This window comes from Hyaena hyaena, unplaced genomic scaffold (assembly GCF_003009895.1).
Source record: "Hyaena hyaena isolate Hyena2069 unplaced genomic scaffold, ASM300989v1 scaffold_331, whole genome shotgun sequence".
NCBI classification, from domain to species: Eukaryota; Metazoa; Chordata; class Mammalia; order Carnivora; family Hyaenidae; genus Hyaena; species Hyaena hyaena.
In genome coordinates, this window is record NW_024080965.1 from 808,310 (window position 1) to 950,721 (window position 142,412).

The 142,412-nt window shown below is 51.3% G+C and overlaps 1 protein-coding gene across 6 annotated transcripts; it reads right to left on the minus strand.

Moving 5' to 3' along the window:
• Window positions 1-28,114: 28,114 nt before the first annotated feature.
• PAX2 (paired box 2) lies at window positions 28,115-105,392 on the minus strand. Of its 6 annotated transcripts, none has more exons than XM_039249280.1 (11): window positions 105,335-105,392; window positions 101,609-101,777; window positions 100,621-100,818; window positions 73,918-74,003; window positions 72,255-72,374; window positions 66,723-66,791; window positions 47,787-47,962; window positions 45,465-45,591; window positions 31,060-31,161; window positions 28,727-28,813; window positions 28,115-28,236 (listed from the first exon to the last, which is right to left on the minus strand). In XM_039249280.1, exons 1-11 carry the CDS (start codon window positions 105,375-105,377, stop codon window positions 28,115-28,117), a joined length of 1,299 nt encoding a protein of 432 aa, XP_039105211.1. In that variant the 5' UTR covers window positions 105,378-105,392. The 6 variants fall into 6 exon arrangements, with proteins under 6 accessions (XP_039105211.1, XP_039105207.1, XP_039105206.1 ...); XM_039249275.1 differs by having other exon boundaries at window positions 28,179-28,255; window positions 105,335-105,377; XM_039249276.1 differs by lacking the exon at window positions 66,723-66,791 and having other exon boundaries at window positions 105,335-105,377.
• Between the last annotated feature and the right edge of the window lie 37,020 nt (window positions 105,393-142,412).

The following is a 142,412-nucleotide window of genomic DNA, read 5'->3' on the forward strand; positions in this document are numbered from 1 at the left end:
GACTGTCTCAAAGTGCATAGGAGCAGTTGATTTGTAACACAAATTCAGAACTTCACATTTATCCCTTAAATTACATTATTATGTACTAATATAGTATTATTATTAAATTATGTTAATTTGACCCATTATTCTAAGTTGTCTGTGGGGCACTACTTTTGTCCTCTATCACTTGAGTTTTATATCATCTGATAATCTGATGAGCCTGGGGGTCATTAACTAAAAGAGAGAATAGGAAGGGCCAAGGGTGAAGTCACAGGACCAAGCTCTAAAAATTTCCTTTCAGGCTTACACCCATCTACCTTTTCCTTTCCTTTATCCATTTGAATATGGGTTCTTGGTGAACCTACGCTGGTCATGACTCTGCATGAATGTTCTCCATTTAGTGTCCATGCATTGTTACTAATGCATTTTCCAGCCAAAATGTAAACTGCGCGAGGGCAAGAGCCACGTTCGTCCTGTTTATCACTGAATCTTCAGTGCCCGCCTTTTCGTTTGAGACATGGCAGGTGCTGAGTGTAGAACCAATGAGAGATGAAATGAGTTCTCCAACAGAAATGAGGATGTAGTTGTATTGGGGTAGGACCATTATGGCGCTATGCACAAAATTTTAGGAACATCAGCGTGTGTTACAGCCCCCCAGGCACCCACCTTCCAGCCCCTGCTGGATATGAAGGGGTGGAGGGGAGAGGAAGATTTTGTGGAAAATTTTAAGCAAAAACTCTGGTGTACTTCTAGGAAGAAAGAGTGTGTGTGGTGTGGTGTGTGCGTGTGTGTATGAGAGAGACAGAGACAGAGAACAGGAGGGAGGGAGAAAGAGAGTGCATGTGAGTGAGCGCTTTGGGGTCAGGCAGACTTGGCTTTGAATTTTGGAGTTGTTTATAGCTGAAAGATTGAGGAAAATTGCTTATTATTTCAGAATCTTAGGTTTTTTCATCTGTAAAATGGGCCTAACAATATCCACTTTCTTCAGTTGTTGTGAGAGGATTAATGCACTGATAGAGACAAAGCCCCTGGCCAAGGTTTGGGGCTGTGCCTATAAATGGCGGCCGCTGCCTCCCTTCTTCTCTCCCTCCTTTTCCTTTAGAATGGAGGCTGAAACTTAGGGAGAAAGAGAGGAGTGTGAGGAATGTTGAAGTCCGAGATTTCTCTGTTCAATTACCAGGGTCTGGGAAGTCAACGTTGACATTTTTATAAAAAAGACGTTTTCCCTCATTATATGGGTTATGAATGTTAATTGAGGAAAAACTGGAAAATTCAGAAATGCAAAATAAAATGTCACATGGAATCCCACCACCCATAATTAATTATGTGTGCATGTGCTTATGGGTAACATGTCACACTATTTAGTTTTAAACACAATGAATCGGGGTTTCCAGGGAAACTTCAGTTGGAGGTGCCTGTTAGGCAGATGGGAATATGAGCCTAAAGTGTGGGAGCGTTATCTAAGCTGAAGACAACAGGTTAGGAGTTGTCAATGTGTATATGTGGCCATTACCGCTCTAAGAAGGACCACAGTGCCTGAAGGAGGGGTGCGGGCAGAGGACTGAGGGCAGAACCCTGGAAAACACAAGGGTTTGAGGATCAAGGGAGTTAAAGAGCCAGTGATTAAGGCTGAGAGTCACCATCAGAAAGGCTGGAAGAAAATCAGGGGAGACTGTTGTCAGGAAGCCAAAGGAGGAAAGAGCTTCCAGAAGGTGGGGGTAGGCAGCAGGGTGAAGTCTCAGAGAGAGCCACGGAATCTGTGAGGAGAGGACATAAGAAATGGCTGGAAGAGTTTCCTTGGGGTAGTGGGGACAGAAGCCAGGAGACGGTGGGAACAGGGCTGGGGTGGGCGAGGAAAGTAGCAATACAGGTGCTCTCTTCTAGAAGGTGTGGTGAAGACAGGAAAGGAGACTGTGGGGTCCTGATGGAGGCAGGGTGGGGGTGGGGGGGAGGCAGAGACAAGGGAAGGAAAGCATGCAGGCTTGGAGGAGTAGAGTGGGGAGAGAGAGCAGAATCCTTGGAGAAAAGTCATTATAACTTCTGGTTATACTTATATGCATTATAACTTCTTGTTTATGAAACAGCTCTGTATCTTCTACAGAGTCTGTTGAGCATATCGTCTATTCTGTAGTTCCGTGTCCGTGTCCCTCTCACATGGAACCATGTGAGAGGCCATATGGCATATGATTAGGAGCACACACTCTGGGGTTTGCAGACCTGTTTTTGAGCCAAGGCTCAGCAACTTACCGGGCAAGCGCTTGGGCAACCTCTCTGATCCTTGGTTTCTTCACATGCAACTTGGGAAAACAAGATCTAATTCACATGATTGCTATGTAAACTAGATGAGGCAGTGGATGTTTAGCCTCTCACATAGTGTCGGGCCCACAAGAATAGGAAGGAGGCATTATTATTATTATTTATGCATCATGAGGAGTTCAGTTGCAGAAAACAGACCCCCTTCCCAATATTAAGCAAAAAAGGGATTTAATACTGGAAAGGAAGGGGGGCTCTAGGCTGCTTCCTAGGAATGGTCCCCAGGACCATGAGGCAGAAGGGGGCACCAGACAAGGGAAGTGGGAAGGACAAGAGCTTGTGTTTACCTGACCGAGGTTGCCGTTGGTTCTGGGTTCTGGAAACGCAAACTGGTGTCACTATCACAGGAGAAGGTGAAAGCTTTAAAGGGCCATCTGGCTGCACTCCATCTTCCTGCAACAGGGAGGAAGGGAAAATCTGGCAATGAAAAGATGCTGAAAGGGAGGCAGGGAGGCAAAGCCAGGGTGAGATGGCTGACAGAGAGGAAGCAGCCCGCCCCGCCGGAACCGCACAGGTGCTAGGAGAGGAAGGGCCAGGTGGTCTCAGCAGGGAGGCTAAGGAACCAAGTGGGAAGAATCTTGGAAACTTCTCTGATGTAGGTGGTGAGGGACATCCTGTGAGGTCCCTGATAGGGATCCCAGGGGATCTTCTGGGGTTTGCATCTGAGGTCTGGCAGAAGCATGCCCCCACACCTGTTTGAACTCCCAGATGCTGTCTGCAGAAATTCTCGGTCCTAGGTAGAGACACTGAAGAAATCTGGGTGCACTGGGGTGTGTGGGGAATGACTTTTCATTTCTTCTGGTATGTGGAATTCATGCTACTGTAGAGAAGGCTGAAAGAGAGATGTGAGGGTGGTTTACAAATGGTGTTGAAGATTAAAAGCTAGGCTTTGCTTTTGGAGGACTGTGCAAGGATGGTCAGGGAATTTTCAGGAAGAGAGCTGCTGCCCCGATTAATAGAGCTATAAACTGTAAGTTGACGATTGGGTGTCAGGAAAAGCAAAGTCCAGGTAAATCTGTCAAAATGGATGCTACAGGGACCCATGAAAGGAGGAAGACTTTGGGGTCAAGCAGACCTGGCTTTGAATTTTGCTTTAGTGTTCTATTAGCTGTATGGTTGAACATGGTTCTTTATCATTTCAGAGCCTTGGTTTTTTCATCTGTAAAATGAGGCCTAATAATATCTAGCCCTTCTCAGTTGTTGTGGGGATTAAATGCAAGGATGGAAACAAAGTCACTGGCCAAAGCTTGGTACTGTGCCTACGAAAATGGCCCACCTCTTCCCCCCTCCCTTCCCTCTACCTTAGAGTGGAGACTGAAACTCTCAGGGAGAAAGAGAGAAGAGTGTAAGAAATGCTATTTGTGAGGGGTCCCTGGGTGGCTCAGTTGGTTGAGCATCCAACTTCAGTTTAGGTCATGATCTCATGGCTTGTGAGTTCAAGCCCTGCATCAGGCTCTGTGCTGACAGCTCAGAGCCTGGTCCCTGCTTTGGATTCTGTCTCTGTCTCTCTCTGCCCCACTCCTGCTCGTGCACTGTCTTTCTCTCACTCTCTGTCTCGAATATAAATAAACATTAAAAAAAAAAAGCAATGCTGTTTGTGCTCTAAAACAGTTTCCTGTTTTAGAAAAAACAGGAAAAAACAGTGCAGAAAAAAATCACTTGTCACCCTATCCCTCAGATGCCACTGTTCACATTTCAGTGTATGACCTTCCAGACTTTACTTTTATGTAAATAATGAATTTTTTAATGAAAATGGTATCATATCACACATTGTTTTAAAAACTTTCTTTTAGCTTAACAATTGTGGCCAATTTTTATGTCAATAAATATTGTTCTATACTCTATATCAACATTGTTAATGCTTGCACAGGAGTCTAGTGTAAAGCTATATCATTGAGTAATCAATCTCTTATTGATGGACATAGATGCTTTCTGCTTTTATAAACAATAATGGAAGGAACATCTCTGAGCATGTATCTCTAAACCCAAGATAGGCATGGGAGAATGCCAGTGTGACTGCCTGGGAAGGTATCTAAAGAGGCTAGATTGGCCAAGGGCTTGCATAGACCACGAGAGGAGGGAAGAATGATTAGGGAGAGGCACATTGTCAACACACTGTGAGAGGCCCCGGAAAGGTGGAGGCTGCTAAAAACTGACTGGCAGCACAATGGGCAGATCTGCCCCCCGCACATCTACCCTACGCAGACATCTACCCTACGCAGGACTCTGCAAAAATCCAGGTCCTGGCACAGGGGGCTTTTCAATCATATTGTTGAATGAGAAAACCAAGTTACATAACAAAACATTTGTCATCTGACCTATTTTTTTCAAGCAAACTAAACAGTTTAATAAGGTAAAAACAAGATTCTCTTTGAATTTCTCCATATGTGTGTTAACCTTTGTAGGACTCAGTGTAAATAAGTATCTCAGTGTCAAAAAGAGATTTTTTAAAAATACATGGTACATTTCCTTTTTTGCTCTGGTAAATTATGTATAACATAAAATTTACCATCTTAACCATTTTAAAGTATATAGTTCAGAGGCATTAACTATATTCACAGTGTTGTGCAGTCATCACGACTGTCTGTTTCTAAAATTTCCTCATTATCCCAAACAGAAACTCTGTACCCATTAAGGCATTACCCCCCATGCCCCATAAGCTGCTGGGAACCTCTAATCTACTTTATGTCTCTACAAATTTGCTTATAAGATATTTCATATAAATGAAATCATTACAGCATTTGTCTTTTTGTGTCCACTCCTTTCACTTAGCATAATGCTTTCAAGATTCATCCATGTTGTCACATGTGTCAGAACTTTATTCCTCTTTATGACCAAATGATATTTCATTGTGTGCACATACCACATTTTTGTTCATCTCTTCATCTGTCGATGGACAAGCATTTTCTCTCCTAATGTCAGAAATCCACTCCTTCAGATCGAGTGCTCTTTTTGCAGACACTAACTGGGAGCCTGTTTTCCATTATTTTAAATGGGAAAGATGAGAACAGGTTATATACCAACTCAAATCCCTCAGCTGATTTCCTAAAATATAATCAAATTCCAATAAGATGCTCATATGTAAATAACAAATTATTTATTATGTTAGGATGGAAAACGCTCACAACATTGCTTCCTGGTTACCAAACAATGAATATGATTGTGACAAATGGTTGCTTTGATGGCAATAATAAGGGCTCTCAACTTCAGCCACACTCCAGACTCACATCCACTTTGTTGACACATTTCAAAATATCTACACATGATTCTGACACCCTACCAATTCTATTTGAAAGAGAACTCAGGATTTTCCCTGTACATCGCTGTGTTCAGAATGCCATATTGAGTTTGGGGGATGTAAATACTGTGTATACGTTTCCTAGATAAACAATTGAAGCACATTATTGGGGGATATATGTGTTCTATAAGTCTCAGTGCCAAGGGGCGTCTGGGTGGCTCAGTCAGTTAAGCATCCGACTTTGGCTCAGGTCATGATCTCCCAGTTCGTGGGTTCAAGCCCCACGTCGGGCTCTGTGCTGACAGCTCAGAGCCTGGAGCCTGTTTCAGATTCTGTATCTCTCTCTCTCTGACCCTCCCCTGTTCATGCTGTCTCTCTCTCTCTCTCTCTCAGAAATAGAAATAAAAACATTAAAAAAATTTTGTTAAAGTCTGAGTGCCAAAGACCTAGAGATGTTCTGCCAGGAAAATGTTAATGGAGGAATATGTTCTACAGGATAAGCTAACATAGTTAAACAAAAGTCCAAAGCGTATGTTTTTTAAATGTGCATATATGTGTGTAAATGCATAGAAGAGTATGCACTAAGCCAGTAACAATAAAGAATGGACTAGAATTAGGAGGACTGGTCTATAAGAGCTCTAGCTTTATCTGTAATATTTGCATTTTAATGAGTATGTATTACATGTGTAATAAAACATGAATTTTACTTACTAATTAATTCAGTAAATAAATGAACAAAATATGCTTAATGCCCAGGACAACCTATGGGGTAGAAGGTCAATGTGTGATGTTAACCAAAGACAGAGAGAAGAGCTGCTACCTTCTTTCCAGGGTATAGTAGAAAATGACTTCAAATCAGAAATAGTAGGGAAAAAAATCATGGACAAAGGGTTCAGGTCCAGATAGGTGTCAAGACCACATGTGATCAGGAATCTGCTTTCAGTGACCTTTGGGGAATCATGGAGGATGGGAAGGGTGCTATGAGATGGAAATGGGCAAATGTTGCCATTATATTTGCTGTAGACAATGGATTTGGAAATTAAAGACTGTCAAGACTGATGTTATTCCTGGCAAAATTCTTGAAATTATTATTAAATATGGAATATGGTAATGTTTCACAAGGAAATGTGTCTCCTTTTTGACAGAAGCCAGCATGAGTTCTCTAAAAACACCCTATCAAAGGGCAGAATATCATGCTGCTTTTGTTTGTAAGGGTCCCAGATGAGGAAGTTAGGGGAATGCTGAAGATAATGTTGTTTTGTTTTTTGTTTTTTGCTTTCAACAGGGCACGAAGCAGCTTGTCATATTATCTTTGTGGGTACAATGAAGAAATGTGGGCTGCATGATGAATCCTGCTTGGAGGATTCATAACTGGTAACTCACTACCCCTTTCAAAGAAGAGCAAAAATGATAGGGATTATGTCTTGCTAGTGGATGGTCTTTCCAGTGGAAGGCCCTGGTCAGGCAGTATTTCTAGCAGCGGCTCAGATGAAGATGTAGGTGTCCAGCTCATCACCCTTCCAGGTGTCACAAAGAGGAACAGGATCACTAATAGGTTGGATGATGGAATTGAGATTCAAAATGATCTTGACAGGCTGGAACAATGATCTTCCGTGAACAAATGACATTTGGAAGGAGGGTGAATATGGAATCCTGCAGGCAGGTTAAAACGATCAGAGGCACAGATATGGGGCTGGGAGCCCTCTTTTAAGAATGAGTCACTCATGGGGCACCTGGGTGGCTCAGTCAGTTAAGCGTCTGACTTAGACTCAGATCATGATCACACGGTTCATGGGTTCGAGCCCTGTGTCGGGCTCTGTGCTGACGGCTAGCTCAGATCCTGGAGCCTGCTCAGATTCTGTATCTCCCTCTCTCTCTGACCCTTCCCTGCTCACGCTATTTCTCTCTCTCAGAAATAAACAAAACATTAAAAAAAATTTTTTAAAGAATGAGTCACTCGGGGCGCCTGGCTCATTCAGTTGGTGGAGCATATGACTCTTGATCTCAGGGTTGTAAGTTCAAGCCCCACACTGGGTGTAGAGATTACTTAAAAATAAAATCTTTAAAAAAGAAGGAATCACTCAAAAAAGACTGAGTTTATCTGATACTTAATTCATTGTGCATCAGTTATGTGGCACTTTCAGGATGATGACACCCAGGCTCCCAAGCTGCCTTGGTAGATACAGAAAGCTTGGAATGAGAAAGGCCAATGGTTACTAGGTTCCATATCTTGCTAGGTTCAGGGCTAAGGACCTTTCTAAAGAGTGATGACTAGGGAAGGGCAACCCCATGGTAAAGCATCTAAACACCAAGCACTATGATCATAAAACTTATCACCTAAACCAGGACACATGTGAGAGTAAAAGAAAGTGTTATTAATAATTGCAGTGCATAACAATTCTACCTTTGAGGCATCATTGGAAGAACTAGGACTTTATATACTGGGGGGAAAAAGAATTCAAATAACCAAATGGTTGTCATATGAAAAGTAGAATAGATTTCTATGGCTCATTATTTATAAAAATTATTGTTTAAAAAGGAACACCTGCTCATTGAAAAAACTTCAAATGATAGTCAACTCTCTTCTGTCAAAGGAGGATGGTCTGCCCTGAACTGTTATGAGGATTAGATGAGTGTAAATTGTTTAGAATAGCGCATGGCACAAGAATTTGTAAGAGAGGGGCACCTGGGTGGCTCAGTTGGTTGAGCCTCCAACTTCAGCTCCGGTCATGATCTTGCAGTTCATGGGTTCAAGCCTCTTGTCGGGCTCTGTGCTAACAGCTCAGAACCTGGAGCCTGCTTCAGATTCTGTGTCTTCCTCTCTTTCCGCCTCTCCCCTGCTCATGTTCTGTCTCTCTCTCTCTCTCTCAAAAATAAATAAATAAACATTAAAAAAAGAATTTGTAAGATAAATAATCAAAATAAAACTATTTAAAAGAAAAAAGTTCTCCCTTTTCCCACTAACTGCCATCCCTGAATGTATCAGTCATGTGCCTCAGAGATAGCCATGTTATTTATTTGTTGTTTTTTTCTTTGAGTCAAAAATTGCCTTAGTTTTTTTGTTGTTGTTTGCTATGTTTTCTAATTGGTTAAGTAATTCATATCTAAATTCCCAACAGATATATGAAACTCTTTTTATATTTGTCAAACAGATTTAGCAATCTATTGTTTCCACATTTTTATTGGTGGCATCCTTCTCCAGTTTTCTTTCTTCTTTTGTTTTGATTTTTTAAATGTTTTTATTCATTTCTGAGAGAGACAGAGAGAGACAGCGTGAGCAGGGGAGGGCCAGAGAGAGAGGGAGACACAGAATCTGAAGCAGGGTCCAGGCTCTGAGCTAGCTGTCAGTACAGAGCCCAATGCAGGGCTCGAACCCACAAACTGAGCCGTGAGATCATGACCTGAGCCGAAGTACTGAGTCACCCAGGCGCCCCTCCTTCTCAAGTTTTCAATACAGAGCCATCACTAACACAAATGGTCCTTTTTGAGTCCATTTCCTTAAAAGGCATCCCCTCTGGATGATAGATTATAAAAAGGAGCTTCCTGGGATTACATATTGTAAAATACTGCTCTCTTTGGGAAGACCAATTAGTAAGAGTATCTTCTTTCTTTAGGTTTGATGCAATCCTTCACCAAGAATGTGGCTTGGCAAGCACAGTGCAAGATGAATTTTGGCTCTCATTTGTGGCTAGCCACCTTTGGTCAGGCAAAATGTGTGGAACTGCGCGTGGTGTACCTGTTCCTGTTTCTATCTGGACTGGTCATTCCATGAATATGTTCCCAAGTGCCATTATGAAATTTTCCTTCTCCATCATTTTAGGGATTCCACTCACCTCTTTCCTGGGTTAGATCTTTTGCTTACGGGGACTCATGAATTCCTCCTTCTAATTCATTCATTTTTGATGGAGAACATCCTCCAATAACTTAAGAAAGGATGCAAAGGAATGTGGGGGGACTTTGGAACTGTGAGAGAGATTTTATTTTGGTCTCACACTTCACTGATGTTTAAGCTGGGAATTCTAGACTCAAAACATTTTTCCTAAGAAGTTTGGAGGTATTGTTCCATTATGTTGCTGTTGAGAAGTTTTCTGTTTTTCTTATTTGCAAACTATTGTATTAAACCCTTACTCCCCTTAATTCTCTTATTCTGGAAGTGTCTCTTTATCCCTTGGTGCTTTAAAATTTTATGATTTTGTGCTCCAATGTGGGAATTTGTAAATCCATTGTTCTGGGTGTTTAGTAAGTCCTTTCAATCTAGAAATTTATGTTCTTCATTTGTGGAAAATTTACGAAATTATTTTTAAATTATTTTATCACCTCCATTTTCTTTGTCTTCTTTTCCTGACTCTTACTAGTCAGATGTTTGTTTTTTCTGTATTTATCCTCTAGTTTTCTTATTTTTTTTCCTGGTCTCATCTCTGGGGCTATTCATTCTACTTTCTGGATATTTCTCCACTTTACTTTGAAAACCTTCTGTTAATATTTTTTACCTCTGATATATATATATATATATTACATATAATATATATGTACATATACATATGTACTAATTCCTAGAGGGAATATACATTACATATTACATATACATATGATATACATGTATACATACATATATATTAATTCCCAGAGGGTAAAAATTATTATTGTTCTCCTAATGTACCTTAAAATTATACCCTGCTTTTGTTTCATGGATGTGAGTTTCTTTGACCTCTCTGAGGCTATTAATTATAGATGGATATTGTCTCTTTGGTTTGTTTTTAGTTTTCGTCTTTTCCCTGAATTGTCTTTGATTGTTTCAAGTTCTTTTTCCTGTGGCAGTCAATTCTGGTCTTTATCTCTTATGTTAGAAGCTCATTTAAAACCATTAGTATCCATTTCTGTCCATCAATACACAAAAGTAAGACAATGAAAGACTGCTTGGAAACTCCATATGCATGTTTGAGATCTGTTGATTAGCAGACATCACTGAAAAGTAATAAGGAGGAGACCCAAATATTTTATGGGAGACCCCAATTACCAGAATCTAGAAGCATTTACTTTTGGGCTGGTCAGCTTTTTCAGAATCTCCAGCTTGGACAGATAAGCAATTGAACATAGATGTCAGCTTTCTAAAAATCAAGATGAAGGAGATGGCTTTCCTCAACTTTAAGTAGTTTGTTTTAATATAACAATGCTTTAACATTGTGTATTACTGAAAATTTAAACATGTATAAAAATAGAGAAGATAACATAACAGCTCCAGCTCCAACAATGATCAATTTATAGCTAGTCATGTTTCATATAATCCCCTAGGACTCCACCCCCAAATTATTTTATAGCAAATCCCAGATATTATATCACTTAATCTAAATATTTCAGTTTATACTTCTAAAATAAAAAGACTTCTAAACACGACCATAATATCACTAGTACATCTAAAAACTTCATAGTGTTCTCAATAAGATATCAAATCCAAAGGTACATTAAAAGAATTATTTGCCACGATCAAGTGGGATTAATTTCTGAGCTGCAAGTGTGGTTCAATATTTGCAAATCAATCAATGTGATATACCACATCAATAAAAGAAAGGATAAGAACCACTCTGGGGTGCCTGGGTGGCTCAAGTTGGTTAAGCGGCTGACTTCGGCTCAGGCCATGATCTTGCAGTTCATGAGTTCGAGCCCCGCATCAGGCTCTGTGCTGACAGTTCAGAGCCTGGAGGCTGCTTCCGATTCTATGTCTCCTTCTCTCTCTGCACCTCTCCTGCTCACACTCTGTCTCTCTGTCTCTCAAAAATAAGTAAACGTTAAAAGGAAAAAAGAGGAAGCATTTTATCTTTTCAATAGATGCAGAAACAACATTTAACAAAGTACAGCATCCATTCTTGATAAAAACCCTTAATAAAGTCGGGATAGAGGGAACATACTTCAACATCATAAAGGCCATATATGAAAGACCCACAACCAATAGCATCCTCAATGGGGAACAACTGAGATCTTTTTATCTATACTCAGGAACAAGACAGAGATGTCCACTTTCACCATTGTTATTTAACATAATACTGGAAGTCCTAGCCTCAGCAATAAGACAATAAAAAGAAATAAAAGGCATCCAAATTGGCAAGGAAGAAGTCAAACCTTCATTGTTTGCAGACATGATATTCTACATAGAAAATCTGAATGACTCCATCAAAAAATTGCTAGAACTAATACATGAACTCAATAAAGTCTCAGGATACAAAATCAATGTATAGAAATCTGTTGCATTTCTATATGTCAATAATGAACCAGCCAAAAGAGAAATCAAGGAATTGATCCCATTTACAATCGTACCAAAACCCATAACATACCTAGGAACAAACCTAACTAACCAAAAAAGTTGATGATCTGTACTCTGAAAACTATAAACCATTGATGAGAGAAATTGAAGATGACATAAAGAAATGGAAAATCATTCCATGATTATGGATTGGAAGAACAAATATTGTTAAAATGTCTATACTACCCAGAACAATATACACATTTCCAGAGCTAGGACAAATAATCCTAAAATTGGTACAGAACCACAAAAGATCCCCAAAAGCTAAAGCACTCTCGAAAAAGAAAAGCAAACCTGGATGCATCACAATTCTGGACTTCAAGTTATATTTCTTTTTTTTTTTTCAAGTTATATTTCAAAGCTGTAGTAAGACAGTATGGTACTGACACAAAAACAGATACCAGATACATAGATCAATGGACTAGAACAGAAAACCCAGAAATGGTCCCTCAACCATATGGCTAACTAGTCTTTGACAAAGCTGGAAAGAATATCCAATGGAGAAAAGACAGTATCCCAACAATATGTTGGGAAAACTGGACAGCAACATGCAGAAAAATGAAACTGGACCACTTTCTTACATTGTACAAAAAAATAAATTCAAAATGGATGAAAGACATAAATGTGAGATAGGAAACCATCAAAATCCCAGAGGAGAACATGGGCAGCAACTTCTTTGATCTCAGCCATAGCAACTTCCAACTAGACGTGTCTCCTGAGACAAGGGAAATAAAAGCAAAAATGATTTATTGGGACTTCATCAAGGTAAAAGTCTTCTGCAGAGTAAAGGAAATAATAAAAAAAACTAAAAGGCAACCTACAGAATGGGAGAAGATATTTGCAAATTACATATCTGATAAAGGGTTAGAATCCAAAATCTATAAAAAACTTTTCAAACTCAACACCCCCAAAATAAATAATTTAGTTAAGAAATGGGCAAGAGACATGAATGGGCATTTTTCTATCTTTTTTTTTTTTTTGAAATGTTTTATTTATGTCTGAGAGAGAGACAGAGTGAGCAAGGGAGGGTCAGAGAGAGAGGGAGACATAGAATCTGAAGCAGGCTCCAGGGTCTGAGCTAGCCGTCAGCACAGAGCCTGATGCGGGGCTCGAACCCACGAACCACGAGATCATGACCTGAGCTGAAGTTAGACGCTTAACCAACTGAGCCACCCAGATGCCCCTGGGCATTTTTCTAAATAAGACACACAAATGGCTAACAGACACATGAGAAGATGCTCAACATCACTCATCATCAGGGAAAAACCAAAACTATAATGAGATACCACCTCACACCTGTCAGAATGGGTAAAATTAGCAACACGGGAAACAACAGATGTTGGTGAGGATGGAGAGAGAAATACTCTTAACATTGTTGGTGGGAATGCGACCTGGTACAACCACTCTGGAAAACAGTATGGAGTTTCTTCAAAAGGTTAAAAGTAGAATTACCCTACAATCCAGCAATTGTACTACTAGGCAATTATCCAAAGGATACAAAATTACTGATTTGTAGGGGCACATGCACCCCAGTGTTTATAGCAGCATTATCAACAGTAGCCAAATTATGGAAAGAGCCCAAATGTCCATCGACTGATGAATGGATAAAGAAGATGTGTTATATGTAAGTGATGAATCACGAAATTCTACTCCTGAAACTAAAAATCATAAAAAATGAAAAATGAAAACTTCATACTGTGCCATTAGTGCAGTGTTTACACTTCTGATTCCCTCATAACTTCTCTTCTTCCTATTCTTCCTCCTTTTCCTCTTCCTGGTTCTCCTCTTCTTTGTAACTACTTGCAAGATTCAAATATATTGCAATTAGGTGATATGTCTCGTAAGTCTCCTTTAGTGTATCCACTTTTCCCTTTGCAATTTCCTTACTGAAGAAGCCAGCTTATTTGCACTGAAGTTTCTCACAGTCTGGGGAAAGTATACAATCAAGAGCCTAAATCAAATTGCATCCTTGTGGTTCTTCTGTTCATAGTATTTTCTATAAAATCATAGTTATATCCAGTGGCTTGTTCAGATTCGGGTTTGACTTTTTGGAAATACCATTTAATAGTTTTTTGGAGGTTTTTTTGGTATTTTCATCGAGAGGCACATAATGTTCTGTTGTTTCTTTTTTAATGAAATTAACAGCCATCAATGATCATTGTCTAGATCTATTATTCCACTAGGGGTTACAAAATGATGATAATCTGGTTCCATCCATGCCTTCTTCACTTATTAGCTGGAAGATTTCTATAAAGAGAAACTTCTCTTCACCTGCTATTTGATTTTTCTGAGGTACATTTCATATAAGAAACTCAGTAGAAGTATTTGATTTTTTTCTTTATCAGTTTCCCAAATAATTAGTTGATTCCCTAGAAAACTCCAAAGAAGACCAATAAGGCTTTTCTTTTAGGTATAACTATGGACTCATGAATTTAAATATATTTTATGATTTTTAATTAATTGCAGCTCAGTTATTTAGTCATTGGCCAATGGGAGCCTCTAATGGGCAACTAAGTCCTTTTAACATGACCCTAGTGGTCTTTAATAGTCTTTCTGCTTTCTGATATGACAAGATTTCCAGAATCATCTTTTACATTTCCTATTTCAGCCTTGGAATCTTCCATTTTCCCAAAGAGTCTTTGCTCCTTTTAGTGCAAAGTGGTATTTAAAGACCACAATCTGAGGACTTAAAGAGCTTGGTATTGGGGCGCCTGGGTGGCTTAGTCGGTTAAGCGTCCGACTTTCGCTTAGGTCATGACCTCGCGGTTTGTGGGTTCGAGTCCCGCGTCGGGCTCTGTGCTGACTGCCGGCTCAGAGCCTGGAGCCTATTTCGGAGTCTGTGATTCCCTCTCTCTCTGACCCTCCCCTGCTCACGCTATCTCTCTCTCTCTCTCTCCTAGAAATAAATAAAACATTAAAAAAATATTTAAAAAAAAATAAATAAAATAAAGTGCTTGGTATTGAGTTGGTCATTTTCTTCTCCTTTTTACGTGGGTAGATTCAGGAAATGAATTTTTTTAAAAAAGTAAAATGTATCAGGAGTTATTACTAACATGTCCAATGAAATCCAGAACTACAGAGATTTTACTTACCTTTGTTGATCTTCCATTTGGTTTTGTTTGTTTCTCTCACACTGAAAAACTCCATGAATATTGATATCATTTATTTTCTCTATTAGTGTATGTCCTACTAGGGAATGTATGTACAGTCAGTTACTAGGTTTTAAATTACTTGACATGGTTTCTGTCTATGTGGTTGTGACACCAACTCCATGAATAGTTACCTTCATTTGTTTCATTTTGCTTTTGTTTGAGGGTTGGGAGATTTCTTATTTATTTACTTAATTTTGTTGTATTATTATGTAAAATACTTACATGGTTCTGAACTCAAATCTACAAAACAAGATATAATCGGTTATATCTATCTTCTACCCTGTTCCTCTTCTTTTATTTCTTCCCTTCTTTAATAAATAGATGAATATTTTAAGAAGTCTTTCAGTTTATATTTCCATTTTGTAAAATGTAAGTAAATAAGTATGTGTGTTCATATTGCGCCTTTCTTTATTAGATAAATGGTTACTTATTATACATATTTTTATCCAGCTTAACATTGGTCTTTTAATAAAATTAGTGTTTAGGAATATGTTGTGGCTCAACCTGCTCCCTGGTTTGCTTCTTACTTAGGGACACACACTAAAGCAGATACCCAATGGCAAGGGTATGGGTGTGCTTTAAAGGGAATGGGCCTGGGTTTGAATTCCAGCTCTACCCCTTACTTTTCTTGTGACTCTTGGGCAAATACGTTAACCGGTCTCATTATTCTTATCTATAAAATAGAAATACTAAAACCTTCTTAACAGAGTTATTGTGGATAATGCAGGGAAAGTACTGATTAGAGTGCTTAGCCCATGCTAAAGATTGGATAAACGTGAGTTGTTTTCAATTGTGTTATTATTAGCCCTGGGTTTTCTTTTATATTTTTGTCAACTTCATGGTTCTAAGAATCTTACAAGGACAGTATTAAATGTGATTTACCATCCTTTCTAGCTCCTGAGGGAACAGACATCTCTTGGGCCAGAGCACTGAATGCTGTTAGGGCTGTTCTGATATTACTCTGCAATCAGAGACTGCCTCCTTCTGACCCCAGCCCAGGCCCCTCCATTCTGACCAGCTCCACAGAGCTGTGTCCTGTCCTGCAAAGCCAACGCTATTTTTGTTTGTTTGTTTGTTTGTTTTGCCTTGACAACTTTCCTTCTTGGCTCAGCTCTTTCCTGTCCCAGTCTTGTATCATCCCCTCCAGAAGCTGCTTCCAGACCTCGGCTGCCTCCTGAGGAAGGTTCTGTTCAGACTTAGAGCTCTCGCACTCTGTTCTCAGGGCCTTGGGACTCATGTTAAGAGTTCTGTCCTCTTTCTTTTCACTGACTTCGAGGCTTTATTACTGTGTGACATCACCACCATTCTGCCAGTAAGTCATGGCATCATTATATCAGTACCTTATTACCAAGTTAACATGATTACACAGTCAGGTTGCCCTTTTATTGCTGGGTTGTATGCCTTGTTACAGTCATTTCAACACTACAGTATCACTGATTACATGGTTACCTCATTACCTCAATACAGCCCATATTGTTAACCAATGTATTGACTCATCATTTTCTGGTTGATATTAGTAAGTTGTCATATGGTTATTTTATTACTAGATTACATTATTACAGCCCTACACTATCACTTGTGCTTGATGACATATCTTTACTGCACTATATGTATTATTGTAGGATTACCTTTAGCATTATACTATTACTTTGTCACAAAATTACACTGGCTTATCCAAACTGACATGCAAATTTAGAGGAGGTAAGAGAGCAAAGGTAGGAAGGTATATCTCCCAATTCTACATCCCAAGGCCAACTCACACCCCTTAGCTATTGCTGTTTAATTTTGTCTATTGTACATCATGCCCAAGCATGCCAAAGTCAGGCATGTATACAAAGTCATGCTCATTGCTTCTAGTACCAAGTCAGCCTCTCATCTTAACACTGCCGATGGCCTCATCAGCCATCCAGGTTCTTGGAACACAAACCTTGGAGACAATCATCTTTGCTCTCTCGCTCTTTCTCCCTCACTTTCAGTTCCGATTGGCAGCCAAATCCAGATATGCTATCTCAGTGAGGCTGCCACCAAGCCTTCTTGGACTTCTTGGAGAGAAGATCACTGCACTCACCTCATCCCCCTATGCCTGTGATGGGAAACTTCTCCATCACAAACCTTCTTTCCACAGGTCAACTTCTGTCTCTTTCTCATAACTGAACCAGTTTCCTAATGATTTCGTTGCTTCACTTTTCCCTTTAATCACTCTGTCCGGCAGCCTGAATTAACTTTGCAAATAAAACTCTACATCTGGCCAATTTCAGAAGCAGTCAATGGCAGGAGAAAGGCCAAACTGAGCCTGGCATTCATTGCCCTTCATAAAGTGGTCTCTCTCATCTCTCTTAACCTAATGAGTATCCAAGTTCTGTCAGTTCAACCTTTGGGAAATATATCAAAATCACATTTGGAAAGTTTCTTTCTAACTTTTTTACCCCTTTCTTCTCTGATCAGCCCCATGTTTCAGCCAACTCATGTCTCTGCACAGAGCATGCTTCTTCCAGACCCTGAGCTTTGCTCTTCTATGAAGCCCTTCCAGCCATTCTCTTGACCAATCTAACCTCCAGCTCTCAGCAGTCTCATCTGAACCCACCTGGTATGGCTGGTTTGGGTCAGTTTGAATGGCTCACAAGTTTCCTGAGGGTTTCTCATCTCCACAGTCACCCCAGCATGTCTTGGGCTTCCAGGAAAGATCTGACTCTGGAAAGCTTGGTCCCAGAGTCAGGCCAGGGATAGAGCCAAGACAAGGTTAGGCCTTTATTCATTAATTTATTTATTCAACAAATATTTCTGATATCCATTAAGTGCCAGGCTAGAAGGTAAAGACATGGACTCCATTCTCATGATATTAACATTATGGTGGAAAGACAGACAATGCATAAATAAGGTGACATGTTGATGAATGGAAGTTTGGGAGCTGTAAAAGCACATCAAGGGGTCAGGGAAGGCTTCCTGGAGGGAGATCACAAAGGTAAATAGGAGTTAGTAAAGTTAATTGAGGGGGTCATAGGGTAGAAAGAGGTTTGTAGACTGGGAAGAATATAGGATGTACAAAGCCAGAAAGGGAGGTCAGTGGGACTGGAATAGAGAAAGCAAGGGAAGCATAGTAGAGGAGAGGCTGGGGCTTTGTGCCTTGAGAGTCAAGTCAAGAGTTTGAACTTGACACCCTGTAGGTCCATGGTGGTCCACCAAAGAGTGTTAAACTGGAAGGTAGTGTATGTTTGTGTGTAGGGACACAACAGGATACTATTTGTATTTTTAAAGATAATGTTAGTTACTAGCAAGAGCCTAAATAAGGAGAGCAAGTGTTGCTGCTGATGGCTCTGCCTTGGGTGGTGGTCAGGAGATAGAAGCAACTGACCCAGCTTTCATATGCTTATGGGAGGCTGAACCAACAGGACTTGGATTCTGATTGGATGAGACGTATGAGGGAGACGAAGGAGTCAAGGACAACTAATAGAATTCTGACTTGAGCAGTTGAACGATGGTGCCATTCCCTCACACCAGGATCAATGGGTGGGACAATCATACCTTGGTCAAAGAGTCACCCAAGATGGTTGAGGGTCATGATGCAGGAGTATAGGGAGTTATGGGACCTAACCCAGTCAAGAGGTCAAAGAAGCTTCCTAGTTGGGCTAGCTGATGGCAAGGTCTAACTAAATGCAGCTAAGGGTCTAAGATATAAGGTTGGATCTAGGATTGGGATGTAGAGGGACATGGAAGCTGAGGAAGCGAGAAGCCCGAAGACTTGGAAGTGGACTCAGGGTGGCCCAAGTCCTGGGTGACTCTAGCCTTGGTTGGTGACAGATGGCTGGGCTGGGCTGGGCTGCCCTCTCCTCCTCTGATAATTAATCCCGCGCGGGGGCCGCGGGCGATGACAGGGCTGTCTAGCGTGCACTTAAGCATTAAATGACCAATTTCTGTCAGACTAACTTCCCCAGCCTCCCCGTCCCCTCCTCTGCCACCCACCCCCCGCCTGCACCCCCTCCCTCCGCTCCCTGCACTCTGAGTTTTTCAGCAACTGATGGCTCCTGGTTCATTTCTGTGGAATTAATTGGTCCCTGAATGAATTCTGTTGACAGGGCAATTTATCATGTGTTTGGGCTGACAGTGCGGGTGTCGGGGGGTAAGGGGGTGGGGAGACGAATGGGAGATGAAGGGAAGGAGGGCGTCTGGATTGGGGTGAATATTGACCAAAGACAGGGGCCTGAGAGGTGCCAGCCCAAGGGCTTGGGGTGCCATAGGGCACCCCCACTCATGGCTTCATCCTTTGCTATACATTCTAGGTCCCACAAGTTTGAGAGAAAACCCCAATTGGAAAGCACCCCCCAAACTTTGTCTTGCTTCTCCCCAACTCTTCAATTATCTCAAATGGGGTGTCTTCATTGGGAGAATTTAGTACTACCCTAAATTAACCCTCTGAAGGCTAGAACGAGGCCTGGGGCTCTGGGAGAGGATAAGGGTGTGTGTCTGTGTGTATATGTGTGCACACGTGCACGTGTACGCTCATGCACTCAAGGAGCACAGGACTGATTAGTCTGGGGGGTAAGGGGGCTGGTCCCCAAGGAGTTGGGCGCTCAGCCGGCCTGACTAACAGGGGCCTAAGGGACTGGCTAATTAGGGTATTGGGATGCTTTGGGCAGGCGGGTGTGTGGGGGGAGGCAGGGAATGTAGTTGGCCCCAAATGGCTGCTTCCTTTGTCTTCCTCTCTTAGTCCCCTACGTTGCACCCTCAATGGGCTCCACCACTCTTCTGTCTCAATGCTTGCAGCCCCTATCCCTAGAGACCTCTGGGCAGACACTGGGAAGAGAGATAAGAAAAGGCAGTACTAACTCCTAGATGGGAGAGATGGCAACAAATAAATAAATCCATGCCTCCTCCTTCTACAGGTTAAAAAACTCTCCTCCATCCCCTTCATCATCTGAATGTACCCACTCCACCTTCACAGAGCTTTCTTGAATTCTGCTCACAGAGATTGCCTGAGCACCTATAGTATATAACTATAGAATCCTAGAATGTCAAAGTGGGAAGGAGTCTTAGAGGCCATCTGGTTTCTACACATGAGGAAACTGAGGCATAGAGAGAAGAAGGCCCTTATGGACCCTTTTAGACCCAACTTTTGCATCCATTCTGCTCTTGGCTTAGAGATGCCTCCATGCACATATGCTTGTTGTTCTGCCTCTAGTTTGCATAAGGGGGCTGGGAATTCCTTGTGGGGGTGGGCTGGGAGGATGGCTCTTCTACAGGCTTCTCTGATAAGGTAGTCGAGACCATCCTAGGGACTTGGGGATGCACAGTCACAAAGGTAGGACCATGAAAATGGGCCTGAGTTGCTGCTGGGGTGCTTTCAGGTAGGGAGGCCACATGGAAGAAGAGGATGTGGATCAAATCAGAAAGGGAGGAGCAGTATAATCTTGGGGGAGGGGTGTCTCTAACTGCTGTGTCCTGAGAGATGGAACCAACCTGGGTAAGAGGAGCCAGAGATCCACCACCCATGTGTACTTTCCCTGCTGCTGGTTGGCAGCACGCTCCTGCTGTCAGACTTCCTTCTGAATCCCCAAGAGATTCTTCTAAAACTCCACCTTCCTCAAGGCTGGGTCTAGCCCTGCTCCCCACACTCTGAGCAGACAGCAGTTGTGCCTCTCACGTTCTCTCTGAGAAGCTCCCTTCCCCTTCTGACCTTCCTCTCCCAGTAGGATTCTCTGGGTCTTGCCCACCCCTCACCCTTATGCTTCTGCCCTATTTTTTCAGACCTCTTCCATAAGCCTCTCACATCCTTCTCCAAACAGCCTCTCTTCACCCACTACCCTTGCTTTCCACCCTCTGCTTCAGCCAACAGTCTTATCCATAGCCCTTAACCTGAAAGAACATACCCTTGAGCTCACCAACCACATCATCTCAAGCCTTTTCCTCTCCAAACCTTCCCAAAGAACTATTTACACTCTGTCTCCTGCTTCCTCAGGTCTTGGCCACTTCCTCATCCTCCCTCCACCCCAGCCCCCGTCCCCACCCCAGTCCTCCCTCTCCCTTCAAAAAGCACTAGCTTTCCAGGCACCATGAATTCCCTATTCACCAAATGCAATGCCCTTTCCTCAGTTATACAGCAAAAAACCAAAATTTGGCTTATTCATTAAACAATTCTGCTTATACATGCCAAGGACCTGATGGTCTCTTTATGTTTTTAATTTAAATTTCATTTTTTCACTAAAGTGAAAACTACATTAAAAGGGTATATAGTCATACACACCTTACTCCTTTGGGTCTGCACCCGCACTGTTCCCCACTCAACAATTTTTATTAGGCTGGTGTTTATCTTTCCAATAGTTATGTATATAGAAGCAAATGATTTCTATTTTTCCTCTTTCTTATACAGACACATTTCTTTTCTTTTTTTACTTAAAAATATAACCTTATCGTTTTCCATGCCAGTGTCCTTCCTGAGTGAATCCTGAGTGTAGACCGCCATTATCTCTTGCCCAGGCCACTGTAGTAAGTTTGTAATGGCCTCTCTGTACCCACTGTCTCTTCCCATATCCTACTCCTCACATTACAAACAGAGAACTCTTCCAAAACCACAGAGCCATTAAACCATTCTCTCTTGCTCAAAAACTTTCCATGGCTCTCGCTGTCTATAGAAAAAAAAAAAAAAATCCAAAGGTCTTGACAGGGCATTTGTGCACTCTAGAACTGTTTAAGTCAGAACCTTTTCAGTTGCAATTGACAGACATTCAACACATTTGCTGAAGTGAAAAAAAAGAGAAGGTACTGGCTTATGACCCTGGAAGTCCAAAAGTGGTCTTGTTTCAGGCCTAGCTGGCTCCAGAAGCTTCAATAAGACCACCAGAACTCTTTTTCTCTTTACTTCCCAGGTCTGTGTGTCCCTGCCTGACTCTGAGTGGGCTTGCTTTCTCCACATGGTGGGGGGCAGTCCTTAGGGGTCTAAAGCCCTCGTCACTTCAACTTACAGTCCAAGAGAAGAGAGTTTCTCTCTTCCAGTTCCCAATAATGAGCCTTCTGAGAGGACTCTGTTCCTAACTTGAGGACTATGTGCTTTGGACAGGGGCAGGAGGTCCTCATTGGCCATATGCGGGTCTCAGGCCCATAGCTATGGTCAGGAGCTCATGGGACACTCTGAATCACGGCCCCACAAGAACTATACAGGATGGTGGAGGGGCAGTGTCCCACTGGATGAAGGGATGGATCCTTGATGCCCCCACAGGGACAACGGTGGGAAAGAGTCACCCTAGGCAATGAAGGAAGTTGTTCAAGGAGTTCTGCGATCACATCAAACCACTGGGCCGTGAGAGAAGTAGGAACAGCATCTGCCCTTTCTCACTTCTTTCTTAGCCACTCGGCTGCTCTCCGGGGGTCATCTTCCTCTTTCATGTGATTGAGGGTTCCTCTCATCTCTCACTCTTTACTGTTTCTCTCCCCTGCCCCAGCCTCCTGCTTACTCACGATTTCTTGTTCGCATCACTCCATTCATTTATTTGTCCATCATACATTGGTTGAATATCTGTGTGCCAAACACTGTCCAGGCGTTGGTGATACAGCAGCAAACAGATCACACAAAACTGCTCTCATGGAGCTCACATTCTAATGGGAAAGGACAAGACAGAAACCAATAAAACACAATCTTTCAGGTGGTGGTAAAGAGCATGGAGAAGCAGAGGAATATTTAAGTTGGTCAGGGAAGGCCCTGTTGATAAGGTAACATTGGAGCAGAGCCCTTAAGGAAGTGCGGGGAGTGTCAGGGGGTATAAGGCACATCAAGTGCAAATGTTTTGAGAAGGCTCATGTTTGAAGAAACTGAAGTGTTGTGCAGGGGCCAGCAGGCTCAGAGCACAGTGAGCTAGAGGAAGTAATGGGAAGTTAGTTACAGCAGTGATAGAGATGGGAGTGAGGGAGACAGCCAGAATGTGCAGGGCCTTATAGGTTAGCTTTAGGATTATGACTTTGGCTCTGCAGGAGAAGGGGAGCCACTGGAAGGCTCTGAGCAGAGGAGGGACATGATCTACTCTACATTTTGGAGCATCACTCTGGCTGCTAGGGGGAGAATAGACTAGGGTGAGTGGGGCAATGATGGAAGCAGAAAGACTGATGAGAATGTTCTCTTGTAAGCCCATAAGCCCAGGTAAAGTGTCATAGTGGCTTGGACTAAGACAAGACAGTGCAGGTAGTCATAAGTGGTCCAATCCCATGTCTATTTTAAAGGTAGAGCCACCTGGTTGTGTGAGTAGATTAGAAGTGGGATGAAAAAGATGTGAGGTTTTGGCTTGAGCAAGTGGTAGAATGGAGCTGTCCTTCACTGAGCTGAGGAAGACTGGGGAATCCTCTCAGGGCCTCCACTGGGCTTAGCTCCCATGGGGAATGTCCTCATTCTCTCCTGCATCCTGTGTGCTGTCCTGATTGGCTCGGCTTGGATTTGTGCTAGAGTCCAATTCATGTAGCAGAGTCATTGGTACAAATATGGTATCTACATGGGCAGGAGGGACAGGGAGTGGCTTCCCTAAAGGAGCCATGTAGGTGATGGATACCATTTTGACATTTCCAGTACAGTGTCCTGGCTCTCAACTACGTTTACGCTTCATCTCCTGCCATCTCCCTCCACCCCCTCTCGTCTCTCCCCAGGCACCTGATACTCCAGCCAAATGGTATATTTCCATGCCACTATGTCTTTCCTCCTGCTGTTCCTTCAACCCAGGACACCTTTCTTCATCTGTTTCTAATTGTCATACTTGGTGTGCCTCAGCTGGGAACTCTGTTGGGGTGGGACCTGCAGAGTCGAAGTTAGGTGAGTTCTGGGGGATATTGAAGCTGGAGACAGGTCCTCTTTGTGTTGGGGTTGGTAAATGGGGCTACAATTAGAACAGGAAACTGGCCAGAGTACAGAACTGCTTGGTGCCCCTCAGATTTTCAAGCGAAAATCAGTACCTCAGGAGGGGCACAGCGTGAAAGCTTCTGGGTAAAGTTGGTCACTGTGGACAGTGCGATCTTCACTGTCCACATTGGTCTGAAGGTGACCAGAAATAGAACAGAAGGTAAGGAATTCTGGTGCGACCCAAGTAAGGGCTGGCTTCCAATTTAATGGATTGGGCAGGGCGGGGTTCCCAGTCCGGGGACACCTGTAGGCAAAGCCAGGCACTGGAGGCCAGGTAGCCTTCTGCATGATGAGAGTAGCATTGGCTGGGCCAACTCAGCACCCTGACAACTTCCAGGAACTCACCCACTGGGCAGCAGGCAATAGGCAGGAGTTCTGCCATATTGGGTCTTGATGGATTCTGAGCAGGATCTCCCAAGTGGGATGTACATTTTCCAGGAAGTGCAAAAGAATCCATTTAGGCATGAGATGAAAGCATTAGAACTTCTATTTCTCAGTATTCTAGTCACATCCTTTTTCTTTTTTCATGTCCTATGAAATTCATAGTTAGTCCAGTAGTACATTTACAAAATTTGTAAATAAGTAAATATATTTATATTGGGGGTACACACTCAGAATTCTTTTTACTAATAGTGTGTATGGTCAAAGAAGTGTGAAGACCATTCTTCTAGGAGACTCACTGCGCAGGGGGGAAAATGGGACTGTCATTTGCTGAGATCGGGAATAGGGAGGAGACCTAGGTGGAGAGGGAGAAGAGAGAGGATGGCCTTGACTAGGGTCTTGCTGATTTGTCCAGGATCCTTCATATCCTCCTGAAGTCCCACGATGTGGGTGAAGCTGGGCAAATGGGCTTGGGGAAAGAAAGGCCTTTGGGATCCTGGTGGGAAGAAGGTGTTTGGGAGACACCAGCCAAGGGAGAAGGTCACTCCTTAGTCTGCCTCTGGGCCTTGTTTGCCATCCTTGGCAGCTCGGAGTTTTAATAGCCCTTCAAGTGGGAAAAGGCAGGGATGGTGGCTAAAGGCAGAGAAATAAAGTGTCTAAGAACAGAGAGACCAGGTAGAGGCTGTGGCTCTTGTGAGAGAGTTGGAGTTGGGAAGTTGCTGAAGAGATAGAGGGTGTACCCCTTCCAAGTACCTCGGATGCAGCCTGGATAATCCTGGACGATCACTCCATCCCTCCCCAAAGCAGGAACAGAGAGACACAGAGACCTGGACACCCGGGCACATGAACGGTAAGAGTGTCTGAAAAAACGAAGCGCTCTCCCACTTCCCCACTACCAGGCCCTCCCAGGGTCGTTCAGACCCACGGAAACAGAAGTAGAAGCCAAAGACACACAGACAGATTTTGTCCTCTCCGGGACAAAATCAAGGGCGTGCGGGGTCCGGTGGGCTGCAAATTCTCCCGGGGTCTCCGCGGGGCTGGGCTCTGTCCAGGCCTGCAAGTAAACGCCCGGCGAGGAAACTCGTGGCAGGCGTCGGCAGCCTCCGCGGTCGCTGTGTGGACTGGGTATAAAAATGCGGCGAGCGACGAGCGGAAGAAGGAGCCAGCACAGCAGACAGCCCCCACTCATGGTAGAGCACCTCCGATGGACGTTGTGTTCCGAGAGCCTGAACCCTACACCCGGGCGCGGGGAGAGAGGCAGGGTATAGACGACTAACTCGCCTAACTCCGAGCTCGAGCTCGAAGTTACCTAAGTTTGGGAAAACGAAACTCCTTGCCCCAAGGGCGGAATAGGCAGTGGGGGTAGCTACTGAAGGGCGGGCTCGTCCGGGCCTTTGCCTGATTCCAGCTGTCAGAAGAGGGTCTTGGTAAAGGGGTGGAAGGGTGGTCGCGGTGGGAGTGCGGTTGGGAAGATCACTGAGGCGGTTATTTGGGATCGCCCAATGTGAGAGGAGGCCTGTCCCAGAGACAGGGAGAGACAAACCTGGAGCCATGGGGAGTGCCATACAAAATTTTATTATTATTATTATTATTTATTATTATTTATTATTATTATTATTATTTATTTCTCATGTGCACAAAAAAAAAAAAAGGAAAAGAAAAGAAAGAAAGGAAAAGAAAAGAATCAAAACGAGCCGACGCGCTGCAAGTGGCTACGGAGACCAGGGCTGTCGGGGATCTCTCGAGGGTTCGGCCAGGTCCTGGGTCTGGGGCCCCTGCCCGGCCCCCTCCACGAGGACTGGGATGGGCCAGGCCTCGGAGTGTGAACCTCAGCGCCCTCGCCGCCCCACTCGGGCCACTTGGAGCGTGGCTGGGCGCCGGCAGTTCCCTTCAACTCATTCTCTTTACTCGTTTTCCTTTCCAAATAAGAAGGCTCGAAGGGGCGAGAGATATCTGGGCGAGGACTCCAAGCCTTTTCGGATTTGTTCAAGGATTTTTATTTATTTTATTTTATTTCTTTATTTATTTTCACTTTTATTGACTTTGTTTCTGTTATTTCGAGTCGTCACGATCCACGGGTGAGGAGACATGCAGGGCGCATCGCCGCTACCGAGAGAGCAACTACGGGGCGGGGCGGCCCGGCCGCCGGCGGCCCGGGGCGCGCGGGGCCCGGCAGGAGGGACGAGCCCGGGGCTGGGGGCCACCTCGGGGCCAGCCGGCGAGGGCGAGGCGGCCAGGGCGGGGCTGGGGGGGGGGGTGGAGGCCGAGGGAGGGGGCGGAGACAGAGACAGAGACAGAGCGGGAGAGAAGCGGAACGAGAGAGATGGAGAGAGGGCAGAGATGCCGAGGAGAGAGACGAGGAGAGCGAAAACACGGAATTACAGAGAAATAGCTAACGAAACAGAGGCGAGAGGAGTCCACAGGACCATGTTCGTCGTTTTGCATAGAGATTTCTTTTCTTTCGTAATTTTTTTTTTGTAACATAAAAAATGCCCCCCTCCCCCAGGACGTGCTGTGCTTTAGTGGGCGTGTAGCTGTGTCCCCCCCTCCCCCCCCAGCGAGCGGCGACTCTCACAGCACAGACAGAGGGGCGTATCTACAGGCAGGGCGGGCGGGCGGCGGGGACTCTACCGGGCGGGGCGGGGCGGAGGGGCGGGCTTATATACACAGGGGTTCGCCTTCACACGACACACACCGTCTTTCTACAAAGCAGCAGCCTGTTGGGTTTCTGTTTTGTTACGTTTCTCCTTTTTGGAAAGACCATCGTATTAAATAAATGTAGACTTTTCGCGGTTCTGTTCAGTTCCTGCCGGAGGAGGAGGAGGCTGGGGTGGGGGTGGGCGGCCCCCACTTCCACCCGCCGGCTCAGAACCGGCTCCTACCACCGGCAGATCGCGAGTCTGTGTCGGGGGAGGGGGCGTCCAGTAACTGCCCGGGGAGACCAGTGCCCGCGGCCTTCGGAAACTGGTCCAGCAGCGGCACTGGAGAGCCTCCGAAGGGGCGAGGAGTTAGGAAGGAGAGGTGCAGAGCGTCGTGGGATGGGGAAAGGGCAGGCAGGAGGGAAGAATGCAAGGGCCGCAGGTGGAAGAGACGCTGAGGTAGGGGCGAGATGGGGCTGAGAGTCTGGTCACTAGTAGGAGTGCCCTGGGGAACCAGGCAGTTCAGGTGGAGTAGGGAAGAGCCAAGAGTAGGGCTGGGGGGGGGGGGGTGCGCGCTGCTGGGGCCTGCGTGCCTTGGGTCCCAACTTCGGAAAGACCTGATGACCCCACCCCACCCCGTCCCAGGAGCCCGGACCCCATGCCCCCATTCTATTTCACCTTCCGGGGTAGGGCACACTCAGAAGGTGGGGGCAGTCCGGCTGGCGCGAGCGTAAGGACTTTTCCCCGAGGTTTCGGCAGGGGGCTCTTCCTCCTTCTGCAGAAAAATCGTTTTGTTCTTAATTTCCTTCGCCCAGTCCCTCCAGCGAAGCCTCCAGGCGCCGGGGCGTCCGCGGCGGGCTGCTCCGGGGCTGGGCCGCGCTGCAGTCCGCGCTGATTGTGTGTCACAGAATCGTGTCCCCCGCGCGCGCGGCGGCGGGCCCGGCCAGGGTCCGGCGGGGTGTCTGGTCCGCTCTGGGGCCGGCTCGGGCCAAGTCGGGGCGAGCTGGCTTGCGCCCTCCTCTCGGTGCCGCGCAGTCCAGGCAGGCGGGGAGGGGCGGCGGGCGGGGTTGGGGGCGGCGGGCCCGGGCCTGAGGGTCCCGCCCGCGGCTCCACCCGTCCTGTCCGGCCATCGACGGGGTGGTGTGAAGGGCTGCGGGGTTCCTGGGATGGGGGTGGGGCTGGGGCGGTGGCCGGGAAGCATCGCGTGGCGCCGGTCCTCCCTCCCTCCGGGGTGGGTGGTCAGACGGGGACGATGTGGAGGCCGAAGCTGTCGGCCTGAAGCTTGATGTGGTCCCCGCGGTAACTAGTGGCGGTCATAGGCAGCGGCAGCAGCGGCAGGGGCGGAGCCCCGGGGGGCGGCACTATAATAATAAGGGGAACCTGGAAGTTAACACAGGAGAAGAATGGGCTGGGTGAGAGGACAAACAGGAGAACAAAAAAGGAAAGAAAAGCAAAGACCTCCCGGGGCTAGGGTCTGGCGGGGTCGGGGCAGGGGAGACCTCGGCTGGGCTGCTGGGCCGGTTGCCCCCAGGAGAGCTTCTTTCACCCGTGGGAGAGGGGCTGGGTCAATGGGTGACCGCCGCCGCCCGACTGGGGACCTTCCAGGGGTCCGAGGGTGGGGGCGGCGCAGAGCCTTCTAACCCCGGGGAAGGGAGAGGGAGGGAGGGAAAGGACGGGAGGCGCGGGCGTCCTCCAGGGATCCCGGGGCCTCAGTGCTGCACTAACGAGCCTGCCCTCGCGGCACCCGAAGGTCGGGTGGAGGGGAGCCGGACCGGCGTCCGGAAGCAGCCCGGCCGAGCTGGCCCGCGGGCTGACGCGCTGAGCCGCCGGCCAACCAGGTGGCGTACTCACTTAGTAAGGCGGGGTTGCTGAATCTCCAAGCCTCGTTGTAGGCCGTGTACTGGGGGTGGCTGTACGGGTTGCCGGAAAACTCGCTCCCTGCGGGAGGGTGGGGGAGTGGGGATCAGACAAGCGCAGCTCCGGGGCAGACCCGACGCGCCCCGCCAGCGGCCTCCCCCCAGCCCGACGTGCAGGTGCGGCAGGCAGGACAGAGGCAGAGCAATCCACCGGGTCTGCGTGGCGACGGCCCGTTTGGGGGGGGGGGGGGCGGGTGCGGAAGCACCAACGGGCCTCGCACATGGGCCTGGGGCTTGGGGCTCCCCCGCGGAGGCGCTCCGGGTCACCCAGGAAGGGTTTGTTCCAGGTCCAGGCGCGCCTACCCCGCTGCGTTGGGGGCTAGGGCCTCTTTAGTGGATACTCTGGTTCTAGGAGTCGTAGCCCCACGGGATGGAAGCCGTGGAGGAGGGCGAAGAAAGGCCCTCGGGACATCTTGTCCCAGAAAGTCCTAAGAATGGCAACTCAGCACGGTGCCAATGCAAGGGGTGGGGGTTTCTGCTGGGAAACACCCCCCTCCCCGCCTTTCCCTGGAGAGATTCGATAGGCGGGCCACGCAGCAAGAAGGAGGCGGTGGGAAGCAGGTGGACTGCCCGCCGGTCCGCGAGCTGTTAGCGGAGGGCCCCGTGGGCTGGGAGCGGTCGGAAGCTGCTTCCCTCCCTCCGCGGGAGAAAGGCCAGGCCTCCGGGTTTCCCCCTCGCCCTTTCTCCTGTGTGATGACCCCAGACTGTTTACAGTGATCCCTAACCGCGGGTTAAGTAGAGGAGAAGGGGCCCCTCTCTGAGAGGGAGCTGGGGTGGGGGTGGGGATGCAGCCACTGGAAAGCCTGTTTATTGACGAGGAGGGAAAGCATGCGTGCAGCAGGATAATGAGCTTCTGAGCTCAACTGTGACCAAGAGGAACTGAGCTATCTCCTTCCCCATCGCTAATGAAACAAGTGTAATTTCCTCATCAGCACTAGATTCTGTTTAACGACTCCCCCCTTGCCACCATGAGCTCTCTGCGGCTCCCCTCATCCCCACCTCCTTGCAGGCTCCCCCCTCCCTCACCCCCACCTCCCTAAGACCTTCTCCAGCCTCCACCTGCTCACTGCTGGGACCTTCCCAGAAGAATCTCCTTGTCCCCAACACTTCTACCCACAGATCTATCTGGGCGGGAATCCCCTCACCTACAGCTCCCAGCTCTCCTTAGCCAGTGCCTCTAACTCCCTTCAGTCCCTGTGGGGGTACAGCACCCTGTGGCAGCCTTCCTCTTTGCCACTGCCCATGCCCCCAAGCTCTGCTGACCCAGGGCTGTCCCTGGATGGACACCCGGGAGTGGGGCCGGTCACCCTCTTCTATGCTCCCCCACCGTGAGGGCTGGGTGTCAGGGAAGGAGCACGCAAGAAGGCAGCCAGTAGGAGTGGGCGGCAGGCCCAGCGAGCCTCACCCTCTTTAAGATAAGAGGGTTTTTTGTTTTGTTTTGTTTTCTGTTTTTTGGTTTTTTTGTTTTTGTTTTTTTGGTGTTTATACGAATAGACGCTTCAGCTCTCTCTGGCTTCAAGCCCAGCTGGCTCCCAATCTGGGATGAGAGGTTGGGAAGAGCACAGCCTCCAGCTGCAGTCCTCAGACCCTAAAGCCGGCCTCTGCTTCTTTGATCCACACAGTCCAGACCCAACTCCTCCCAGGAGCCATGAGGGCCCGGGTACCTCTGAGGAGACGTGGTCCTCTAGCTTGTCTCTCTGAAGCCAGAGTCTCTCTGGGTCCTGCCATACATAGCCTGTCTTCTGCTCCTCTTTCCTTAGGGACTAGCTCCCTCCTCTCCCTGGGGTGGGGTCAGGTCTCCACACTTGTTTTCCCTGTGGGTTGGTGTGGACCAGGGTGGCTTTGTCTGAGTGACTGACAATGCCCCTGGAAATGGTTCTTGGCTCCAAGTTTCCATGGAAACCAGGGCAGGCTCTTCCAAGCAGTGTCAGCTGGCTGGGGTGGGCTGGGGCACTGAGAGAGGAGCTGAGGCTGAGGGTTCCTGGGGCCCAGGCTCCGGGGGGTGGGCAGTGTGGAGGGGCCATGACATAGACAGTAGGGTGCATATAAGAGCCACTTCTGCAAACTCCCTCCCTGGGTTGCTCGCGAGGGTGGATGAGGGACCAACTGTAGCCTCTAGGGGGAGAGAGGGATGGCACCGCAAAGGTTTGGGGGGAGGGGGTGTTGGGTCTCCCCCCACCCCCAGCCTCAGACTACAGCCCACTCAGCAGCTCACCCACAATTTAGTCACCCCCATCCAAATTAGGCGGCTGCAGCATTGTCACCTACCAGGCACCATTCCTGCCAGGGTGGAGGTGGGGTAGCTTCCCTGGCCAGTGGGGGGCACGTGAGGGGGGTAACCAGGCAGGGTGGTGCTCGCCATGTCACGACCTAGAAAAACACAAAGGGGAAGGGGTGAGGCCTGGAAGAGAGAGGCCTGCCTCTGCTCACACCGGGGTACTCCACGGGAAGGAAGCCCTTGGAAAGGATGGAGAGCCGTGTGCAGACGTGGGGGAGAAGAACTGAATGAACAGGTCCAGGTGAGCCTTTACGGGCCACCTTTACGTTGAAGCTCGTTACCTACATGTCAGTTCTGTGATCGGCTATGCACCTCTGCTGTGTGTGGCGCTTTGGGTCTCTCTGTGTGCGTCTGTGCGCCTATGGGTTTATCTTTGCTTGTGTCTCTTTGTAGCCCAAGCCCAGATGGAGAATGGAGGGAGATGGGCTGCTTTTATTCCTCCTCCCCAGCAAGATATTCAGCTGTGGTCTCCCCAGTAGCCAAATGGACCTCTGCTTAGCCCTCACTGAACACCCCATCTTTCCTTTAGGCTTGGAGGGTACCACCACCCCCGCCCATTCTGGGGCTGATAGGTATTTCTTGTCCTGTCTAAGAGGAGCTGCAGGTGCTGGGCCTGGCAGGTGTGGAGAGTGGGGAGTGGGGTGGGGGGCAGCCAGTGGGCTATTTTGCTGTTAGTGTTTATGGCATTTAAATGATAGAAAACCACCCCTGGAGTCAATCAGGAGCTTTAAGCCAACAGTTCAAGTGGATCAGATCGTGTTCCAATGAGCAAAACCCTCTCTCCCCCCCTACCCCCCAGCTGCTGGACTTCAGTCTCTGGAAACTTCTACTAGCTAGAGTCTCGTGGGTGGGAGGCAAGGCTCTCCTTTGCAGTGTCCTGGAGTGAAGGTAAAGCAAGCCAATATTAAGGAGTCACACACGGTCCACAGACATCTCTGGGACGCAGTGACACCTGAGTGGCCTCCCTTCCTTGCCTGTTCGCTCTATTGCCATGAAGGGATTGCCACCTCCCTTGCAATTTATACCCCAGTCTGTAGTGCCAACAATCTGCCCCTTTCTCTCTCCCGCATTTCCATGGCCTAGACACAATGTGATTCTCTCCTGGGTCCCATTTAATCTCTCCTGATTCCCCTTATTGTCCTTTTCAGCCTGTCCACTCTCCCACCCTGGGTGCCTCTATCTGACTCTGAGAAGGCAAGGTGTGGCAAGGCGCAGAGAGTCACGGAACTCTGTGCATCTGGTCCAGGGTGTTTCCTTTTCCTCAGCTCCCCCCTGACAGCTTTCATCCTCCCTATAGCTATTCCAAAGCGCCCCTCGCTCTCCTTGCCACTCTCTCTGTGAATTTCACCTCATCTCCTACTTTTCTGACACATGTGAGTTTCTCACTCCTCCCTGAACACATCTGAGTGACTCAATTTTCCCAAAGTATACAGGGCTACAGCTCAGGATTTTGCATTTCCAGCTGTCTGCTGAACATTTTCATTAGCTGCCCCACTGTCACCTAAAACTGAGCAGGAGTAAAAGCAGACTCACCTTTCTCCCAAGCAGGTCTCCTGACCCTCTTAAAGCCCATCAAACCAAACACTTGAGAATCCTTCCTGATACAGCCTTTGTCCTTCCCCTCTAGATGAAGTCAGTCACCAAGTGTTATCAGTTCCCCTTAGCAATGTCTGTTACATCAGTCCCGTCTCCATTTCCTCTCCCACGTCCATGGCTCAGCTCCTGAGCACCTGCCCCTGGTTGGCCACAACAGTGATTTTGCTTGTATCCCCTGCCTCCACGTTCTTGCCGCTCCCGTCTGTCCCAAGTGTGGCTGCCTGGCTAGTCCTCATGAAATGCTGCTTTCAACATATCACTTCTCTTCTGAAAACCACCATTGATTCTCTTCGGTCCACAGTTGGAATCTACACTCTGCCAGGCTTTCAAAGCCTCCTGGGTACTCTCCCCACCCAACTTGCTCAGCTCTGACTCTCACTCCACCTGCTTTAGTTGGACTATTTTCACGGGTGTGTGTGCTGTGCTTTTGCCGTATCGTTTTTTTTCTTCTGCGTAGTTACCCTCTCCTCCCAGCTCCAGCCTTAAAATGCCTACCATTCTACCCATCAGGGAAGTTTCTTTCTTCTAAACTTCTACGGTGTTTCTGCTGCATGGTTGACCATGACATTATATTTCATAAGGCATCAGACCTGTTGTTTCATATTATGGCTTGCTTCCTCAAATAGACCATAATCAAACTGAGGGCAGGGCCCTGTCTTCTGCTCTGTCTTGCATGGTTGATAACTCAATAAGTGATGCTCAATAGGGGAAGGAGGATGATGGGCACGGAGGAGGGCACTTGTTGGGATGAGCCCTGGGTGTTATATGGAAACCAACTTGACAGTAAACTCTGAAAGAAAAAAAAATACTGAAATACTAAAAAAAATTGATGCTCAATAAATACTTACTGACTGATTCTCTATCGCTCTGTTGCACTTACAGCCAATGCCAAGTGGGTTATATTGTTTTCTATCTGTTTCATATGTGCTGATCTCCTTTGAAGAGGTAAAGGCTGGGGCAAAATGTAAATGCTGAAATCTGCTTTTTCTCTAAAAATAGTTTGAACAGGCGATTATGAATTTTTAGAGGTTGATGAAAGATGACAGTGACTTATATTGTGACGTATAGCCCATCAAGCAATAGAATGGTTCTCCTCTCTACTGTCTAATATGGCTAAGATCTTATATTTCCTAAAACTCAAGAACAAACAACAGAGCAGAGCCATCAGGCAAGAGATCACTTCAGACTCCCAGAGAGGTAGAAGAAAGAATCTGTGTCTGCTTTGTTGTGGGTTTTCTTTCATTGACCTCTATCGTCAATAAAAGTCTCACTCCTCCTGAGCATCTCTCAGTGGAGTGGGTCTGAAGTGGACAAGGACAGCAATATCTATCAATTCCTTAAGAGACTAATAATATGGCATTTACTGGTCAAAAAGCCCCAAGACAGAGGAGAGTTAGGGAGGATGTAGAGGTTTGGAAATTAAAAAGATCTAGAAATCTAATTTCTCCTGGTCCCGTGATCCTAATGCTTAAGAAAGCAACCAGGAAAATTAAAAACAGGAATCTAAATGCACCCAAATTCTGATCTGCAGCTGCCTGCTTCCTACAGCCTGTCACACATGAATTCCTTGTGATCTGAGGTTTTGTCATACAATTCCCTACCTAGCTTCGGAGAGAGGAAGAGACGCTGGATGCCTGGAAAGGTGTCTCCAGCTAACTGGAGTTACCCCTCTTGCAAGGTTTATTTCCACTGGCTTTTGCTCTCGCAAAACAGTCAGGCTAACTTCCGGCATACAGAAACTTCTGCATGCTGGAAGTCACCCACAGACTTGTTCACTGAAAGACACATTTCCAAATTCTAGCTGAAAAGCTGAACCTGGGAAGTGCTTTGCAGACATTTTTAAAATGTGAGAGAAGAGGCCCCATGACGAGGAAGAAGCAGACAAGCTTCCTGGAGTTCTGCATACGGCTGTGAGCTGAGCCGCAGCTGCTGCAGATTCTGAAACATCCCGCATCACCACAAAGAGGTGCCCATCAGGACCCCTGAGCCAACAGAGGTGCAAGCCGCCGCATACAAAGCACATTCAATGGCTTCATTAGTACACAGGTAACACCAGAGGAGGAGGAAAAAAAAATTGACCAAACTCTTGCCAGAGCCATATATTCTTCTGGAACCCCGTTGTCAATAATGGAAAACACATACTGCAGGAAGTTTTCAAATTACTAAGACCATCATACCATTTGCCCAGCAGCATTCTTTGAGCAAGCCTCTCTAAGCGAGAGATATGAATGGGTAATGGAATGTGTGCAAGAAAGAATCAACAGAGCACTGCAGACGGATGGACAAATGGGAACAGAGAGAGACTGCACAACTAACCCCTAAAAACAAACGAGGAAAGCACAGAAGGAGGAGAAAACAGCCATGTGGCAAAAGGCATCGGTTATAAAGTATGTGCTACCCAACAGAAGATAGGGAGCGGCCAGAGTGTTTTGCTCACCCACAGTGCCAGTAATAATAGCACAACAGCACCAGGAATCACAAATGGGTAAAAGTCCACATATTACCAGGTGGATGGGCGTTTTGTGTTGGATCCTTGCTTCCTGAGATGACAAAGTTTTAAAGATGGAAAAGCTTTCGAGATGATCTAACATCCTTGTTTCAAAGTTGAGAAAATGGAGGCGCAGAGAGGCATAAAGACTTCCTAATGGGTCCAGGGCTAGTAAACGAGAGAGCCACAGTTCGAAGCCATGTCTGTACACACTGCCTTTTAACGATAACACGAAGCCAGATAATTCCCCAAAGAGCCAAAGGAAAGGAAAAGAAGTCGTCTAACAAGCAAAATCTCATACATATCTCAAACAGGACATAAAGAATAAAATACTGACACCAAAAGTCTGTAGTAAAACTCCATGGGGTGGAGTATTAATCTCCTTGGAGAGTTTTCTAAAATACAAAGAGGCTCTTTAAGAAACAGTAGTAGTCGAGAATCTTAAAGTACCCAGAAGTGTTAGCAGCACTGTACTTGATGACGATGTCTTCTCAGTTCAACTGCAGAAGTCCCTGAAGAGTCTACAGCCAATTTCTACAGCAATCACTACATCTGAATCAGACAGTGCACTTCTGTCAGACATTCCTTACCAAATGGGCCAGATCAAATCAACTGTTTTGGAGAATCTAAGTGCAGTTCCTCTTACAAGTACAGAGAAAAGCAAAGTGAATGACTTTATTAAGAAATTGGAAATTTTCAGTCACCAGATAATTTATGCTATCTTGTCAGCTCCACGATTCAAGGGCAGAGCTGTGTTTCTACTCGATCTAGACTTGCTAGCATTCATTGAACACCGCTTATAGCTGGGCACTGTCCTAAGTATTTTCTATGTCTTCTCTCTTTTAATCCTCATATCAACCAATGATGTTGATCTGTCTGCAATCCCCATTGTATTAGATGGAAAACTGAAACTCGGAGGGGCGAAGTATTACATTCAAGATGGCACAGAGGGTAGATGGTTGAATCTGGATGACAGAATAAGCAGTACACGTAGGAACTGATTCTAGAACGACATTCTTGAATACTGTAGACCCAGAAAATAGGTATTTGGTCCAGGAAAGTAACCTGGTCATGCTGTCTCTCTCTCAGAAATAAATAAGAAACATTAAAAATTTTTTTAAAAAAAGGAAAGTAACCTGGGATTATGCTAAATGAATCCTTCCGAGAACAACATCTTGTTGTTCCTTTTTTCTTGGGTGGTTCAGCCTCTTCCATTTTCTACAGCAAGGAGTTCACTGATCCTGCAGGACTCCATAGATGCACTTCACAGGGTCCATGTAAAGCCATACATCAGATGTTATAAGTACACATATATAATATCTAGATGGCCCTTATCATGTTCTCAAAAGTAGTCATGACTCAAAGATTGATACACACTATTTATAACACACCTAAAGAACCTCTCTTCTTTGGCATCAGAAAGACACTGATTTGCTTGAAAGTACTTCAATTGTACTGATAGACAAGACCCTACGGAGAACAGCAGGATAATATGTGAAGGAACAGAGTCTTATCTCCAGGATGGGAAATGCCAGCATTCCGAAGACCCAGGAAACAATAAAAAGCCTGAGCGGCAGAGGCACTCTGGTTCGGTGATGACTCAGACCACCACACTTATTAGACACAGATTTATACAGTAAAAGTTCTATTCGGTGAGTGTCGGGGTGCTTTTCCTCAGCATCGTTCTCTGAAAATGAGCACTTCTGCTATCCGCCTGACACTGTGGAGGACCCTAAGGCCAGAAAACATAACTCTTGTTTTACTATCCTAGTCTCAAGTTTTGTCTGCTTCTCATAAGGTAGTGAAGATGAAGACATTAGATTGCTCCGAGGTTGGCAATCTGTGCCTGCGTTTGACTCAAACATTTATAATACTTCCAAGAATACACAGTTATTAAATTTGTAATTACTGCCTAAATTTACTGCACATTTACATGGGTATACCAATGATAATCACTTTATGACCGATCCACGTTTAAATAATATGCCAAAATCACACACTCCAAATCTGCAAAAGCTGCCTTTTACGGAGTTCCCTTCATATTTCATGTCGTTTATTTCCAAGGTTTCCCAGTCCTCCCAAAGGTTTCTCCTTGAGGGTGGAGGTGCCTGCGAGACGGCCGCCAGCCCCGGGCACCATGCCGGCCCCAGAGTTCTTCATCCTGAGCCTTGCCTGCTCCGGGTTCCAGCAGAGGGGGCTGTGCCTGCAGCTCAGGTGGCTGCTCTCCTAGCCAGTCCTGCTTCCCACTGACAGCTGGACCTTTAGTCCCTGCGGTGTCCCTGGAAGGAACGCTGCCCAGATCTGTGTGGGCTCAGGGGGGTAGGCGGCCGGACAGCCAAACGGCTGGATACAACCAGCCATGCCATCCCCGCCCCTTCTCCTCCAGCACACTTTCCTCATCTGAGCCATGGTAGCTTGCTGGCTTAGGGCCCCCCAAGAGGTGGCTCCCCTTTAACTCAGCTGGACCATGGATGGAGCCGCAGCCTCAGGATCCTGGGATAAGACTAGGGAGTGCTGAGGAGAATCATATTTTCAAAGGCCTGAAAGGGAGTCTGGCTATCTCCTAGTCCAACCCCTTACCTTGCAGAGAAGGAAAGTAAGGCTCAGAGAAAGGGGAAGTCATCCCAGCCCTCTCCTCCCTCATTTCCCCAAGCTGCCGTCTCTGGCCCCTTTAGCAAATTGCAAGTGGAGGCTGGAGTTGGGCAGGTGCCGGTGCCCCCCTCCCACCCCCTGGAGGCGGGCCCAGGCTCACTGATGGGCTCAGAGCACGAGAGACCCTCGTGCTGGGTGGGCAGAGGTTAAGCCTGTTTGCACAGTCTCCCGATACTCCAGGTCTCCCAGTTCCTCTCTGGCTTTATTTTGTTCTCTGAGACCACTGAATTGTCAGCTCTAATCCTTCCGAAAGCGCAGCGTTTTTCAGGCGCTCTGTGTAAGTGAAACCCTAATCCCAAGGAAAACGGCCACTTAAGCTGCTGGAGCATTAGGCTGCTCTTGGAGCGGCAGCAGACTTCCTCCCTCCCTGCCTGGCAGCCCTGCTGGCCACGGGGGGAGGGGGAGAGGAGAGGATTCCAGGCTGAAGGGAGCAAAAGCCCTCTCAGAAGTAACAATAGTGGCAGGGTTTACCTCCCAAAGCTGAGGTTGAAAAAGTACTGGCTTGTTTGTCCCGAGGCTAGTAGTGGGGGAAGGAGAGATTCTGATCACCCAGTGCAAGGAGTGTGTGTGTGTGTGTGTGTGTGTGTGTGTGTGTGGATGGGGGGGGGGGTTGGTTTCCTGTCACCTTGGAGGATGGCTGGCTCTCTGGGGTAAACAGGCTTTCAGGTCTTACCTAGGTGGCTCTGAGGCCACCAGGACATTTCTGAGCCCTTGGTCCCAATGGATACCTGTAACATTCATCAGGACACCACTATTTAGGATTTCTGGTTATTCAGAAAAGATTAAGTTGACTGATTTTGCTTTTACTTAGCCAAACTTTTCTTCTGAGAAAGTGTCAAATAATGAAATAAACAATTAGCTCAGAGCTCAGAGCTAAAAGGGGACTGGGGAACTGTTCTTCGGGACACCCCATGCATCTCCAAACATTACAACAGCAGAAAGGTTGTCTCTAACCTAGTTAATCATGAAAATAGCGCCCAGTGCTTTCTGTTAGGCACCCCTTTGTTAGCCTGAGTTGGCCACTATATGCACTTGGAATAAAGATCATTGATGTCTGAAAAACATTTTGATTCATATTAAAACTGGCCCCTCTCCTTGACCTCTGCATGGGTCAGTGAGTCCTTGCTGTGGAGGATGAAGCATAGTCCATCTGGGGTGCTCAGCCTTTGGGGCTTTTGGATGGAAGGAAGAAATGATGGGGAGAAGTCAAGAGGAAGGCCCAAGAAATGGGCCAAATTTGAGCTCAGCTTAGATGACCAGAGTATTGTGTCTTTGTTAAAATACCCTGGAGCCTTTCATACTGTCTTCATAGTTCCCATGACCCTCTTCCCCTCTGCAGCTCCATTAGCAGCCCTGTGTGCTTCTGTCCAAGGCACCCTGCTGGGATGGGCAGCCCACCACCACTGGGATGGCTGGTAGGCAGAGACATGGGGGACATGGATTTAGGGTGGAAGTTGGGGTGGTATACCTTTAATTCTGCTCCAATTTGACCTGACTCTCCCAGTCCTAGAGTGGATGAATGCCCCTTCTTTTCAATATCCTTTCCCGTTAGAGGTGAACTGGGTAAAGGAAGAAGAGCCCTGATCCAATGACTCCCTAAGCTGCGGGCCCAGGGCACCCGCATTATCTGTCAATGTCTCATTGCTATGGAAATGCCCCCATAATTAAATCAGAGCTGAGGTCTAGGGCTTGGAGGTCCTTGGGGATGTAGCTGGAGGCCTCAGGGATGTTTGGAGGAGGCTAGCTTTGTACTGTTGGGCCTTCCCAGCCTAAATGAAGAGTCCAGGGCCCATGGGTGCTGTGAGGAGGCCCTCTGGCTTGGTTTGGCCTCCTCAGCAAAGGGCTCTGTCTGACTTGCTGTATGTCAGAAGTTGCCCTAGCCCCCTTTTTTCAAGGTTGGAGAGGAACTCTGATGTCTGTGCCCTAAATTCCTCTAGCTAATCAGGGTCTTTGAGCTGACAGACAAGGCTAGGAGACTCCCAGCCTCCTTTAGAAACATTTCTCAGCCTTTATTGCCCTCTCCTCCCCCGGAGGGGCTGGCCAAGAGCTAAGCTGTTTGTTTTATGGAGGGAAGTGCGGTTGCATTGGAAGGGGGTTGTTAACTACAGGAAAGAGGCAGTTTCTGGAGGTCCTCAGGACTCCCCGAGGAGGAGGAGGAGGGTTTCCCAGGGCCCACACTTCTATTTGCTAAAAAGCCACTTCACTCACCATCCCAGATGTGGGTAAGGGGTCTGAGCTTCTGAGAGCTCACAGCCCTTTCCCAGAAGCTGAGCCTGCACTGTCTGCACAGGCCTCCAGGACCTGGGGTTGGGGGGGTGTCAGCCCTGCTTTTCAGCTTTGAACTTTGCCTTATTGACCTCCCTCACCTCGGCTCAAATTTACCAGCTTCCAGGAGAATCTTCTGTTCCCTCTCCCCCACCATGGGCAGCATCCACAGCTTCTCCTGGGTCTTAGCTATAGATTCCTTCAGAGCTGCAGCCTTAAGGCATCAAGAGAAGTTTCTCCCAAACTCTTGAATAAAACCCCCCTCTCTCACCACTGCCGTCTGCCCAGGGTAGGGGAGCCAACAAGGCTCTTTTTCTCACTGAGGAGGAATGTATGTTCCTCGTCCCTAGCTTTCCAAAGTTCAGACATTTTTCTAAAGAAAAGGGAAGATTCTCTGCTGATCCTTCTGTCTGGGAGTTTGGAGAAGAGGGGACAGGCTCTACCTTCTGGGCTGCCTGAGGCTCTGCTCTTTTTCAAGGCTCCTGGACCTCAAAACCATAAGCTATAGGTGTGGTCTTCATTCTTTGTCTTTTGGATTTTTATTACCTGACGATTGGCTGGGCAGTGGTGGGGAAGGGGTGTGATATCTAGATGTGGGATAAACACAAAACTGATACTTTCCTTTTATCTTTTTAAGACTTTGAAACATGTTTCTTTTATAGTTGCTTTTGGACTGTTGTACTATTTCCAGTTCTTGGGGGATATTAATCGTCCTTTTTATTGCTTCTGCTAACTCTCCCTCATGATAGTTTGCATTCACATGAAGTGTGTAGTTTTGTTTTGTTTTTGTATTGAGTTCATCTTCAATGGTGGAGTCCTATGTGCCCGAGGTTGGGGATGACTTTACAGAGGTTTGCCCTTGTCCCTGCTGGGGTTTCTGAGTGAGTCACAATTCTAGACCCATTTTTATGTCAGCTATTGGCTGGGGATTCCTGCCACACTCTCAGGTATAAATTTGGACTCTGAGGGGCACCTGGGTGGCTTAGCCGGTTAAGCGTCCGACTTCCGCTTAGGTCATGATCTCACAGTTCATGGGTTCGAGCCCCGCGTCGGGCTCTGTGCTGACTGCCAGCTCAGATCCTGGAGCCTGTTTCAGTCTGTGACTCCCTCTCTCTCTGACCCTCCCCTGCTCACTCTCTTTCTCTCTCTCTCTCCTAGAAATAAATAAAACATTAATAAATAAATAAATAAATAAATAAATTTGGACTCTGAGCCAGGGTCAGGCTTGAGGGTTCCATTTTTCATGGAGGGCATTTTTTCCCTTCGCTCGCTTCCCTGCACCACTGGGATACGTTTGTGTGTTTCCCCTTCATGGATAGTGTTGTCCTGCTCTGTCCCTGGCTTTATGCAGGGTGACACTCAGTTCTAGCTTCCTGCTTCTTTTGGACCCAAGGTCATGGCTCCTGTCTGGTGTGTTACACCCCAGTGTCCCCCAGTCAGGGTCTACCTCCAGTGTGATACCATCAGCCTCTCACATACTGCTCTGGCTTTGAGCTTCCTTCTACTTCTGGTGCCACAGAGTGAGATTTGGTTGTGTATTAGCAATTCTTGTTGTTACATATTACCCATCTGTGTTTCAGTGAGTGTAGCCTGCCTGGTTCCTGGACATTGGTCTCATTCCTACAATACCTCTCTGGGACTAAAAGGAAGGCGGCAAGGATCACACCCTCATGCAGCCCTCCTGGTGCTTGGTGCTGAGGCCCACTAGAGGCCAGCGAAGCCCACTCGGTGCATCAGGTCCGGGGACTGCTGGATTCCTGGGGTGCCAGGTAAGCATGGAGAGCCGGCGCACAATGCCTGACTCGCTCCGTTTGGCCTCTGGGGTAGGGAACCTGCTCTCCTCTTCAGGGTGGACTTTCACCAGGCCAAGGGACTCTCTAAATGCTCAGGTGCATCTCCAAGGTACTTGGGGAATCCTGAAACTAGTACTCATCTTCTCTCGGACCAACATTGCTGCCAGTGTCCCCTCATGCTCCTCCATGGCCTGAGACCTGGACAGGCACAGGAAGGGAGAGGTTGAGGTGGGAGTCATGGGGGAAGAAGGGCTTTTTTCTACCACTGATGGGAGATTTGAAGGCACCAGCATACAGCTGGAGCCAGAGTCCTCACTGAAGTCCTGACCCAGGGGTCCCTGGGACTCCTGAGGGGTCGATGGCAGGCCCCTGTGGAGTTCTCTGGAAGGGAAAGAAGTTGCTAGAAGGCACCAGCCACAGCCAGCCAACCTGAGCAAGCCTGGGGCCAGAGCAGCCCCAACCCACTGTCTCATCTAGCTGGTCCCTTTTTTCTTATCACTTCGGAGAGACTCGGCTCCGTTCCAGACCAGCAGCCTAGAGCAGTGGGCTGGAGAGAGGAGACGCCACTGAGCTAGAGCAGCCCAGCGGCAGAAGGGAAAGTGGGTGATAAATTTAAATAACCAGCTTGACTTGGCAGCTTGCTGAGTTGTGATGCAGTGAAATTAAAATCTCGGCAGAACTTGCAAACACCACCCAGAAAAATCCGTCTCTCTCCTCGGTTCCACGATGGAAGGTGGGGCGGGGAGGCTATCAGGCCAAGCCCCAGCCACTGGCAGCCACCCTTGCTTGCAAAGTGATTAGCTGTGTCCTGGCCCACTGGGCTCCGCTCTCCCCTCCACACAATAGCCCAGGCTCCTCTCTCCTCTCAGTCCTGACCTTGTGGAACAGCTGTATCAAGTGGCTGGTGAAGTTTGAAATCAGCCTCCAGTGCCAGAAGGTGGCAGGAATATCAATAAGGTCGGCTCTTCAGGTTGGGCTACGGTGTAGCTGGGCTGGCTTTCTCGGGGCTCATCTCTGAAGGTTCATAGCCTCAGCTGCCTGTCCCCTGGGGAGGAAGATGAGCTGGGTGCCCGAGGCATGGGGGATGAAGAGGATTCCTCGAACACCTTAGCACGCCCGAGCCAGGCTGTGGGCACGGACGACCTCCCTGCTCCTTTCCTTTTAGCACACACCTGGCTGGAAAGAGTCTCCCCTTTTCTCTCTCCACCAAAGCCCTTCATATTCTCCAACCAAATAAGGTTTTTAAGAATCTCTGAGGGGAATTTCTACAGATACGCCCAAAACCTCTCCCATATCCCAGCTGTGCTTGAAGTTGTCCCAGATGTCAGGATCCTTCTAGAAGAACACAGCCCAAGTCCACCTCTCTTGCGTCTGCTCTCCTTGCATCAGCGCTCACTGCTACTCACAAAGTCCTGGCCCGAAGGCCACCATGCTGGACCTGCTCTTGAGCTGGCCCATGGCGTCTCTGGGCACTGCCCCGTTTCTCACCTTGACAGTACCTCCAGCAAATTCTGTTTGTCCCCATAATAAACACATCATGAATCATTCATCTTTAATAGATTATGCAAATTAGGAGGACATAAAATCAACAAAGATCAATAACTGCAGCCGTTTAATTGCTGGCAAAAACATTTTAAGAATGAGCATAATCTGCAGCCCTTTCTCTGGTAATGGCACCATTAATCCAAACATTGGATCTTGGCCTAAGTCTAGAAAAATCATTCCCTGCCCCCCACCTCTTTCCCCCTCCCCTCCCCCACCTCTCCACACACTTCTCTCTTTTTGGTAATTTCCAGTTTCTGAGCGAGTTTCCCGTCATTACCACTGGTGAACAGCTCCGAATGTTAATGGTTCTGCTTTTGTTACTCCTCGCTTGATTGAAATGTCGCATACAGATTGAGATGTTAGTGCTAACTTGCCACCTGGGAATGTCAAGCTGGGTCTGAAATGAACTTTTCTCACACTTGGATCCAGATGGATCAGCCGGAGATGTTCCCAGGCTGAGCTGGGACCGTTCCAGGGCCATGGGGAGGGGGGAGGCGGGCGGGGGATGCTCAAGGTGGAGGCACTTCTCTGCACCAGCCCGAGTATCTCCTGCAGCAGGAACCCTACCCGAAGATCCATCTCTGCACCCTAGGGAGCCTCTGCCTTCTGGACTGTGGCCCCGGGCACAGAGAAGCACAGCTGGGATTAGAGAAAAGTCTCTTGGGCTCTCTTTTGTCAGCTGCCTAGGGTGGGCCACTTTCGGGAAGTGGCCGCTGAGACTCTTAGCAGATCAGAACGGTGGCCCGGCCTGCACCATCTCTCTGCCTTGGGTCAGAACCCCCAGTGGCTCAGAGGGCTTCCACATTGGCTGAGGAAGGCTCATGTCGAGGGCCCGTTGATAAGAGGCTGTGTTCTGACCCACCCACCTGTCACTTCCCAAAGCCGCAACCAGTTCTCTGACACTTCCAGAACGCAGCCTCTGATTGCCTAGCCAAAGAGCTCAATCCTGTCCTGGCCAGAAACGACTGTAACTCTGGAGGAGAACTTCAAGAGCTAACACCCAGTCTCTCCCCAGCCTCCCAGGTAGAGGCTGCAAGGCCACTCACTGCCCATCTCAGGCCTGAACCCTGCTCACATGGGCCCCAAGTCAGAACAGGGCCTGCTCCCTGTCTCTGCCACTGGCTGTGACGCTGACTGCCAGGTCCCTGGGCCACCTCCACCCGCCTTGCTCGGCAGGTAACGCCTCAGTGTCTCCCAATCCCCACTGAGACCCTTCTCAATCATTCTGTCTCCCAAGGAACAAACGGCACATTGGCTTTAGTGTCTCCAGAATAATTAGGTGAATTTTAATAACACCTCAATGTGTGTTTCTCCCACTTGGGCACTTCCCTGGCCCAGAAACCCTTCTGCAGTGGCAGGTGCCTTCTGCAGCCTGCGGCTCGGCGGCCTAGAGCGGCATCAGCTGGCCCTTCACGGTGCCACACTCCGGCCTTTGCTGCCTCTGCTGCTCCTCACCCACAGGACAGCTGGACCAATGTCCTCTCTCTCCCCCTGCATTTGACTATGCGACAGTCCTGACTCTGCTTTGAAATCAAGCCTCAGTCTCTGATTTCTCTGGAAGGATCGCACTCATCTGTAACCACAGAGCTGGGTGCCATATGCCATGAAGCCCAAAGCCACACAGCTACGCAGGCTTCCCAGGGGGCGACGAAGGCACTCTGGGAGACACGGGAGTGTGGAGGCTGGACACTGGGCCTCACGCTCCATTCTCCCCGGCCTGACCTCCGGGTTCTTCTGCGCATGTCCTAGCAAGAGGCTAATAACTCCGGGCACCTTGGCAGAGGCAAGAGAAAAGGCAAAGAGAGGCGAGAGGATGGGCAGAAGGGACCCGCAGCAGCCCCTCCTAGCTTCGACCTTTCCAGGCAGAGACCCTGACCACAATGGTTTCTCCTCACATCTGCACACATCTGCTCACGAAGCACCCTGTTTTTTAGAGACTCGCTCTCTCCACAGATGTCATGGCAGGGGGCCCACTTGTCACACTGGGCCCCAGATGGCACGGGCTGAGGTGCCCCCACTGAAATCAGTGCCCCCACCCTCCCGGAAGCCTCCTTACCGGTCACAACGGGGTATGTCTGCGTGCCTGACACGTTGCTGCCCAGCTCGGGGTTGGTGGATGCAGATAGACTCGACTTGACTTCATCAAGCCCAGGGGTCAGGGCTGGGAGGGAGTACTCGTTCCCCTGGGAGAAGACAGAAAAGCGACAGCTCTCTATTGATGCGCACACGCGGAGAAAGGGCTCGGTGTGCAGATGGGGAGGAGGAACAGGGAGCCTTCCCAGATGGGGTGGAAGGAGATGGCCGGGCAGAGGGAGGGGAGAGAGGGAGGGGCGGGCTCAGCGGATGTTGGAGACTTTCGTGTGGGTGGGGGCCGACCTGACTCCGTGTCGCTGGAGGTGTACACTGTTGGTGGTTACCCCAGCACCCTTTCAATTGCCAGGGCATCTTCTGCCTAAGAAGGCCCAAGGGCGGAGTGTAGCAGTTGGGTTCCTCCTGCCGAGAGGCAAGGGGTGTTTTCGGGTCCCCCCCACCTTGGAGTCTTGGAGAGGAGAGGCAAACCGTGATGTGATGGCGGAGGCAGGGGCTGGGGGAAGGGCCTAGCGGGGCCTCTGGCTTGGCACTGCTGGACTAGCTGCTCGGGTGCTGGCGCCCCCTTTTTAAAAAACAAACAAAGACAGCCCCACGGGCCCCTCGCTCTCTGCCTGTGCACTGGGGTATGAAATTGGGGAGGGGGAGAGTCCACATGGCTAACAGAAGGGTGGGAGGGGGCCAGTCATTGACTCTGAAAGGGTGTCCTGCCCGAAACACTCGGGTAATTGCCTTTTTATTGCAGCCACTGCTAAGCCAGACCCCAGAGCTGGGCAGACCAGGAGCCTGCACAAAGCAGGAAAAGTTGCTCTGATTAATATTACGTTAAATTAAAACTGATTTTCTGCTCTTTCGGGTCCGTTTTTTTCCCTTCCACTTCCTGGCCCCCCCAGAGGACCCCCTCCCCTCCCTGGCTGGACGGGATTGCCTCGTCATTTCCAATTCCTTCTCGTATTGATCTTCCTGTAGAAATCAGTTTTGTAATTAGCTGCAAATTAGGCCTTCTACTGGGGGTGAAGCTGCCCCCTGATTTATCACCAGAGTAATTCGCTGTGATCGGAGAGAAATTAAAATGAACTCAATTAGGCTTCGGATTTGCTTTATGGGCCCTGCTCCGAGTTTCAGGGGGAAAAATGACTGTGCTGGTGTTTAATAGTCTAATGAAAGTAAATAAAGGTTATTCATTGTAATACAGCCGGGGACTCGTGGAGGGTGCACCGAGCCGCCCGCCTCGGCCGGCTCCTCCTTTGTTGGTTTATGGCTCAGGGCACCTTAAAAAGACTTTTGATTTTTGTTTTATGAAGACAAACAGCTTATGGGATAAAAGGACGGGCGGAGAGAAAGGCGAGTGGCTGGGAGCCGCTGGAGCCCTAGGGTGGAAGTGTGCTGTGCGGGGCCACGCTGGTGTGGCAGTGCGCGTGCAAGCCCAGCTGACTGCGTGGGACTGTGGTTGTGGGCCTGGCCTGGGCCATAGGTGCCGGAGGAATGGGTGTGCGCTCCTATCTTTCAGTGCGTGCACTGGGGGCCCACGTGGATGCGTGGATGGAGGCAGGTTCAGGAAGTATGCTGAGCTGTGGTCTGGGAGAAGGCGCCCCTTCTGGCTCACTGGGCTGTGCTTTTAGAGTACGGTGAGCAGGGGCCTGTGGTGGTGGGTGAACACATGCACATGGGTAAACGGGAGGAGTCAGAGACGTGTGTCTGCGTTGTGCACTGTGCCAGTAGTTGCGGGCTGCATCCCACGCTGGGGTGTTCTGCCTCTGGAGGAAGTACTGGGTCTGAGGTCCATTGGCCCACCTGGGGTCACATTGGACAGCTGGATTTGGGAGCAGGAGGCAGACACAGAGGGCTCTCCTGATGCCTGGTGAGGAGAGCACCCCGGGCTTGCACAAACTTTCTGTAAAAGCCTCGGGCCATTTAGGCAAGGGACATGACAGGAGAAGGGGGACATTTCCCAGGTATTCTATGCCAGACTCAGGGAACAGCAGGGCTGGAAGGGACCTGTTAGACCTTACCCAAGTCCTTCATTCCACAGATGGGGAAACTGAGGCTCTGAAAGAGGGTAAGACTTACCCAAGACCATCCTAGCACCCAGAACTCATCATTTCTAACTGCCCTATACCAGAACAGTTTCTCTCAACTCAACCATTATGTCTTCATGTGAGTGTGTTCACACAGCACACACGTGGTGCACACAGACATAGCACATGCGATGCTAGGGACGCACAGTGTCCAGAGCCCTTGTTCAGCCCTGTCTCTATGCACTTCTGCAAGCGGAAAACTCCTTCCTCACCTGTTCTGATTTGATGTGCTCTGATGCCTGGAAGACGTCGGGGTAGGAAGGACGCTCAAAGACCCGGTCCAAAGCTTCCAGCTGCTGCTGGGTGAAGGTGTCAGCTCGCAAGTGCTTCCGCAAACTGTCCACACCACTCTGGGAGTCTCCATTGGGGACTGAGCCCTCGGACACATCTGCAGGACAGACGGACACTGGGGGCATCAGCATAGGCCAGCAGAGGTACAGTGGACCCAGGGGGCTCAGCCCCCAGAATTCTGTACCCTGACTGGGACCCCAGCTTCTAGGCTGGAACAGCTGACCCAGGGGCCGGCCATGCCTCTGAGACCTGGCTGAGGAAGCCAGAGCCTCTGAAGGACTTGGGGAGAGAAAGGGAAGTTGTCCCAGTGTGTGTGTGGGAGCGGGGCCGGGGGGCGGCGGGAGTGCGGGAAGAATGGGACGGAGGTAGAGCCAAGGGGGCTCCTAGGAATCATCTCCTTAAGGGGTGTCTCCCCTGAGCCCCTTCTGTCCCCAGGCCTGGGCCAGCCTGAGGGAGGAGCCGGGTGCCTCAGACCAGCATCACCGAGCCTGTGGAGAATTGAACTCGGCTCTGAGATGAATTTCAGTTCCACTGACGCCAAGGGTGGAAAATCATCAAATCTCCGAGGCTGAGTGTAACATGGAGACTGGGTGAAGTAATTAACTTCACCACCGAGGGAGGAGGGACTCTGACAGTCAAGCTGAGGCATTCTGCTAGCATTGGGCCAGGACTCGGAGCAGCACAGGACAGCTGCTGGCATGTGAGCAGTGAAACACTGCCTTTGGCTGAGACTAAAGACAGGGTCCTTGTGGGCGCTCTTGTGCCCAGGCCGCCTGCCTCAGCCTCTGTCCCAGACCGGGACTCTGACTGGGCCTACATCGGAGGCCAGCTCCTCTGCCCTCCAGGTCCCACTGCGGGTCACACAGGGAGCTGAGACTCACTCAGTGAAGAAAAGGCCATGGTGGTGCCACACGAGCGCCTGTTCCTTGGGCTGCAGGCCAATTCTGTCCATGTCCTGCTCTGCCCAGCCTTTCTTCTTTGTTTGCCTCCCCATCCCTACACCCTTGCATCAGGTGGGTTAGAGTTTTCACAGCACGCAGTGAGCTAAGTGCCTGCTCAGTCTCTCTCTGAACCTCTACCTGGGAACTCCCCCAGCCCAAAGCTGGGTACCCCCCGAGCCCCAATGTGGCCACTCCTTGGTCTCCTTTGGCCCAAGACCTGCTGGGGATCCTTGGGCCTAGGGTCAGCCCATGCTGTGGGCCTCAGGGTGTTCCTCTGGGACTGTTATATATATCAGTTTATAGGTGATTATATGATATGATATAATCAATATTGCATTATATACAGTAACACCATACAGTATCATTCAGGAGACCATAGAAAATATTACATATTGATTAACCTCCACCTGCAAACCATCCTGTCTTCTGGCCTCCCAGATGCCGAACGGGGGTCTGCTTCCCAAATGGGGCCTCCTGCCTCTCTTCCACTCTATTCCTTGGGAGCTGGGCAAGCAAAGAAAGTGTGTGTGTGTGTAAGAAAGAGACAGAAATGAAGACCAGGACCAAGCCTTAGGTGGACAGACAGACAGGGACAGCTTTCACGGTGTTTCACTGTTCCCCACATTCCTATAGATACAGAACTTGGTGGTGGTGTTTTTTACCGTGTAAGCCTCTGGAATGATTTTCTGTCTTGGAGAGAGTATGTGTCTCTTATGTGAGTTAGGGTGTGGCGTGTGTATTTTTTCCTTTTGTGTGGGCATTCTCTGTGTATGTGCATTTGTACGTGTGCAAACATCCTGATAAATACATGTCTGTGTCTTTGTAAGGGACAGAGCAAGGACTGTTCTCAAAGGATGTGTGTGTGTGTGTGTGTGTGTGAGAGAGAGAGAGAGAGAGAGAGAGAGAGAGATTGCATGGGGAGCATGAGCTCACGTGCCCCATGTTTCTTCTCTACCTGCTTTTCCTTCAAGGAGGTGCTATCTTCCCAATTCCACCCCTCGTAGCTCTCTGCACGTTCCATTGTGTCTAGTTCTCTCTGGCTGGAGTCCTCCTACCTTTCTGGGAAGGCAGCGGGTGTCTTTGTGTGTGGTTATTGCAGTGTCACCAAATGGGTCCCAGGAAGGAGAGTGTGCATTTGTCTGCGAGCACGTGCTCACACATTATGTGCAAGAGTGTGTGCATATGTGTGGGAAGACTCATATCGTGCCTCTGTGTGGATTTGTGTATATGCCTGTGTGTGGCTTGGCTCAACCTGTGTGTGTGTGTGTGTGTGTGTGTGTGTGTGTGTGTGTGTAGGGGCTGAACTGAGGCTTTGTCCTCAGGTCACTGGCTGGAGGAGTCTCTTTTCCTTCATTTATTCAGGGGCCCTTCAGATCTTGACAAATCTGTCACTCTAAATTTGCGAGAGATTATGGTGCTCTCTCCCCAGCCCGCAGAGAGGTGATATATGATATCTGCTGCCCCTATTGATTGCCTGATCTGGTGGCAGAGGCCGGCGAAATGAACTTGAAATGAACATCATGCCTCAACTCATTGTGCGTATAATACACTACTTAATCCCACATTTTTCAGCCGCTATGGAATTCAATTGATCAATCATGTTCCACTGATAGTACTGTTTTAGGGGTTATTGCTGCTCCCTCCACTCACTGACCTTTTTATTTATTTATTTTTTTGTGTACTCAGGCCCTGGTGATAAGACAGGTTACAGAGGCAGCAATGGAAGGGGGAGGGAGGAAGGAAAGGCAAAGGGAAGCCTGCTACTGGAAGAGGTGGCAGTGGGAGGCGGGCAAAGGGGAAAATAAGAGGAGGAAGGGTGTGGAGGTAGAGAAGAGAAAGAAGGTGCTGGAGGATCAGGGAGGCAAGGTGATGTGATGAAAGCCTGCGGAGAACCCCAAGAGAGGGTGCAGGAGGCTTGAGGAAACTCCCCAGAGGGGAAGGAAGACCATGAGGAGGCAGTAAAGGCGGCTGTAATGATGAATGGTGAAAGAGCACATAGAAAGTTCTGGGGGTTTGGGGGTTGGGGGCGCAGGGGGAAGGGAGAGGGCAGTGGCATTCCCGATGGGGACAGGGAGCTCTCACAGGCTCTCTCCAGAGGACGGGTGGCACCCTTGCTTCAGTTGGAGAAGGAAGGGAGAGACGAAGGCAAGGAGAAAGTGTGGGAAGGAAGTGAGGAAAGGTGGTGGGGAGAAGCCTGGGGTCAAAGGTCAATGAAGGAAAAGCTCAGGAAGGAGGAAACCCAGAGGCAGAGAAAGGGCAGACAGAGGGAGAGAGAAAAGGGCAGAGGGTCCCCATGCCAGAAGTCTAGGGAAGTGCTGGCTGGGGGGAGGGCACATGGATGGGACCCCTGGGTATCCAGTTAAGGGAGGGCCTGGATGGCGGCTGGTTCCAACAGTAGGGTGAGGAAGGGGAAAAGAGAAGAGAGGAGATGAAGAGGAGCCGACACGAAAAGAGAACAGGGGAGAAGAGAAAAGGACAAGAAAATGAAGCGTTGATTGCAGTCAGTGTCAACCGCTGACAGGGACCTCCTCAAGATGACGGAGGGAGCGCTCAGGGTGGGACTTCCCAAGGGTAGACTCTCAGAGGGGACAGCAAAGAGACAGATGGAACCACGCTATGACACCAATGCCAGGCCTAGATATTCAGGGCTCTCTGGCAGAGCTGGGCCAAAGTAAAGGAGGAGGCAGAAGCTGGTCTTGATCTAGGTTTCAGAGAGAGTGGGGGAAGGAAAACGTGTGAGTAAGTAGGTAGCATTCTTTCCCAAGAAGAATCTTGACCCAACAGCGACAGCTCCCTTGTGCCAATGTGCCAGTTCGGGAGTTCCCTGTGGGCAGAGACCATGACTGATGGATCTCTGTCGGTCTAGCGCCAGGCCCAGAGGTGGGCACAGTGTAGGTGTTTGGTGAGTGACTAAATGAATGACCGAGGCTCCCCTGAATAGAAACCAGAGCCCTGGCTGAAGGTCTCTGGACTGGTTATCTGACTGGCTTGGCATTTCAGAACACGCAGTCACCCGTCAGGCAAGCCCCACACATCTCTGGCTATCAGAGGGATGTGGAAAGATCCGCGGCAGGTCCCAGGGTAGACTTGTGCCCCTTCTCCACTCACCCCCACTCTGGTGAGGATCGCTCTCCGCAAACCGTCCCGCCCACCTACAGTGCCAAGGGACAGAGAACACAGTGTTCTCAGTTAAGAGCCGAACTTAACCTTGGAGCTGCAGGACTTACCATCCAAAGAAGGCAGTGGATTTCGCTTGAGAACGGGGCTCAGAGACAGCCCCTAAATTGGACATCCCACACCAAGGCCTTGTCACAGAAAGCAGGGTTGGGATAAAATGGGTCTATCAGCCCATGGCGGGAACCGGTTCCAGGGAAGGCCTTTCCTAAATGATGGGAGGTGGCCCTCCGCCTTTATCTTGAAGACAAAAGCCAACCCATTATCAGGGCTCTGGGAAGAGGGCTGGAGCATGGTGGCCACTTGTCCTGGGCTTTGTGGAGCAATTCTGATTTTTAATATCCTTTCCCACTGCCAGTCTATGTTTTAGATTAAGGTTGGAAAATGTGTTGCTGTACGCTTAATAACACCTCCCCTTGAAGCCTGCCGGAGCAAGGAAGGGACCGTGTGCTAGTCAGTCTCCCGTGTGGAGCCAGCCCTGCTCTCCAGCTGTCCCCTACCCAGCCACCATCCATTCTCTGCTCACAATACTCAGAACTTATTACATGTCATTTAAGCCTCTCAACAACCCTGTGAGGGGGGTACTGTGATACCTATGTGAAAGAGAGGGAAACTGAAGTGGAGAGGCTAAGTAGCTTATCCAAGGCTACGCAGCTGGGAAATGACAGTCAGGATTTGAATTCAGGTTTGCTTGGCCCAAAGCATACCCACTACGTCGTTTCACCCTGCAGGCCAGCTTCCAAACCCAGGGACTCAGCTGGGGACCACTTGACTTCATCTGGGACATGGTCTTAGCCTCCCCACTCCTCTGCCTTGCACCCTCCCTACACCGAAGGCGCAGCCCGTGGGCCCCGAGCTGGCTGAGCCCAGACCATTTCAGAATGATTAGGGGACACTTGGTCCCAGTTCTCATTTTACAGAAAGGAAACCTGGGAGGGGTGAGCTGTGAGGTGGGCAGGTGGCCAGTCCCAGATGACACAAGCAGGGAGTAGGACTCTCAGGACCAGAGCCTATTCTGGGTGTTTTGTCCACTGCAGCATGAGCACTCGCAAGGAGAGTAAGCCACGACAAGTCCTTTTTGAAATGAGGCAGGATAGAAATTAATTAATTAAATTAAATAAACCGCTGAGCTAAAACTTTGATGTATATTATTCTTTCGGGGGAACAAAGGCTCATATTGTCTTCTCCTCTGACTGCTTCCTATTTGCTGAGCAGTTAACAAAAAGCTTTCATAGACCTTGGGTTATCTGGGCTTCCTAACTACTCTCTAAGGCAGGTAGGGATTATGCCCCCCCTTTTTTTTTTTACTGGTGAGGAAAAAGGCTCAGAGTAAACAAAGAATAGATTAAATAAGGGTAAGTGGCTAGCTGGAGGGCATATCCACCAGGGAGCCCGGCACAGGGAACGTGCTCCGTGGACAGCTGTGGATTGGGCAGCAACGCCCCAAGCATGGGCACCCTGGCGCCCCAGTCCCCGCGTGGGTGAAGACAACGGTGAACCAAAGGTCATCTTGACTGAAGGGAGAGCCACCGACATGGATGACAACGGTGGCCTTCTGCTCATGAGCAAATTATTTTCTTTTCACCTAAGTTTTTCGATATGGTCCAGTCTTCGTATAATACGCGTGCACCACTTCTAGAATCATTAATAAAACTGTCTTTTACTCCTCGGCAAAACAGGTGATCTCCTCATTCCCTTACTCTTGTCACTCCCCATCTCTTCTGGGCTTCCTGGGAGCAGAGCCCTACCTTCCACCTCTCTGACCCCAGGCCAGGCCAGTCGTGAATACTGTTGTCCAGTGAGGTGTCAGCAGCTTGGGGAGGAGGGAGGCCACGGGACACCATGTCTTAGGGATGAGGGCTAGGAACAGAAGTGTTCTGTTATCCTTGAGGGATGACATCCTACCTGAGTTCTCAAAGCAGCCCCTGCGAGGGACAGGAGGAATTCTTGTGCACTGACCAACAGGTAGGTGGGGTGAGGATTAGAGACAGAATGAAACAATGCCATTTCCTTGGTCACAGAGTACGAAGGCTCATCAAAGTCTACAGAATTAAGGGGGGAAGAACACGGACTACGTCCCAAATCCCAAGAAGTAGGAATCAGGCCTTTGAGAGGAATTCTTTTAAAGTATAGTAAAGAACTATACTCCAGTTTTGTAAGCCCAGATACCCAGGTCTACCTGTCTGTGGGGAAACTGACAATATTAGAGCTTTCACATACACTCATTAAATCCACTCTACAACGTACTCCTCCTCCTTCTTCTCCTTCTTCAGATGAGAGGCAAACTTATTTGCTCAACATCATCCTGGATTTGCACTTGGGGATGTCTGACCCCAAAGCCTTCTCCACTCCACCAAAGTTACCTTCCTCGTCAAAGATCATCATCACCATCATTTATGGACACTAACTCTGTACTAGGCAGGCTCGAGGTGCTTCACACACATTATCTCCAGTTCCCACAGACCACTTGCCAAAGAGATACCATTAGTTCAATTTTACAAATGAGGGAGCAAGCTGAGGGAGAGTGAAAAACACGTGCAAGATGGTACCGCTGACAGGAAGCAATCTGGGGGAAAGTAAGTCTTATTTCATCCCAAGACAGAAAATGCCCGGAAAAAGGGATACGGGAAGAAAAGAGAAAGGCACGGAGGAAGGAGGAAGGTGGGTGATGCACCCCAGCTGAGGCTGAGGTGGGGGTTCTGTTCTGACCGTCGGCCTCCGCCCCCCTCCCTGGTTCCCCTGGAGCTACCTTCCCCCTCTGAGGGGTTCACCCCCAGCTGCCAGTTGTTGCAGTTTCAAACTCAATTGTTCTCCTCGGTACTGAGGCAAATGGAGTCATTAATTACCTTCTATCGGCTGGGCTGAGTTCAGAATGCGATCAATATTCCCGCTTGTCATTCAGGGCAGCCGGCCGGTGCGCCCCGGCCCCACCCCCACCGGCGGCGGCCCTCCCACGCACGGATGGAGCGCGGATGCAGCGGATGCAACGCAGTTCCCAGCGACCAGTGGGCCGCTTTAATGGGGGGGGGCGGAGAAGAGGGGGGATTCATGCCATGGGGAGGGCAGAGGAAAGGGGGAAAGAGAGGGAAGAAGTATGAGGGAGTGAAGAGGAAAGGAGAGGGGAGGGGGAAAGTGGGAGAAGATGGAAGGAAGAGGGGAAGCTTGAAGAGAAGGAGAAATTGGCAGGAACAGGGCCGCCATGTACTGGGAAGGGCTGCGAGGCCCAGGCTGGAGAGTGTGCAGGCCAGAACACTGTCCAAGGAGATGTGGGGTGACATCCCCCATTGCCTCCCATCCTTAAACCGGATAATCTGTGGGTCTGCCCTGGCCAAGCCAAGCTCAAGGAGAGAGCATCAAGAAGCCCTTGGAAATATGGCTCAAAGCTGAGACTCTGAGGAAGACTAGCTTCTGCCTAGCCTTCTAGCCCTGGCAAACCACCTGCTCTTCTTGACCAAGCTCAGCCTCTAAACACTCAGTGAGTTCATGGTAGGGGGGAGAGTAGGGGTGGCTGCCTGGTCTGCCTAACCTTAGACTTGCTGTGCCCATTTACACCCATGTGCCTCTAGGGACACTAAACTGCATTAGAGATCCTAACATAGTGCCGGACCAGGGGTCTGGGGGTAACATCTGATTCGAAATCCTGGTTTTGTCGCTCAATGCTACATGGCCTTGTCCAAGTCCCATAAGCTTTTCTGGATTGAGTTTCCTCAAAATTATGCCAGCCGGTGGCTAGCTCCTCCCTCAGCAGTATTAATTTCTTCTTTCTCTGTGTTCCACTAGCCATCTATCCAAACCTCTATTGTCGAAATAATAATAACAATAATAATAATAACTGAAATCGATCCAATTTCTATTACAGTAGCAGACACTATGCGTAACATGTATATGCTGATTTAATCCTTACAATAACAGCAACTAACGTTAAGTGCTTACTATATATTAGGCACTCATCTAGGAGCTCTACATATATTAACTCATTTAATTTTCTCCAGAACTTAAGCAGGAAGCTTCTACTATCATCTCCATTTTATAGGTGAGGAAATAGACATTCAAAGCTTCCAGAATTTTCCTAAGGTTATGAAGCTAACAAGTGATGGAAGAGGCAGAAGCAAACCCAGGCAATGTGCCTGTGGCAGCTGAGTTCATAATCTGGAGAAACCAAGGGATAGAAAGATACCTTGCTCCAAATTATCTACAATGGACAGTTAATGGAGAGCCAAATTTAGAATCTATATTATGCTTATTTTTCTTAATGTTTGTTTTTGAGAGAGAGCATGCAAGCGGCAGAGAGGCAGAGAGAGAGAGGGGAACGGAGGATCTGAATCGGGCTCTGCATTGACAGCAGTGAGCCCGATGCGGCGAACTCACAAACTGTGAGATCATGAATGACCTGAGCGAAAGTCGGATGCTCAACTGACTGAGCCACCCAGGTGCCCCTATCATGGTTATTTTTTTGTTTGTTTTTTCTTTTCCCACTAAACTGTGACTATTCTGAAGGCAGAAACCCCTATTTTTTGTCTTTGTAAACCTAGTACAGGGCCTGAGGTGATTAAAAAAAAAAAAAAAAAGTTGGCTGATTCATCCAACAGAATTCCAGAAGCAAAGGCTGGTAAATTCTTAGCTTGCCTTGCTCAACAGTTTACCTTTTAGAAGAAAAAAGAAGCAACAAAGGAAATTGCCGCTCTGGATTCTGTGTTACTGCATTTTACAGCTATAAATTATTATGGAGATCATTTAATATGATCCCCTCTTAGAGACCAAAAAAAAAAAAAGGCTCAGAAAGGGTGAATAATTTTCCCATATCACACAGCTAGTCATTGTTAGGATGGGGACTGAGGTTCTCAGTTACACCATTCTGAGCTACTTAATTCTGACCAAGAAACCAAAACCAATAAAAAGGAAGTGATGGAGATCTGGGGAGAAAACAGCCATGTCTGGACTTGACAGTAGCAAAGGAAGGAGGCATTGGGCAGAATCCAACTTGAGGAAAACAGACTGCTACATGTGGAGGGAAAGAATGGTCATGTGATCCCACGGCAAAAGATTCTACAAGGGAATTTAATTCCATAAAGACAGGGTGCTCTAAAAATGAAAGTCCGCCTCTACAAGCTTAAATAATCAATCTGACAAAATAAAGGGGGTTGGAGTGGGGGAGGGTTTGAAGGAGAAGGACATTTAAAGAAAATCATTGTTGTTGCACACGGATAAGCTTTAAAATATGATGAGCCTAGATTTTAAAAGGACATGCACACCGAACAGTGGAAGATTATGCAGCCATTAAAAAATCATGTTTTCAAAGAATATTTAATGATATGTGAAAATGGTCCTATAGAATGTTAAGGGAAAATGGCAAGACACATGCTGTATATACAGTAACATTCCAATTTTGATAAAAAATTATATATGCACAGAAGAAAAAAAAGACTATAAAGATTATACCAAATTTAACAGCAGTTATCTCCCAGTAATGAGATTAGGGGTGATTTTTTAAAAAACATTTTACCATATCTTCTAGATATTTTACAATGAGCATGTATTGCACATATCATCAAACAGAAGTTTTTTTTTTTTTTTCCCTCTTATAAAGGACATACAACAGATGGAAGGAGGGGACCATAACCAAGGATGGATATGAGAGTAGCATGAACCTGTCAAGAAGACAAAAGCCCAGAACAAGCTGAGACAACAAAAAAGGGCCTTCATAGCTATGTTTGAAGAAAGAACAAAAAAGAAGGCAGGTTTAGGCTCAGTACTTGCGAAGGGGAGGTAATACTGAGAAAAAAGGGGGGGGGAGGGGAGACAAGGCAGAACTTCTCGACCCTCAGCTTGGCTTAGCCTTCTCCATCAAAGAAAGAATCTTCGAAATGGGACCAGCAGGAGTTGTCCGGGTCAGGAGGGGGCCTGGCAGGTGACTCCTAACAATTTTAATTGACTTAACTTTCCCAGACCCAGGTAATTCATGCCCCAGGACCCTGGGGGGGAAGCAGATAGGATCCTAAATGTTTTGTTGGTAATCCTTGAGAAGTCACAATGAACGGACAAAGCAGTGACAAAATTCAGTGCTATCTGCCCTGCAAAAGGGCGAAAGGCACGCTTCTGTGAAAAATGCGCTAATAAATTTAATACTAAAGTCTGGAAATCCTTTAGGAGAAACTATTATACAGCTAACTTGTGGGCACCAGGAAGGAACATGGTGACGTCCTGGAACCCGCACGCACTCACTGAGAATTTGTGGTACATTCATTAGATACCAATGCTTAGATCAAATGCAAACCTCCTGAACTGCCCTGGTTGGAAGCAACCACTTTCTCTTTCTTTTAGCACAGTCATCGTAGCGCTTTGTACCTTGATCATAGCACCTATCACATTCTGCTTGTAGAGTGATGTACCCATTTATCTCCCGACTCGATTGGAAGCTTCCTGCAGTCAAGAACTGCATGCTATTTACTTCTGTAAATCAGTCCTGCCCTGTTTGATATATAGCAGACACTCGATCTTCTCACCAACTTAAATTGCATTCTTTAATCGATTAAGGAAATGCTGTGGATGTTGTGAATGTAAACGTTTCACAAAGAATCTCCTTCCTAATTTTATGGACAAGTTGAAGAAAAGTGAAATGGTTGATGGCTGCTTGGCTCAAGAGTACTCATTTATTGCAACCAGAAGGGAGGTTCCCCCTGGTGGGGCATTGTCTCTCCTTTATTTTATTTTTTAAAGTTTATTTCTTTATTTTGAGAGAGAAAGAGAGTCAGAGAGACTGGAGGAGAGGGAATCTTAAGCAGGCTCCATGCCCCCAGCAGGGAGCCCAATGCAGGGCTCTATCTCATCAAGAGTTGGATGCTTAACCCTCTCCTTTATATTAGAGGCCAATAATTCTTGTAAAAAAAAAAAAATCTTACTAGGATGATGCTACAGAAGACATCCTTGTGATCTTAATCAGGTGGAATTAAGAGCCCAAACAAGATGAAATTCAACAGGGATAAATGGAATGCCCTATGTTTAGGTTAAAAAAAATCAATTATACAAGTGCAGAATGGGGTAGACCTGGCTTGATAGCAATTGATGTGAAAAAAATCTCGAGGTTTTAGTTGACCACGAACTCAATATGATCTTGAGTCTGACAGAGCTGCTAAAAAAATCGAACATAATCTCAGGCTACAGTATGGACATAGAATCTCCAGATGGAGGGCGACAATGGTTCTACTGATCTTGGCATTGGCTAGACTGTAGAGTTCAGTGTTCACGTAGGAGGGACTTTGACTGTCATGAATGAATTCAGACATGGGTAACCAGGATGGTGGAAAACCTTCCTCAAGTGCAGGAAACTAAACTCCACCTAGGGCTCAACCCAGTGTTTTTACGGACACTCAGCAAATCAGGTGCAATGAATGGAAGGGAGGGAGGGAAGGCGGGAGGGAGAGAAGAGAGAGTGTCAAAGGGAGATCTTCACCACCACTCGAAGGGGTTGATATTGTTGTCTCTATTTTAAAGATGAGGAAACTGAGATTCAGAGAGATTATGTAAATAGTCACAGGTCCCACAGCAAGCAAGGAGTAAAGAGAGACCCCACATCCAGACGTCTGGATTCCAAGGTGCTTCCCTCAACACTACCCAGACTCAGTATAAAGGCAGTGCTGCTAACAATGACAACTGTCCATCTGTGTCCTATGTCCAGGCAGGGGCTGTGGCCTGTCATGCAGAACTGCTGGAAGGAAGAGGTCTATGTGGCTGACAGATAAGATCAGATGACCTTTAAGAATCCGAGTCTTTGCCTTATCACCACCATCAGCACAACCACTGGCGCCCCTCCACATGGGAGGGGTCTCTGGAGACAGTCTCTCTGCATCTTGGCCACTCCCAGGCTCAAGTCCCACCTCCTGCTTGCCCTTCTAGCCACGTTCTCGGATTCCTATTGAATGCCCAGCCGCATGGTTCAGCATTTAATTAATAGCTTATTGTCTGATGTGTGATAGTCTTGCCTCCCCCAGTAGATCGTAAGTTCCTGGAGACCCAAGTCCTTGTTACGTGCTCCTCTCATACATCGCGACACAGTGGGCACTTGAGCCCACACTGATACAAGGCTCCCCAGAGAAGTAAGTGTAAGTTTTGTCAGTATCCCGTTATTTACACACCAAAGCAAAACCACAGACTCTCAGAACTCGTCTATAGGAAATTTGCCCAAGGACGGAGGGACGGCCTGAATGATCATTTAGGGCCCTCATGTTTCGTAACCAAACAGTAGGTGAGAGGGAAATAAGGCGGAGACCTAGAACTCCACAGAGAATTTATACCAGTACAGTTACTTTCCCCATCCTGAATGAGATGGTCCCTTCGCTCCTCCCAGAAGCTCCCAGGTTACCTGTGGCAAAGAAGGGCGTGGGCGCCCAGAGCGAACACACAGCCAGCATGAGTCTGTGTGACTCATCCATGAAGTAGAAGGAGGGTGAGCAGGTAGAGATGAAGTTGGAGGGAAGGGAAGGCCAGAGGCACTGATGGAGGAGAACAAGCAGGTAGCAGAGAGAGAACTGAAATGCTCAGAGAAAGAGGAATCCTGGGCCGGACTGGGTGACTTCCCCGGAGCAATCAACTTTCCTGCCGCAGACCATGGGCTGTGTCTTCCTGCTGGCAGAGGCCCGGGACACCGGGCTCCCTGGCCGCCAGTGGGGAAGGAGGGCTGGCTGAGGGTCTGTCTGTGTGGGACCTGCGGCCTCCTTCAGCCCTCTGTGGGCTCTCAGGGAGGGGCTGGGGCCTCCTGCCCAGTGCTGGGTTCCAGCTGCGACCAGAACCAGTGAGAAAGCTCTCTGGAGCCAGGAGGGAAGGGGGCTTTGTTAGCTCAAAGGACACAAGCAAGGCGAAAAATTACATACCAGGCCGCCCTAAGTATGCTTGTTTAGAGAAACTGCTTGCATTTATGAAGTCTTTGGTGCGGAAAGCAGGGTTGCAAATGACTGCATCAGAGCGACAGTAAAGGCCATTAATTTCCTGTTATGTTTTCCTGTGTTGGGGGCTTTATTAATTTAATTTTACACTGTCGAACAACAGCGAGAGCTGACACTGCCACACCGCCACGGCTGGGGTTTTCTTTTTGTGTGTGTAGCAAGGCTTTGCCTGACATGCAAATCAACGCTATTACCGGAACCAATAAAGATGTGTGGTGGGAAGAAGGGAGGGAAGAGGAGAGGGAGGGAGAAAAGGAGGGAGGGGAAAGGGGAGAGAAGGGGAGAGAAAGGGCGAGAGCCATCCTTGGCCAGTTGCTGCCCCCCTCCATGCCTGGCATCTCCTGGCTTCCAGAGCGTCCTTCACCATCAGCAATTTGTGCCCACCCTACACTTTCCCCTTGACTCTTCTCTGGACACCCTGCCTTCCGACGACTCTGCTTCTGTTGTCCTCCTCTGTCCCAGCTCCAGGCAGAACTTGAATAGGGCCACAGAGTTCCCAGGAAGAGGCAGGAGCCAGACTTCTCCTCCCCCCATCCCATCCCCAGATGAGGCACAGGGGCAAGGGAATGCCAGGCCCCCCGACAGGAGCGACCGCCTCGACCAGACACTCCCCTTTCCTCCAAGTCAAGGATCCTGGCCCACTTACACATTATTAGTGTACCCACATGCGAAGAAACATCTAGAAGGGCAGCTATCCCACCTTGCTTATAAGTCCCTCTGAGAACACCCGTATCCTAATCTTGTCCACCATTTGTTTCTTCTGAATTCCCAGAAAAAAAGACTGTCTCTAATTGTTTCTGCTTAAGAGCCTCCAGCAGCTGCCTTCAGTAGCTGCGAGGTACCCAGTTGGCCTAGACCAAGGTACCGGAGAAAATCTCAGCATCAGAAAAAAAGGCAGCTCCCTGGGACACCACATTCCAGTCCTTTTTACTACTCAGGCCGCACGCCTACCACCCCAAGGCCATCTGCTCTGCACTGTCCCTCGCCCAGAGCAGTTTCCACAAGCCGGCTGCCCCAGGGGGCCACACTGCCCGCACAGCCCTCGGCCCAGCTTGCCACACCACCAGTCCACCCCGGCGTCCACGTCGCCCGTGTGTCTGGGTTGGCCATGCCACCAAAGGAGACGAAGGTGCAGGGCTGGGGAAGTGCGAGGGAAAGAAAGTGAAGGTCCTGCCAAACACACCGTCTGCAACCAACCCCCATCCCCAGGCCCAGACTTTGCAGTGGCCTAGGGAGGTCTGTGTGAGCCAGCGGAAGAGGGAGGAGAGAGAGAGTCCATGCAGTCTCTCCCTCTGTCACTGGCTTGCTCGAGCTCCTGCCTGCACTTTCTGCTTCAGGAGCTGTTCGCCAGGCTCTGAGAGGTTGTTGGACGGAATCCAGCTCTCCCTAGGAGGAAAGCATAAACTTCATAAACTGCATTTACTTTAATGCAGGTTCCTGTGGCTACTTTCCTCGGGCTTTTCTCCCCTCCTCTGTCCGCTCTGTCTCCATCACATCTTATCCCCGCCCCTGTGTGCATCCAGACCTCACACGCGTGCACATGCGCGTGCATGGGTATACACACACACACACACACACACACACACACTCCACGTTTCTGAAAAAGATGAAGCCTCAGGCAGAAGGAGAAGGGGCAAGGTGTAAAAGCCCAATTTATGGGCGCCTGGGTGGCCCAGTCAGTTAAGCATTCAACTCATGATTTCTGCTCAGGTCATGATCTCGCGTTCCTGAGATTGAGCTCTGAGTTGGGCTCTGCGCTAACATCTGGGAACCTGCTTGGGATTCTCTCCTTCCCTCTCTCTGCCCCTTCCCCACTTGTGCTCTCTTTCTGTCTCTCTCTCTCACTCCTCCTCAAAAATAAATAAACATTTTTTAAAGCCCCTGTTTAAAGGAGAATTCCATGGCCTCCCTCCCCCCATCCCCCTGGGAGATGCCCATGCACTGTGTCCAGTGGAGCCAAGTACAGAGGGTGCTTTGGGGGACAGGCACTTCAGGGAGGGAGAGATGCTGACATTTGGTGGGGACAGCCAAATTAGGAGCCTGGGCCACAGAGCTCCAAGTAAGGGAGGGAGGGGAGGCGAGGCCTTCGCGCAGGTTGAGGTTTGTGAGGCCTCCCTTGTCTGGTGTTGTCAAGGTCAGCAGGTTCGGGTTCACCGAAGGGTCAGGATGGTTTGAATTACTGGCTCTGCTGCAACTCCGCTCTGAGGCTCGTGATCTGTCTCCCAGCCCCAGAGCCAGGGCCAGCCCTCCCCCAACCCTCCTTGCCTTTTCACCCCCACACAGGGCAGAATGGGGAGGGTCTCCGGAGAGCCCCGTGGCCACCATGGCCCTGAGGAAGGCAGGCAAGGAAGGGGTCCTTCGCGGGTAGCCAGCAAAGGTCCGGTAGGCTGCTCGAATCCACTCCTCCGACAGGCAGCAATCTGGGCCTCCCCAGCCCACCTGCCTCCCGAACCCTTTTTCTGAAGCGACCCCCTGCCCCTGCACTTCCCAGCTGCCCCCTGGCCTGCAGAGGAGGAGGCGCCTGGGAAGGTGAGCCCGAGAGCAGCAGGGCCCGGCTCCTCCCTCTTCCCTCCTGCATCTACAGCCTGTGCTGGGGGAGAAGGGCAGAGCTGAGGCAGCGGATTTCTCGCCGGGTGCCCTTGCCGGTGCAGGAAGGAGAACGATGCCTACCTGCAGGGCTGGAAGGTAGTCACTGAGTGGGAGACTAGGATCGAAGACCTATTCTGACAAGATGGGCCAGCATGCATGTGCACATGAGCGTATAGACACAGGGGTGAGGGGAGGAGGAGGCCTTTGCTGGGAAAGTTGCGAGGCTGTACTTCACCCACCCCGATTTCCAGTGGCGGAGGGACACCTACAGCCCCCTCTTCTGCCAGTCTGTACCTTCTCTCCTGGGGGGTGGGGGAGAGTCAACCTATCTCTTCTGACTTTTTGGCATCTTATGAAAAAAGTTCTCTTTTGTGCTAAATCTCAACATACTTCCTCAAACAACCAGATAGAACTCTTTAACCACAGCAGAATGAACTGGCTGGTAAACTCCACTGGTTAATGATCGGGCTACTGGTCTCTGACATAAACACAGGGATTTATGTACAAATTCATGCATCTATGTCCACTACACACAACCATGGCTAAACTCTGGTACTTCCCCCACAGAAATAAATGCATCCACGTAAGCACAGATGACGAGGTAGAAGGTCTTAGTAAAATATCAGCATGACCTACCCCTACCTCTGTATAATGATATGGCTCAGTATTCAACAGGCTCATGGCCAACATTACCCAGAAAGTTTGGCTAAAATATGTGATCCAACTAAGATAGAAAAAGTCCCCCCTCAGGTATGAACTGTCTAATTTCCCAGGTTACTAGGAAGATATAATCATAACAATGAATGTGTGTTCATAAGTGGATTTTTTTTTTTTTTTTTTTTTTTGGTGGCTTAGTGAATGCTGACCTTTGAAGCTTAGCTCTTGTTTGGACTGGAGTGGACATTAGCCAGGTTTTGAATATTTGTTGGAAAATGAACATAGGCTGAGCTGGGTCGATGCAGTTAAACTCAGGCGCTTGTCTAGACAAATGACCACCTTCATGTAGACTTGATTTCTGGGCTATCACAGGGCCTGCTGCATGAGGGGCAGACCTGGGCTAGGTACCATCATGCATGTGGAACCATATAATCCCAGCGACAATCCGCAGAATACATCTACGTTTCCTTTAAACTCAAACTGCTCAGCTTCCCTCTGCCAAGATAATGTTTTCTTATAGTGCCTGGCCAGGGCCTGGAGGAGAGTGAAAGCCAAAAGAGGTTCCATGATCCCCTTGCCCGTGATGTAAACTCACGCCAGCGTTCTGAGAGCACAGTGCCCCCTGGGGCCACCCTGCAGGGTGGGTGTTCTCCGGGACAGGGAGCGGAAGGTGGGTACAGGTGTAAAGATCATGTGGCAAACGGACATAACTGTGCCTGAGTGCCGGGTTTAAGGTAAGGAATCCGCAACATGGTACAGCCTCAAGGAGTCTTCTGGACACTCTTCGGCACCCCTACCAGCTCCTTCGGGCCGAATCCTGGCCCACCGACATGGTGAACACTCGACAAACCTTCCCTAAGCTCTTCCATGCAAGGAGTGCGCAGGTCCCTCTCTGCTTCTGCCAGTCCTCCGCATCTGGACCAAAAGGCCACAGAAAAGGGCGCTGCGGGCCTGAGCGGGTCAGGCCCTGGCTCCTGCCTCTGCCTCTAAATGACCACCCATGCCAGCCTGCCAAGGAGGGCCCACCTGCAGGCTTCCCCCATCCGCCTCCTCCAGGACGGCGGCGGGCGCACCCCAAGTCCCAGGGCCTGGCAAGCTGGGCGGTGCAGCCCCTCCTCTTCCCCGGGGTCCTCCTTGTCTGCCTTTTCTGACACCAGCACTCCTCCCGCTGCCCCTCCAGAAAGAGCGTAGGGAAGAGGGACTGGTGACCAGGGCACGCCTGGTTTACATTAATGAGATACACTGAGTGTAATCCAGCCACAGAGGCAGCCTACAAAAGGAGGCGATCGCGGGCGGCCAGGAGCAGGGCTGCTCAGGTAATTGGTTTATCTCTCTGGAAGCAGGGGTAGCAATCTCAGCACAGACAGACTAGCAGTAAAGTCTCTTCCTTAAGGCTATTTCCTTTGTCTTTTCAATTGCTTGCACATCCATGTGAGAGAGGGAGAGAGTGTTAAAGAGAGAGGGAGAGGGAGAAATGTTAATTTGTGAATTAATGGCTTTTCTCAGCGGAATTGTAAATTCAAATGTCACCTCACACGGTGACACCACGACTGGTCTGCTGAAGAAGCAATGATAAGATCCCCCACCTCCCTCGGTGCCCCTCCCTCCCCAAAGATAGCTGTGGAGTGGAACATGCTACTTTTAATTTGCAATAACAACACAACAGAGGTATGCAGTAATGACTGCCTTCTTCCACCCTCTCCTGGCTTTCTTCCCCCCCAGTCCGGTTGGCTCCCCATTTCCTCCCTCCCCACCCCTTTGCTCTTCTGCAACAACACCTCACCTCACCCGGGCTGCCCCCCGCCCCACCCCAGCCCGGCCCGATCACATGGGGGGGGGTGTGCCTTTGGAATTGACGGTGCTGCAACCCTCTCTTCTCCTTCAATAATCAGGGAATTAATGACCCTGAAGTTAAAGTGGGGCTGATACCGAGGCCCTGCCCAGCGTTGGGAAAAAGCCTTCATTGTTTTCAAGCAGGAGGCGGGCAGCAGTGAGGGAGATTCATGGATGGAGATTGAATATGCAATTTTCTTTCACCTTGCCAAGAGCTGCCCCTGGGCTGTGCCTGGCCTAAATTTTTCCTTTTACCATCTCTGCCTTATCCGGCCCTCCCACCTCCCTTCCATTCTTTCCAGAAAATTACCTTCAAAATTGATTTCCACTTTTACAAACAAATATAATGGGAACACAGGAAAAAACTTGGGCCGTGATGAATTAGGGCTGTCAGGTGCTTCCAGGTCTCCTTTGCTTTTGTTTTACTACCCGATCTGTTCTTTGTTTTTCCAAGGGCTGGGAAAAGTACCCCCATCCACTGAGCGCCTGACCCTCTAGGCCCCCGGGATCTCCGCCCCCTGAACCCAGAGGTGGCCCATGGCGGAACTGATCCAGGCCCCGGGACTCTGTTAGCCTCTTGGTTTTCCGAGGGAAGCCTGACCCACCTCCTCCTTCTCCGCTCCCTGGCTCTCGGGAGCCCACTGTCTGAACAATCTCTAACCGCCACCCCACCCCCCGACTCTTTCCCCTGACCCCCACACCATGTTCCCTCTGGCCCCCATACCTCTTAAAGTCCAGACCAGATGCAAACCTCCACCTCCTCTAATGTGGGCAGGACCAGTGTATACCTCGACTAGAGCAAATAAGAGACAGACAGACACTGAGAGATCCCGAAAGACAGGCAGGTAGGAGACCGAGACCCTGAGACCGGGAGACCAGGCTCCTCTTCAAGGGGCCATGAGGCTTCTGAGCCACAACTCCCACACAGCCTGAGGGTTTAAGGGTTCCCAGCCTCAGTCTCCCCAGCCTTCGGCCCCAAGCAAACCTGGAGGCTCAGGACAGCCCATCCACTTGCCAACAGAATGCAAGGTGATATCTACGGGGCCCTTTGGGCAAAACTCTATATGCACACCTGTGTCTTAGTACCGTGGACCCTTAACACCCTCAGGCCTAGCTTAGAGCTCTCCCAGCTCACTAGTACTGGTGGACATGCTCGTATCTGGTCATCTCTCCAAGTATATACACCACCCAGAAGACTGCACGCCTGCCCAGTGCATGGTGTGCCACACCCCCTTTTCACCCAAAGATCTCAGCATGGTAGAAAAGAAACACGCATACCCATATTTGCATGAACCACGTAAAAAATTACATGGTGTCCATAAAACAACAAACACATGTTTCCCTAGATAAATAAAAGTTACGTGTGGGAGCAGAAATGCACAGGAAAGGACAGAGGGATGGGTGCTGCCATGTTAGAAAAGAAGGGGGTCCTGGATTTATTTACACACATCTAAAATGCCTGTGGGTGCTAAGAGATGACATGCAGCCCACCCAGGTAACCACAGAGCAGATGACTAAGCAGAGATAAAGAAAGGTCCTCCCAAGTCACACAGGCGAGGCTGACATCTCTCCCCCAATGCCCTGGTCCTAGCCAGGTTGGCTCATCCCAGCATTAGCTTTTCCCGCACCAAGATTAGGGAGCCTGTGCCCAAATGTTTACTTCTGACACGACTTTCTTTCTCCTCAAACCATAAGCCTGCCATTTAGGTCTTCCCCACAGACCCCCGACAACCCATCTTCCAAGACGGAGTTGGCTCAACACCACGTCCGTGACTTTGTGTAGCCCTCTCCACATTCCCCGCGAAAGGAGTGCTGTTCCCTTCTCTGTTCTACAGAGGAGGCTGAGCTGACGCAGGGTAAGTGACTTGCCCCAAGACCCTAGGATTCAAACCTGGTGTGCTTCACTCCAGACCCCACACCCTTCCCTTCTGAGCCACACTGCCTGCCCATGCCCCTCTGGGGACCGCCTGCTGGCCCCCACCCTCCTTCTCGCAGGGGGGTCTTTGCAGCCTCCCCTTGCCTGAAGCCGGGGCTCCTGGACAGGGCAGGCACTGCTCATTTTCACAGCCTAATCCCCTCACTTGTTCCAAGTCTAACCTGAGCAACACATTTGGGGACTTCGAGGAGGGAAACTAACTAAGGAAATAAGGTTCTTTTTCCAGTTACAGCTTCATCCAGAGCAGAAGGGAGCTATTAAAGGCAGTGACAGGGCAGAGCCGTTAGCAGCCATGCAAACCTGCCCTGTCTGCAAACGCACAACTGCACCGGGTTGGCACCACTCAACTGCACAATTCATTGTGCACCTAATTAATGGAATGCAAAATCACGGTCCCCTGCAATCGCACACATCAAAGGATGAGACCAACACACCTCCCCTCGCATAGATCAACAGACTCCTACCATATGACTTCATTTGGGTTTCTGGACAAGTTAGGTAATTTCTCCGTGCTTCACCAACACGGATGGACAACAATGTTTTGGGCTACAGCCGAAAGCAACTGGGTAAAGGCAAAGGTCTTTGTTTTTCCAGCCTGAAAAAATATGAGGGTCTGTATCTTCCAGCCACTTAAGCAGAGAATGTAACCTTCAGGGAAGCAGTGTCCCTCCTGAGGACCCTAATATACTCGCCCAAAATTGTAGCCAAAAAGAGGCAAAGATTTTAGCCGGGTACTAAGTGGGGACCTACCTTTTCAGACTGATGGACAATCTGTCTTCTGGGTACTTCATGGCATAGCTTCCTCATCTACCCTGCCCCATCTGCCTGTCTCATTCTAGGAGCTCCTGGACTCAGGTAGGTGGAGGGTGTCAAAGCTTCCTGACCAGCACGTTTCTCAAAGGAAATCTCGGGAATTTTTCCACACTTCCAATGGCCAGGGTGTGAGAAGGCGTCTCAAGCAGGCTCACTGTCAGTTTTCCTTTCTCCCCAGAGTCACAGCTGATCGGCCCTTTACTAATATCCCCACGGATATGATTGCTGCAGATACTAATAACGCTGTCCATATTCCGAGTGCCAATGCCAATGACGCTCTGGGTATTATCACTGTGAACACCAATAACTACTGCTGAGATTGTCTCCAATAATGCCAGCACACGCTGCAGTGATTGTCCTCGCTAATGCCCACCACCGTGACATTGTTAGAGCTGAAGAATAGGCCGCACTGTACCCAGAGGCGGGAGTGGGAGCGGTTTCCTTGAGGACAGAGAGGCTCACAGCTTGTCCTCGGGGCACGGCACTTCTAGAGAGAAGCCACAGTGTGTGCGGCCAAAGGAGGGCCAGCCTGGCAGGGGCAGCAGCGGGGTCCTCCTGGAGGGAGATATGCCCCTCCGCTCCCCCGAGGTCTAGACCCCGGACACGGATCCCCGTTCTCATCCCAATGCCCCTCAGTGCCCGAGTCAGTTTTCTCTTAGCCTGCAGTGCTGGCCCAGTAGCTGAAGGACACACCTGGGTGTCTGCAGCCCACGCCTGAGGCTGCTTCCTGCTACCGGCCTGCCGGCGGCTGTGCTACCTTGGCCTGAGTGCAGACTTGGGCTACATCATCTTGACACATAATTATCTCTCCTATTCTTAATCATCTGAGCTGCTCCCTAATGCAAACCGGGGCCTGGCTGCTTGGAGGCACCCAGGGTGGGGGAGGGGGCAGGGCTGTGAAAGGTCTGCCTTTGCTCTCTCCTTTCCTTTCCTCTCCCTTCCACCTGGATCCGACAAGTCAAGTGTGCACGGTGGTCTGGGGGGTGGGCACCTCCCTCAAAGGTGCTGGCCTCCACCAGGGAAAGGGCAGCTCCATTCGGTTTGGGGTTGGTCAAGAGAAGCGGGAGTCAAGGCCAAGAACCATCCTCCCCACCACCACCAAAAGAAGTGGGGCCTCTGATCCTCCTTGCACCCTGGCTGGGCCCAGAAGGTAAGCATTTAAGCAGTAAGGGGAACCTGAGAGTCCCCATCATCCTTTACCTAGGAGGTACTAACTGCCTCCTGAGATGTCTCTCTGCTGCCATCACGGCCACCCTGCTGGAGGATGGTCCTCCCAAACCCAGCCCTGCTCTCCTCTCTTCCTGCTCAGACACTTTCAATGGCTACTCAGGCTTGCAGAAAAAAGTCCAGACTTCTAATTGGTCTGGTCTTGGCCTAACCTCCGGTGGCCCTAACTTCCCAGCCCTTCCCTGCTGCCTTCGCAACCCTGCCAAAGCACGCCTGCACCCGGCCACCACAGCACACTTTGGTCATAAGGCTCACCTACCAGATAGAATTCCACACTGCCACTGTCCTTGAACATGCCCCTCACCCATCATTCAGGTTCCTCCTCAAAATGCCACCCTCTCTGCCAGGTTACTCCCTCCTGACTCTGAGTTCCCATGGCCTGCGGCCTAGATCTCCATCACAACACAGAGATATCTGATGGACCTTTCTGCTTTCTGGGGTCACATGTTTTACACGCCCCACTAGACTGTAAGCTCCTTAAGGACAAGAATCATATCTTGTTCTGCTTTGGGATCCTGTAGCACCACGCCTTTCTTGCAGCTGATGCACAGGAAAGGTTCACTGAGTTGAATTGACTTGAAACAATGGATGTAATCTATTGCAGGCAGGAGAGCAGTCTGTTCTGGGCCAGTCGGGCCTGACGCTGGGTGGCCACAGCCTCAGGCCAGTGCTCCCTACTCCTGGCCATCTCTCATGGCCCACGGGAGCCCAGGAAGCAGAGGGCATGCTTGGTCCCAAGAGAGAACCAACAGGCGAGAGGACATAGGGGGCCCTGTGGTCTCCCCCTGCCCTGCCTGCTGGACATCTCACACTCTAAAAAATGCAGAAGCTAGTGGTTCAAGGAGATACCTTTAGGGCCTGAGGCAGAATCTTCCACACCACTCAGGGAGCCAGGGCGCCTGGCTAAGGCTGGAGTTTGGTCAGCCCCCCAGGGAGAATTGGGACTTAGGACCTTTCACGAAGCCTCCCCCTGCCCATCAGGGGCGGCCGCCAAAACAACCACAATGAAATTTAGTGAGTGGCAAAGGCCGTGGCAGCCAAATGGGTTTGGATATTTTGGAAGAAGGAGAAATAGAGCCAGACAAGCTGTTTCCCTGTGAAACGAGGCCATTAGGGCTTCTGGAAGGAGGCCAGCACCAGGTCATCACTGTCTTGCCAGACCTAGGCCTCTTCACTGCTCTGTCCCTTCCGTCAGGGCTTTCACACTCTCTTTTCCCTCTGTCTGGGCCCAGGGAATCTCAGTTTCGTCCCTTTTCTCTGTTCCTTCCCCTCTAAAGCTGCCCCAATCAAGGGCTTGTCTATACTTGGGATGGCCACATGATGTATTACCCAAACAGGACATTTTTGAGAGAAATAGAAGATGCTGACTGGCCAAGATGCAGAGACAAAAGGCATAAATTGTCCAGGCTAAAGGGATATGCAGTCCCCCTGTATGCTCATCTCTAGAGGATTCTAGAGAGTCTCTAGACCTCCCTGGCTCAGAAGGTTCCTGCTTCCCCAGCAGGGACCATGAGATTGGGCTCCAGACACTGGTGTCTCCATTTCTGGGCCGGTCAGCCCTGCGCCCTGGCCTCATGCACCAGATGGTCACCAAGGAACCCCTCACGTCCCAGCATTTGTAAAGCACCTTCTCCCAGGCTCATGGCCACCACTCCATCTTAGTGTATCCTTTCCCCTCTCTTCCTCCTCTTCATTTCCCCCTCCCCTGAACTCCCTGCCTAACAGCTGGCTACACTTGAGATATTACAGGGAACGGAAGGGAAGGGCCAGAGAGGAGCCTGAGTGGTGTCTCTTCCCATTGGGAAGAAGAGTACAGAGGGCCGATGTCCAGCTCAATGGGGAGCAGAATCCATGATCAGAGACAGGACACCGGGGTCAGCTGCACGTGACATCACACCCCCATCTTTTGATGGGTTGGGATCAAGTAAGAATAGGGTAGATTGGTCTTTCATCCTTGGGTCAGAGACCAGCTGTCCCCCAACTTCCTGAACGCTCCCAAGGTACCTGGTTCGCGCTTCTCCCCTGGCACCCAACTGGGATATTTGGGGCAGTCTCAGTGGAAGGTGAGGCCACCATGGCTGCTGAGCAGATGGTGAAGCTGATGGCCCCCCCAGCAGCCAGCCTCCCCCTCCAGGAGCCAGCAGGGCAGTGGGGGGACCTGGGCTGTGCTACAAAAACTGATCTCCCAGCAGAGCAGCTGCGAGGCCGGGCCGAAACCGGAGCTCCAAGTCCAAGGACAAAGCATGCACAGGGAAGCCAAGCCTCTTCCCTCCTCCCTACCTTCATCACGTTTCCTCTTCTCACCATTGGAGCGAGGGATCCCCAGGATCCCGTTGATGGAGTAGGATCCCACTGGATCATTGGAGGCGCTGGAAACAGGAGGGGAGGCCGTACTGGGAACTGGGCGAGAGTAAGGAGGAAAGGCCATCAGGATAACAGTTGTGATCACAGACCAAAGCCCCGAGTCTGGGAGCAGAGAGAAGCAGAGGACTGAGAGGGATGGCAAGCCCATACTCCCCCTCATCCTCTGAGGTTTAGGGGAACGCAGGGGAACACACAGTGCAGGCTATTCACTTCTGTCCAGCCCCAGGCTAAGTGGTGACCAGTCAACCCCAGGCCTCCACAGCCCTAGAGATTTCACTGGGCCCTCAGACTCGCTTCCTGAGGAGGGATGGAAACTCTCAATCTAGAGAGTGACTCAGTGGTCCTGTAGGAAGCACAGCTCCTAGGAGGTCCCTTTGTATAGTTCACCAATCCCCAGGACTGGGCCAATCCTTCTAAACAGCCCCCAGCTCACTGCTTCTAGTCCCCTGGGCTGGCCTTTACCAATCGTCCTTCAGACACCGTGGCTTTCTAAGATCTGTCTCTGACTCTCTGGGAGACACGAGAATGGTCATGATATTCTCTAGGAGGGCATAGCTCGTCTCTTCCAGTTGCTTCTGGTCTTGAAATCACTTGAGAAGTTCCCAGTTTCCCTCTCAAGGCACAGACTAGTGAAACCATTCACTCTGCGGTGATCAGCTCAGGTACAGCCAAGCCCAGTCCTCCCTCCCAGCATACGTTGTAACAGTCTCACAAACAACGGGTCCTGCCAACTTCAGGAAGGGCTGGGACATTCTGGGGCATTCTACTTCCTGCCGGCAAAGAGATAAGGGGACAGCTGCTGAGAGGGGCAGCAGCAAAAGCGTAGCCACATTTCAGCCCCTTAGACTCCAGGCATCATCTATGGCTGCAGCAGCACCAAGCACCCTTGGGTAGAAGGGAAGACAATATGGGAGGGTGTTTTATCTGGTTTTCTGGTAGGCCTGGGGCGTGTCTTGGAGAGGCCACGAGCATGGAACAGCAAATAAGGAGGCTGGAGCAGCAGAGAGTTACAGAGGGGAGGAGGGAGAGACAGCCAGATCAAGAAGAGACAGGCTAAGAGGAAAGAGGCTATCAGGAGTGAAACAGAGAGATGAGAACAGATCCAGAGCCACACACACAGAGAGGAGAAAAGAGAAAGGGAGAGGCAGAGAGAGGAAAGGAGAGAGAGAAGGGAGAGGAGGGGAGAAGAGAGAAAGAATTTAAAAATCAAAAGAATGCAGTAAGAAGGTAGATACGAAAGAAAAAGGGGCAAGCGGAGAAAGAATCAGATAATAACAAAAGATGAAGAAGGAGGAGGAAGGGAGAGAAGAAAAGCTAAAGGAAAATCTTGGTTTAGAAGAAGGCAGAGCCAGAGCCAGAGAGACAGACGAGGCAGCTACAGAGGTGTGGTGGAGAAGCAGAGAACAGTCCTGGTGAGCTAGTCTCTTGCGGAAATCCCAACCTCTAGGACTTCAGGGAGAGCGTGGGCTGGGAAAGGGGTCCTGGGCCTCAGCAGGTACGCCTTTTTGAGGGGAATGGGGGTGGTATCCTGGCTCTCCTGGGTGGGGCCCGGCTTCCTCCCTTCCCTGAGCCCTCTTACCAATGGTGTGGCCAGGGGCAGTCACTCCCGTCCCAGCCCCATCCGGCGTTGGGTGGAAAGGCTGCTGAACTTTGGTCCTGATGATCCTGCAACGGCATCACGACGGCGTCACACATCACATGCCTTCTGCCTGCACCAGCTCCAGCCCAGCCCTGCAGAGGGGCTCACCCAAGCTCCCTAGCTCCCTCCTCATATATCTGCTCCCTGCATCCCTGCCCTCACTGACTGCTGGAAGGCACGAACTTCCCCTCCCGTTGGCTCTGCAGATCCAACCTAGTGCCCCTGGACAGAGGGAGTCTGTGTTCTCTCCTGCGGTGTGCATCATCTGAATTGCAGCTTGATTTTTGGTAGCAAGGACTGGGGGCCGCAGAGTGAGTGGAGCACAGCATCCTTCCCCTTCCTGGGGGTGAGGGCTGCCCTGATGACTTGTTGTTCCCTCCCTCCTCAACCACATGCAAACCTCTTCCAGGGAACAAGATTCTTTGGGTCTGGAGGTCATTTTGGAGCTGGCTTTCCCATTGGGGAGCATGGTCCTCTAGAGTTGGGGGAAAGTGTGCCATTTCCCTATTTCTTGGGCTAAAAAGAAATAGCCAGAAAAGGACTGAGTCACAGGTGACCTTTTTGTCCCCAGGAGTCCAGCATAGCCCATGGTCCCTTTGCCAGATGTCAGGCCCTGGACAACTTCTTCCTGAGCCCACTTACTGCCCAGCTTGCTGGCCCAATGGCCTGCTTTTCCGGGCTCTTACTTGGACCACAGCTTCTTTTCCAGCCTAGTTGAAAAGCCTGGCATCCACCCTGTGCACTCCAGGGGTAGAGGGCTGGATCAAACGTCCCAGGACTGGGGATGAGCCTGCTTCTCAGTGATCTGAGGAGTCCAGGGCTCAGGGATGCAAAAGACCAATGCTGGGGCCAAGACCAAGGAATGCTCCCCTCCACCCACTAGTCAAAATAGGCACCCTTGAAACAACCTCTCCAAAGGCGTTGCTCCTCCCTGTGGAGAGGCGTGAGAGCCAAGTTCACCCACACCGGCCAGGCATGAGCAGACTCCACTCTAACCAGATTTAACTGAGTACTCATAGGCAATAGAGATAAGGTGCCTGCCTGCCTCACAGTGCTGGAGGTGAAGTTGGGGAGGGAAGACACACACCCAAAGAAAGCGAAGGAGCCCCAAGGGGCCAGGCTGTAAGCGCTAGAGGGAGGCAAGGGAGGAATCCAGCCACCTTGCAGGTGGGGACCAGGAAAGAAGTCACTGAGGAGGCAGATCTTCCTGTAGACCTTCAAAGTGGGCCAGGGCTGAACAGACGAAGGGGTCCAAGGGATGGTGGATAGCGATAAGGGCACCAGGCTGTGTGGCAGGGACCCTGAATCCTGCTCCTGACTCTGCCATTAATTGGCCACCACAGCTTTGGCCTCATCATTCTACTTCTCTGGGCCTCAGAGGCATATCATTCTACCTTTCTGGACCTTTACTTCTCAGCTGTAAAGCAAAAAGGTTGAACTACAGAATCTCTAAGGTCTCCTTCACAGGGAAAAAATAACATGGTTCTAAGGTGAACAGAGAGGCCGTGGCAGAGGGAGTGCGTGGGGGCATTAAAAGCAAGAACCGGAGGAAGACAGAGCAATGTATGGAAGCTGGATGAGCTTCTGGGGAAATGCCCAGACCAGCCAGCCAGGAGCAGTGGAGGTACACAAAGAAGCAAGAGGAAAGACGACTGAGAACTTGGAAGTGACCATGATAGTAGTGATTTTCCATTTGTTGGTCATCTCTTATGTGCCAACATCATATGCAATTTATTTTTTTTTTAATTTTTTTAAATGTTTTTATTTATTTCTAGGAGAGAGAGAGAAAGAGACAGCGTGAGCAGGGGAGGGTCAGAGAGAGAGGGAGTCACAGACTGAAACAGGCTCCAGGCTCTGAGCTGGCAGTCAGCACAGAGCCCGACGCGGGGCTCGAACCCACGAACCGCGAGATCATGACCTAAGCGAAAGTCGGACGCTTAACCGACTAAGCCACCCAGGCGCCCCCATCATATGCAATTTATATTACTTCTATAAGCTACTGTTCATTTTCCCAACCACCTCCAAAGGGGATTCTCTTATCCTCGTTTTGCAGATTAAATACCAAAGCTAACAGAGGCTGAGTAGCTTTGTCAAAATCACACTGTTGGTTAGGGCAGCGTCAGAACTCAGTCTCTAAATTCTGTGCTCTTTGTTACTTTGTCATACCTCTCCCGCTATACGGCAAGCAGGTTTAGAGAATCTCCAGCCATGAGTGATGTCTAAACCAGAGGGGACATTTGCAAACAGGTCCTGGCAAAGCAATATACAGGGGCAAGACCGCAGGAAAGGAAAGAAAGAGTCTGCAAGACATCGTGAAAGTAGAACGGCCAATTTGGCACCTAACTGGAGTCAACCACAGCTCTAAGAACCCAATTCTGGGTATTTGGAAGGCTGGTGGTTTGTGGGCTGTCAGGAGGAGAGCTGCTGGGAGGCGGCGGGTTTGGTCTCAGACATGCAGTGTTTGAGGTGGTAGGGGAGTGTCCAGCTGGCACAGCAAGTGTGGATTTAAGAGACCATCAAGAAAAAGAACGTTCATAGGGGCAAGAGACCTAAGGAGTGGATGTTGGACTTTCACAGGCTGGGAGAAAAAACCCGACCATGCAGAGGGGTCAGAATTGGTCACACTGGAAATGGCAGAATAAGGATTGGGCAGCGTTCCCTAAGTCGATGGAGAAAAACATTTCCAGAAGGAGAATATAATTCACGGCATCAGTGACCATGTAAAGATTGGAGGGAACTGGGAATAAGAAGAGGCACAGATTTGGGGTCTTGGGGGACAGAGGTCTCAACACGGCAACTAGGGAAGGAGCCAGACAGAAAGGTTATGGATTGAATGGGAGGAGAGGGAGGCAGTGAAAGTAGACTCTTACCTTCAGAAGTCTGTAGAAAAGAAGAGAGAAAAGTGTGGAAGCCGGAGGATGGAACCAGCAGCTGAGTGGAGGGAAGGCTGGTTGGGGTAGGAAAGCCCTGGGTACGTTTGCAGGCTAAGGGGGTAGAACCAGAGAAGAGAGAAGGCCTGAAGTTGCCTGACAGAATGTGCATGATGGAGAAAGCAAGACAGAACAAGGAGAGGCACCAACCAGGAGGAGTCGGTGAGAGATGGTGCATTTTGAGGTGGCCAAAAGCTTCGAGAAGGAGCTTTTACAGCTTTATCTCTCACCGAAGCAGAAGGGAAGGTCCTCTCCCAAGAGTTGGGAGAATGTTTGGAGCATGATCACCACGGGAAAGGTCGGACAGTAGTTAAGGGCGATGTAGACTGGTCTACAGGAAAAGTCTAGAAGCAGGCCATGTATACAGCTCAGAGCAGCCATTCCTATTCATTGCAGCGAAAGCTTCTGGGATCTCACTGGCCTTGCTGTGGGTGGCTCTGGCTTGCGGGCTGATGAGCCCTGGACTAAGGGAGCCCAGGGCTGGGGCTGGCTGAGACAGATGACCGGATGGCCTTGTGGGGCTTCTATCTTTGTTACCCAGAGCCTCTGACCTCTGGGGCACCGGTGCAGATTTAGCTGAGGCAGCAAGTGATAGAGAAAATCACTACTCCCTGATGGGGGCTTGGTGGCACATGGAGAGGAGCTGGGTAGGGTGCCTTCCGTGAGTTCCTAATGCTCCTGGTGTCCATCCTTGCCTCCCAGGCAGTGGCCACTTGCTAGTCCCCAGAGCTGCTCTCAGGAAATTTAAGAACTGAGATCAGGGATACATGGTAGTCATCCATTGCCCCCCTTCATCCTGTACACAACCCAACAATATCCCAGTGTGGGAATATCACCATAGCTTAAAAAGATAAAGGAAAGCATTGCTCTGGGTGATTGTCTGATACTATTTCCCCCGGTTGCTCCTCCTTCTCTTCCAATCTTTTTCATTCTTGGCACACGACAAGACAGCCGGACACGTCACGGCCTCCACACCCCAGGCAGGTTTGGCCCTCAAGTCAAGTCTGCAAGGATGGGTCTTCGGAGGGTGCAGTGGGGAGTGCCAGAAGCCATAACTCTACTCAGGGGGGCCCAGAAGTGCCATTTCCTGTTGCCATGGGAACATGTCAGGACGCCTGCTCATCACTTCCCTTTCTAGCACGTTCTCCTTCACAGGGATGCCCTTCCGCCTCCAACTTTCTGGGTTTGCCTGAGCCCAGCATGGGGACTTTAGGCACTTAGCAAGGGTGTGATTAGGGCAAAGGAAAGAAAGGGATGGGCTCTGGGTTCTGGGCTCTCAGTGAGTCTCAGCTCTGTTACTTCCTGCCTGTGAAGCCCTTGGCAGTCTCTTACTCCTTCATCTTACAATAAGATAATACTACTGTCCACTTCCTAGGATTGTTGGGAGGATTAAATAGGATAATGCATGTAAATGATCAGTATGATGCTTGGCTCAATAAATGCTAATGTTGCCAATAATAATAATAACAACTAGCAGTAGTATTCCTCCTATGAGTGACCGCCAGGACGGGCTGCTTTCTCTTTAGGGACCGAGCCAGATGCAGGCAGGAGGCCCTCAGCCCAGCACGGTCCAGCTGGCCAGTGCGGCTGTGATGGCGGCCCCAGAAAGAGCACAGAGAAGATGTGAAACAGCAGAGGCAGGAGTCACAGCCTGACCCAAGAAGAGGTGAGTCAGAGAGACTCTCAGGAAGATAGATTAGGGGCCACTGCCTGGGGGCCCCGGGAAGGATCCACAGACAGTATGAGCAATAGCTTCTTCAGGACCCAGTAGATGCCAGGGAGCTGTGGTGGCACTTCGGGGTATAGATGACAAGGCAGGTGAAGTCACTCTTTCTTTGGTTAAATTCCCAGGAGGCCTCCACCTCCCACCAAGCTGGAGATCAAAACACTTTCATCAGCTCTGTGAGTTAGAATGAAAGCATGTAATGAGACTCCTATTAACAGTTTGTTAAACTCATGAAGAAACCGAGGAGCTCCCAACATACCAAGAAAGCGCCGGGGACATTCTTATTCCTCTTCTTGCTTTCTTCCCTCTCCCACTTCTTCCTCCACTGCTCATTCCTTCCTCTGTGTTTCAATCTCTGTCTTTCTCTGCCTCTCTGTCGGTCTCCCTTCTCTTTGTCTGTCTGTCTGTCTCTGTGCACCCTGAAGTCCCACTGTGGCTGTGTGAGTTTATTGATTCTTGGGAGCTGGGGGAAAGCGGGAGGCAGGGCTGGGGTGCAGGCTCAGGGATGGAAATAGAAGGCTATAAATTATTTGTGACAGGAAAGCAATAGTGGCAGAGTGCTGAGCACAAGTCCTGTGTCACTATTAGATTCCTTTTAGCCTGATGACACTGTAAAAAAGGTTAAGTGTCTGCTGGAATCGTACACCTGGGGGGCCGGGGCAGCCTGGGAGCAGAACAAGCCACTGAGAGCAGGTATATCAATTCTCCAGGCCAATAATATTCCACTCATTGATCGCCACGCAAAGTTCAAAAATCTCATTACAGCCAGGCAGACAGGGAACTTTTTACAAATCAATAGAATGATATAATGTATGTATACTTAGTACAAATGTATCTATTCATCTATCCATCCATCCACGGTCCGCCTCAGGGCTTCCAAGTTAACCTACCCATCATATTATGTTATGTTATGTATGATATTATATTGCATTGTATTATATGATAATAAATGGTGTGCAGAAACTCCCCGCGAGGTAGAGACACGAAGAGGTCCTACTAGCATGGAGGTGACCTCAGACAGCTCACCCTGGAGACACAGGTGGTCAGGGTTTCTAGATTTCTTAGCAGAAAGCTCCAGGAATAAAAACCAGTGTTTACTGAGTATTTACTAGGTGTTAGGCAGTGTTCCGTGTGCCCCCAACCAAAAGTTTACCTAATCCTCACGATAACCCATTTTGTAGATATGGCATATTACAATTTGCCCAAGGTCACCCGTTAACTTCGTGGCAAGTCTGGGGTTTGAATTCAAGTAGACTAAATGCAGGGCCCATACCCATAACCACCAAAGTCTCCTGCCTCCAAGAAAGAGATGCCTTGAAGCCCAGAATCCAATCCTGGATTCTATTTCCAGTCTCTACTATTGTATTCTGAGAAACGAAAGGTAGGGGACTCCAGGAGCTTTGGTATTCCCTTCTCTAAAATGGGAGTAGTAACACCTGCCGGAGCCAGCTGCTGAAGATGTGATGTATACACGTGATCTGCAAGCAAGTCCCCATCAAGTCCTGTCCAGCTGCCCAGAACAGACTGCTTTCCCCACGTTGGAATTACTTCCTACTAAAATGGTGGCCCGGCCCTGCGCTTGGTCATATTACTGGTTTGCTGAAAGGGTTTTTAGGGCAAGGAGTCCTAGGTATCTACACTCACGTGCCATATACATGTATAAATGAATTGAAATTGCCCTAGGGTAGACTTCAGAGTTTTTGCAGAAAATACTTGACTCCTCACAGAGGGAAAGTCTTTCCTGATTTGGTAAACCAAGGGAACTCCAGGGGAAAGAATGTCTCAGACTAGCTGACCCCACAGAGCACTGAGGCAGGCGGGGGGGGGGGCGGGGGGGTGCTCTGCCAGTGCCTTGGCTGCCTGGGTATGATAGGCCGGGTCATTCCAGAGGACAAAATATTGCCTTCAGCAAAGGATATTTCGCCCAGCAATTGCACATAATCGCTTCAACACAGGTACCTCTATCAGGTACATGTCCCTGGCTCAGCCCTGAGTCAAGTCGGACTGGTGCAAACAGCTGGAGACTCTTCACAGCAGAACCTCAAGTGAGACATTACAGATTCTCCAGGAAGATTCCACCTCTCCTAAAAATGGCTCCTACCTCTCCCTACTCCGGAGAACTCTAGGGAACTAGAATTTCCCCTCTGTACATCCCAGGAACTGAAATCCTGAAATTTATGACTTCCTCCTGGCAGAGGACACCACATCCATCCGACCTGTCCTCCGCACTGGGAGCCCGGAAGGGTTTTGTGTAAACTCTGTCTTCCTAGGCTGCAGCTTTGCAATTTGTGCAGTTTAGAGTTGTCCGCCCGCACCCACTCACATGCCCTACAGGACTGGGTTTGGACAGCTAACCATAGGTCAGACATGGGGTCTGTGCAGGAGAATGGCCGCTGGTGAGGAGCCGGTACAGGCAGGACCTTCCTTTCTGGCCATAGCATAGCAGAGCTGGAATGCCCCGCTTCCGGGGTTAACACGGGTCTCTCTAAAGGTGTCCAGAGCTTCCACCTCTTTTGTTGCTTCTCAGAAACAACATTTCTTGCTTCTCAAAAAGCCATTTCTTGGCTGAGCTCCAAGAAATGAAAAGCTCGCAGAAGAGTTTCCTCAAACCCGTGTCCTTGACCCACCTGCATTAGAGTCCCCTGGGGCGCGTGCTAACATGCAGCCCCTGGGGCCCAGCCCGCACCTCCTGATAGAGTTTCTGATGGTGGCAGGGCCCAGGAATCTGTATTTAAGCAAATTCTCTAGATGATTCTTAAACTCTACGGCTCTTGAGAAGACTAGCTCAAGTCAGAGGGTGAAGAAACCATCCTTGTGGTTATACAGGGGAGACTTGAGAGGGTTGAGAGAAAATCTTAGTGGTTCAGAAGTTTCCTTATTCATTTCCATCAATGGACATTTCTCTCCATCTGCCGATCCTGACTCCCACTGACCCAGTAACCAAAATTCAAAAAGCTACCAGTTCCTCTGTGGAAACTGAACTACAGGTTAAAAATAAAAAGAATTTCAAAATGGTTTTTTGTGCCTTCTAGTATGATAGATTCCCACTGGGTTCCTTAGATATTATTTCTTTAGATATTCTGCCTTCTAAGGCTGGTACTAAGGGCGATAATCCTTCCACCACGTGTCCCTGGGAGCCCAGGCCTGATACAATTTACCAGGCTAGATGGGCATGGGGCTGGCCCAAGGGGGCAATAGTGATGGTTTATATGACGGATGGTAAGCATATGGATTGATTTAACTTCAAGATATGCATAGGTTTAAAAATTAAGGGGCAATGTGTTTAACTAACCATTTGGAAACCAGTCTGCAGTGCATGCCAAGCCCAGAGCGTGACCAGACTAGCTCCTTTCACCACCGGCCTGCCCTCATCTGTCAGGGCTTCTGGACTAGAACCGGGGTCCACCAGCTGTCCACCCCACGGTCCTGCTTGGGAAGGTCCAGAGGCTAGAAGGCTGCCTGATACCCTGATACAATGGTGGAAGGGGTGCTGTGTAGACTCACTGCTGGGACCAAGTCCTCCCCGTCCACCCGTTGTGTCCCTCCCTGGCATGCCCACCTCCCTGGATGAGCAGAAGGAAGCCTGGAGGAAGTGCCCTGAGTGACAGCAGAGGTGGGGCCTGACCTCTGTGCCCCTAGCCCCTCTACCTCTTGCCTACTTACTTCAAAAACAACCCATCAGTCTCTGCCTCCTGAAAGCATGTGATGTGGCTAAGCCTCACAATTGCTTCCTATTACCAACAGAATCAATCCTTAGCCTGGCCGTCAAAATCTTTCCTAATTTGGCTCCGCCCTGGCTTTGCAATCTATTTCTTCCTGTACCCCACTCCCCCGCAGGGTCTAACACAGAGCTGAAAGCTTGTTTTCTTGCTTACTCAGTTCGCATTGAGTCCTCCCCTGGACTCTGAACTCTACAAGGACAGATATCCTGCCCATTTTTCTCACTATTGTATTTTCAGCATCTAGTAACAATGCCTGGCGTGATGTCAATATTTATATATATTTTTTATTTTTTAAGCTTTTTTCAATGTTTATTTATTTTTGAGAGAGAGAGACACAGAGTGCAAATTAGGGAGGGGCAGAGAGAGGGAGAGACACAGAATCCAAAGCAGGCTCCAGGCTCTGAGCTGTAAGCACAGAGCCCGATGTGGGGCTTGAACTCATGAACCGTGAGATTATGACCTGAGCTGAAGTCCGAAGCTTAACCGACTGAGCCACCCAGGCACCCCCACGATGTCAATATTTAAAAATTATTTGCAGAATTTAAAAAAAATTTTTTGAAGAAAAAAACTATTTGCTGAAAAACAACCGAATGTTATTATTAATAGTAAGGATAACACCTGAAGGGATAGAGCGAACTAATATATGTTCACTATGTACCAGGCGCTGTGCTATGCACTCTACGTGGATTATTTATTTCTTACAACTTCTTACAAAGATTATTATCCCTATTCTACAGATGTGGAAGCTGAGGCTCAGAGAAGTTAAGTAACTTGCCCAAGAGCACACAGCTGGTAAGCAGCAGAGCCAGGATTTAAACCTGGGACCCTCACTCCAGAACCCAGGCTGCCAACCACTGGGCAGAATAACTCATTTCAAGAACAGATGGTGGACTCTATGAGATGCTGGCCCTGAATAGAAGAGCTGCAAAATAGCAAAAGAAATAACTAGAATTTATTTCAGATTCACTAACTGACAGGCATTGTAACAAATGCATTTTCTCATTCAAATCCAAGCTACAACTCTATCAAATACGCATGTTCTCTATTACGCCAACAGGGCCACAAAGAAACTGAGCAATTGGCCAAAGTTCACGTGCTTAACAGCCCCAGAGCCAGACTATAGGCCTGGGACTCCTATAAGCTGAACCATATTACTTCTTCTGGAAATTTCTATATTAATATTATCTGTGTTTATTAACTATTTGGGCAAGAACAAATTTCCCCTTCTCGCCTCTACGATCTGGACAACTGAGCAACTGTATAGGGAGACAATGAACGGAAATTGCATATAGCAGTGATTCCAAACACGCTTAACCTTTCCCCTGTATTTGATGAGCAGCACGCCCGTGTTACAAACGAACCACAATTTTAGGCTAAGTGGCTACGGTTTCAGTATTTTATATGCTCTGGTAGGTTTTGGGCATAGAGTTTCCAAGTTCTCTGCATCTATCGCTTTATCTTTCTCTCTAGTTTTCAAATCATGTACATGATCGTGTGGCGATACCGCATACAGAAGGGCTTCTCAGCTTCTATGTTTCTAGAAACTACTTTTATGATTAGTGCGTCTTTATATTCATGTCTGCCCTGACGCATTGATCCAAGATTCACAATACTGGCTATATTTATCAAAACCTACTTCATGAATTCCTGCCCCAGTTATGCCTATCTCTGTCAAACATGTAAGCCTCAGTCACACTCATCACTGGTCCCTTCCCAGGGTGTCTGAGATTCTCACACCGCAACTGTATTTTTATATTGGTCCATGCCCCAGTATTGATGTGCATAAATGTGCACTTGTACACCTGTGTATCTTTCTGTCTATGGCTAGGATGGGGTGCGGGGGATGTGGAAATGAGAGAATTATTAAATGCCAAGTAGATGTGCAATAAATTCCATTGATTTTATAAACTCCAACTTGTCTTCAGTCTCCTTCCATTCTTTATCCTGGGGGCATTGCAACAAAAACCTATTTTAAATACCTTTGCTTCCCCCCCTTCCCCTCCCCAAAAAAGTGTCAATATTTTATTTGGATTTTTAACTTCGCTCCATAACAGTTGTTTGACCTCCTGACTCGTGCGAGTCACATAAATTCTGGGACTTTATTCAGGACCATGTTCCCGCTATTGAATAAGCAATTTGGGAGGGTGAATTAATGACTTGTGCTGTTGCTGGAAAGTCCCTGAAGAAATATTAAAATTGCTTGCAGACTGAATCGATACTCAGTGAACACCCAGCAAGAGGGCTTCGGCTCTGCAATGGCCACGGAAGGCAGGGCTTGGTGGAGGAAGGGGAATTCCTGCACCCAGCCTGGTGAGCTCCCCCTCTCCCAGTCCTCCCCCACCTTTCCCTCCCTCCCTGGAGCTCTGTCATTTTCAGTAACGGCAAAGTCTTATTAAACCCCAACCAGGACAGAGCTGATTTGTCCTGTCTCAGGAAGCAGGCTCAGGGGACAGTTTATTCTCTTACTAGCAACCGGAGCCCGGAGGCCTTATTGAAGGTGACGGTCTGGACACATCCACCTGCTGGAGAAACGGGACGGCGCTGCTGCTTTCTGGCAGGCCGCCCTGAGCCTGGGGATCAAGAGGGTGCGGGGCTTGGGGAGGCTGCGGCCGGGCCCGGTTTCTGCCAGGTGTGCAGAAGGGCCGGGGACTGGACTGCCAGTTGCCTGTCTGAGCAGTGTGCCCTATTGCTTTGCTGGCCACATGATTTCAGCCTTTGTGCATGGGTGTGCCTGTGTGATGGAGAGTTTGAATGGTGTTGGGTGTACGTTGCAATGCATTGTGCCCGGGCGCATTCTTGCAGCCGACATGAGGTTTGTTCCTTGGTGTTTTGTGATATGATATTGAGGTGAGTGCACTTTGTGTAACACTGAGCTGGAGGAATTTGAGTATTGTTTAGTGGCAATGTCTGTGTTTCAGCTTTGAATTATTGCGTTCGTTGATCATATCAGCATCTTTTTTTTTTTTTTGTAATGTATGTCTCAGAGATTAGGTTAATGGGTGTCTCCTTGGTGATGTGGGTTGAGTAATGATGTTGGATCTGGGTGGTGCTGTATGATTCAGTGATTGCTTTCTCGGTGTGATGGCGGGAGGCAGGCGAGAGGGCCCATCCTTTAGCTTTTTTAGCATACTTTGACTTGGTCATTTGCACTGCTGCTTTTCAGAAGGAAGACTCTAGAGATGCAGGACAAATCTCTTCTTGATGACCAAAGGCACAGCTCTGCTCTGTTGGAAGCAAGCTGCCCCTGATCCATGGAACACTTCTGACCTGACCAAACTGACACAGGGCCTGGAGCCACCCTCCCTACATCTGCCTCATGTGGAAAGTTAAGCCTCCCAGCCCATCTAGAGGGGGACAGATGGGAGTAAACTCCCCGATTCCAATGAACATGAACCCAAGTCCAATAGGAACTCTAGTTCCCCAGTCCACTCCTCTCTGTGATTCTGGCCACCAGCAGCTTCTTCCTTCCCAGAATCCCCAGACGATGTGACTCAGCAATGGCCTGCACTCACCAGGCCGTGCACACACGCGCGCGCGCACACACACACACACACACACACCATGGGAGAGTACAGCAACGCCTACTAGGCGTGACTTTCTACCAGAGCACAGGGTCTTTGTTCTGAGCTTGTAAGGAAATGTGTAGCTACATCACTGAGCATGAGGCGGGGAGATATACAGAGCCCTGCAAGAGAATGCAGGCGCCTGCCCTTCCTCGGATGGCGGAGGTGATCTGAAGTGTGGAGTGCTGGATGAGTATATAGGTTTGAGAGTCAGTGCTGCCTCGGTTCAAACCTAGTTCTGCTGCTTAGCCTGTGACCTGAGTAACTTATTTAACGTCACTATACTCCAGTTACCTCATCTATAAACAATCCTATAAAACCCTATGGGGTTGTTTACGAGGCTTAAATCAATTAATACATGCAACATGCTTATAATGATTTCTACCATAGTAAGCACTTGTTAGCTACTATTATTATGAATACAAGGACTTACCAAGTAAAGCAGCTGTAAGATTGGCCTCTGCATGTGTATGAGCCTGTACACACGTGTGCTAACATACCTAAAATCCCAAGATGAGTAAAGGTGTGTGTGACTTAAGCGGAGAAGTGCAAAAACTTCAGTCAGATAGCATGGAAGTAGGGTGTAGTCCCCTCCTCGGCCTTCTGGCCCCTTTGGCCAGTGGCAGGGGCTGGGCTATGACAGATTTCACCACTGCCCCTCTCCATACAGAGGGCTGCATCCACCCAGCAAGGGTGACTAGGCAGAAAGGAAGGTGGCGGCCCTTAGGCATTTTCACACTTACAAAAAAAAATTCAAGGATAATTGAGTTCTCAGGGTTCAAATTTAGCTCATTTAAAATATTTGCTTTCTAATTTTAAAAGTCAGAACCTTTGCCAGGCAATGGGTATAAATAAGGGGTAGTGAAATCTAGGTGTCAAATTGGGAAATAAGGAAGGGGTAAGAAAGAAATTAGATCAGCGAATATTAAGGCAGTTGCGTGTAGATCTTACGAAAGTCCATTGAGCTGAACTTGGTTACCTACCCAGACCAAAGGGGCAGGGAGAGCTACAGGCAAGAATGGGATTGGACTTTGGCCCTATTCCATGAGCCTTCCCATAAAGATGGCGAACCAGAAGACATCATCAGGAGTTTGGAGAACTTCGGTTTTCACCTTTGCTTTTGTTGAGCACAGGGTAAATAGAATCTGCAGTTGTCCATTGTGCTTCATATACTAAGCCCAAAGTGAAACGTTTCTCCTAAATTTGCTGCTTAAAATCTTTAGCCCTTAGCAGTGAAAATCACTGCAGTGATTATCAACCTCCTGTGGTTCCCTGGGACATCCAGATATGTGGGACAATAGTAGACAGTGGTCTGAACTTGTCAAATATTTGCTTACTTCCCCCTCACCTCTCTCTTTATCCTTTATCTTATCTCTACTTTCTCTCCTCTCTTCCCTTCCTCTTCCTGTTTACCTCCCTTCTCTTCCCTCTATGACATTTAAGAATCAGAGGAACCCTTCAAACCCATCAAATAAGGGTTTTTTTTCCACAACCGTTTCATTTTATCTTTAAAAAAAAAAAACCTATAAAATGCAAAGCACCACAGCCCATGAAAATGCCATAAAGCCCAGAAAATGCCAACCTTCAACACCTCAAGCAATAGTAAGCTCATTCCAGACAAGGAGTGTGCAGGCATATGAAGCTTACACTCACACACACACACACACACACACACACACACACACACAGGCTGGGCTCTCCAACACAGTGGACAAAGGGCACAATTATCTGACTAATTCTGTTCAGTGCTCAGATAATTGACTCAGAGGGCTTTTTCCCTGCACACACACAGAACAGGCCCTTTCCTAAATCCAGCTGGGCTCAGAGAGTTCCGTAATTCTCACTGGCATTCGTGATACACATTTCTGTTCACAGAATATCCTTTCAACTCAAGCTTTTTATTTAAAAGAGCTCACTGCTGGGGTGCCTGGGTGGCTCAGTCAGTTAAGCGTCTGACTTCAGCTCAAGTCATGATCTCACGGTCCATGAGTTCGAGCCCTGCGTCGGGCTCTGTGCTAACAGCTCAGAGCCTGGAGCCTGCTTCGGATTCTGTGTCTTCCTGCCTCTCTGCCCTTCCCCTGCCCACACTCAGTCTCTCTCTCTCTCTTTCAGAAATAATGAATCATCATTTAAAAAAAAGAGTTCACTGTTTGTGCACACACAAGCCAGAACTCACACACATTGACATAGACACATGGCAAGCAATATACATTTGATGACTATGACTACCATAATAATGACTAACATTTATTGAGCACTTGATATGTGCCAGGTGCAGTGCTAAGCAGGTTTGTGTGGATGAATCCATGTAACCCTCACAAGCACCTATGACAGAGCTGTATGGTTATCTCCATGTTAGATGGGTGGAACGGCTGAGGTCCAGAGAGGAGATGAGACTGACCTATAACCATGCAGCCAGTGAGCAGGAAGCTTGCTTCAAACTCCAGCAATCTCACCCAGAGCCCATTTTCTTACATTTTCTGGGTTACAAAGATTTGTGTGAATTGCTTGGCATATGGTAGGTGCTTAGCAAAGTTCTTCTGGCTGGACAAATGAAAGTATAAATGAATAGAAGACCATGTCTACTAAGCACCTGATATTCCCCTTTAAGATGGCAAAAAAGGATTTCATTATGGAAGCCAGGCCTACCAGACAGTTTACCCTCATTTGGACAAAGTGATTTGCCCTCCCAGCCAACGTTCCAGGGCAAGTGTCTATCAGCTGTACTTGTCCAGATACTAAAAGCTCTAAGTACCAGCTCTCCACCTGACTTTCAGGCCAAGACCAGCCTCCTTTTAAACCAGAAACCAGACCCAAGTGCATCAAAGATGCTTTCTAACCACAATGCTTTGTCACCTAGAATACTTCCCTCTGAAAACAGGTGTTTTCCGGTGAAATGTAACACCAGTGGAATGAAAACGAGTGTTGATGCTGTGCCTGGATAAAAACTAAGAAATTTGATCAATTATGTAGATGTCTCTAAGTCACCAGATATTTGGCATCCTATTGACAACCCGTATAGACAATTGACTAAAGCTTTGATTTTCATCCAGATGTTTGGGAGTTATCACTTTTACCCAATTGTCTGCAAGTGCTCATACGTTTCTAAGAGACATAAGTGAACACTAAAAAGGACAAGAACAATCCCGAATTAAAACAGACTAAAGAAGACAGGGGTAACAAGCTATTTAACAAAGCTAGTCAATCAGGAGCGCCTGCATGGCTCAGTCGGTTGGGCATCTGACTTCGGCTCAGGTCATGATCTCACAGTTTGTGAGTTCGAGCCCCGCATCAGGCTCTGAGCTGACAGCTCAAAGTCTGGAGCCTGCTTCGGATTCTGGGCCTTCCTCTCTCTCTGCCCTTCCCCCACTCATGCTCTGTCTCTGTCTCTCAAAAATAAATCAACATTAAAAATTTTTTTAAAAACCTAGTCAATCAGACTCCATCTGGGAATGGGTTGTGACCTTGGAGATCCATTAGAACATGGATCTAGTTCACAAGGGACTCATGTGCTCAAAGACCTTTAAAAGCCTCCTAAGGCTGTATCTGGACTGTCTGTAGAACCAGATCAGTCAGATCCCTGCACGGCGGAGCTAATGAATCAGTTCCCCTGTCCCGCAGAGAGAGCCCGTGTTGCGGCCAAATCTACCTTTTTCGTGCTGACATGGCCCCATCCACTCTCTGGATGCCTGCATGCCCATGTGCAGAGTATCTCTATGCATTGTCAGTCCAAGCTGTAGATTTTGTAACGCTTGGCGTAAATCTGGTTTGTGACTTTGTACATGTGCCCCTACTTGTGATTTAGTGCTCTGCCTTTTATCATCTCTCTACTTCCATTTTCTTTCCCTCTCTACTTTTTAATGCGGTTTACAACTTCCTTATCCATAGAGCAGCACAGCAATCTTTCAGCGCCTCTACTGATCTACCCACATGATTTTCTTTACCCATGTTTTCTCTCCACTTGCCTTAATTTATGTTTCAGTAAATAGGAACTTCAGATCGCTCCATTCAACAGCATTTAGGGTTGCTGCTTTTTATCAAAGGCATCATGGCACTAAAGGACTCCCTGTGAGGGACATTTGTTTATTCTTATGAGCAGCCGGCTCTCCCTACACACAAGAAGGCTGCGTGAGTGCGGGCGTGCCTGCAGAGCATCCTCGGTTCTATGCTCCGCTGCCCTGTGTCAACGCCGCTTGGCACCGACAGGAAGAGATCAGTGAGACCGTGACGTGGACAGCAGCCCACCTTCAAGGTGCTGCAGATAAATCCAGGCCCAGGGCCTTCCCTGCTGATGACCACTCAGTTCTTTTAGGAGGAGGCTCACATCTGCCTGGCAAGGCTGATTCCTCCAAATTCTCCCTCTCATGAGCTGCAGAGGAGGCTTGTGATGACATTATTCCCAAACAAGGTTGGTGGGGGGGGGGGGGTCTCTTCCCTTAGAGGTGTGAGTTTGGGGTGGGTGGACCAGGGCAATGCCTTCCTATATTTCTGGGCCATCTGTTGTCTTTTTATCCCTCTCTTCAATTCTTTCCACACTTCCTCATTGCTGATTCTATTTGACCTTGAACTCTGTCCTCTCCCTTCACACCAGAATATGTCCCAAGGGGGACAGCGCTTCCAAAGCAGCAGTTACCTGGCCTGACAGGCCTGGAGACCAGTAGCCAGAGGGGCCGGCCCATCACTCCACTCCTGGAAATAAATCCCATTGTATTTGCATTTTAATTTTCCACATAAACAAAGGCCCAGAGTACTCGCTTGGGCAGCATCACTGGACCAATTTAATTAGAAATGAAAAGTTTATAGGGCCCTCTTTAATGCGATTAATGCTCAGTTAACATTTATCACATTCGTATGCTGGAATCGCCTTTTCTAAGCAGCCACTGGCCATGAAATGGATTTCTCTCGACTTTTTTTGTACCCGCCCTGGGAGGTCATCTCCTAAGGAGTCTCCAGGCTGCATCCTCGGGGCCAGGAACAACCCAATCATCAGAGCTAAGTTAAGTGAAGGTTAGAGAGGGGGGAGAGATGAATGTGCTAGGGCTGGAGAGAAGGGGGCATATGAGTGAGGGCTGGACACTATTTCCAGGGGGACCAGGACCAAACCAAATCAGAGGCCTGTACCTCTGAAAAGAGTGGAGTGCTCAGCCCATAAGACTGGCCCAAAGGCTTCAGAGCCTCTTCTCTAATAAAAAAAAAATGACCTCTCTTCCCAACACACATATTGAGTCCATTTCTGTGACCCCAAAGACCAGGCTTTAGCTGGAGCTGGCTGGTGCCAATCACCTCCGGTTCTCACTTCTCTCCTGTTTAGGCTGTCTCTCTTCTACCCCTTTTGCCTTTCCAGTCAGGGGCTCTGTTGGACTGTCCCCTCCCCCCACCAGACCCATGGTGACTGGGAAAGGACCCCGAGTCTTGATTCCAAGGAACACTTCATTTTCTCTGGCTCTCCCAGAGGCCAGACACTTCCGGTCTGTGGGAAGGCCACCTGACCTGGTGTCAGCTCCCTAGAGAAGCCGAGCGGAATAGGGGAACATGAGACCTCTATTGGTCTCCAGAGTAAGGATGGCCTTCCTTATCTTATCACATTCTCTTCCCTCTTCAGTTAGAATCTACTGAGATTGGCCTCCTAACCCAAACCAGCTAACCTGCAGAGAAGGAGAGGAAGGAAAAAGGTAAGGGATAGGGGGAGGGAGAGGAGGTATCCTCTCTGCAGATGATAAAAGGAGATAACTAGCTTGACCCATGTCCCTACCTAAATGGACACCCCCCTTGAGGATCTCAACAGACACAAACCATGTGCTGCTACCAGCGTTCCTGGTAGTGTGTTACATGCACCCACGGCCTGGCCCTCACACACCACTCTACACCCACACCTCTAGCAGAGAAAATACACATGTACCCGCATTCAGACTAAGTGTGTTGGGACCCTGTGTACCCGACTAGAAATCCTCATCAACCCATCAGGAGACCTACCGTCCATTCAACTCACGCTTGCCAGATAACGCTTGCTAACATCCCAAGTAGGCGGGACGTCCAAGCGATGGCAGAGACTCATTCTGAGACCACACAAGCCCTTCAGCTGGACACCCTCTGAAGAGCAAGCCACCAGCTCCCTGTTTGACAAGACTGACTCCTTCTGAGAGCCTCCTGGAATACCAGCACCCCTTAGACGGATTCCCAGGACATGGATGCTACGCTCAGCTAGATACCACCCACTCTTCCCAAAGTTCACACAACAGAGCCACACAGAGGCCCTCAACACACAGTTGCCAACTTTTCTTGGTATGGCACATATGGGAGACACCACCTTGCCCTCTAGAATAAGAATGGAAAGTGACAAGATAAGGGACAGGATCAGGGTCTCCTCCCTGACCATCCCCAAGACCTGTCAAGCCACATGCTGCCTCCAGGGCTCCTGGTTTCCAGACGCTTCCTCCACCAGCCCAGCAAAGACCCTGGCGCCAAGAGGGAGCATCAGGGCTGGGGACGCTTGTTCCCAATTGCTCAAGCTCCGGGGCCACCATTGCTCTCCCTTCCTGCCCTCCTTCCTTCTCCTGCAGTCCTCTGAGCCCTTCCTCCCTGATTTTGTGACCTTACTGCGTCAACAAGGTGGGGATAGTCCCCCCTCCAGCTTGCTGCCCTACCCTACAGCCTTTCTGCTGCTCCTGCCGGCTTTTTCCGTTCCTGAATGGCTGCAGAGTGAGCTCACTGCAGAGAAGTTCAGGCAGGGCTGAAGGCAGGCAGCAGAGGAAGTCCCGAGCAAACCGGCCAGAGGCTCCCAGGTGGTTGCGGGGGAGGGGGTGTGCTCTAATCTGGAACACCTAGGAAGTGAGAACCTCCCTCCCTTCCTCTTGGCTTCCCTCCCACTCTCCCTTCTGCGGGGACCAGGCTGCAGCAGCCACACTGCAGCGGCTTCGCAGCCGCTGCCAGCCCACTTATGGTGTGCTGCATGGTGCAGGTGGCCATGAGCCTCAGCTTGACCTCCATGCCACTTCCTCTCCTCTGCCACGTCTCCCCTTCCTGACTGGCCTCCCCTTCTCTCCTTTACCACCTTCTGAGCATCCTGAGCCCCCCACCCCCTTAGCTTGGTCTACCAGCTGTCCAGAGCTAAGGGTCCCTCCTACCACCTCCAAGCACTACTAGAGGCCTTTGGCTGAGCTGCAACCCAATTTTCAAGCTTCTGGAGCTCCCTGCTTTCTACTCTCGCCATTCACTCCGTTCTCATCAGGCCGAGCCAGCTCAGAGGCCTCTCCCTTTCACCCCTCAGCCTCCCCATCTCCTTCCTTCCTCACTCCAGTCTTCCTTCTGACTTCTGTCTTCCTCTCCCATGCCTGCCTCACCCTCTCCTGCCTTCATGGTAGACGGTGGACTCTCCCCTCCACCTCCCTCCCTCCCTGGACAAAGGGGCTCAGGAAATATCACCTGCACCCCTGCACCTGCCCGGCTGCCCCTCTGGTCTGAAGCAGAGAAGAGAAGTTGTGTCCAGTTACACAGCCCTGGGGCTGCAGACGTGGGCCCATGGGCTGAATCAGGCCAGAAGCGGTGTTTTCTTTGCCCAGCACAGAGGTTTTACATCCCGAATATTCCTGCTTCTAGGCTGGGCCTGCACACTCCAGGCCTTTTTTTTGTCCAGCTCTCACCAGCTCCATCCCATCTCCTGCAGCCCTACCCTCCTCCCTCCACATCCCTACAGTAAACCTGACCTCTCTAGAATGTCAGCAACTCTCGTTTTCTCTCACTCTTATGTGAAAAACACAAAGTATCTTCTTATCGTATGTATTATCTCTCAAAAACCAAAAGAAAGAGTCCAGTGTTGGGGCTCTTTGTGTGGTTGCTAAGGATGAGCTCCAAGAGGAACGTGGCTCCACAGCCCCTCCCCTCTCCGTACTTCCCTTCCACATACCTTCTTCTCCCACCCAGGAGTTCCCATGAGGAACCACCCAAGGCCTTGCCCCTTCTCCTCCTGTGCTAGGTCACTCTCCTTTTGTTTCCCACTCCCAGCAGCTCCCCTAGGCCCAGCCGTCTCTGGAACCCCCCCAGGCATCTGCCTGTGCCTTCATGTCCTGCCTGGTCTCCAAGCTGTCTCCAGCTCCCAGTTATGTGGTTCTCACACACAGCCTCTCCATTCTTATTCTTGACCAGGGTTACTAGGGAAAGATTGGGAAGCTGGGCCCAGGGCCTGGCCCTTGGGAGAGCTCTGCCAATGACCATGCCCCAGTGCTGCCACCACGCCTCCTGCTGGAGGGACCTGTGCTCCTTGGTGGGTCTCTGTGCCACAACTCTACACGAAGGACAACCACTGGGAAGAGCATCTTTTCGGCTGCTGAGGCAGTTGGTCCCTAACTAGTCCTGCCACCTGGGCTGGGAGTCAAGTATCTAAGTAAAGACGGACAGCTGACCACCCAGCTTTCCAGGACAAAGGTGACAACCACTGTAGCCAAGCCCCTCTTTTAGGGGGCTAACTGGACCGTGGAGTGTTACAGTGCAAGTGAGGATTGAAGGAAAATTTGACCTGAGTTTGCCCAAATTATAAAATAAAGAATCTTCAGCTGAGCCCTGTTATCATCCAATGGCCCCATGACTGCATCACTGGTTAAACTGCCAGGCCGAGGACAAGGTATCCAGCCTCTGTCTGTGACCGCAGGTCACATCCTGTGGGCCTTCCTCCCTTTCCTCTTGGCCTCCTAGCCCTTTTACCAAAGAGCAGACACAGGATGGCGCACACTTACACGTACAAATCCACATGCACTGAAGATGATGTCAACCTCTGTTGACATCCCAGAAACCATTGGGAATATGTTCAAGTTGCACCTTGATAGCACCAAAACAACAGGCTCAACAGGAGGAAGACATTCAACCCCATGGTTTCCTGGTAGATAGATCAGCCCAACGTGATTTAATTTCCCATCTGTTTCACTCGTTATTTGGGCATTGTTGTGAGATACTGTTTCCCATGCCTCGGATCTGTCATGGGCCCTTCTCTCTTTTCTAGATTCACCCACATGGCTGGTGAGCTGCTCTGGCCAAAGCTGTACCTGTAACTGCTTCCTCTGCAAGGGTCTGAACTCTGGACACCTGGCTTGGGGAGTGGGGGGAAAACAGCAGGGATTCAGAGAAGTGGTGGCCCAGGTTAGAACACTTGAGTGCACTCTTTTAAAGAACCAGAAGTAAAAATGAAATACAGATACATCGTTTCCTTTTACTGTGAGACCTCCAGCTCCAGGTAAAAACAATGGGGGACTAAGGATAAACCTGAAATTAAGAGGGAAGTTGCAAAGCAGCTAGAGCTGGAGATCTCCAAAGCCAGGAGCATAGAGTGGAGCCCTTGGCTCGTGGTATTCCTTTATCAGTCCTGCTAACAAGACTGGGAAGCAGAACCCCTATCCCATTTGGGCTCACACCAAGCCCTTCTTCAGGGTGCAGCCTCTTGGTGGTGGCAGTGGGGGGTGGGGAGTGGTGATTCATCTTCTGCACCAGTTACTACCATTGCCACTCCTTCTCTGGAAGCTGCCATGTTCTAGTCTACAAGCACATACCATCACATATACAACCACACTATCTCCCGTGCACCAGAATAAGCCCGACTGTTCCCTCCCAAACCAACTTCCAACGGTGCCTCTCCGTCCCTGGATCTACTCTACACACGAATTCACCCATTCTGCCAATACACACACAAAGCCACTGCTCTCCCCTGCCCCAGCCCACTCCCTCCCCAACCTTCCCTTCTCCAGGCACCCTGTTTCCCTTCTCCAGGGGCTGCTCCTGCCTGGCCCCATCTCCACTGGCTAATTCCCCCTGTGGCCCCTGTATTGAACTGTTGTGTTGTCCATTTCCCTGTGACAAGGGCTCTGGTTACAGAGTTATTGATTGGTTTTCATGCAGACAGATGGGCCCTTCCCGAGCTCCCATCGAAATCCCCGGCTCTATGGGCTGATTGTTGCCTCTCGGGGTGTAGGATTGCACTGGAGACCACCCTCTACGCAACCTCCTTTGCCCAGGCTGTGGACGGTAATAAATGGAGGCAGCCTGAGCGATAATAAAAGCAATTGAGTAGGTTACCTGTGCAGACACAAGATTTATGCCTCTTCATATTTGATGTGATTGTTTTATTGAGTTCTCAAAATAGTTGGGACACTATTTATTTAGTTAGTTAGGAGTTTCCCTCTCTTTTCTTCCTTGCATCACCTTCCAAAACCTACCTGAGGTTTTCATTAGGGACAAGCCCTCCTGTCTTCCTCGTTCTCCAGAGTTGCCAGAGGAGGCCAGAACTCAGGGCAGTTAGCCGCTGCTCTCACTTAAAGCCATCTGGTGGCTCAAGTGCCCACTCTGAGCCAGCCAACAAGAGAAACAGTCAGACCGATACAACCACTGGCCAAGAAGTCTAACAAAACTAAGGGAACAAAAACGACCCTTCAGGAGGACAACTCTAGCTCATTCTAAGAAACAGAACTCAAGAAACAGAAATGAACAGTCGCGCCTATTTCACACATTCGTCTAATAATGGGGGACCTCAGCCGCAGGAGAGCCCTCCTGGGGAATGACAGGTGAGCAAGGCTACTCGGGCAGAAACTGGCATATTTGTTTGCTATTTGGGGCCCCAATGCTGGTAGGGCCCCAGGCCACAGAAGGCAAGTTCTCTGTCTTATTTCTCCCATTCCTCTGAGGAGAGACGTCTTCCTCTTAGCCCACCAACTTGCCTTAGCTCTTTGGTGGAAGACCACCAGCCCTGACCACGAAACAGCTCCACAACTATGGAGATGTGGCAGGCGAAGCTGCCCTTCTGGCCAAACCAGATCTAAGAGGCAAATGTGCAACGTGGCAGAACCTGAGTTTCAGAGAAAGAGACGCAGATTCTGGCCCTGACCATGTCTATATGTCTTCAGCATTCCCTTAGCTAGGATGAGTGGCCCCTAGCTTATTTGGACTGGTCTTCGAAGGAACAACTGGCCCACTACTGCCACCCCACTGCCAGACTTTCTATGAGGCCTGTGAATGACACAGGATGGAATTCTTGAACAACACCAGGACTGCAGCCTTGAAGCCAGGGTTGCCACTGCTAAGTGAACATGCTCACTTAGAGCCAAACAGGCTGAGAGAGAGAGCGTGGGTAGCAGGGCATCAGTGAGAAACTGACTCCATAAAAGTCCACTCCAAAGATCTAGGGGCAGGGAAGGCCCTGATCCCAAGAGTGGAGGGCAGGCTGAAAAAGTTAGGAGAGCAACGGCCTTTTTATCAACTTGTTCCAAGGGATGCTCAGGAACCCTAGACTCTACCTGGAGTTTGCACTTGTTCTTTCAAAGGAGCAGCATTCTCTGCCCAGAGCAACAGCCAAACCAGAAGACATTGGCACATAATCAGGAGAATCCTTCCTGCCTAGTCAATTGCTCAGCAATATAACGGGGTGATTTTTTCCTCTTTCAGTAGCACAGATCCCCCTCCATCACTTCCCCCCATCTATAGGCCATTTCCCACACCAGGCTTCCATCTCAAGTCACCTGCTTATAAACATCCCCCTCCCCATACACACACACACAGTGTACGAGCTGAAGAGCTGGCAACTCCATGCTTGGCGATCAGTAACTCAATACCGAGAATGAGTTGCATAAATTCCACGTGCTAAGCAATCCAGTCAACCCTCTGGATATTTGACAGTGGTCTCCAGGGGCAGGAGTGGCTTTGGGAGGCCTCCCTGACCTTCTCCATTGACTCAGAGAGGTATTTCTCTGAGGATCTGCCAGTGGAGTATATGGATTGGGTGTCCAAGCCTTTATCGCGACAGGATCAGAGAAAGCCAAGACCAGTTTTACAGCATGAAAAGCAATTTAGTTTATAACCATAACAGCATATTTCAAGTGCAGCGACAGCATCTGTTTTGGGGAGGAAAAGATGAAAAACCTCACAATTTGGCTCAGGTGGGGGAGCATGTGTGGACTTCCTTTCTTGCCAACCACCGACACATGCACACTCTTATAATGGTTACACGTACCTAAGACAAGTGGTCACGTCCCCAACAGTAAGGCTCTAAACTCAAGAGCAACCCCGTTCCCCAGTGCGCCAGACTCTCTGCACGGAGGAAAATCTCCAGGCTCTTCCTACAGAGGATGAGAATTCACAAAGTTCCTGACATCACCAACCCTGGCAGAAACAAAACATCCAGCCTTTATCGGCTGCAGGGCAGACCGACAACTCTCAGATAAACCTTCCCTTCTTTAGAGCAAAGTGCCTACAGGGATGAAGCTAAGGGCATGGGGGCCCAGATGCATCCCTCCAGCCCCAACTCAGCAGCACATCCAGAAGCCCTCAGAATCCGTTCCCAAATGTGAACTATGGTAGGACTTTGTTCCCCAATAAAATCCAGAATACCCTGACTGCTCCTTGTTGACAAAGCAAGCGGGGACGCCTAACCGCAGGCCCAGGGCTGGCTGCCCGTGGCTTCCCCGTTCCTCTACTCCTCCCACTCTCTCTCCATCTCCAGCAACACCTGTCCACAGATGGCTATTTCTACACGCCCAAGGAAGCCTCTGTGCCATTAGGCGGTGGGGCTCCACGTGGAGCAGATTCAACCGTGGTCAGCGCTGTCAAGCTGAGGCTGCTTTTTCCCCACTCTCAACCCACTCTCAACCCCACTCCTCTAACTCCCCCCAATTCTGGGGAGCACACCCCAAGGCTTCTGAGCTTGATCCTGAAGTCACCTGTCCCTGTCTTCTGTGGCTTTTCAGGATGAGGGCATTCCCAAACTCTTGCATGAGCCAGCTTTCCAAAACATCTCAGCCAGAGAGGATATACATTGGGGGAGAGGAGGAAGCGGGTGCTGGACAGGTGTAGACAAGGAAGGCTGCCGCCTGAGCTGCCTTGATCGCCGCAATCCTCTGCCCATCAAGAAAAGCAAATTGCCTTAACTGTGTATGGCTTGGGTTCCTCCAAAGGCTTGCAAATCCTATCACTGACAACAGGCATTTCTCTGGGATGTCCCCCAGAACACCAGCGCTCAGTCCCAGCAACACTGCTTCTCAGCAGGCTGCTCTCCCTAAACGATCTCAGTTCCAACTCACTCCCAGGACCAGCAGACAGCCAAGAGGCTGTCTGCAGATGGCTCAGAAAACAATGCTTTGTCCCCTGCCCTTCCCTAACCGCCAGTCCAGCCCCAGCCCCAGAGCGTCCCCAGCCTCCTCTGGCTTTTAAATGCAAAAGACACATTCCTCTCCCAAACCACCCACAGTCTTTCTTTGCTTCTTCCGAAGGTGTCTGAATGTCAAACCGCAAGGCTTTCAATACCTAGCGAGCCAGGCCCAGGGAGCTGGAGGGTTTTCGGAGGGTGTATAATTAGCTGATCAGTATTATGTTACCCTGTTCATAACTGAATAACCATTTTAATACAGATGGCACACACTGGGATAATTTCTGGGGTCGCCTCGCAGTACGTTACAGCACGAGTGTGGCAGAGGGAATCTTCTTTAGCCAAGGTACATTCTACCAGCTAATTTTACCTGCTGTTTTCAGGATGATTTGGGATAATTCCATATCATTTGCAAAATATTTAAAAAAAAAAAACCCTTAATACGTGATGCCAGTTTCAGAAAAAGGCACCATCTGAATTATTAGTTGTTCTGATAATGAGCCTGTGAAGAGTACAAAGAATAACAAGGGTAGGAAACCCTCAGCCGCCTTCTAATTTGGGAATCTGCCTTAAAATGGGGGGCAGGGGTTGCAAGGCTGGCCAAGCGGTCTGGAGCTTGCACAGGCTCTCTGTTGATGTCAGATTGCACAGCTCTGTGACGGTGAAGCCGTCCTGGGCTCTTGCATCCAACTGCTGCTTTATGTGCTGCACCCAACGCAGGCCCATCTGCACCCTGGTGGGGGTATGGGGACAGGCGCGTGTACCTGCATGCTGCCAGAGAGCATGCTAGAGGAGCTTGGGGCCTGGGAGACTGTCTTGTGCAGCTCTGTGTCCAGCTGACTCCAGCCCATGTCGTACCCATGTGCCTGAGCCTGTCATCGGGTGCAGACTTAGTCCTGGCCCTAAGAGCCCTAAAGTTGAGCCTCAGGGTCCAGAGCTCTCCCTTCCTGCCTGGTGCCCCACTCCTTGTCCAGCTTCTCTACTCCCTGCCAACTGCTGGCTGGCAGTTGGCGTGTACTCTGCGGGCCTGGATACTCATGCTTGGAGGCCGGAAATTTGCGCAGAGCTGGCTAGCAAGGCCCCGGGCTCCTGGGAGGCAAGCTTTGTGGGGGTTGGCAGGGAGGGTAGGGAGGCCAGAACAGGCGGCTGCCCCTGGGGAAGGGAGCATGCCTTTAAAAAGGGAAGTCTGTTTGGAAGCCATGAATAGACACTGGTCATTTTAAAGGCTTCGGCTGCGGGCTGTGATTGTCTCTAGATACCGAGGCACGTAATCTTGGAGTCTTAATTACCACAAACACTTGGATTCATTTCCAGGATGCCGGCGGGAGAAGCCTGGCAGGGAATACCCAGCCCTGAGCTGGATACAGCTCTGTCTGTCTGTCTGTCTGTCTGTCTCTCTGCCTCCCAAGTCCCCTCTGCCTGCCCAAAGGACTTTGGGGCTGAGAGCCTGGAGCAAAGGCAGAGGCTGGAGAGAGATCGGAGACCGAGGCTGTAAGCGGGGAGGCACACGCTGGGAGGCAGGAGCTGGGAGCTGGATTCCTGCCCTGTAGCCCGGGGCTGGGCGGGGGGTGGGTGGCTTGCTCACCTGTTGATGGAAGAGACGCTGGGCACCGTGTCGTTGTCGCAGATGCCCTCAGCCAGGAGCCGGTCTCGGATCTCCCAGGCAAACATAGTTGGGTTCTGTCGCTTGTATTCGGCAATCTTGTCCACCACTTTGGGCGTCGCCACTTTGGGCTTGGAGCCTCCGATCACTCCGGGCTTGATGCTGCCAGTCTCATAGTACCTGCGCCGGGAAGGCCGGCGGGGTCAGCGAGAAGCAGGCTATGGCAGGGGGCAGGGAGCCGTGGCAGAGCCACTCTCCCACCCGAGGCAGCAGCGGGGAGGGACAAGACTCAGCATGGCTGAGCCAGCTTCCAGAGGGCGCTTGGCCAGGGTGAGGGGTGGCTTGGAGGATGAAGGGGAGGATGAGAGGGACACTCCCTCCAGGAAGGCAGTCGTGCCCGCGCCGTGCCCGAGGCTGCTGCGAGCACACCAGCCGGACTAGATGCCCCTGGGAGTTTGAAAGCCCAGACTTTCATCTGGAAAGAACAGCACGACTCCAGGCCTCCAGGCTCACCAGGACTGAAGCACCACCTCCAGCCCTTTCCTACTGAGCACAGAGCCCCCATGAGAACCAGGACCCTCCTTTCCCCTACCCAGTTCTGACTTTTTTCTCCTCTTGGGGACCCATTTCCGCTCCCCACCCTGTTCCCCCAACCCCTCTCCTCCCCAGTCTGCATTAACTCTGCTTGAAGAGGGGTCCCTCGCTTTCTGAAGGCTGGAAATTGGCAGCCTCATCGCCAGAACCCAAAGCTGGGCGGAAGCTGTGACCCTGCTCCGCTCTGGCTCCTGGGGCTGCCACCACCACCCGAGCGCCCTCTCCAAAAGGAGCAACTCTCTAGATGCCCCCCGGTATCCGGACACCCCCTCTCTCACTGGCGTCCTTGACTTTTAGCCAAGTCCTTGGTCTGGAGACCCAGGGTGGAGGGATAAGGAGGCAAGGCGTCTCCCAGGGGTAGCTCTGAGGCCCTCACCTGCCCAGGATTTTGCTGACACAGCCGTGGCTGACCCGCAGCTGCCGGGATATGTCGCAGGGCCGCACACCCTGGTGGGCCAGCTCCACGATGCGCTGCCTCACCACGTCGGGCAGGGGCCGTCCGTTCACAAACACCCCCCCGAGCTGGTTCACACCCCCGTGCCCTGCTGGGGAGAGACAAGAAAAAAACACAACACCCCACACACAGCAGGGACCGGCCATTAGTCAGGGTCCGTGGCCCAGGACGTGCCAAGGGAGCAGGCAGGGCGGAGGGGCATGATCCCGGACTCGTGGAAGAACAGTGGTGCTCCCAACACAACGCGGCGGTTGGACTGGGGATTGAAGCCCACGGGGTGTTAGAGACGCAGGAGCGCGACGCTGGGCAGAGGGCTGGGAAGAATGAGGCTCTAAGGCCAGTACTTCGCAAGGGAGAAAGTGAGGGAAGGAATGGAAAAGCAGGGTGACAGAAAAGAGGGAAGAGGGGGAATTGATGCCTGATGCTGGCAGGAAAGAATGTAGGAGAGGAAAGGAAGGGCCCAGCAGAGAACAGAAGCAGCGCAAAGCGAGATCCCGCCTGAGCCGCAAGCAAGGGGGAGTCGTTGGTGTGTGCCAGGGCTTGGAGGCGATGATTTGGGGGGTCTGGGACTGGTTGACTCAGTACAAAAGGGCATTGAGCACAGAGAGGGTCTACGTCCCTGACCTCGCCCTTTCGCTCCCTACCTCTCGTATCTATTTTTAATCAGAGTTGGAGTTTCCCTACCTCTTTCCCTGTGGTTTTGTTTTTGTTTTATTTTGGATTTTGACCGGGATTTTTCCTTTCCTTTATGTTTTCTGTATTTAGATATTTGGGGGCCATATTTCCCACTCGTCTCCCTCGCGTCTAAAGTTCAAAGAAAGCCAGGTGGAGGAGGGAAGGCTGAAGGGGCAGGGGCCCGGAGCCTGCTGCGCTCAGAGACTCCGAGGCAGCGGAGAGCGGCCGTGCGCTCTGCTCCGTAGCAGCCGGAGAACGCAGGCTGCTGGGGCTTGTCTGCCTGTCGCCTTGCGCCAGGTTTGGGACCCATTGCTTCGCCTAGGTAACATGGTACAGGTCGCCCAGACAGGCTGAGGGTTCACAGGGCACACCGTGCTGCCGGCCGGAGCCAGCTCCCGTTCTTCTGATCCCTTAGACCTCGGCAGCCTCCCAAGACACCGCGAAGCAAGGGCGTTTGGTCTCCCAGCCAGGACAAGGGCGCTGGGTCTCCAATCCTACTCCAGTGCAGCCCCCCAACCTCAGAGCTCAAGTGGTCACCGGATGCCAGGCCTGAGGACGCTGCCCGGCGCCCCATTCTCCCTGGCCTATAGCAGTCTAGAAATCCTGCACCCAGAGCGATCAACCCGCAGCCGCAGTTCCTGAGCAATCCAAGCGCAGAGTTCTAGCGGCCAGCCTGACCCAGCCAGCAGCCTACAGCCCCTGGCCTGCTAGCCCCAGGCGACTTTCGGAGAAAGCGGGGACATCTGCGCTCCGCTCATTTCTTTCTCGTCCCCTTCTGGGGGTACTGGGAGCAAGGGCCGGTGAAACCCCTGGGGAGAGGCTTCTGATCTGGAGGCTGGGCGAGGCCAGAACCTCTTATTTTTGCCCCTCATCCCCGCTACTCTCCCTACCTCTAGCCCCACTCCTCACCCCTCCCCTCCCTCCAAACCTCGACCATCAATAATTTAGGCCCCGGGAGAACTCGCGTTACCGGTATGAAAAGGCGGCAGCTGCGGGCAGATTAAAGATGAATAATTCAGCCTCCCCGGGCTCCGGGCCCGGCCCCTCGTCCCCAATCTAAGGGTAGGGGATGGGAAGGGGGCACGGCGGGAGTCCAGGCAGGGGGGCCGGGAGCCGCCGCTGAGTCCGGCCTGGAATGCGCCACTGCCGCCGGCGCGGACTCGGGCTCCGGCTGCTTGCCGCCCGCCGGCCCGCTTGCTCGCTCGCGCCGCGGTCTCTCCCTTCCTCCGACCACCTTCAGCTCGCCTCGCTCCCATTTGGGTTTCAAAGTGACACCCAGTGGGCGGCTGGGACTCGGCAGATCCCCCCACGGAATCAGCCAGAGAGAAGAGTGAGAGCAGAGGCGGCGGGGCAGGGAGGCCGGCGGGCTGGGCGAAGACGGCGTGTCGACCCGGTTCCGCTCGCTCCGAAAAGGAGACGGGATTTCTGGCCCGGCTCGCGGAGATCCGCGGCGGCCCGAGGGCCCTGACTTGGATTACCTGTGCTTAGAAATTATTTAGGAAAATATATTTTATCCCAGGAGTATCTTTTAATATTAGCTCCTCCTGTAATGCTAATTATATGCTTATAGAAAAACACAACTCTTCCTCCTCGGCTCTCTTGTCCAGAGCACGGATCCAAACCGGGTCTAAAAAAGTTTCCTTGTGAAAAGTTACAAATCATCCTTAATTATTAATCTACAGAGGAGGAGAAGTTTTCTATTTAGAATCTATTTATCTGGGGGAGAAAAAAAGAGCCTGCAAGAAAAAAAAATCTCCGAGTTTTTCTCTAAGCTAAAGATATATGACATGAATTAGATAAATTCAAATTTCATTAAAATATTCCCTTTTTCTGTTTTTTTTTTCATTTTTCTCTATTTCTCTTTCTTCTGCAACATCCTGTTTTCTTTCTTTTATTTCCTTCCCCCTGTTTTTTTTAATTTCTCTTTCCTTTCTCCCCAGCTTTGGCATTTGCCTTTCTTTTGTTCTTTCCCCCTCATTTTTTCCCTCTTTGACTACCCACTGGTCAGGTAACCGGCTGGACCATTTTTTACCGGGGAGTGGGAGGCCGGCAAGGAGCATCCAGAACGGCAAGCAGAGCTGGGCTCTGCCCAGGGGCCGCCTGGCAGGCTCCTCCACTCCATCCCTTGCTGACTTCAGTTTCTCCGTGGAAACCCTCTTTGTTTTTAGCGCATCTCCCATGGAGAGGCGGAGAAAGATGACCATCACATCCTGCCAATCTCAGACTCCCAACTCAAGGAGAAGAGGAGAGAAAGGAGAAGGGAAGGAGGTAGGAAAGAACAGAAGAGGAAGGAAGTATTATGAACCAGCTCACCAAGAAGCCCTGGCTGGGCTGGCAGGGCCTGGAGGTGCTGGGGGCTGAGGGTCAGGTGGGGGTACCCCACCCCCACGCTCTTCTGACTGATTGTCCTGACACTGAAGCTGCCCACGCTATGACTCTCCTCCTGGACAGTCACACTAAGTTTGAGAAAGGTAGAGACGAATGGAGGGAGGAGGAGGGAGGGAGAGAGAGAGAGCGAGAGAGAGAGAGAGAGAGAGAGAGAGCGAGAGAGAGCGAGAGAGAACAACACAACACAAACCCCTCAAAACTGCCTGCCAATTAGTTTCCCAGCCCAGGGCAAGAGGGTGACCGGGGAATAGGAAGGCTGGAGCCAGAGCCAGCGGCTGTGGATAGATGACCTAAGAAGAAGCAGGTGGAAGGAAGGCAGGCTGGTGATGGGCACCAGGGAAGGTAAGAAGGCAGGTAGAGGGCGAGGTATGGGGGCCTAAGGCAAAAGACAGAAACTGGAGGCTTTGAAAACACTGGAAAATGAGGGGAAGAGGAAGAACGAAAGGAGGGGGGGGGCCTACAGAGGCCAGAGTGGTCTCCAAGATGGGACCTGAGCGCAGGGGGTCCGGGCCACGCGGAGCGGGGCGGGACGGGGGTCGGACGGGGAGCCCCGAGCCGGGACAGGAGCCGGGCGCCGGTACTCACGGTGCATCGCGGAGAAGGGGTCTGCTTTGCAGTGCATATCCATGGGGAGGCAGAGGAGCGGGAGCAGCGCGGCCACCGCCGCCGTGTCGCCTCTCAAACTCAACTTCAGGACTTGAGGAGAAAAGGGAGGGATGTTGGGGAGGGGGGAGGTGAGCGGGCGCCTGGCAGCGGCGGGGCGGGCGGGGGGCGCCGCGCTGCGCTCCCCGCGGGGACGCTTCCCGGGCGGGTCGGAGCTTGCAACCGCAGCGACCGCAACTTCCCACCGTCGGGGCTCGGGGCCGGGAGGTCAGCAGAGCGGCCCCGGGGCGGCGGGCCGGGCCGGGGGGACCTGGGGGCGCATAGCGCGCGCGGCAGCCGAGGCCAAGGCTGAGGCTGGGCGGGGGAGGCGGCTCGCTCAACTCCCCTGGAACCCGGTCATCCGAGAGGCGGCGGGCGGAGAGGGCGCGGAGCGGGGGGCGGCCCGAGGGCGCCGGGCGGGGAGCCGGGCCGCTCCAAGTGCCGGTGAGTTGGCGAAGTTGGCGGAGAAGTAGCAATCCTCGGGATGTCCGAGCGGGCGCCTCGGAGAGGGGAGAGCGCGAGCCGGGCCCCCGCCCGCGGAAAAGGCTGGCGCGCGCCGCCGCGGCCGCAGGGCCGGGAGGGAGGGAGGGAGCCGAGCAGCGCCGGCGGCACCGGGCTGGCCCCAGGTGGGTTGCGGCTGCGAGAAGACTCGGCCGGAGACTGGAGCCTCGGCTCCCGGTGTGTGTCTCTCTAAAAGCTGCAAAGCCCCCTCCAGACCCCCTCCCCCTCCCCGCGCTGGGAGATGGATGACTTGTCAGACAAAGGCAATAGATTCCACCACTCTGTGATTCGCCAGCGCCGGAGCCCCGAGCTTCGGCGAGGAGGGCCCCGCGCCTGTCACTCCGGTGCCGGCGAGGGGAGGGTAGGGGAGGGGGAAACGGGAGGGAGGGAGGGAGCGGCAGGCGAAGGAAGGGAGAGGGGAGGGGAGCGGGCCAGGGGGAGGGGAAAGGGGAGCCCGGGATTAAAACTACACTGAGAAACGAAACTCGCTGATAAGATAAACGTTAGATAAGAATAAAGAGCGGCCGGTCTAATGAATATTCAGGCAACGACAGAGTGCGGCGGGGCGCGCCGCTCTCTCTCGGAAGCCAGGCTCGCAGTCCCAACTCACCCAGCCCTGCCTGCCACCGGCCGGTGCCCGCCTGGGCCACGCGGCCCCGAGCCCGGTCCGCATCTCTAGTCTGAACCCCCCTCCTCTCAGCTCTGAGTTCCCTTCCGTTCCTTCCCGATTCTTCCTTCCTCTCTCTGGTCCTTCCCTTTCGCCTTTCCCTCCCGAGGTACCTCCCCACCCACGCACCCCCCGATCTCATTCCGGGGCAAAGTGCCCGGCAGTTTGTCCTCTCTCATCCCACGCGCGGCTGCGCGGAGGGCTCCCCTCGTCCCCTTGCGCATCAGGGTCTGGGCAGCCCAGAACGCTGGGTTTAGGATGGAGCTGGAGACCTCCAGCGAGGACCCACCTGCCTCAGTGGGGCCCAGCCGACGGCGGGAGAGCCCCGGGACTTGGCTTCTGGACCCTCGGGTGGCCTGGGAGGAGGGCTTGGGGAGGGAGACAGTGCAGAGCGACTGGTCGCTGGCGGCAGAGGACGCGGGAGGCGAGGCTCGCTCTCCCCGGCTGGGGAGAAGAGGCTGCGGCGAACGAGGCTGAGCGCCGCCCGCTGCCAGCTTGGCGGCTCCCGGGCTGGCGCAGGAGGCGCAGCGCGCGCGGCCCCGGCCCCACTCGGGCCCGAGCCTCCGGCCGGGCCTCCGCCAGCCCGCGTCCGCGCTCGCTCGGCCCGCTGGTACGCACCAGGCAGGAGAAGCCCTTTGTCTCCTAACTGGTTAAGTACAGAATATCCGGGAGATCTTTATGAAATATTTTCCCTCGTCTCATAAATCATCTTGGCACTTCAGCTGATGTTTTAACTCTCTCTCCCTCCTTCGCTCCCTCCCCACGCTTCCCCGGGTCTGCGAAAGGGCGGCTCAGGGAAGCCCGCGCTCCTCTCCCGCTGCCCGGTCTTGTGGTGCCCCTGGCCCCGGACTGCAGACCCCGGCGCCCGCGAAGAGCCGCGGACTCGCGCCGCGGTCCCGCGGGCTGGAGCCCAGGCGGCAGCTGGGCTGGGTGCCCCACCTGCCCCACTCAGCCAGGAGGAGGCTCCTACTGGGCCCCTTGCACCCGGGTTTTCGAGGGCCCCTAATCCTCGGGCGGGGATCCAGCCGGGCGCAGTCCCACAGGATTCTGAGCCTCCCACTCCTTAGGAGGCTGAGTCGGCTGGAATTCTGACATTTGGCCCCCTTCCTGGATCTTCCTGAGCCTGATCCGCTTAATCCACCTGCGGAGTAACTTCTGGGAGGGGGGGAAAAATCCTCCCCACCAGCCCTCTCCCTCCCAGCCCTCACTGCCTCTTCCCTTAGTCGGCGGGGCTCGGTCCCTTCGGCCGGAGGTTGAAGGCGCAGAGTCCAGCCCCGAAGGTCAGTCTCTTCCTCTCGAGACCTGCAGATGGCGCTCCCGGGTTTGCTTTGGCCTCAACCCCCCACGTACACGCGCTAACTTCGTGTGGGGAGGGAAAAAAGGAAAACAGAGTTCGGGCAGCCTAAAAGGAAGGGTTCCCAGGACTGGGAGCAAGGGGCTCTCAGGTGGTATTACCTGGGACAGCCTCGGGTTTCCTTCGGGAAGGTAATTAACCAAGAACTGGGGTGTAGGCAGAGGCACAGAGGAAGGATCCTCACTGAGAGGAGCTCAGAACTAAGGAAGCCTTTTACCCCAGGTCTCCTTACGTAGGTTCAGGAAGTTAAGTCCAGGGGAGTCTGAACTATTGCAGGAATAAGACTGTGGCCAGAACCCCCCACACACAACACAAAGACTCACAAACTTTTCTAGAACCAGCTAGACATATCCGTATGTTACACATACTCTGAAGAAGTGTGGATGCAGACAGCAGGCATTTTCATGTATTGGACAAGAGGGATTTTTACATTTTGTGAAAAGAGACTGAAGAGGACTTAATGCACAACGTGTGCAGGAAGTTACACTCACACACCTATCTTTCCCATATGCCCCCTGAGGGGTGAAGACCCTTCCATTATAGTCCAGTTCCCACGTAGCCTCTGAGACTCCAGAACCACTCCCACCCCACCCACCCCCAATCCCTGGGGCCCTTTCCCCGGCACTGCACTAGCTGGACACTCACCATCCTACCAAGCCAGCCCCTGGTGGCTTCTTCCTCAGCTCCAGCCCATTCCTGGGTCTAGAAAGTTAAAGAGCAATGATCCCTGATGATTAGAAACCCGTTCAGCCACGACTCTGCCTCCTTCTATTGCTCCAGGGCTGGCCTACAGATTTCTCTCCACGCACTGGCCTCTCCCTCTGCCGCTCCCTTTCCTGTTCTTCCCTTTCTTCATCTACAGAGTCTAGTAGAGGAGAAAAAAGCAAGAAAGAGAAAAAGGGAAGAAGAAGAAAGTAAAGGAAAGAGGAAAAGAAAGAGAAAAAAAGAAAACAACCCAACCCCAAACACAACCCAGGCTCCGACCTGTCAGGGTTGGTTGCTTTTCCCGTCTGCCTCTAAATGAACCTTTTCTCTCTGGTGTTTTCAAAGCGGCCCTTCCACCCCCCAACCTAGGGGCATTTACACTTCAAACAAGGCGCCCGCCTCCCTGCGGAAATTTAAAGGCAAATAAACTTTTGGGGAGTTGCTCTGATACCCATCTCGGGATTTGCTTCATTAGCCGCCTCTGTGCATCTGATCTGCCCAATAAATCTTCCTTGTGGATCTCCGTTTCTTCGCCTTCTCCGCTCCCTTCCCTGCCTGGCTCTCCAGGCGCCCCAGCCCTTGCCTCCTTCCTGACTGCAGAGCTGCAGCTGGCGGGGTCTGCTCTGCCCGGGGAGTAGGGGTGGGAGAGCGGAGTCCACGTCGAGTTCTTCCCCCACCCCCACTCCCCACCCTGCACCCCAAGTGCACACACCCACAGGCTTCCCAAGCCAAGCTAAGCACGACTAACACTCCGAACCACAAAATGCGTTTCTGGGTGGATTGTGCACGGAGTGAAGAGCTCATGTACACCCCGTCTGCTGCTCCCACTTGAACCCCCTCTCTTCTTCACCCTTCGGCTCCTTTTCTGGTTTCCCGTTCCCCGGCCGAGCGCTTTCTGTCCGGGTGTGGATAGGCAGAGGCGTGGCTGCCTCTCCTCTGCAGGCAGGGCCCTGACCCAGAGCCCAGCCCCCCCCCCCCCCCCCCCCCCCGACCTGGAGCAGTTTGGAAAGGCGGCTGGGCCCTGGGGGCCTGTGGGCAGCGGGGGAGCTTCCAGCCGCGCTCCTCCCCCTCGGCCTGGGCTCGCCTGCCTCCATCCACCCCTTCCACCTCCTGGGGAGCGGCAAAGGGAGCCGGGGCCGGGCCTCTGAGGGAGGGGATTAGAAATTCCGAAATTAAATGTATCTCCCTAGGAAATGCTCCCCACAGCGCGGACCAAATTAAACGCATTAAAGTTCAGGGGGAAAAAAGCTGTTTAGAACCAAGGGGGGAAAACTAGTCCGAAGGGAGGAGAAGCAGAAACGGAGAGGCGGGAAGAAAGGAAGGTAGAGCAGAGCAGCAGCTTCGTAGCCGAGCTCCTTTTCTGAATCGGTCCCAGTTTGGGAAGTCCCACCGCTACCACCACACACAAAAAAGGAAAAAGCAAAGAGGAAAAAAGTTCGCTGACAATCCAAGTGCGGGCCGGCCGCGGCCCACTCGCCCTCCGGGCCCCGGCGCACCCCGGGGCGCCAACTCTCCGCGACCAGATCCCAGGCAGCCGGCGCGCGCACCCGGCCCCCTCTGCAGCTCCGCGGGACCCGCTCCCGCCCGGCCCTCTCCCTTCCTCCTCCCCATTCTCTCCCCGCCCCTCCCCCTTCCTAGCCCTCTGGTCACGTTGGAGGATGGCTTTTTTTTTTTTTTTTTTTTTGGAAGAGCTTCTGGTACAATATGGAGCACCATGGGCTGCAATTTCACACTCCACAGCACATTCCCCCTAAAGCTACTTTCTTTCTTTTTTTTTCATCTAAGACCCCCTAATTTCTGCTTCCTCGCTCCCTCCCTAGCTCCCTCCCTCCCTCCCTCCTGCTCTCACTCTTCTTTTCCCGCTTTTGTTCCCAATATTTGGGCTCCCCGCGTGCAGCCCGGGGTGGGGGGGGGCGCCTCCCGGCTGGCCCCGCCCGCCCGGTCTGTTGGTCCTGTGGAGGCCGCGCGCACGTGCTGCGCCTTTATCCTCGCCGGCCCCTCCCCCTTTAACCGGGCCGCTCCTCGCCAGAGGTCCCAGCGACCTGCCCGGCCCTTCGCAGCCCCTTTGAGGGGAAACGACAATGCAAGCCACTTGGCCACCAAAGCGGCCTCTTAGCGGCACGGGCCTGCCAGGTGGCTGCCGCCGGTGGGCCACCCGACTGGGGAGCTGAAAAAATAGTCAAACAGGAGAAACTGGGCCAGTAGGTCTACAGGGTAGGAGCGCAGGGCCCTGTGTCACAGAAAACAAGGGGGGAGCGTGGGGGGCAAGAGGCTCACAGAGGCCGTGGTACTACTCCCAGTTCAGACCTGCACGGAGCCTGTCCCTCACGCCCCCAGACGCGCACAGACCTCTGCACAGCTAATGGGACCACTGACCCCAAAGCCCATGAGGAGGAGCGGCAGCCACCACGTTCACAAGTGCCTTTGCCTCTTTGAGCCTCAGTTTTCTCACCTGTAAAATAGGGATGCTTACCTGTCTTGCCTACTAGGTGGAGCTAGCCAATAGGAAAGCACTTTGCAAACCAAACATTTACGCGGTAGATTAAGGAATAGGTGCCCACCTTCTCGAACACTTATCCCTCCACAAAGAGGGAAGGGGGGATCTGGGCTGGTTAGGCAGGGCAGGGGGTGGTGCTTTCCATCCAACTTCCATCCTATAAAAGGTAACAAGAGGATTCCTTCCTGCCTCCCTTCCCGTGTTCTTTCCATTCAGGATTCCCCCCCCCTTCCATTGACTATACCACACCCTGTCCACGTTTATCACCTTGCTCTCTTTCCTGCCACTCCACTCCCACTTTTTCCTGCACCCTCGCCGCCGCCCTGCGTCAGCGCAGATGCTAGAGGGTTCGTTAAATTCTTACCGCCCGCACCCCTCCCCCCAACAGCCAGGTTAATTGTGGCCTCAGGGATGGTCCCCTTCGGGCCAGTCTGCCAGAAACTGTTGGGAGGAGGCTGGCCCGTTCTCAGAGACTTGGGAAAGGAAATCCCGTCCAGTCCGGTTCCAAACAAAGAAAGTTGGTCCTCTCTGGACCTTCAGTCAACCTGCCAAAGCCAGAGCGGAGACGAGACGGCGGGGAGAGGCCTGACGGAGGAGAGCGTGGAAGGCGGGGAGAGAGGAGGGGAAGGAAATGGACATGAAAGGGGTGCTGAGGGAACGGATAAGACACCTGTCTCTGGAAGGCCCGAAGAGGCCGATTTGGGCGAAACCGAGATCCCCATCCGGCCAACTATCTCTTCCCTTCCTCCCCAAGCCCGGGTGAGAGAGTGCGAGCGAAGGCTGTGTCGGTGGCGAAGTAATGATTAACCATCTTCGCAGCCAGGCCCTGAGCCTGCAGCCTGACCTGGCTGGGGTGGAGGGAGACAGTGCCTACGGGGCCCCGGACCGCCCCGGCGCTACCCGCCACAGCCACCGCGACGTAGGGGGCTGCGGGGAGAGGGGGCACCCGAAAGAGAGCGGAGTGCAGGGCAGGGTGGGGAAGCGCAACTGCAGATGCTGGGCAGGCCAGGGGGAGCGAAAGAGCCGCAGCCAATGCACGAGGAAAGGAAGGGGCCAAACGCAGGCGAGGGCGCGCGGCTCCGCGGCGCTGAGGTATAGTTGGAGAGGGGCGGGAGCACCCCGGCGGGCTGAGTTTTCCCGGAGTTGCGAGCAAGCACCAAATCTACTCTGCCAGATCCATCCGCGGCGCGCCCGCCCTCCCTTCCTCTTCTCGCAGCCGCGGTGTGGATGTGAGGAGCAGGCGGAGAACGCGCCAGAGCCGGGAGCGGGTAAGGCAGGGGGAGACCCGCCAACGAAACAGGGAAGCGAAGGGCAGGGCCGCCAAGGCGGCGGGCAGGCTGCTTGGCGCCGCGGAGTGGCTTGGAGACAAAGGACCGGATCGGAGGGGAGAGGGGAAAACAGGGGAGAGAGGGGCTGGCTGAGACACGGAGAGAACCAAGGCACAGGGATATCTCTGGGGACCGGCTGACGTTGGTGTATACTCCTGCCGCCTCCGCCCACCCCAGCGCAGAGCCGGGACGTCCGGGGGCTCACTCCCGCTTGGGTGCCTGGCCCTCGGGCCCGTGGCCTGGGTTTGGGGCGAAGGGTGTTGCTGTGGCCGTGGGGGCCGTGTAAGAGTGTGTGTGTGTGTGTGTGTGTGTGAGCGCGCATGAGTGTGTGTTTGTGTGTGTGTGTGCGCGCGCGCGCGCGCGCTCGGAGGTTTAGACAGGGGGGTGGGGGTGGGAAGAGAGAGTCTCCGCTGCAGGGTTAGGACTCCCCCCACACAGGCGGCTGCAAGCCTCCGCCCTCCACCCTCCGAGGTCCAGAGCCGTCCACTCCCCGAACTTGAAACAAAAGGGTTTCACCGAATCCCTCTGGAGCCAGGACAAGGGCTCTTTCTGGAAAAAGTGCTTTGGTTTGAGACACTAAGGGTCACAGCATCCAGGATTATTTAACTTTCTGTAACTGTTCCTAGGGAAGAAAAAAACAAAAGATGCAAAGTAAATCTTGGACAGGAAAAAGCCCGGATCCCAGTAGTTCGCTCCGCCATGTCTGGACCTGCAGTGAGGTCTAGACCCGCGGCTAACGAACGTATTGAAGAAACTAACTAATGGAGGGAGGAAGCCTCTTTCCATTTCTAAATCAATTAAGGAGTATTTCTGATGGGTCTCCTTGGGGGCTGACCATCTCTGGGTGAGGGGATCCTGTGAGCGTGTGTGTTGTGAGGGTTCGTGGAAGGGGTGTGTGTGTGTGTGTGTGTGTGTGTGTGTGTGTGTGTGAAGGGGTGGAGAAGGGTATCTGGGCAAACAGCTGTGTCCCAGGCGGGGCTGAGACAGGAGCTCAGGACCCATATCCAGCACCTCCCCCGCCCCCCCTGCCCTCAGCCGAGGCTGCTCCGAGGCCAAGGCCTTCTCAGCCTCTTCCTGCGGGGCCGCCAATCAATCCTGCAGGTCAACACAGCAATTAATAACGGGGTGAGGAGGCCTGGCAAAAGAGGGCGGGGAGGCATCGGGCTGTGTCTCCCCCAGGCTCTGAGGCCCCGGCGGCAGGACCAGGGAGTGGGAGGGGTCTCAGTGTGGGCTCAGAGCCCCAGGACGGAGAGGCAGAGGACCAGCTAGGACAGGCCAGCGGACATCAAATAAACGTCTTATTTTTTTGATTCTAGGAGTATAGGCGACGATGGCCAAAGACCACAATTAACCTAGTTACCAAGTATCTCTCCTTCCCCCATACCTCGCCTTTTCTTGGTGGTTTTCGCTGCTCAGCATCTGGCTCAGCGAGACCAAATAAAACCCGCATCCTTCGCACACCCGGCTGCTGCGGTTGCGCCAGGGCGGCAACCAGGCACGCTGGCTCGTGCGCGCGCGTGTGTCATTGTCATTTTGAACTGGCCGGATGAAGCCAAAGAGGGCGCCAGGGCCGTCTGGGGGACACACAGCCCCCCGGGGAGCCGTACCTTGGCCAGACGTGCTTAAGGAAGAAATTAGGGCAGAGGAACGGGAGGGCGCGGTGAAAAGAGAAAGAAAGAGAGAAAGCGGCTCCGTGGGCGGAAGACTCCGGGGCTCCGTGGGGCCATCTCGAAGGGAAAGGGGGTTTCCTTCTCTCAGTTACAGCCCTACCTCCTGCCCAGCTCCGCAGCTTCTCCGCACTCTTCCCCAAGCCTTGGCTGGCTGCAGTGCGACCTCCGAAACGGCCAAAGCGGGAAAAGGAGGGAAGGGAAAGGGAGTGCGGTGCATAGCTGGTCTCCCGGCCCCTCTCCCACCCGTGCCAGGAGAGCGGCTACCAGGCCTGATGCAGGTAGGCGCAAGCGACCCCGGGGGAAGCGCCCTGGTCGGTTCTGGAGTGTCCCACGTGCCCAGAAACTTGGGGTGATGGCCCGGACAGGCGCTCAAGGATGCCCCCCACCGCGCTGCCTTCTCTTTTCCGAGGCGCTTTGGAGAGGGCCTGCCTGCACCGGCGGGAAGGCTTGCTGGGGCTAGGAACGAGATCCACGGACCTCAGGCCTGCAAGGCAGGGAGAGCTTCCTTTGGAGAAGGAAAATGGAAAAGTGGGAGTGTCTGGAGCCTGGGCAGAGACAGGGAAAGAAGGAGGGGTGGGGCAGGAGGTGGTAGGAGGCAAAATAGAGGCAGTGGGTGAGGGAGAAGCCCTGTATTGGGGAGGAAGAAAGGGGGAGAGAGGTTTCCAGGAAGGACCAGACATTAGGTCTGTCCTTGGGCTGCATATTTATACGGTCGAGGGGGTGCACAGATGGGCTCTCAATTGAATTCCATCTTCAACACCATCAGAGATTGATTTTGTACTCGCTTTTAATTTTGCCATAATTAATTAGATCATTACAACTGTTTGCTATTGATCTCCCTACTTAAACCTCTGGTGCAGAGGGGTGGCCCAGGGCCCTCAAAGCCCAGGAGGCCACAGTTGACCCTCCTGGGGGCCCAGGTTCCCAAGTGAGTTCCAGGCTCCTAAGGAGGAATGGAGGCAGTCCAGGGACTGGGCCAAGAAGCTTAGAGGAGGACCAGTGCTGAAGGGGAAAACTGGATTATCAGCTGAAAAAACTAGAACCTGAGCTGGTGGGGAGGACTGCTTAAAGGGGGAGAGCTTTGGGAAAGATGAGTGGGGGGCGGAGAGGAGGCTGGAGTTGGTCCTTGACTTCTGTGGAGTTATTTGGAAAACTCTTGGAAACTGATCCAACCTTCTCCTTCTCCACCAATCCAAAACTAAATCTGGGTCCCTGGCTTCCACTCCCACACTATTCTAGGGTCCCTGGTGGGCAGACAGAGCTGAGCTGGCAGGCCTGGAGGAGAGGGGGGTGAAGAAAAGAAAAGGAATAGCTTTCCACTCCCTTAGCCCTTTGGGACACCAGCTTCAGATTCTAATCCCCACCTGTGTCCCGGGGTGGGGGTGGGGGGCTGTCATTCCTTCTCTTGCCCCAGGCCTCCCTTGAGTTGTTTCTTTTGCGGGGGGGGGGGGGGGGAGGGAGTCTTCTTTCCAAATGTTAGGCATGTCTACACCAGAGCTTACACTTTGGTTTATATTCAAAGACACAGGACCCTCACACACGTGCACACAGACAAGTGCACACAGCGTGTCCCCATCCACTAACACATACGTAGGCACACCCAAACTCGGCTCCCACTAGAAACTAAGACCTTCCTTGTGCACCGAACTTGGAGGAAGTTGTGCGAAATATTTATACACTGGAAAGTGGAAAGATAAAGTCATAAAAGCACAACAGAATGGAAAAGCCCGGTTCTGTAAAGAGACCAAGAGAAGTTGTAAAACTCACGTTTTCTGGATGGAAAGTTTTTAGCAGATTTAGAAGACACCGGGAGGGAGGTACCCAGGAAGTCCCACTGGTGGGGAGAGGTCGCAGAGCCTCAGTCCCCAGCGATCACTGTGCCCCCCCCCCCCCGGGCAAGCACAGAAAGAAAGAGGAGTGGGGTTTGTCCTCGGCTGGGCCGCCCCATCTTTCTCACGCCGCCCCCACCTCCCGCCCGTCGCCTGTGGTGCAGACAGGTCGCTCCTCCTCGCTCTTACCTGCCCGGCCCGTGCGCTGTTCCATGCTCTGCGCGCCGCCGCTGCCGTCCGGGCCGCGGGCTCGCTCCTCCGCTGTGCCAGGGCCCGACAGCGCTTCTCGCCTGTGCCGCCGCCGCCCCAGATCTGGGCCCAGCCACCCACGACCGAGCGGCTCAGATAACCCCGGCTGCCCGCCGCCTGGGCGCCGAGTCCGCCCGCGCCCGCGTTCACACCGCCGGCCGCGCAGAGCCACAGCCTCGCGGAGGAGCCCCCGGCTCTCCGCCCCGCGCACACGCGCGCACACGCGCCCCGGCCCCGAGCCAGCCACCGGCCAGCCGCCGCCCGCGCCGCCACAGGCACCGGGAGACCGGATCCCCCGCCTAGACGCGGCACACCCTCTCACCCCACCCCCTCCTCCCCACTGTCACACTCTCCCCGTCAGCCGCACGGCCTCGCACGCGAGGGCGTCCTCACTCAAGTGCACTCCCCAACTTCGTGTGGCTCCCTCCCCTCAACTCTCGGCCTCGCCCCATTCTGCTTTCCCCGCCACTGGGCTCCCCAGCCTGCCACCCACCCCCAACCGCGGTCTCAGCCTCAGTTTCCAGGATCCCTACAAAGGTATCCCAACTTTGTCGGAACACAGTCGCTCCCTGAACGTCCCTCTCATCCATGTATTTTGGAACTGCTCACTGAATTCTTCACAAGCTCTCCTGTCTTCCTCCTCCTCCTCCTCCTCCTCTTCCTCCTCCTCCTCCGCTTCCTCCTCCTCCTCCTTCTCTTCCTCCTCTTCCTCCTCCTCCTCCTCCTCTTCCTCCTCCTCCTCTTCCTCCTCCTCCTCCGCTTCCTTCTCTTCTTCCTCCTCCTCCAGTTCCTCCTCCTCTTTCCTCTTCTCCCTCTTCCTCTTCATTTCCTCTCTTCTTCCTCTTCTCTTCCTCCTCCTCCTCTTCCTCTCCTTCCACTTCCCCTTCTCTTCCTCTTCCTCCCCCTCCTCTTTCTCCTCCTAGTTCTCTTCCTCCTCTCTTCCTCCCTCTCCTCCTCTTAGTCCCCCCCCTTCCTCTCCCTCTCCATCCCCTTCCCTTTCTCCACTCTCTCCTTTCCCCCCTCCTCCTTCCTCTTTTCCCCTTCCTCCTCTTCCTCCTGCGGCTCCTCCTCCTCCTCCTTCTTCCTTTAACTTAGAATAAAAGGAAAAAATCTTGGCTTCCTTGCCCTTAAGGATGTGATCAGGGTCTCAGGAAAGGGAGGAAGGGAGAATGACCCCAGCTCTCCCAAGCTCCTGCCACACTCAACTAACCACCCACTTGAGCCACATCCTTCCAAAATATCCCGACCCTCTTACCCCAAGTCTCTTGGACCCTCAGATTGACACGGTCTCCAAGCACTCATGCTTTCCGCCCTGATCAAAGGCTCACTTTAGCTTTGTCCACATCATAGCCTCCCACATCTGGAAGTTACACCTCACACCTTTGTCACAAACTCTCCCTCAGCCCATTCCTACACCACTTTTCACATATGCACTCTCTTCAGCTTCTTACACGATTGCACACCTCTCAAGCACTATGTTCCTGTTCCCACCGCCCCCCCCCGCCCCTTTCTTATTTACCCTGCTTTATGTCCCCAGGAGCTTGCCCACCGTGGGCCTCCCACTCTCGCTCAGCCTTGCTCAGATGTGCTGCGTAACACTGAGAGGAAGGAGAGTGCTGGGTAAGCCCCAGTGTGCAGGCAGGGGTCTCTGGCTGGCCTCACCTCCTGTACACCTGCCCCCCCCCCCCGGGCCCCAGGCAGCGGGCGTCAAAGCAAAAGGCAGGGCTCAGGTCCATGGGACCCACTAGCCCACTTAGGTTAGGAACTGGAATTCTTCTCTGGGAATCCCATCCATTTCAACAAAAGTTCCTCTAGAAAGATTGTGCAACCAGGGACAGGAAGCTGGGGTGGGGGGTGAGGGGGGCAGAGGCAACTGCCTCTGTATCCTGGTTCCTCAACTTTTAAAAATCTTCCTATGGGAAAGAGAATTTCTACCCTTTTTAGGAAAGTCATGGCGAAATTATCTTGGCCAACATTTGTGATTTGAAACATCAGACATTGCCAGTGTGTCTTTTCTGTCTTCTCTCTTTAAAAAAAATTAAACAGCAATGAACTGAGAGCACAAAAAAACTTAATGGAAAAAACTTTTTTTTTTTTTTTTGGTTTTGCTCTTTTTACACACAGAGCAACATTACCAAGAGCAAGGATGGGAGAAAAACATGCATAAATGAAACCCTAGTGTCACACACACGGCACACTCATGTGATCACTATTTTACACACACGTGAGCTATTCCCCCACACAGCCTCTTACCCCATCACCTACTCAGAACCGCACCCAGTCATACACAAGGGCCCTGGCTTGCTGAGTCACACCTTCCCTGCATACTTCTTTGTGCCTTTGTTACCTCTTTAAAATAGTGCTAATAACCCTAGCACTTCTCTCAGGGCTCTCAAGAGATAACTTGCATGGAAGTGATTTATAAAATGTGAGGCACAACCACACACACATTCGTTTCTCTTGCTTCTGTATTATCAGAGACGGGAACCGAGACCCCAATGTTCCAGATACACACATAGCAGGGACGCACCCACTGGGGAACCAGGTGCTTTGAACTGGGGAGAACGCACACTTGGATCGGTGTCCCTGCCTGTTCTTGAGCCAGCTCGTCACAGTTACCTGAACGCAGGGCCCAGGGTTGGGGCAGTGCCAGGGCTGGGGCCTACGCCCAGGGGAAGGCAGCCGAGGCCATTGTGCTAAGTAGCCTGTCGAAGACCAGAGGGCCAAGAGGAGGAAAGAGCTTTCTTAGCTCTTGGCTCCTGACACTCTGGGAGCCATGGGGACTCCGGAAGCCTGCATAGTGATGCCAGTCAAAGGGCCCAGCTTTAGTACCTCAGCCTCCCTCCAGCCTCCTCCCTCAAGCTCTGCTTCTCTTTGTCTTCCAGCCCTCACCCCTGTCCCACACCGTCTCTTGGGCCCTTTTGCTCATTGCCCGCCCCATTGATTGAAAGTCTCTCTCAGGTTCTCCAAGGAGTCCCAGGAAAAATGAACCACCAGTCTATTGATTCTTCATTAGAATTACATTTTCACGTGTGCTAAATTGGTTTTAAAAGCTTTTTCTGTTGTTATTGTCTTGTCAGACCCCGCAGTCCAGGGCAAACCAAGTTTAAATGTTGTGGCTTCTTAGGGAAAAAAAAAAATCACTGAGGCAGGTCTGTGATTACTTGCTCTCGTGACTTATTGTTGTCATGATGACAATTGTGATCTGGTTTAAGTATCTTGAGGGAAAGGGCCCTGCAGGGGACTGTTCAGATCAGGCTGGGTCTCGCTGGTGAGATGGGTGTGTGTGGAGAGGGCTCTGAAGGCCTTGGTGAAAGAACACCAGGGCAGTTTTTCTCTCCTTGAAAATTAAATTTATCACTTGAACCTGTACTAATTGCTTCTGGGACAAGAGGAAAGGTAAAAGTTTTAAAAATCGCATTTATTTTTCACTTTCCCATTCCAGATTAAATACAGGATAAATAAAAAAAAAAAAACCCACCTAGTCTAGCTCCCTCCTCTTTCCCCTAAATGGCTGGGGAGTGGGGGGGGGGGGTGACGGTCTCTCACTAGGCACTCAGAGAGAGCTAGAAGCCTGCAGCTTTGTAGCAGGGCGGGAAGCCCGGTCACAAGGACGCTTTTAATCATTATACTCTGTGCTGGGAGAGGAATGAATCCAAATGAGGGGGGAGACAGGGAAAGAGAGAGGTGGAGACTCCTAGAGAGAAAGGGGGGCTTGGGGCCCAGACTGACAGAGACAGACAGACACCACCGGGGACAGTCTGACACCCTGGTCTTTGCAAAGAATCAGAAGACAGAAAAGAATGAAAGGGAGGAAGACAGAAGAAAGAAGGAAGAAAAGGAAAAGAGGAGAGACTGAGAGAAGGAAACGTACAGAGAAAGGGAAAGAGAAAGACAGAGAAAGAGCGGGAAAGAGACCAAGGCAGTCAGAGGAGCGAGCCCCAGGGAACTGGCAGCCCCTCCGGCCCCCGCCCTCCTTGTGGCCTGGCAGCCGGCAGGCTGCGCCGGGGAGTGGGCACCGGGCGGCGGCGGAGCCCAGGCAGGAGAGCCGAATGTCTTCGTGATGTGTTTATCCCCTAATCAGTTCATTAGTTATAAACAACATGACATTAGAAGTTAGGAGGCAGTTGATATTAATTTTTATTTAACTAGTTGATGTTTAATCCGTCACGCCAGGCTGGGTAGCAGCGAGAAAGATCTTCCTGACACAAAACCAGTTAGAACTTCATAAGGCGCAATCAGTGTCCGCGCTTTGAAACAAACAAGAGAGACAGAGACAGAGACAGAGGGAGAGACAGAGAGACAGAGGCAGCCCCGCCAGAGACGGAGCCGGCGAGTCGGGCGGGAGAGAGCCAACTCCGGGCGTGGGCTGTGGGGGAACAACCTGCAAAGCCTGGGAACGCAGAGAGGACGCTGGCGAGGGCCTGGCAGCCTTGAATCCGGGGCTCCGCGCCCCAGCACGGCCGGGTGCAATAGTGAGGGGCCGGCCGGGCGCCCCGGGGAGGCCGGGCCCGGGCCGCGGCGGGCGGCGGAGCTGGCGGCCGGGGCCCTGCCGAGCCTCTCCGCAGCACCCAACAGCGCCTTCCGCGGTGGAATGCGTTGGGTGTCCGTCCGGCGGGGCGGCAGGGGCCAACGTGCCAGCGAGGCCAGGCCAGCTCTTTCACAGACTGCCTCCCTGATCCCCCCACCCCCGGTCCGGAAGCCGAGAGCCCCTCCCGGCCCGCATCTGGAAGAGCGGCCCGGAGCAAAAGAGGAAAGGAGGAAAAGGCGAGGAGTTTCTGCCCGGCGGCTCAAGTTTGACAAAGTTTGCAGGGGTCGCGAGCCAGGGCAGGGTGTGTGCGCGTGTGTGTCGGGGTGCTCGGCAGTGGCGAAGGGGGAGGAAGCGAGGCACAGTCTTGGGGTTCTGGAGGCGGGAAAGTTTGCCAACGCCCCTCCACGAGCGTCCCCGCATTCGGGGGTCCGACTAGGGACCAGGCTGTGTTGGTGGCGGGCTCCTCGGAGGTTCCCCGGGCTTGCGGCGGCTAAGCTTCCCCCCTCCCGCCCCCAACCCCGCCCCCAAGCACGAGCGTTCGGCTTTTTCCACCCTTGCTCCGGGCACCGGCCGGGCACTGGCTTGGTCACGGCTTCGTGCGTCGGCACCGGGCGGGGGGGCGGGCTGTAGTTTTCCGCGGTCGCGAAGGACACCGTTTGGAGGGACAGAGGCATCCTCGCCCGCGCGCAGACTCGAGCCGAGCATCTCCCATTTGCATGTTAATCTGCCTCCACCGCGGAAAGGAAATCGCTGGATTCCGAAGAAAATTGCCTCTCGCCAGCGGTTAATAGTTAACTCAGACAGGAAAGTTCCCAGGGAAAGGCGAAAGCCGGGGCGAGAGTCGCTGGGGAGGAGGCCGGGGAGGCGGCCTGGGAGGGCCGTGCCCAGGCCCCTGCTTCTCCCCTCCGCCCGGCGCTCTCGGCCCGGCTGGCCTCCCCACCTCGGGCAGCGCGTCCCCCACCCCGTAATTAGCATCGTTTAGTTCACAAAACCCTTCCTGGGAGAAATCTGTTCCCTCTTTCCGGGGCTCGGTTCAGCACCTGATTCCGCTGGGTGAGGCGAATAAATCACTGCCGCGGCGGCGGCGGCGGCGGGGGAGCCGGACCCGAGCCCACCAGACTAGGGCCGTGGGGAGAACGAAAAAGTGAGAAAGAGGAGCGGAGTCAGGGGAGGGCGGGGGAAGAGGCAGAGAGATGGCGCAACCCTAGCCTAGGGGCCGAGAAGGGTCCGGGAATGGAGACCCAAAGAAAGCCAAGGACCCCGAGGCACAGAAGAGGCCAAAATAAACAAGGGAGATACAGAGAAAGACGGACAGAGAGAGGCAGAAATAAAAGCGAATGAAAAGAAAGGGGAAACGAGGGGAAAGAGAAAAAGAAGAAAGGAGGGCGATGGCGGGGGGGGGGGCGGGATTAAGAAGGTGGAGACAAAAGAATAAAGAAAAGAAAACCAAAAGAGCAAACGTTTTTATATACAAAAGCTCCCCTGCGAGAGGCTCGGCAGTGAAAACGCGCCCCGCGGCGGCCAGGGACCTCGCGCCAGGGCCGCAGACCCGGGAGGCCCGGGCCGGCAGCGCAGCCTTCGCACTCGGGGCTCTAGACTGGGTCGCGTGCAGAAGCCGACTTCAAGTTCAAGTTTCAGGGCGCTAGGCACACAGGAGTATCTGCTCCTTGAAGGCATAATGTTTGCATGTGGGGGCGTCACCCCGGATCCGTGGCGGAGGAGGGGATGGGTAGATGAAAAGGCGCAAGGCTGTCTTGGGCGCGCACGGGGCGCCTAGGACTCCCTGCCCTAGTGCGAAAGGACGCGGGGACTCGGGGCGGGCTGGCTTCGGCCGCTTAGCTCAGACCCCTCGGCGTCCCCGCAGCTAGGACCCCCGGGGCCCGTTCTTCTGCAGAGCCTCAGAGAACTCGCCACCCGCGCCCTGTCTTGCAGAACCCAGGCCCGCGCCCGGCTCTGCTTAGAGGGAATAAAAGTAACGCGGCGAGAACCGCGCCCCGGCGCCAGTGGAGGGCGCATTTCCCGAACCGCCTCCCCGCGGCGACCGAGAGGCGCGGCGCAGATTCCTCTCGCTCTAGGGGCCAGGCCCCGCACTGATCCGCCCCGGGCAGAGAGGGGGGAGGAGGAGAAGAAAGAAGAGAAGGAAGAAGCGAGGAAGGGCGGGGAGAGGTGCAGAAGAGAAGCAGAGAGGGATGAAAAGTGGAAACGTGGACCCGAGGGAAAGGAAGGAACAAGGTGTTAGGGAGTGTCTCCCCTCCGGTCTGACGAGGTCACTGCGCGGACAAAGGCGCTCCCTCCCCGGTCTCACTCACTGTGAGTGAGACCTGTGCGGTGGCTCCCCCAGGACGTCGGGCTAAAGACCCCGACGGGGCCGTGGTGACCTCTGTGCACGTGAGGAGGAGGTCCTCACGGGGACCGAGCGTGAGGAGAGGAAGGCTTCGCCCCTGGAGTGACTAGCACCGGGAAAATTTTCAACCCTTGGGATTTCCGGGTCGATGTGGTCCAGTCCAGTCCACTCCTCCTCCCCGCCCCCCCCTCCTGCCCCTTTCTCCTGCCTTCTCTGGCAGGCTTCGTGCAGCCACAGTGCTGGACTAGAGAGGAGTTGAATGCAAAGACCTTCAGGAAGAAGACTGACAGTTCAGTCCATTCCTACGTTTGTATGGAGACAGGACAAAACTTAGAACTCTTTGGCCGAGGGAAGTTGGGAGGCAGTGACCAAGCTACACCAGCTCAGAGGGGTTCAGTCAGCTGTTCAGTCCACCTTGGTCTGCTCCGTGATGGACGCCAGGATTACAGAGGTAAATCACACACAGCCCCCATTTTCAAGGAGGACATTATCTGGTGGCAAATAGAGAGCTTTGCCAAGAAACTCCAGAAAGTGTCAAGATGTGGGTCAGAAGGGTGGCTAAGACACAGAGGATGTCAGAGAATGCTTCATAAAGGGGATGGAGTCTAGCAAGATGATTCGGTGTCTACCAGATGCAGGGTATAGCTGGTTGGAATATTCCCAAGCAGAAAGAGATGGGGCAAAGGCATTGAGAGGGGACAAAAACCCACATGGGTGGGGGATGGTGAAGAGTTCTGTGAGGCCAATACTGGGGTCAAAGATAAGGCAAGGGAAGTAAGACTGGGGGGTAGACAGGGTCTAGATCAAGGAGCACTTTTGCTAAGGAGGTTTGATTTCTCCTTTGGAGAGAACTTTAGGCAGGGAAGGAAAAAGACCTGATTTGGAGCAGAAAGACCACTGTGCAGGTGTGGACAGCAGGCGGGAGGTAGACAGAGAACAGCAGAGACTGGGCAAGGAGTCTTAGCAAGAGAAGATGGAAGGTCTCAGAACAAACAAGTCTGAGGGAGATAGAGAATAGATGTGAGAGATGGAAGCAGGATGGTAGGTACTTGGGCACAGATGTGTGTGTGTGTGTGTGTGTGTGTGTGTGTGTGGTGGCCTGAGATGATAAATTAAGATCTAAGTCTCTGGATAACTTCAGTCCAACTCTGACCCCTCCCCTCACTCACTATCTCCTTCCTCTCATAAAGCCTCCCCGTGCAAGTTACAGAGGTGGAAATCCATGTATCTTGTCTGGAGGCAACACTTTTATACTCATCACATGGCCTTACCAGGCAGCCTCACAGAACAAGGTGCATTCTAGAAGAAGGTAACTTCTCACTAGCCCCAAGACAGAGAAGGAAGCATCCAAGAGTGGAAAATGAAGCCAGGTAGTCCTGAGGCAGACCCTGTCTTTCTCAGTTCTAAACCAGACCAGTTAGGTGACCTTGGGCACATCCCTTGAACTCATCGAGCCTATGTGTCCACATCTGTAAAATGGGAACAAGAATATTTCCTTTGTGGAATTGTTGGGTGATATGAAATAAGGGGTATCTATTAACGCCTAGCGATAATGTCTGACCACATTAGTTCATTCCCCATGCGCATCCCAGACCCAGACCTCTGCATGCACTGATTGGGCATTTTCTCCTGCACAGGCACACAGTGTCAGGGGCTGCAAAGAGCATAATACAGAGACAGTCTGGAGAAAATGTCAATACAGCAGGAAGGCCAGGTGCCCCACTAGAGCAAAGTTATTAATAACAATAAAAACAACTAAATGCCTGAGGGCTTACTGCATGTGAGGCATTATTTTAAGTGCTTAACACATGTTAATTCCATTAATCCACATCCATTATTATTAACCCCATTTTAAAGATGCAGAAACTGAGGCACAGAGAGGTTTTTTTTAGCAACTTGTCCACAATCACAGAGTGAGGAGGTAGCAAAAGTAGGATCCGTACCCAGATGTTGCTTCCATAACCTACGTTCGTAAGCACATGCAGTACTAGATAACTTGGGGCCCAGAGAGAAGTCAGGGGGAGGAGGGGCACTGGCTGTGCCTCAGAGGTTGGACAGATCTGAGAGGATTTCTTCAGGGCATCCACTTGGTGGGACCCAGGAGCCCTTCTCCCCTCTCTCTTGCAGATCTTCACACCAGGCCCCTTTTACCGCCTCCATGCTCTCTTCTCATCTCTGCCTAGCACCTCTGAATCCAAAACTCTTCTAACTCCTGTGACCAGGCCAGACACATCTGTAGCCACAGGGCCACCAAGCCCTCACTCAGCCCTTCAGGCAGCTGGGAGCCCCACCCTAAGTGCTGCTCTGTGTATTGGGAGCCTCTGACTTTTCCCAGCCGGGCCTTGCCCCTTTCTAGGGGCCCTCAGGCTTTTCCAGGCTGCAGCTCCACTCTGGCTGGACTCAGCCTTTGGGCCAAGAGTTGCCTGGATTGATCTCAATGCCCACCTCCCGCCCCCAGGCCTGACCTGGGTTGTCCCATACTGGTCCTCAGGAGTTGCACCAAGGTGCCCCTGGGAACTGCAGGGAAACACAGAGGACCCTGCTCAAGAGCCCATCTTCTCCACTGCCCCCCCTGTGTTCTCATGACAGGCACTGTGGCTGTCCTCACAACCGACTTCCCTGGGGCCAGAGAGCTGCCCTCCCTGCCATTTGCTGGAACTACCTACAGTCCCTCCCTGCTCCGGGCCCACAGAGGTCGTTCTTCTCCCTGCTCCGAGCAGGAGTTATGTCTGCCAAAAGATAGAAGTTGAAGTTCTGGAATTTTCCAGGCCTGTGGAAACTATTTACACTCTTAACCCATCCAGGAAGAATGAGGCAGCAATGAGTGTGTGCATATGAAAGGAGAGGTCTGGGCCTGTAGTAGAGAGGTCCTTTTTTTTTTTTACTGGAATTTAACCAATTCCTTACCTGTGACTTCTTTAAAATTAGTCACTGTAGCCAGGAAGATATTATTCCTGAAGTGCCAGGCCCACAGAGCAAAACCTATGTATGAACTTTTAGGTGTTTGTTTCCCAGGGAGCAGCCTTGTCTCTTGAGAACCTTCCTTCACGATAGACAGGGTGTTAGGTGAGAGTCCAGTCACTCAGAGCCAGCACTTAGCGAGGGTGACTGGATGGTTGTAAATGAGAGAGGAGTTTTCTTTCTTGCTGCTGCCTTCCTGTCCCCTACCCCAGGTCTTCCTCAGGTAAAGTTGTTGAGTACTTGGTGGCATGGGGGGTGGGGGAGGGATTGGGAGGATGGGGGAGGGGGGCTCTGCCCTCAGCATCCCTGAAATGAATATGTCCTTTCCCAAGGGCAAGTTACTCTCCAAGTTTTAGTTTCCTCATCTGAGAAGTGGGGAGGCACATCCCCTCTGCACGCATTAGAGCGCTGCCGCGGCTTCTGACACACACAGGAACCACCCTTAAATGTCATTACCACATGTCTTTGAAGAAGCCCGAACTGCCTGGGTTCACGGCCACTCCGCGGCACCTGTGGGCACTGAGCGCTGGGAGGGGCGCCTCCCCGGACAGAGCCGCGCCTCTCGGGCCTGGGGCTGCGGACCCACTTGTCTCCGTGGCGCAGAGCCAGACGCACGGCTGCGCGGAGGCAAGCCGTCCAGGCCGAAGGGTTGGGCCGCAGGGTCGGATTAGGGGGAGGGGGAAGGGGTGCGGAGGGTCCGAAACCGGCCTGGCGGCGGTCGGCGAGGAGCCGGCGGGGCTCGGCGCTGCCCCGGGGCCTGGTGCGTCCTCCGCGCTCCGAGCGCGCTCGCCCGCGGCCCGCCGCGCCCCGCCCGCCGCACGCCGGCGCTCGATTAATAATCATAAACCCCCCGCTCACCCTCCTCTTAAAATTAATAACTCTGTAATTAGAGTCATTTCAGAAGCCTCCTGAGCCGCCGAGGCCGGCCGGGCCGCCGGCCGCCCTGCGCCGTGGGCAGGAGGGAGGAGGAGGCCAGGCGCGGCGGCCGCGGCATCTGCAGGTACAGAATGAGAATTAAAATCGCTCTCAACAATCCAATACACTTTTTATCAGCCATCTATCTGAGAGCCGGGCCCATTCATCATCCGAGGCATTCTCCCTGAAAACAAGACCCATTCAGATTTTATACAAATTATCATATTTATCATCGTCTCCAACTCCGGAGTAACATCTCCGCAAAGTGTCTGCCGTCTCCCCGGGGAGCCGCGCGGCTCGGAGCGCCGGAGCGCCCGCCTGGCAATTCCCCCGCCGGGCCCCCTCCCCTCGCCCCTCCTTCCCCTCCCCCCCCCAAGACGTGGGCCCCCGACTCTGGCCTTTGATCCGCTGCCTCCGCTTGCCCCCACCTCTCTCTCTTTTCTCCCCACTCCCCATCAATCTCTCTTTCTCTCCTGTCTCTCCCACTCTCTTCCCTCTCTCAGCTCTCCCTCTGGCCTCTGATCCACTGGGTCTCTTCTTTTTCCCCACTAGCTTGCTCCCACCGTCTCTCACTTTCCCTCCTCACCCCCAACCGCTCACCTGGTCTGCAAGGCCCAGTCTCGTCTTCCCTCTTTTCTACCCTTTCTCTCTATCTGTGTCTTCGGGTCTTTGCTTTCTCCCCAGTCAGCATCCGCACTCAAGAAGCAAGAAGGGCAGCTTGAGCCTCTCCTGCCTAAGAAGGTCTTCCCCAGGGAGTTTGAGGGCACAGCTCTGGCCCATATCCAGGAGTCTAAGGAAATGAAGTGGGACCACGTGAGAGACATGCTCTTGCTCATCACACGCTACAGTCTATTACACACTACACACACACACCAACACACACACCCCAACACACTCACAGTCCCACACCACATATACCACCCACAGCCCCAACACCCACAACCTCAATACACTCCCCAACGCTGGCCCCTAACCACATTCCATGTAGCCAATCTCTCCATACACATAGCTTCCCCTCATACTGCATACAGTCCCCCAGTACATAGGTCTGGCCCCCAATACTTACAGATGCACAGAGGTGCAGGGGGACACACATTCCAAACACACAGGTGTGCAGATGCACATTGCCCTCTCATGCCTTCTTAGGCAGATTCTCAGCCCCCTGCTCTCCCTCCCCCTCTCTCTCAGCATATGCACACACTTGAGGCAGGAACAAGTCGGGCGGGCGGGTGCCACAGCCTCCGGAACTTGTGGCTTGGTGGAGGGGCTCCCTCCCCAGTCACCAGCAAGATCTCAGGTGCTCCATCCAGCTCCGGCAAGAGCCCCACTTGCTCTGCACTGACCCCCAGCAGTTAGTGAGGTTTCCCCAGCCCAGATTCACTGGGCTATTGTCAAAGGGGCCTTTATTCAGATTCTAAGGAGGGAGACCTCACCAAAAGAGACAGCAGCAATGGTCAGAACACAAGTTTCTGACTTCGACAACCATCTGTGGGTGACTGCTTTCTTTCTAGGCCTCCGCCCTGGGGGGACCCTGCTGGCCTCCCTGGAGGCAGCCAGCCTCCAGCAGTATATGATATACTGAGTTTCCTCAGACGTAGCTCATCCTCAGTCTCTCATCAAAAGCCTGCCTCAGTAGGTGCCTGTGCAGGAGCCTGTGGCTGTGTGTCCTGTGGGCAGTTGGTTGATTCACTCATTCCTCAGTCATTAATTCAACAGCCACTGCTGAGTGCCTCCTCTGTGTCAGCTCTGTGCTTGGCTTGGGGATTCCAGCGGGGACAAGAGATACCCAGTCCTGCCTCCATGAAGATTCCAGTCTAGAGCAGTGCCGTCCCACAGAATGATCTGTGATAGAGCAAATGTTTTATATCTGCGCTGTTCAATCTGGTGACCACTAGCCACATGTGACAATTCAGCACTCGAAGAGTGGCAAATGTGACCGAGGGACTGATTTTTTATTTTATTTATTTATTTAAATTTAAATTGATTTAATTATTTAGTTTAATTGCAGCTGATGGCTAGTGTATTGACCAGCACAGGTCTCTTGGTGGGTTAGTCTTCATTTCATTAAATGGGGCAGGATATGTGGGAAGGTATCCCCTTCTCCTTCCAGAGCTGTGGGAAGCCTGTGAGTGTCAGCCGGGGGGTCTCTGAGCGTAGCTCCTCTTCCTGTTTGGACCACCAGGACCACTACATTTTATAAGAACCTGCAACCCTAGAACAGGCCCATTCCAAAGACTGTAGATGAGTGACCCCCCTCTTTACGAAAGAGTAACACTAACGTTCCTTGGCTACTAGACTAGACATTCTTTGCATCTGATCTATCATAAGTCTTACTTGGGATTCATAAACACAAACACTGGTGAGGGCAGAAATGGTTGGGAAGACAAATAGGGTGAGGGTTTCTTGGGCAACTGGAGAGGGGAAGGCCTCTCTAACGGATGTGACTGTCGTGCAGAAGTGGGGAACAGTGATGCCAATTGTACGATTTTTAAAAAGTTGTTAATGTTTATTTATTTTTAAGAGACAGAGAGAGACAGAGCATGAGCGGGGGAGGGGCAGAGAGAGAGGGAGACACAGAATCTGAAGCAGGTTCCAGGCTCTGAGCTGTCAGCATAGAGCCCCACACAGGTCTCAACCCATGAACTGTGAGATCATGACTTAAGCTGTAATCAGATGCTCAACTGACTGAGCCACCCAGGCGCCCCTAATTGTCTGATTTTTTTAAGGAACACCCAGGAATCTTAGTTTTTATTTGAAATTCATTGGAAACTATCAAAAATTTAAAAAATAAAACAAACTCACAAAACCTAAGCAGGCAGATGGCGTGTAAGGCAAATGATAAATGTGTAAAGAGAGTCATTGCAGGTCTGTTGGCAGATTAGAAGTAATCTAAGTAAATGTTCATTATTAGAAGCCTAGTTAAATGACTTATGACACATCTATTCAATGGAATATTAGACAGCCTTAACCAAGAATGAAGTGAATCTTTATATACATAAAGTTATGGAAAGATCTCCAAGGTGAATTGAGTGAAAAAGTTAGGCATGAAACAATGTGTAAGGTACCATTGAGAGAAGACACTCACATACATGCACACGCACATTTGAAACTGTATGAACAAGTTCTAAAAAGATATACAAGAAATTGGAAATAGTAGTTGCCTCAAGGAAATGGGCAGGGATGGTAGGAAGACTTTTTCCCTTGACACTGTTCAGTATGTTTTGACTTTTGCAGTAACTGCATGATTTACCTATTTACAGTATAGGCAGAGCAAACCTAGGTGAAGGCCAGCTATAGCTTTTGGGCCACATGTTTATTAACTCTGATCCTCGTGGTATGTCCCTTGGAGGTAGTTATTACCCCATTATATAGATGAGGAAGCTGAGGCTCATTTGGATTAAAGTTGCAGTTTTCAAGTTCAGACAACTGGCAAGTGGTGGGGCTTCAGTTCTAACCAGGTACCCCTGGTTCACAGGCCACAGCACCATCGTGCCTCTTCCAGAAGAGAGAATGACACTTAATATCATCTTTGTCAATGACAATATTTATCAGGAACTTGTTACATACCGGCATGGAGATAAATATTTCATGTCACATTTAATCCTCACAACAACTTCATGAATTAGACACCATTATTACCCCATTTTACGGATGAGCAAACTGAGACAGAGAGGTTAATTAAGCTGCCCAGAGTTACATTGGCCAGGAAGTGGTAGAGCTTCGATCCTTATCTGGGTATTCTAATTCCAGAGTTCAGGACTTAAATATCTCAATGTACATAGAGAACTCTGAATCCTATGTTTATACCCATGGTACCCATGGTGGACTCATCCCAGGAATGCTCTATCACACTTCCCTGGGGTCTGCTCGAGTGTACAGTGGCCCCTAGAGTCCAGACACATCTGCAAATACCTCCTGTGTCCTCTTCCGTAGTGACAAGAAATGGATACCTAACTGCTAGCAATGGTCCTTCAGATCCTTGTGACTCACCCTTCCTATTTATGTCCTTGCGCTGCCCCATGTCCAAGAGCAACTAGAGTTGTTTCTTTCCTCCAAGTAAATGTGAGTCCCACTCCAGGACCCCAGGCATTAACAGTACCAAGCGATTGTAGAGCATGTTCTCTTTTGAGTCTCTTTTAAAATATTTTTTTGGGGGCCACCTGGGTGGGGGCGCCTGGGTGGCTTAGTCGGTTAAGCGTCCGACTTTCGCTTAGGTCATGATCTCGCGGTTGGTGGGTTCGAGCCCCGCGTCGGGCTCTGTGCTGACTGCCAGCTCAGAGCCTGGAGCCTGTTTTGGTCTGTGACTCCCTCTCTCTCTGACCCTCCCCTGCTCACGCTGTCTCTCTCTCTCTCTCTCAGAAATAAATAAAATATTGAAAAAAATTTTTTTGTTTATTTATTTGAGAGAGAGAGAGAGAAAGAGAGAACATGCACAAGAGGGGGAGGGGCAGAGAGAAGGAGAGACAGAATCCGAAGCAGGCTCCACAGTCAGCACAGAGCCGAACTGTGAGATCATGACCTGGGCCGAGATGAAGAGTCAGACGCTCAACTGACTGTGCCACCCAGGCACCCCTCTTTTGAGTCTTTTAATGTCCAGTGAGGCAGGAAAGGATTACTATTACTGTTCCCTTTTTGTGGATGAGGAAACTGATACTCACACATCACACTACTTGTATGAATTAAAAGTATGTTGTGGTGCAAATTAATCCACTTATTCCAGTATCTTATGGCAATATCTCCAAAATCCCTGTCCCCATCTGGAAACCATGGGGGGAGCATTACCCAGGGGCCCCCAAGCTGGAGATGGAGGAAGACAGAAAAAGAAGCAGAGAGGTAAGGGGAGAGCCACGGCCTATTGATGGCTCAAGTTCTGCAGCTACAATTGTGGTTTAGTGTGACGTGGTGTAGCTCTCTGTGTGCAAGGACAAGTGTGTACTCCATTGGAACTCAAGATCCAACCTCCCACACAAGTTTCTCTTCTCCCACGACAACTTTGTGCTGCCAAGCCTGAGCCAAAGAGCAAGAACACTGAAAAGTCCATAGGTGTTTCAACCTGCCCCCCAACTCCCTCAGCCACAGGCCTGGATTCCCAGTACTAGCCTCAACTCCACTGCATGATTAAAGAAGAATAAAGAGGCATATATTGAGGGAACACCCCCCACCATGCGTCCATGCTTGTATTGGCAAAACATAGGCTCTGGCAGGATCCAGAATCTTGGAGGGCTCAGGGTAGCCAAAGTCTTAAATGAGGATGGCAAATCTGACAACTGTCTAACAAACTAGGCTTCCCCTAGAGCCTCAAGTGTCACATCCAAGACATTTATCTAACAAATACTTATAAGGTACTTGCTGTGTACTTGACACCATTGCAAGCACTTTACAAATGTGCTAGTCTCCTATTGCTACTGTAACAAAGTACCATAAACTTAGTGACTTAAAACAAACCCAGTTATGTTTGACGGTTCTTGAGTTCGAAGTCTAAAATAGGTTAGCAGGGCTGTCTTCCTTCATGAGGCTCTAGAGGAGAATGAGTTTCCTTGCCTTTTTCGGTTTCTGGAAGCGACCACATTCCTGTCTCACGGCTCCATCACTGTGATCTCTGCTTTTGTCCTCACATCTTCTTTGACTCTCATATTCCTGCTGCTCTCTTACAAAGGCCCTTGTGATGACATTGAGCCTTCTCAGATAGTCCAGGATGATCTTCTCACCTCAAAATCCTTAACATAATCACACTTCAAAATCCCTTTTGTCATGCAAGGTCACATAATCACAGATTTGGGGGATTAGGAATTGAACACCTGTGGGCGGCCAGCCATTCATTATTCTTCCCATCACAGCAAGTATTAACTCATCTAATTCCAACCATAACTCTATGAAGTGTGTGCTAGTACTATACCCATTTTTGCAGTTGCGGGAGCTAAAACAACCAAAGTTGAAGTTTGACTAAGGTCATATACTTAGTGCATGACAAAGCTATAATTCAGTCCCAATCTGCCTGTCTCAAAATCTATGCTTTTAATGACCACACTACAAGTACTTGGGGCCCTGACAGAACAGATGCTCCGTGACATCCACAGACACTCCACATACTCAGTATATAAACACTCACTCACACTTGTCACGAACATATAACATATACATGCCCATGCCTTTCACATATATGTATTTCTGCACAATACAGATGCCCTACACATACTTGAATATCCACAAAATACCTGGACACACACATTCACAAACATTCCCTCTGTTCACATAAACTCATGCTGCACTCATGTACACATGCCCAGAACACACATATACACATTTGTCCATGCTATCCCATCAGAGCTTATGCATAAGTCTGTATTCTGCACATATAGCTAACACATTATATTCTCTATGCTGTTTGCACACACAAACATTCTGTATTCACAAGCACATAAGACCCTGTCATAATATACTTTGCACATGCATGCACACAGAACCAAGCAAGCATATGTTCTTTTAATAAATACACCTTGCAGAGATACATGATATGCCTGCAATGACACGATGACCTATAGATGAATACACCATGCACATACATATACTTAGCAAATACTTATGCTATGCGGGCACATATCTTACCTACACATAAACCCTACATACTCAGGTGACATACATACGTTTTATGAACGTGCACACGCTGCACCCCAAAGCTCCGCGCCCTGCATACATATTCACATGCCATGCATACGTTCTCAAGAACTATGCACATACATACAGAAACTCTGGGACACACATCCTGCACATGCACACATATCTCACTCTGAATGCATATACTCATACACACATACAATCCTTTCTTCATACATTTTATGTGCACATTCTGCATTTATAGAAATGTATATCCTATTCAGCAGGACTAAATCTATGGGTGAATTGTCTGCTTTAATTAGCACTTCACACAAAAAGTAACCTCACAAGTGTATAGCCCTTCTGGAGGTTGCGAAGTGCATCACTTCCAGCACAGGACGGGGTCATCCCCATTTCCTTGGGGAGGAGGCTGAGGCCGGGGAGGGGCGGGGCTAGCCCAGGGTCGCCCCGCCCCTCCCGCCGCCGCCTAGGTGTGATCAGCCCCCGGCTCGTATCCCTCAGCCCCAACAGAAAAGTAGTTCCAATACCATGTTTGTTAACTAGGTTATCTAGGCTGTGGAAGATTTTAATGTTGAATTTTATAGCTTTACCACGCTCTGCCGTCCTTGTGAATATTGTAATATTGCATTTTTTACAAGTTACTCTTCTGTTAATGTTCCAGCTAGTAACTTTTATAATCCTCCTCAATGAAATTTTTTTGTATTCTTCCGCACCGTTAACCCCAATGGCGGCGCCTCGGCCCCTGGCAGGAGGCAGATACGAGATGAATTCCTCTTTAATCAGAAATAATAATAATAAAAACACACACGCGGCTCCGCTGCCTCTCACTCCGGCTTCCCTCACCGCCGCCGCCGCCTCTCAGGGCCGCCTGTGGGCCCTGCGGCCTAGGCTCCGGGCGGCTTCCGACAGTCGGCACCGCGGCTTGGCCAGGCCCAGACTCCGTGCGGATTCGACCCATCTCAGACCCTCGTCGTTTAGCGTCTCTCGCCCGACGCTCTGCTTCCAGCCTCCGAGTCTTTGCTCTTGCCAAACCCCGCAGACCTCCCGGACCCCCCACCCCCACCCCCGTCCCCCACCACCCCGCCAGCACCCTCCCTCTTTTCCATTCTTCTTTCCATCAGCGGCTGCCTGGGCCTCTCCGTGGCCTCTGCCGATCTCTGTCTCTCCCTCTTGTCTTTGCATCCGCCTCTGCCCTCTGTCTCTCAGGAGCCCTCTCCTCTCCGTGTGCCCCTTTCTGCCCCTGCCTATGATGTGGATCTCTTCTTCCAACTGTCTAGGTTTCCTCTGGGGCTTTTCTTTTCCACTTCTTTATCCACTGTATTTCAGAGTCTCCTCCTCCTTCCCTTATTTTTTCTTCTCAGAAGCCCAGAACTGGGGGCACCTGGGTGGCTCAGTCCGTTAAGCAGCTGACTTTGGCTCAGGTCATGATCTCTCCACCTGTGGGTTCAAACCCCGCACTGGGCTCTGCACTGATGACAGCCCAGAGCCTGGAGCCTGCCTCAGATTCTGTGTCTCCCTCTCTCTCCGCCCCTCCCCTGCTCACACTCTGTCCGGCTCCCTCGCCCTCAAAAAATAAATAAACATTAAAAATTAAAAAGAAGAAGAAGAAAAAGACCAGAAGCTGAGGGAGGACTTGGGGTCATGGTGATGGAATAACCCTGCTTAGTGAAATAGGGCTTTGGATTAGGTTGGGACAGGGCTTGGACTGGGGGTACATCTCCCACTAGGGAAGGGAAGTGTCAGAGAAGTTGTGGTGTCTGGCCGTAAACAGGAGGAGTCAGCTGAGGAAAATGGGGAGCATGTCCAAGAGTTGTGGGTGAACTCTGAGTCAGAGGGACCTTTGGCCTAGGGAGAGAAGGTAGGCCAAAGGATCCCTGGCTTAGTGCGGGACACACTCTTGCCCTGGCATCCCCGTGTGTTGAATGGAAGAGACCCATCGTGGAGGAAGGGGGGAAATGGGCTATTAACTAGAGTGAGGAGAGCTACAGTTTGGAAGCCTTTGGAAGGGGATGTGTGTGCATGCTTTAGGTGCATGGGGGTGAAGGGTCTGTCTTCACTGATAATGGCACAAGAAAATATGATCCAAGACTATAGCAGACTGTACAAGTTCTCTATTCTGTCAACACATATTTATTGAGTATCTGCTTTGTGCCAGGCCCAGTATTAAGATCCAGGGAACACAACAATGAATGAAAACAGTCTTCAACCTCATGGAATTTATGGACTAGTGGAAGTGACATAGTGTAATCAAGCCATCACAAAAATAATATCTTAGAAAACTGGGATCAGTGTTAAGGATTTCTGAGCTGGGGAAAGAGTACATCCCTGTGGCTTTAAGGGATCCTATGGGGATTATGGGGAGCAAGTTGAAATAAGGGCTCCATCTTCCCTCTCTTGCTCAAGCTCCCAAGTAGCAGGAGGGACTTCTGCCCCAACTTTACAGAGGGCAAAACTCCCCAACTGAAATGGATTTTATCAGCTGTTTTTCAAGACCCCACCCTGCCAGATTTCCCTAAGGCCTTCCAGATCTGACCACGGAAGTAATCTCCCTTATCATGCAGAGGAGATCGTGGTCCCACGCGTGAGAACAGAGGTGCCCAACATCTGGAAGTTGGAGCCCCAGAGCAACTGAACATCTGGAACGCTAATCGCAGGAGCCGTGAGCGGCCCCGTCGGTAAGGTCGGGGAAGGGGATGGGGGTGGGGCAGCTCAGCTAGCGGGGCACTCAGCGGCGCTGTTCCAGCGTTCCCCAATCTGGACCGGCCCGGAATCCGCCTCGACACAATACTGAGTGCCGCCCCAGCCCCGCCAGTGGCCTTGCGTTGTACCCACACCAGCGAAGCCCCAGGTCCATTAGGAAAGGTTAATGGCCCTGCGCCCCACTCCCATTTCCGCAGCAGACCAGGAGCGTGCAGGTGAGGGGGAAGTCGTTAAACGACGACCAGGGAAGGGGAGAAGAGGGACCACAGGGGGAGGGTGGGGGCGGGCGGGGCGAGGCTGGGCGGGGGCGCCGGGCGCGCCTGTGCGGAGCGCGGAAGCTGCGAGCGCCCGCGACAGTAAAACATCTGTAATGTGCCATTCGCCGCTGCTCGCTGATTGCTCATGGATTAAAGATTAAAATCTCGGCTTTGGCAGATGGGGAGAGAGAGGAAACTCTTACGAGCACGTTTTGCATCTGCATTTCATTCTGCTCGGTTCCCTGCGCCTCGCCTGGTGGCGCCCGCGCTACCCCGCCCACCCCGCTCCCGGCTCCCCCTGCGCGGCCAGGCTGGACTGGACCTCTCGGGCCACCGGTCCTCTCCCCACCCCTCCTGTCGCTCCCAACCTTAGGCACCTGGCCCCCCTCGTCTCCTTCTCATCTGGGGTTCTCGCCTCTGATCCAGTGTTGGTCACCCCTACTCCCACCCAGATTCCGGACAGGACACGATAAACCTCCCCAGAAAAGGGGTACACTCCATTCCACCGGCTGGGGGCGCAGCCCACATGTCCACCACGCTAGGCTGCCTATCCCTGGCCAGTACCGAGGACCGGGAGGGCTGGGGCGGGCTGGGGCGTAGAAGGTCAATCCAATGGTAGTACTCCTGGCCCTTGGAGATGGTGAAAAGTAACTGTGACGTGGCGGGGCAGATGTGTCTGCTCGGTGCTTCACACTGACCTGCTGTGGAGGCAGGGAGTGGGATTGGAGAAGGGACCGAGGCTAAGAAGACTCTTAGGAGCTCTTAGGGCCAGGAGGGTTATTCCTGGAACAGAGTCTGTCTGGCTTTCGGATAATCCCTGTAAATTAGCATGGTCTTGTATGATGGAGGAGTCCAAACGTGTGCTCGTGTGCTCAGGCCTCTGAGGCAGATCCGCCGGCTTCCTCATTTTCCAGTCTCTACCAGAATATGTCCATGGCATCCAACTTTGCTGGAGAAATAAATCCAGGCAGAGAAAACTAGAGACAAAGGACTGTCAAAAAGATAGACAGGTATTAGAGAAACAGAAAAAGGAACAAAAAGCTACAGAGTAGCATGGCAGATGTGAGCACCTGCGTCTGGTGGTGGGGGGAGAAAGCTGGGGAGATGCGGGAGGAGGCCCTGGCTGGGTTCTCAGGCCCCAACTGGGAGGAGGAGGTTGGCTCGGGGTGAGCAGAAGAAAAGCTGAAGAAGGATGAACGAGAGGAGGGTCGGTGTGGCAGATGTAATTAATTACTGCATATTAAAATGTTTGTTTACAGAGCTGAACAGCGGCCGGAGGTCTGATGGTAATTAATTCACAGCATTTCCCAGCCCTCTTTGAGCCCAAACCCCTCTGGGAGGCCTGGGGGTGAATGGGGCTGGGTGAGGTGCTGGCTCGTGTTTTGCCCTGCTCTCAGCAGAGATTGGAACACAGATTGTTGACACTGGAGGGAACATCAGACAGCACCTACTCAAGTCCCATCCGGCACCACACACTTGGGGAAACCCAAGCCAGAGAAGATTTGTGATTAATGATGTGCTCAAGGCCACCAGCTAACCAATGATGGAGCAAAGACTGTAGTCTCTATTTTCATGCTCCTGGGAATGTGTTCAAGGCCAAAGGAACACTGTGGAGATGGTGGTCTTGAGCAGAGATGATGTTATAGAGAGGGTGGGAGGGGGGATTAGACTGAAGAAAAGGTTTGGGGAAAAGGAAAGAGACTTAGGGTCCAAGATGGAGAGGAGACAAGAGACCCCTCACTCCAGAGAGGTTGGGTGGGGCAGGAGGGTTATCGGAAAGCCTTTTCTCCCCACCACCATACCATCCTGAGCCTTGAGGAGGGAGGCAGAAGCAGCTAGTATCCTCGGCCTGTGACTCTGGACAATCTGGCTGGTTCTGCCATGCCCAGCCCTGTGGCCTTGTGGAAATAATGTAACCTCTCTGAGCCTCTGTTTTCTTACAAAATGGACACCTCCCACTCAGAGTAGTTGGGCGGAGTACACTGTTGTTAGTACGTTCACAGAGGAAACAGGCGGAGCACTTCCCCCACGTACCTGCCTCTATCCCCACTTCCTCTCCATTCACACGCTGTCACACTCAATGGCACAGACAAGCCATAGGCACAAACAGCCTTCAGCTCATTCATTCATTCATCTGGGAGTCGGCTGAGGGACAGCTAGGGACGGATGTGTGTGGTTGGGAGGATGTGTGATGAAGCCCCTGTTTTGTAGGAACTCACAGGACTCATGACCGTGAAGAGAGAATCACAGGTGAAGGCATAGAGGAATGTCACCTGAGTGAGGGGTAAAGCCAGGAGATAGGAGTCCCAGGGGGCAGCCAGTCCTTGGGCTGCTGGCCCCAGGAGGGGTAGCTTTCCAGAGAGCCTAGGCCCCAGGTGAGGCCCTAAAGGATGGGCAGGAGTAAGGTAGGAGGGGAGGAAGAGGAAGGCTCCGTGGTGGAGCTTGGCGGGGCAGGGGTTCCCGGGTAGAAAGCAGGAGGGCCCTGGGTTCGGGGAGCCTGTTTTGAGGGAAATCCTTCATTTTCTCCCTCAGGCACTGCTCCTTCCATACCAAACCTGGGGTGAGGGCAGGTGTTGGGGCAGGCAAATTTTCCCTCTTATCTCAAGAGCAGGTAGGGAAGGAGCTTAGGAGAGGGGAGCACACTTAGGCTGACAGTGTGCAGAAGGCTGGGTTAAGCTAAGCCGCAAAACAGCTGGGCAAGGATGTGTAGTATTTGCCTGGGGCTGTGAGGGACAGCCTGAGTGTGTGCTTACAGGAGCATATGCCGGGGACTGTGTTCCTGGGTGTGTGGCCATGAGTGCAGGGGTATGTTATAGGTCACATACCCATGTGAGTGTGCGTGGATGTGTGCCAGGATAGCAGTGTGCTCCTGCCTGTCCGTGTGTGAGGGAATGCTCAGAGGCTACTTTTGTACATCTGGGCCCTTCTATAGCCAGTGCCCTTCCTCACATACCTTTAGCCTCGCATACCTTGAGCAGGTGCGGTGGGAGGAGGGGCAGAGTCCCCCAGTGAGAGGTCATTCCCCAGCCCGGTCTGAAAACCAGGGCCCTTCCAGAGTGCACTAGCCCCCCTCCCTGTGACTAAATTAGTGCCAGGGCCTGGGGTCTGGGTGGGAGCAGCCCTCCAACAGCACCTCTGCCCTGGCAAGGCTTTTATGTATGTTTATTTAGGTTTATTGCAAACACACACGGGCGGAGGTGGGGGGTGGGGGGTGGAGAACCCAAGAGATACAGATAAGCAAAAAGAAGAAAGGAAAACCCACCTGCCAATTCACACCCAGGAAAGTCCCCTCTAAAGTTGATGTATTTCTTTCCAGTCTTTTTTCTATGCGAACACGGTGAAAACAGAAGCGGGGTCGCACAGTACAAGCGGTCCCGCTGCCACCGTGGAGGGCTGCCCGTGCCTGTCCGGGTGTCCCCGCTGTCCCCGCTCCCCCTCCCCCCAGCCCCGAAGACTCGCGGAAGAGAGGCTCCTCCTCCTCCCCGTGCCCACCCTAGGACCCCCAGGAGGGCTTGGTAGCGACTTGTTGGGCCTAACTAGGGGGCCCGGGGCACCTGCTGGGGCGCCCAGCCCGGCTGGGCCCACGGCGGGCGGCGAGTGAGGCTCAGGGGAGGAGCCGCGGGAGGGAAGGGAGCGGAGGGAGGCGGAGCGGAGCTGTCTCTTCCCATCAGGAGGAGGATTGTTCCCGACACGCGCAGGCCCCGCGGCGTTTCTGTGTCAGGGAGTTTTGCCGGCGCCGTGACCCATGCGAGGGGGGTCGGGCTGCGCGCGGGGAGCGGCCAAGAGTGACCAGCGCGGCCGGCCGCATCATCACCACCTGGCCGGGTCACTGCTTCCCTCCTGCCGGGAGCGCCGCCGAGCGGGGGAGGGGCGGGGGGCTCCCAGGCTCGCCGCCCACCCCCCCCCCGCCCCGCCTTGGGGAAGGTCAGGTGGGAGCAGCATCTCCCACGGAGAGGGAGAGCGAGAGAAATCACCACCCTGGGCCTCAGTTTCTTTCCTTTGGAATGGAGGGGAGCTCTTTCCTGATCCCGAATTCACATGTCCTGTTCCCTGAGAAGTGGATGAGGCCGCTGGCCTTGACTGAGGGAGGACAAGTCCCCCTGAGAGGCGCGGGGCTGACCCCAGAGCCAGAGCTGCTGAAATAGGACTGGAGGCCAGAACTCAATGGAGTGAGGCCAGGGACTTGGAAAGCTGGGGGGGGGGGGGGGGGGGAGGGTCTATGCAAAGGAGATGATAATGGACGTGTGGGTGGGCCAACTTTCCGAAACAGGGAAGGAGGGCGGAGGAGGGGCTTCAGGGAGGGAGGGACAGGCTCCTGACCTCTTCCCCCCAACCACTGGTCCCATCTGAAATCCTCGGCTCCCATCTTCGGCACTTAATGATTTTGACGGGCTCCATCCGCGCACCATCGGGGCCTTTGTGTCTGCCAGACCAATGGCCTCTCTCCTGGGTCCACCCATCAGTCACCCGGAGCTCCAGCTGTTCCCAGCCTTTGGAGCAACCTCGGCCGTCACCACTACAAATTGGCTCTCAACAGCCGCTCGGAGACCCCTTCTCTGCCATTGTCTCGGGACAAATGGCCCTTCCCCTGCACGCCGCCCCACAGGCCCAGCCCAGGCTGCCTGCTGCTTCTGGAAAGGGGAGGGAGAGCCCACCGAGCTCTTCCGGGAAGCCCTCCTCCCACTCCATCCCCAGTAATCTAAGCAGGCTGGGACGGCAGACAGTCCCCACTGCCCAGTTCTGGCCTAGACACCAGTGTCCTTTCCTTAGTCAGATCTAGGCTTTATGGGGGGGAGGGGCGGGGGGGGACTGAAACTCTTCCTTCTGTTTCTCTCACAGCCCCCAGAGCCAAAGAAGCCTCAGTGTGTACTTGTTGACTGAGGCTGAAGAGAGGGGTGAAAGGGGAGGGAAGGATTGGTGGAGGACGGCTCGAAAACTGGGAGCTGGGGTTCCCAAGAGCCACCATGGCCAAGCACAGAGCCAAGACAATTACGTGCTTAGTTTTGCTGATTGCATTAAAATCATTAGAATGAGGGATCTGAAAATTGTACGTGAAGGAGTAGAATTAGAAAGGGCTTTAGAGACTGGCACAAGGATCCCCACAGTGAATCTGGTACAATTAGCTGAAATTGTGTTACACAAACAGACACTTCCACAAACCATCCCAATGACCTTCTCATCACACCACGCCCGCCCTCCCATTCCTTCTTTTTCTCCCATTTGCCTGATCTCTGCTCAAACTCTTTCTCCTCTCTCTCCTCTTCTCCTCTTTTGCTTTTTTTCATCTGCCCTGCTTCACCTTGCCCCTCCAGCTGCCCCGGTTGTATTAATGAGTGGGCTGAAAGGATACAGGGGGGTTGGTTTTCGGGGAGGGAGACAGACAGACTAAAACATCCCCCATAGAGCTTCCCCTTAGTCGAAATGCCCCTCCTGTGCCAGGGCAGCAGGAGAGATCAAATGGTCTGGTTTGGGGTGGGCAGGGGGGGGTGGGCCTGTCTGCTAGTGTCTGTGTGAGAGGTGGCCTGAATATCAAAGTCTGGATGATATGGAGTCCATGGCTGCCTTTGTGAGGGTCTCAGTGTGTGTGTGTGTGTGTGTGTGTGTGTGTGTGTGTCCTTGCTGTACCTTAATCCTCTTGGTAGTTAGTCTTCCTCCAGTGGACATGGGTCAGCCATCTGGGGAATGGAGGTGCCTCTCTTCTGATCTCAAGGAGTAGCAAGCTAGGGCTTGGGCTGCCGTGGGATGGGCCCAGGCCTGGCTAGACAGAGCTGCCATGGGGAGAGTCTGTTTATGCCCTGGTGAATGGGTCTTTCTGGCTAGGGGAATGGTGGAGAAAGGATGAGGCGTGAGTGGGGGTGGAAAATGGAATTGCCAGCCTGGAATGAATGGATGGTGGAG

Excerpts from the sequence above, each read along its gene's own strand:
- PAX2 (XM_039249280.1), bottom strand. The coding sequence starts at position 105,377 with ATGGATATGCACTGCAAAGCAGACCCCTTCTCCGCGATGCACC. Across the intron at positions 72,375-73,917 it reads TGCCCCTGGCCACACCATTG|TTCCCAGTACGGCCTCCCCT; the intron begins GTAAGAGGGCTC and ends ACTCTCGCCCAG. Across the intron at positions 28,814-31,059 it reads CCTGGCAGGAATGGTGCCTG|GGAGCGAGTTTTCCGGCAAC; the intron begins GTAGGTGACAAT and ends ACCCTCCCGCAG.